Source organism: Lotus japonicus, chromosome 2 (genome assembly GCF_012489685.1).
Source record: "Lotus japonicus ecotype B-129 chromosome 2, LjGifu_v1.2".
In the NCBI taxonomy this organism is placed as follows: Eukaryota; Viridiplantae; Streptophyta; class Magnoliopsida; order Fabales; family Fabaceae; genus Lotus; species Lotus japonicus.
In genome coordinates, this window is record NC_080042.1 from 65,712,530 (window position 1) to 65,848,398 (window position 135,869).

Sequence of the window (135,869 nt, forward strand, 5' to 3'; positions counted from 1 at the left end):
CCCCCAAAACCACAAGATTAGTGATATACATGGCATGAGTCATGAGATTCAAAATTGAGCACTTATGAACAAAAGACTACTTATTTTAGTGCTACTAGACTTACTATTATTACCCTTCGATAAATCTGATGCGTGAGGGAAGCAGTAAGCAAGCAAAAGAAACTTAGTGGTTCGTTGGAAAATCAATGCCCTCCAATCACTATGTCAAAGAAAAAGTAAAAGTAAATGGGAACAGATAAAACCGGCGAGCGGGTGAGAGATTCAATGGTAAAGCCAAACAATTGATGGTTCCACGACAATCTAACAGCGATGAAAGTTTGAAAATTTGGAACTTTCTTTTTTGGCCTTTTGATTAAAAATTAAGCAAGAACTTGTCAAAACAAAACCATATAATATCCAAAAGAAAAGAGAAAAATTTTAAACTACAGGGACAGCAAAACAATAGTTCAATCCAAGCCAAGAATCTACCACCACCACGACCTCTCGTGGTGTGACCTAACCACTGCTGACTCAGAGATCCCTCAGTTTTTTCAAAGTACCAAATCTAAATAAAAAAAATCATTTGTTTACATCTTAGTTCCACTAACATATTAAGAGAAATAAAAATACAAGAGGGAGAAATAAAAAAATGTGTATTATGTGATATAATATAAAAATAGAGGAAAATAGAATATGTGTGAAGATTAGATAGAAAAGAAATTAAAAAAAATTATTTTAAAACATCTTAAAGTAAAGATATATATTTTTTAGAATAATATTATCTTCACACTCCAATTCAAACTACACTGGAGAAATATTAGAAAAAAATGAGAGAAATAAGATATATGCATAATGTGTGATTGAAAGGAAAAGTATAGAGATAAGAGGAAATAAGTGAAAATAAAAATGGAGAAAAAATAAAGTGTCAAAAAATTAATAAAAAAACACACATGATGTTTCCTACGTATGTGGTGGGTCCGGACTTCAAACTACATTCAAATTTAATTAATTGCTAGAAAAGAAGAAGCCTCTAGCTGCAGTAATGGCCAACGGATCACAAACGCAAAAATAGGAAAGTTCAGAATGACAGGCAGAGCACGAGTTCTTAATTTTTAACTTCTAAATAAAAAAAAATAAAAAAAGCAGGTATCATCTTTTTTTTTATGACAAAAACTTTAGGTTCGTTTGCCTCCCATCACAATTATAGGTCATAGCATATCTTCGAAATTATTATACATCACTAACAGAGATATATAGATTATTGGCCAACACAATTTTAACTTCGACGGCAAAAATATAACACAGCCTTCTGAAAATAAGTGTTGTGTTATTACCGACAAAACCAACATGTGTTATTACATGTATCATTTACTACTGAACATTATTGTTCAGTCGAGTATCATTATTATAGATGGTAAGACTTTCCCTACCAAATATTTAAAGCATTGATATGGAACCAAATACGAGAAGTTTGTTTAAAATAAAATAAAAATTGTATACTAGTTTTTTTTTAAGGGGCATACTAGTTAATCTAATCGGTAGTGGAGAAAGTAGTTTAATTAAATTTAATCCACGATATCTATAGATACTTTTCTACAGAGTTATTTACATCAATCCTTTCTATTTTAGTTTAATCCATAAGTACCATCAATGGAGAAAAATCTGTTCTAGTTGGGTATGGTAATGATGAGGGGAAAAACTAGTATTCATACAAAATATTGGACACGGTTACATTCACGATCATTTTCCCATAAAAAACAGTATAAACGAAAAACATATGCTTAAATTAGAATAATCTCATGCCAAATAAATTAATCTTGCACTTGGTATTATCATCTATCATTCTATCTGGCTTACCTAAAAAAAAACCTACCATTCTATCATCTTCAATTCTTACATATGTGAAGATTGAATGATTTTTCTTTGTAATCCTCAACTAAGTGCATCAGGTTTTTGAGACGGACAAGAAAGGAAGAGAGATGGTAAGAATAAGATGAAAAATGAGTAATATGAAAAATGATATGTGATAAAAAATTAAAAGATTTATTAAAATAAAATATTGGTGGAAATGAGATAGAAAAAGAAAGTTGGCCCATAGATGGTTTATTCTCTTTAAACAATATCTCGAATCTTGTATATGTAAAAAAAAAACTTAATATGAAATAGTTAATCTCACCCTGATATGAATATTTTCTCCCAAACAAAGTTAACTCTTATGGAGGTTATTGTAACCACCAAAAGAATAAGAGCACCAAAAGAAAAAAGGGGAAAAAAAGTAGGTGACAATATAAAAAAATATTTGACAATTTCTTTAGTACACATCTAAAAAGTGAAGGTGCTCCATACTTTTCTATCTTAATTTCCAACTTATTTTCTTCTATTCTTTTTTTACATCAAAAAAAATGAATTACACCCTCCAATAATTAATCTATTGACCTCTCCTCCCAATTCATATGTTGTCAACTCTTACGTACCACTTGAGCTACAATTTAAAGACATTTTCTTCTATTCCAAAAAATGAACTAAAAAATATTATACCCAACTAGATTTTCATAAAAAAAAGGTAAAAAAGCGAGAAAGAACGAGACGTCCGTGAATAAGGTTAGCGATATGCACGCGCCTGTCACAATCTGGCATTGCGAATTAAAGTAGACAAACCCTATCCCACTTTTCCAACCACTATATATATACCCTCTCAACCCTTTCTCTTTCCTCCCACTCAAACCTCTCCCTCCTTTTCTTTTTCTCTTCACTCACACTCTCTGCATGTGCGTGCAATGAACGACGATTCTAACAAACGAGTCCGTGACGACGACGAGTCACCTGACTCACCTCACCGAGTCGACTCACCCGAGTCCAAGATTCGCAGGGTCGAGTTGGTCTCGGATGGGAACTCAAACTCAAACTCAAACTCGAGCTTGTCCGAGTCTGACCTTACCCGGGTTGACTCAGTGGAATCGGTTCTCGACTCGGACGTGCAACTGCAGGATGACATTCTGAACATGCTTGACGACACAGACAACGTGCCGGAGCGTGACTCGGTGCTGGGTCTCGACTCTGTCATCAAGAGCTTTGAGGATGAGATACTAGCCTCGGGTTTGGATCCGGGTCTGGTGGAAGTGTCGGGTTCTCCCGGCGAGTTGTTGCCGGAGAATCTGGGCTATCTTCTTGAGGCTTCAGATGACGAGCTCGGGTTGCCGCCGACGGTGGCTCCGGATGAGGAACCGGGTCGGGTTTGCCCGGAAGGGGTGGATTTGACTGGTTTCGTGGGGTTTGAGGATGATGTTCCTAGCTACGATGAGTTCGGGTTCGGAGCTGGGTGGCCGGTGGAGACTGACGGCGCCGACGCCGGTGACGGAGGGTTCGTGACGGGAGACGGGTTGTTTGATTATACGGAACCGGCGGGGGATGTTTTGTGGCGGTCGGAGTCGTTGCAGGCCATGTAGTTGTGGCGGGGGGTTGAAAATGTAAATCTAGGAAAATGGTGGGGTTAAAATAGAAGAAAAGGAAAATGGGTAGTACAGAAACGTAGATGATGATGTCAGTTAGATTGTGAAAAGTTTGTAGGGTTAGGATTTGTTTTGGTTCCTTTGTTTAATTAATTCAATTGAAACAAACTGGCCCTCAGTTCAGAAAATCAGTGTTTCATGTTTTCTCCCCCTTGCACAGTTAAATCTTTTATCTGTTTTTCTTAATTTTAAAATTTTGGAAGTTGAATCTGATTCCCTCGAATACATAAATTTTTTATGAAGTTATTGTTCATTTATAGATTATTTTCTTTCATCTCATATTCCCTCATTTATTTTCTACATCTTTCTATTTTTTTTATCACATAACAAAGAGAAAAGAAATTAAAAATAAAGAAAGATAGTGTTTTTTTTTGGCTTGACCCACATGTCAAATCTTTTAAGTTCAATAGAATTATTATGGGCGATAAAATTAACACTACATAGACTTAATGGAGTTGCGCTTATACACTTTGGTTGAGAAGAGAGATGGAGAAGAGAGGAGAGTTGAGTAGAGAAAAAGATGTGAAAATATAATAGATTTAGAGGTTGTTTGATATGATAAAAAAAGAAAAGTAATAGAAAAAAAAATGATGTGGATTCTCTCTCCCTTTGGTTGAATAGAGAATAAAAAGAGAAAATATTAGTTTGGTATGAATTAACATTTTTTTAAACAAAACTAAAAATATTAAAATATAAAAGAGGTGATAGATTGAATAAATTGATAGGGATATAATTGGAAAGTTGAAAAATTTGTTCACCCCTTTCTCTATCTTTCTCAAAATGAGAAAATTGAAAAAAGTCATGTACCCACGGAATCAACCCCCTCCATCTCTCCTCCCTTGCCAACTAAACACAACAACACTCCCTTCATCCCCTCTATCTCTCTCTTCCCTTTCTCAACCTTGACATAGTGATAGAGATTAGAATCTGAGACCTCTAATTAAGTTAAATTATCCATGTGTTAGTTGAAAGACTTAATTCGAGAATTTTTTTTTGCTTGAACCATAGGTTCAACTTTTCAAGTTGAGTATGATCATTATGACGGCTAAATATCTTTTATTAAAAAAATAGAATAATTAAATTTTTTCCAACAAATATAGTTTACAAAGATAGTTAATATTTTATTATTTTTATTATTAAATATTTAATAAAATTATTATTATTATTATTATAAAATAATTACCCTATATTTTCCTTTTATCTTGTGTTTTTTTTCTTGTTTTAAATCTAAGAAAACATCTTGGGATTGATGTTTTCTCATCAAGAGTATTCTTTTGTTTCTCTTTATTTTTTTTTAAGATCCCAAAATGTATTAATAATTATGAAGTAAAGAAGTCAGTATCATTTTCTGATGTATCAAAAAAGGAAGTCAGTACCACACCACAAAAGTTAATTATTGTAGTTGGAGAGACTTCACCTTAAAAATTGTTTTTTTTTCTTTAAATTGTTTTTTTCCAAAGGTGTTAGTTGGGTAATGATATATATACACCTTTTTTTTTATACACTTCATTTCCACCTATTTTTATTTTTATCTCTCTCCTCTTATCATCTATCACATCTTATACTTTCTCACTCTTACTTTTTCTTTTCTTCATATCTCTCTCTTCCTCCACCTTATTCCACCTCATTTTGAGGTGTGAATAAATAATTATTGGTGTTAGTTGGAGTTGGAGAGACTTCACCTTAGTACCTCAATTTTAGGTTGGATTTTGGGACTATGTATGAATGTATCAATGTAGGATTGGGATACTTGGCTCAACTAGCCTATAGGGGTGAATTGTTGGTTTGAATCATTGATCCAAAGAGATCTAATTAAGTGAGAACAAGTCCAACTCCATCCCTCCAACCATTAAACGTAGGCTTAAACTTTTAAGACAACGCCCTTCCCTGATATTTATGGATGTCATAAATACCGGCCCAACAACACCAATGGAGGGGGACCAAGGCCACAAGCCACAACCCACAAGGATATAAGGGAAAGGGAAATGGCAAAAATAGATATCTTGACCATCATGGTTCTGTAGGTTGACTAATTATAGAATCATTTCTCTATTTGACCACTAGAGTACAGATAGTAAGTGGATGATTCCAACGTTTTAAAATTTATCAGAATTGTCCCAAATGTTAATTCTTTTAAAGTTTGTTAACTAATCTTTGAAAGTTGGAAATGGGAGATTCTGTAGTTTTCTAAAAGATTTTGGATAAAATGGCACATCTTTGTTTTTTTGGTAAAGAGGATAATGAAAAGCAAAAACAAGAAAACAAAAGTTCCTGTGAAAATTATCCCAGAGCAAAACTAGTCCTTATAACATTTATAAAAATAAGAGACTCAAGTTCAAGTGAGGGATCTGGAAGAAGGAGAAAATCAACACACTAGCGAGCACCATCGTTGGCTAGAGAATCAGCAAAACATTCTTTTTTATGAGAGTATGAACCAAGCGAACCTCCTAGTCTATCCTAAGCAAATTTATAATGTTATAAATTAAAATCGCCAAACTATTGTGGTCCAGAGAGGGCACCAAATGAAATTTAAAAGAAAGCTTATTGAAAAAAAATTAAAAGAAAATTAAAGACGAAGAATTCTATTTTATATTTATGACTAGCATTTGAAACAAATTGAAGAGTTAGATCTTTCTAAGTTTTATTTATTAGGGCATTCTTCAGTAGAGAAACAAGAAGAGAGAGCTATGGAGAACAGGAGAAGAAATAATTAGAGTGTGGAATGAGTATCATCCATGTTTGTTTTGAAAAGTTGGAGAGAGAAAGTGGACCCTAGGTCTTGCACTATGCAAGGGCAAAAATGATCTATAGCAGAGGGTTTAGTGACATGTTAGGAAAAAAAAAACCCCTTTTACATTCTTCCCTCTTTACCTTCCCACCAGCAGCAAGACCACAGATCCAAACTGACATTTCTAGTGACCAAACTACCATTAGCCATCAAAACCCCAACCAAAACCGTCACAAGCGCCGCCACGTTAGCATGAACTTAACTTAACAATAAATTTATTTAAAAATCATAATTAAAAGAACTAGTTAAAACCTAAAACACAATTCCTAAACTCTCAATGGCACCTCTACTAGTCCAAGGTGTATCCAAATCCGACCCTCAAAGCCACCATTATTCATGCACTGATGGACATGGACGGATAAGCAACAAAGACCATGATTGTGGCATTAACGATGAGACTTGAGGTGCCTCTTGGTCGTAAAGTGGCTAGATGGATGGCAAAGGGAGCAAGCTAGGTTATTGAGTAAATGTATGTTATTCTTATTATTATTATTGTTTTGTTAGGTTTAATTATAGTATATTAATACTTATGGACTTATTTATAAATTTAAACATTGTACGATGTATAAAATATATTATTTAAATACATTACTATGGTGATCACAAGCTTAGACATAAGGAAGTCCAACACAATGAAACCTCTTTCCCTTTTTACATACTATGTATAAGTCTACTGTTATGTTTTCTTTTTGTGTATCGGAAAGATAAATGACATCCTTCAAGATTTGAACCCTGGATCTTCCCCTTCCAACCCATATGTTCTCAACTCTTACCACTTGAGTTATCATTCGGGGACTGATATGTTTGCATATATGTTTGTTTTAGTATATTTTAACTTGTTAGACAATAAGCATGCTTAAAAATCTTATTATCAATTGGGCTTTCAAAAAGACCAAGTTAAAGCTATAATAGGTAATCGGAAAAAATCTTATTATGAATTGGGCTTTTATTATGGATTGGGCTTTCACACCCTGACTTGCACTCATATACCCAAAATTTTATGGGTAATTACGTATATTTGAACCCAGACATATTTGATGAGTAAATGCACTTATGCACTTATGCACAACATGTTATAGGTAATTTTCTAGTTCTAGGTATCTGTTGAGTTCAAGTCTAATTGTGATCCTTATATCACAACAAACTATTTTTCCTTATGGAGTCACATGTCTTACTCACAATGTTTTAAAAACTGGATTGGTCGCTGAAACAATGAAGATATTTTTTTAAATAGTTAATATTTTCTTAAACAATTGTTCAATTAAAGCATTATTAACTCAGCCATTTCTTCATTATTTTTAAATATTTATTTAGTTAAAATATGTTGTCAGTTTCCTTAATCTCTGTAATTAAAATATTTATTTATCAATTACATCGCATTTTAAATTTCTCAATGTTAAAATTCTTTTTTTCTTTGATGAAAATCGTCACCAATTTAAGAAACGGTTGCATGTAACTCCCAATAAATATTTTCCAAAATTCAAACATATATTTTCATCTTTAAGAGTGTTTAGCTAACTTATAACTTATCGCTACTTCGATATTCTAAATGTTATTTTTGATATCATAAATACTAGTTTATATAATCAATGTTCTAACCTATGATACAAGTTTGGTATCCTCCCCATAAACTTAGCCAAAAAGCAAGGAATGTATAATAAAAATATCCTTATGAGCACACAAAATCATATCATGCAATCCAAACCTCAAACATTTTTGTTTTTGTTATCCACATAGACTGCATCATCTTCTCCTCTGCAGTCTCATCCCCAATGGCATTCACCGTAGCAGCCACTGGTAGTGGCGCTTCTAGTGGCGGTGCTGCAATCCTCTGCGGCAACTCCACCACCGCCACTCCGTACACACCTCTCTCCCACCTCGCTCTCCCATCATCATCATCACGAACAAGAAGAAGCCTTCATTTGGTCTCTGCCAAGAAGCTCTCCCGCCCCCGCCGCTCCGACTTGAACATACCTGAAACCACCACTACCATCGCCGATCAGGAACCGCAGTGGACGGCGGAGATTGGCGCCGGCACAGGGAATGATGGGTACCCCGATCGGGCGCTTCCGGGCAGTGAAGTGGATTTCTTTGAAGGGCCCCAGTGGGATACAGTTGGCTTGATGGGCGAGTATCTGTGGGTTGCTGGTGTTGTTTTTGCGGTATAGCTGAATCTTCATCTTGCTATTTTGCTATTTTCTAGCTTCAACTTTTTGTGTTGCTAAATTGTGTGTATGATTATTTCCTTATAAGGTTTTCTGGGTACATGTGGATTAGAATTGCATGTAGATAAGGATAAATAAGATAATAATCCTTTATTGTTGTTTCTGTGTAAAAAACTAGAAATGGGTCAGTGAACTAGTATTTAGCTCCTTTAATAGAGTAGTCAGTTTAGCTTAAATAAAGCAATTTAGGTTCTAAATTTAATTCCAGCAGAGTTGAAGTGTATATTGACTTCCAAATTGAGTGATGGGGGTGGGAAAGAAGTGTATATTTAGCTCAACTAAATTGTTAGACAAAGCAATTTTTTAGCTTTTGTATCCATCATTCAACCAAACACACACTAAATTGAGAAGTGTATTTTAGGGGTTCAGAAAATTGAGGGTTGAGATTTTAATAACTTCATAGTTTATTATGTAGATACATTGTATGACAAACTCAATCAGAACTATTTTGTACTTTATCTTATAAAATGTATTCTGGAACTTTAGAGAAGTCAAATGTAGTTGCAGATGGTTTTGTTTTGAAGCAGTTTTAAAATATGTTTTAAATTTTTTATTTCTTGATTCCTTACTACGGACACTTAACACTTAGCACTAGACAGGACTATATGAAAATCTGAAGTATAGCTCCTTATAATTTAAATTGTGGATTCAGCTAGTTTTAATTTACTTACAAAATTTTGAAGTGTTATGTTATGAATCATACCTTACGAATTTCTAGTAATCAATGTAATCTGTGAGAAGGTCTATTGTGGGTTATTTGCCTAACCATTGTCTTGGTGCTTTGAATTGCTATGCCTTAAGTGAATTTATATGAATGGTATAAGGGAGTTCTGAAGAACGTCTTCTCCCACATTGAACATTGCTTGTTTCATTGCTTTCAATTGCTTCCACGTTTGACTGTCCAACTAGCCATTGCTTTGCTCCTAAAAGGTTTCCCTTGAGAATTTTTGGATTAGTTTCTATTTTCTGAACACTTTAAACTTTCATTTTTCTGTTTGACCTTGTCCCTATTTTTAGTTCTTATGTTTGTATTCACTTTCATGCCAAGGAATGTTTGTCTGGAGAGTCTGGCTTGTCTAGTCATACTATTTGAACATGTAGGTTGATTTTTGAATCGTTTCTTTGTTCACCATGATCGCAGATACTTGCTGGCTTGTTTGGTGCCGCAAATTATAATCAAGGAGCATCAGATTTTAAGGATACTCCTGCATACAAGGAATCTGTTCAGTCTAGAGAACTTTTAGAACAACCCGATGCATCTGACTCTGATGTATTCGAGTCCAATCCCACAGAGGTGGCTCCTAGTTTGGAGTAGACCATCCGTAGATACTGCAGACACACCTTATTTTAGCATATAAATCCAGGTGAATGAATCCAAAGTTAGTTGCACTCAATTTGTAAGGCAATGCTTCTGTTTACATATACCCTTTTAAAATGTATCAATTCTGAGGCAAACCAATTGAACTTGTAATATGTGGAGATGTATTACATGTTTGGATATGCATTAGATTGGTCAAATTGATTCCTCATTACTAGAAGCAACACAGTAATTTTTCATTCTAAGCTCTATTTGAGAATCAATTCTATTAAGATGTTGAATTTTGTTGATTTCCAAACAGACATGTAATGTTGTTCCTCACGGACTCACGGTGGTTCTTGTGTTATTTGAATCTTAAAAAATTGCATGAGACTGATCAAATGACTGTTGACATCTGCTCTTCATTAGTCGTTACAGCTGAGAACACTGAAATCAAGTCTTTTACACACACATATCTTGAGGTGATATTGGGTACATGGATATAGTGGTTTGCATGTACAAGTATGCGTTGTTATGCACTTCATTTGGTTTAAAATTAGCAGAAATTACTAGTAGATTAATCACATTGTGTTTTTACAATTCAAGGGGAGTTTATGGTATTGCTTTAGTCCTAAATGTTTGAAACAAGAAAATGTGAAGGCCATCGGCAGTGTCAATAAAACAAAGCTTTATAATAGCAAACATTTATTAAGAAAACTTTTTATTTGTTGCACAACACAACTTACAAACTCAAGAGAAATACACAATCTACTATTAAAATTTCTATTAACCCAGTCTTACTACTAATAGTCTAATACAATTTCTATACAGACTAAACCTATGATTTCAAGTGAAACTAGTAAAGCACAAATGTGAACAACAATGCGATAGACACAATTAATTCATTGTTTGCCTTCAAGTTAATGGCATTGCTTGTTCCAAACCCAAATCCCATCATTCTAGGTCTTGGAGGCACTGAAAATGCTGGAGAAGCTGCAAATTCAGTGCAAAGAGAGGATAGTCAAAAGCATGATTGATTCAACTTAGAGGACATTGACTAAGGAAAGTTACTATCAAAGAATAATTATAATTCTTTGCAATTAATAAGAAAGCTAACATAACTCTCTGAAGGTTGACACTTCCCATTGTTAAAATATATTATAATCTCATGTGTTTTCTTCTACTAGTATGGTTTAGTTCATAAACACTATTCACTTTGAAACTGGGTTTTCTCATAGTAAGTTATTGCAGAAATAAAGGTCTAAGCTAATAAAGAATGGAGAAAGTAGTGATCTTATACCAGCAATAGTAGGGTCGGTCCTCGTCCCAAAGGAAAACTGTGAATGTGGTGAAGTTGGAGCCACCTGCACTTGTTCCCCTACAACATTAGTAGTGAAAACTAATTAAATATACAATAAAACTCATCAAGTATATTACTAATATAATATTATACATACATAACTTGACTAAAGAAGGTAAAACTGATGTCTTTAGACTTTAGAAACAAGATTTAAACAATGGCACATGGCAAACTTCTTGAACAAAATAAACATGTGAGTTGGTGGCTGTGTTTTCAGATCAAAGGGGACTGTTTATGTAACCTGGACATGCAGAGATAAAAACTCGAAGCGCGCAAAGAGATGGAAGTTGCAGAGCAAGTGTCTTGTTGATGGGGAAAGAGGTGAAGGTGGTATCATTGAGAAAGAGGCAAAGGCAAAGTGGCTCTTGGATGTAGAGTTGCTTGAGGTTGGCACAACATTGAGGCCCTGGAGAGGGAGCAGTGCCCTGCACAAATTGTGCACAAGGAATGAGAGGTAGGAGGCTTGATGTGCATTGGGCCATGGTGGGGCTTGAGGAGATTGGATCCTGAGGAAGTGTGTTGGGTGGGTAAGAAAACAGCAGCAAGAGAACAATTTGAGAGAGAGGAACAATGGTGAAAGTGGTCAAAGAAGCCATTATGTTTCAATAATTATTTGTCTACACCTCTAAATAGAGGTGGAAAGAGGTGAAGGAGGAGAGAGATAGGAAGAAAAGAAAAAGTAAGAGAGAGAAAGTATAAGATGTGATAGATGATAAGAGGAGAGAGATAGAAATAAAAATAGGTGGAAATGAAGTGTATAAATAAGGAGGTGTGTATATATCATTACTCTATGTGAAATGTGTGTGAGGAGAGAAATAGTTGATGGTGTGTCTAATAGACAGGGCCGGTTCCGACATTTTGGAGGCCCTGTGCAAATAATAATAATGGACCCATAATAAAGAGAAATATCTCTTAGAGATACAACTTCCAGATACCTTTATATATTTAATGTTCGAAATATAATCAAAGTCATTATGTTGGTTCGTTTGGCAACTGGCCTCTTGCAACACGCCTAGAGGTCGCGTGTTCGAATCCAAGCTAATGCGTCCTTTTGCTTTAATTTTTGAATTCTTTCAATTCAAATTAATTAACAAATAACATGTCAAAAGCCAAAAGGTGGGATTCAAACTCAGTACATAAAAGCAACATAAACAGTTACTAACCACTAGACCACTTAAGGTCATTAATAACATCTTGAACATTAATTATTATAACTAAGTTTTTGGGAAAGTTTAATGTGAATTTTTTTTGGGGCCCCTTCTTTTTTGAGGCACTGGGCTGTGGGTCTGCTTGCACAGGCTGAGGTCCGGCCCTGCTAATAGAAAATTGGTCATTCTTTTGTGTGAGTTGTTACATTACATGCTCGTTGTGTGAGTTTGATCAAACATGTACTTCTTGTTTGTAAAGATGAATACATGATTTTTATATTGCATTATATTTCTGATAAAATGTTTAAATTTGAATATTTTAAAATTCATTACTATTTTTCTTTTAAGTTTTCTCAGATTTAACCATGATTTTTGAATCCAAAATATGCTTATTTAAATCAGGAGTGTGAACATATATAAATAAGTCTCATGAATGGTTCGATTAGTGAGGTATAAAACATGAATTCGACTGTGAAAATAAAATTTAAATTCATTTTATGTCAACTCATTAATTTATATATTTGATGTTGTTATTAATATTATACGACGATATAAAATAAAACATATTGTTTAATTTTCGTATTTTAATTTTAGTTTATCATGATAACAATGAATACTATTACTTCATTACATTGTTTAAATTAATCTAAAAATTATTAATTTATTACATTTTAGAAGCTGACAATTAGGTAGTATACTTACAAAGTATTGCTCTAGAGGTACGCAAGTTAGACGCGCGTAAAGGTTAAAACACAAGTGTGGATTCTCAAAAGTCATTTATTGAAAAAATAACAATATTTTCCATTTAAATGCAAGCCTACATGGGTAGGACCGTTTATCCCGCCGTTAAATAGGTTTTCGTATGCAGACTTGCAGATCGGCCCAAAAGCTCACTTATATTTAAAAGAAAAGGGAACTTCTTCCGTGCCATCTTTAAAGCACTAAAAATGGAAGTATAGGACCTGCGAATTGAAGTATAGGGACGGTAAGAAAAACAATACACAATTAACATTTGAATAAGAAAACTTAAAATGATTGGCAACTTGTAAACCAGGTAAAGATGACACCGACTTCATATAAAATGGAGTGGCATGGAAGAAGCCCACAAAATAGAAATGCTACGTGGAAGCAAGCCTTGGTAAGTTAAAGATTCCCAAAAAAAAGAAAACTAAGTTCCAAGCCTAGTTTATGACTTCAGAAAGCTCCCAAGTCTCAATCTTCTTTTTCTCTAGTCCATTGTCTTGTCAACTGAAACTGCAACATCTTTGCCTAACTTGCCAGCAAAGATATTGGCTTAACGATATGCTCAGACTCCTTAACACTTAACATGGCTAAATGATACCTTTCGATACTAGCATGACTCGATAACGTTGGCTTAACGACATGCTCAAACTTTTTCACAACAGTTCCCCAGACGTTAAGTTAGAAAGGTAGTCTCTCTTCCATGGGAGCCTTTAAAGACAACCCCTAGTATGACAATTTTAAGTCTATCTTACACCAGAAGTGCTGGGAAGTAGTGGAAAGAAGTTGAGTGTCAATGGTGCAAAATGCCATCACAACAACGTATTTGGAGGAGTCTCAACCATACCTTCATTATCTTATTCCCGAAAGGTAACACACCCCAATCTTTTGGCCAGTTCAGACATCTCCGGTATAACTTGACATACAAGGTAAAAAAAAAAAGCAACGGAGGAGGAACTCAAAAAATCATGCCTAACTACACCACGCCCAACTGCCCTCCATCCTTTATCTTGCATCATTGCATCTAGATGATAATATTTGATGAAAACCAACAAAAAAGTAATGATTCATAAAATCTCGTGTTTTTGAACCACGTTTAATGACGTTGTTAAACGCAAAATATAAAAAGAAAAAACGTTTGGTGGAGATTTTGAACTTCCACTAATAAAATCTCCCAACTTTTGTGTGATCATTATAGTGTTGTTAGACTAACTATTTTTTAAAACTTTATAATTTGTTTAAACCGTCATACGTTTATATGTCTGAAGTATGTCGCGAGTGACCGTATATGTTTTTCTGACACTATTACAACAGAAGTATAGAAAGAGATACAAACAAACAAGTGTCAAATAAATGTTAAAAATGAAAGTGGGAAAATGGAAATGCATGGCACGAGTTGTATATACTTCATCCCCTTGTTGCGGAAGAAAGATCTTTAACTCTTTATGGCCTTTTTAAAAGAAGGTATGCTCTTTGTTTATTCATGTTGTGGCATGCGCATAATAGGAACAAAGAAGCCGAGAATAATGTGAGGAACTACGCTACATTGCCTTCTTAAGCATACCTTGATTAAAATAGAATCAGGTTCTGAAATTAAATAGGAGAATCAATTTCATCAAACTAAAATGCTAACCAGCTCATTATAAACCCTTTATAGCTTTCAAATTTTTCTTCTTGCCTTTTAAGTTTTATGATCAACTTTTCTTTACCTTGCTCATTCATGCACACCCTTTTGGATTTTCAAACATCTGTGACTTTATCTCTGTGATCTTGGTTTCTCACTGTCTCACTTCAATTGATTTCATGACAGTGAAGGCAAAATATCTAATTAATCAGATTTTCTCTGTTTCTCAAGCTATTCATGCATACCATTCTGAATCATTTTTTGGTTCCTTTTGTTATAGTACTTCTGTATGGTGATGAGGATCAATATTGATTGCAATGGTTGTTACAGAAAAGTGAAGAGAGCCCTTCTTGACATGTCAGGTTAGACTTAGACATTAGTCATCAACTCATCATTCTTTGTAATATTGTAATTGAGTATTACATTAATTGTAGCTTCGTTAATTTGTTGTTTTGTTAGAGTTGGAGAGCCATTTCCTAGAGAAGAACCAGACCAGGGTAATTGTGTGTGGCAGGTTTATCCCACAGGATGTTGCAATCAAGATAAAGAAAAAGACTAATCGTAGAGTTGAGATCTTGGAGATACAGGACTTGAGCGAAGATAACAATTCTGAAATGGAAGAAGAAGAACAAGACCAGAAACCAATGAATAATAATTGGACTCTTCTAGCCACCAGGAATCAAATGGGAACGTGTCTTGTTTGATAGAAAAACTGCCACAACCTCAAATTGTGGTATGTGAATTGCACATTTTGATGTATTATTCAAAGAATTATAACTTCTCTAACTGATTATTGCAATAAATCTCATAATTTAAGTGTTCATGTCTCTGTGTTTGGTTATTGGTCAAAGGATAGATTTTGTTAACTTCAATGATTTTCATGTGTATACTCTTTCTCAGACTTTAGGCCTGAAGAAGTTACCTAGTAGGGAATTGGGTTATGTTAGAAACAGAAATTGTAAATCCCTGATTTTGTATCATGTACTAGGCCTTGAAAATATGGCTGGGTTGAATGTTACAAAAGCAGAGCTTAAGAATTTAACAAGGAAAAATAAAGAGAAAGAAAGGCTTGCTGCAAATACAGAACATAACATAAACTGTATTTAACTTACAAATAACCAAGAGAAGTACCCCCCAAACTGAGAGTACCCCAAAGCTTTACATGTCCCTATACCCTATTACACACAACACAACACACATTTATTCATCTATCTATTGAACACTGCATAAGATACATCTCATGTTACATAATGTATGAGGCAAATTATTCATTTCAGAAGCAGCAACAGCATACTATCTTTGCATCAATCCATTCTAATGGTTTCCAGTGCCAGGAAGCTTCTCCTTGATCTTATCCATTATCCCTTTCTTCTCATGATGCTGCTCTCCATGGTGACCAGTAGTGGTAGTGGTAGTGCCGGTGGTCCCACCACTGCCATACTCATGAGTGGCGGTGGAGCCGGCACAAGGAAGCTTTTCCTTGATCTTATCCATTACTCCACCACCGCCACCGGTACCAGTGGTTCCATACTCTGTTCCATGACCACCAGTTCCATACCCTGTTCCTGTGCCGGTGGTTCCATGACCATGAGTGCCGGTAGTTCCATAGTCTGTTCCATGACCACCAGTTCCATACCCTGTTCCTGTGCCGGTGGTTCCATGACCATGAGTTCCGGTGGTTCCATGACCATGAGTTCCGGTGGTTCCACCGGTACCGGGAAGCTTCTCCTTGACCTTATCCATAACTCCTTGCCCCCCGCCACCACCGGTGGTTCCATACTCTGTTCCAGCACCAGTTCCATACCCTGTTCCTGTGCCACCAGTGTGTCCATATCCTGTGCCAGCACCACTACCATACCCATGAGTGCCGGTGGTTCCACCGGTACCAGGAAGCTTCTCCTTGATCTTGTCCATTACGCCTGTGCCACCGCCGCTACCGGTGGTTCCATACCCTGTTTCATGGCCACCAGTACTATACCCTGTACCACCACCGGTTCCAGTGCCACCGCCGCCAGTAGTTCCATACCCTGTTTCACCACCAGTTCCATACCCTGTTCCTGTGTCTCCACCAGTGGTTCCGTACCCAGTGCCGCCAACACCGGTAGTTCCATGGTGTCTCCCGGTGTCAGCGGTATAGCCACCACCGGTACCGGTGTGACCACTCTGATGAACAGGGTTGCCGTATTGGTCAACTGGGCTACTCACTGGGTTTCCATACTCATCAACCTTGCGGGCTTGATCACCATACTGCTCTTGAAAATGCGCCATTGTTTCCTAAAGAGAATGCACAATCGAAAAGTGAAGTTGGTTACTGAGAAGTTTTTGAATGTTCAGAATATGATTTGAAACTGCTTTGGATGATGGAAGAGAAGTTGATACATGGTGTTTATATAGGGAAATGGAGGGTGAAAATCTGGTTATGGAGCACTCGGTTTGGTTTGTGAATCTCTGACACGTACCAAGTGGCGTTTGTGTTGAAGCTGCCACGTATGAGGACACGTGTTGGTGGTTTCTGATTTCATGAAAACCGTCGGTGGCATTGGATTTTGGAGGACACGACGCTGTCGACATGCAAAGTAAACGTGGAAGTGATTTGATGGATGAGAAGCCTCGATCACCACCACACAGGTTTAAAGCTAGCATGGTAATGAATGGATGAATGAGTTTGTTTAGATTTGAGTAAAATACACTCACCCCCCTCAAGGTTTGCAAGAATGACACTCCACCCCATTGTTTTTTAAAATCTACACTCCACCCCATTTTTTATAAAGGCAAAATTTAGTGACGAAAACAAATTCCTCACTAATAAAAAATAATTACTAATTAGTTAAAATTTAAATAAATTAAATGCATATACACTATCATACATCAATTTATGAAAATAATTTTACTGAATTAAATTTTAAAAAATCATCAACTCTGTCTGTTAAGTCCACGTCTCATCTATCTCCAAATCATATTTCTCACCACAAATGGTCACCACCAAACCTTTGCTCCATTTAACACGACGACAACCATCCCAGAATGTGAAACCCCATGGCACCACCATGCCTCAAAGTTTTGTTGCGACCTGAACCCCAGAACGTGAATCGCACATCCCCAAAGCCACTTGTTCAACTACTTGTTGTGAACTTCACCCCTTTAAGTTGTGAGCGAACGCTTTGTTGGTTTAAGATGTTGTTGGATTTTGTTAAAAACGGTGCTCCACCGCATCGTTGGGTTCTATTAACCTCCGGTCCACTTCATATTTCTTAATTTTGTTTCTCTATTTTCTTCACCCATTTGTGTTGCTTTTTGGGTCTACAATCCAATTTTAAAAATTGGAGGTATAAATATATTATTTTGATTAAAATTGAATTATTACCAAATATGAAAACACAAGCATGTTTCACTATGTTCGAGATATGGTTTGTCAACCAGTCATGTGTGCTATTGCAGAATTTGCATTGTGAATTTACGGAGGAAGAACGCGATTGAGAGAATGAGGAGGACTGTGATGTTTTCATTTTTATATTTATTGGATTATATTGAAAATATTTTTTAAAATTATTGATTAACAATTTAAATAATAACTAATTATTAATGAAGAATATTTTTCGTCACTAAATTTGCCTCTATATAAAATGGGGTGGGGTGTAGATTTTAGATAAGAATGGGGTGGAGTGTTATTCTAACAAAACTTGAGGGGGGTGAGTGTACTTTACTCTTTAGATTTTTGTGTCAGGTTGAAGGGGTGTGAACACAGAAATTACGTGACACCTGTCTAGCTGTGATAAAGTTGATACAGGATTGAATCCCCATAATATCTTACAAAGATTATATGGATAAAGTTAAGATTAAGTGTGAAAGAATGTTTATGAAAGAAAATGCAAAAATGTGCATTTTTGAAGTTAAGATTACCTGACACTGACACCTGTCTATAGAGAAGCAAAAATAAATGTCGACCGACTTTCAGGAGGTGAAGACTACAGTGTCATCATTTTTTTGGTTCCACCGGTGCCCTCATCAAAAAAACTTTTATAAAAAGGGGGACACCCAATACCTCTTTAATTACCACCATTGATATAATATTAAAAAAATTGAATGGTTCAGATTGAGTTAATAAAGTTACCAAAATACCCATTTCAAACCCTAATTCTTCTTCACTTAAAAAAAAAAAACTCTTCCTTCCAACCTCCACAGCCACCTTCTTCCTCCTCCACCCAAGCCTGGTCCTTTTCCACCGACGACGCAGCCACCCCCGCGACCCCACCCCGCACCCCTTTGATCGAGTCCAAAAATCTCACCAAATCCCCACACACATCAAGTCCCTCCTTCACCGCTGCTGCACCGTGTGAGGCTCCAGTCGAACGCTACTCGCCACCGATCGAAGATCCTCGGCGGCCGTTGCGGTTTCGCTCAAGTATTCCTCACCGAATGCTACATTCCTCGCGATCTCCTCTTGCCTTATTTTGTAATATTCAGATCTAGAAACTACAAGATCTATTGATCCATATCTGTTTTTGGATGGTGTCATTTTCATCTATTTTGCAATTGTCATCTTCTTAGGTACTACCAAGATCTGTTTTTCTTTATGGTTGTGTCATTTTAGAAGGTTTGATAATGTACATGTGATTTGGAAACAGTTTCAGAGCAGCACTTTTTAATGTGATTGCATATCATTCAAGTAATTGTTTATCTCAACATTTGTCAAAATCGTTGATTTTACTTTTAAATCGCACCATTATGAATCTTGATACTTGAGGTTAATTAAAATCATGTTGCTATGGGGCACCTATTCTGGTATATTATATGGTTTCTTCTCTATGATATTGAAAACTTCAGCAAGTTGTGTGATGATGACTTCCTTAGAATTTGTAGGCCTAAACCTCATTTTCAATGTTGTATGGGTTCTAGTTCTGGGTTTTATTTTTGTCGATTTTAATTTTTCCATAGGTGGCTTTGGTTTCAATCACTCTCCTATTTAGTTATGTTAAATGATATTGTTGAGTTTTATGTTTTGATTCAGAAGAAAGATGAACCCAAACGAAGGGAGAAGGAAAGAAAAACTAAGTTGACAAAATTTTTTGCAGCCAACTACTGGAGGTTGAAAACCGCCACAATACTTAAGGGATAAATTTGTAATCTCACGTCAAAATTTTGGTGGACACCGGTGTCCCCATTTTTATGGGTGATACCATAGCCTTCACGCTTTCAGGATGATTATTGGAAAAAATTGATAATTGGGTTTTGAAAAAAAACAAACAAGTGACAATTGGGTCGGAAAAAAAAGTGAATGATCGGGTATGAGTAAAGGACCACACGTGGATTGCTATTGTCCCCTTTTTTTAAGCTCTACTCTGTTTTTAATAAATCCTTGCTTGGTAAATGGAAGTGGAGGTTCCTTGTTGAGCCTAATAGTTTTTGGTGTCAGGTTATTAAAGCCAAGTATATGGGGAAGGGAGTGGAGAGAATCCTCGTGGTGGCAGGATGTGAATTCTTCATGTTGTGATGAGGATGGGGATTGGTTCGAGTTTGGTGTGCAGAAATCGGCTAGGGTGGAAATGCTACTGAGTTTTGGCATGATATTTGGGTTGGTTCTATGGCTCTTTCTAAGAAGTATCATAGGTTGTATAACCTTTCTAGGTTGAAGCATGCTTTTATTATTGGTTGTCGGGTGTGGAACCATGGTGTTTGGCAGTGGAAGTTCTCTTGGAGAAGCTGGCCTCTTATTGGAAGGGAATGGCAGTGGTTACAACCCGTGCTTGATGATGTTGGATGGGTTCATATTGCGGAGGGTGTGTCGGATAAATGGTGTTAAGGGATTTTTTCCGTTAACTCTTTCTATCGGTTTTTGCAGGTGCTTGAGAACTTTGTAGTTGTTCCTATTTTCTGTTGTGTGTGGCAGTGTTTTGCTTCCTCAAGTGCGAAGGCTTTTGCTTGGCGGGTTTTGTTGGATAGGATCCCCAGTAAGGAGAATTTGTGGAGGCGCCAGATAATTCGGTCACAGAATGAGGTGTTGTGCAAATTTTGCAATCTGGTTTCTGAGTCTACATCTCATTTGTTGTTCTCTTGCTCGTTGTCCATGGACGTTTGGTTGGCCTGTTATCGATGGCTTAGCGTGCAAATTGTGTTACTGGCTACTTCAAAGGAGCACTTTCTTCAGTTTAGTCTGGGTTGGAGTAACAACCAGCGTCGAGGTGCTCATTCAATTTGGTTGGCAGTGGTTTGGTCGCTATGGATGGCTAGGAATGAGGTTGTGTTTCGAAATGTTGTGGCAGATGTCTCTTGCATTATGGACTTGGTGAGATGGCGTTCGTGGCATTGAATTAAATCCAAATTCAGTGAATTTGCTTACTCCTTCTTTGAATGGTTTTCTCAGCCACCGGTGTGTTTGTAGGCTTTGTAGTTGTGGGGCTGGTTGATGTTCCTTGTCGTGAAGTCTGATTTGAATTTGTTGGTCGTACCAATTTCAGTGTTGCAGCCGTTGATGTGTGTTTGTTGGGTCGTTGGAGTGCTTTCTTTTTCTTGTTGGTCGTGGTTCTTGTATGAGATTGAGAATGACTTTTGAGAATGGGTATTGGTAGTTGGGTGCAGGTGCTGCTATGCACGTTAGTTGGTTTTTGCTTGTGTTACTTTGTTATTTCTTTATGTGCCTTTTGTTCTGTTAGCTTGTTTTAGGTTTTTTTCTTTTTTGTGTTGTATTTGTTGTGGGTTGAAGTACCCCTTGCTTCTCTATCAATAAAATTTGGCTTATCTAAAAAAAGGGTACAAGTTTGAAGCTACACAACCACCTCCTCCCCTTATGGGGTCTCCTCCTCATTAGGGTTCATTTCCTCTAGGGAGGTCTTTACTTCTATTAGGTAGATATTTCTCCCATAATAGGTGAGTTCGTTATTACATTAGGTAACTTTGTTACTCAATAAATGTGTTTTTCAGCTCTTTTTTTTTATTGTGGAACTTCCCCTTATCTACTGTAACCTTTAGTTCCCTACAACACATTGTCATTGCCTCCACCTTGTTCTGGCCACTGCCGCCATTCTGCTGTCGTGTCGCAACCTTCACCACCATTTCCTCTTCCCTCATTGCTTGTCTGTCGTGATGGTTTGGACATCATCATCCTTAACGACACCTCCTCCATGACTACAACTCTCCTTTCATCCAAATCCAATCTTCTGCTTGTCTTGGTCCCCTATATATTTAGAGGTGTTGTAAACCTTTGTTGTTGAAGGCCTTGTAGCAGATATGAATTTATGCAGTTTGAACAGAGCCAACAAGGTCACATCAAAATTTCAATATCAAATTTTTGCTTTATTTGCAGTAGATCATGCTTTTGGAGGTTGGATTTGTTTGGGGTTTATGTGTGGTTTTCCCGTTTTTATTTGGGTTTGTTTTGTTAAAGTAGTTTAGAGCTGGCTAGTTTGTTCTGCAGTGGATGTACGTTTGTGAAGCTTTATTGTAATGCTCTCTAGACATTGATTCCCTTAATTTATAAGTGTCATGGTTTAGGCTTTAATCTACCTGTGATGCTTTGGGAAAAATTAAAAAATAGATGTAATTGAGTATCATAGTTACTCATATATATTGTACAAAGAAGTTACTTCGATTTTCTTTTAGTAAAAAAAAAATCTGTTTGGGATAAAAGGCTTCATCTTGTGGTGTTAATTTGCTGCCTGCATAATGTTTTTGGAGGTCTAGTGTGTTGCCTAGATGTAAAGACTTAGTGTGGCGAGCGATCAAAGGTGTGCTCTCGGTTCATTGCAGCATTAAGCATCGTGATGTGGATGTGGATGAGGCGTGCTCGTTTTGTGGGTCAGAGGCTGAGACAAATGATCATGTTTTGGTGAGGTGCCCGGCGGTCCAGCCCCTGTGGTTTGCATCACCGCTGGCTATTCGGGTGGACTCTTTCTCCTCCATGCATGAGTTGGTCGTGGCTTTTCTATCTACAACAGAGGAGGAGTTTGTAGCTGTCTTCCAGACCTGGTTGTATGCTCTTTGGGAGGCTTGGAATTCGTTGATTTTCAAAGGACGGCAGGTCTCCTTGGATGGCTTGTTGCAGCGCGTTGCTTTGTTGATGGAGGCTCCTCAACCAAGTCCGGCGACGGTGCTTCATGGAAGGAGGGAACCAACTTCTTCTTGGTCACGTCCACGGCAAGGGACAGTCAAGATTAATGTGGACGCTTCATACCGTGAGGGGGAGGGCGCCAGCTATGACATGGTGGCACAAAATTACTTAGGTGAAGTCCTTGCGGCAGCAGCTTCCCACACTGCTCCAGCCATGTCCGCGACGCTGACAGAGGCACAGGGAATGCGATGATCCATGGTTATGGTGAGAGATCTTGGTTTCATGAACGTGTTCTTAGAAACGGATAGCCTTCAAGTCTACAATGGCTGGGAATGTTCCTCTCCAGGTGACTCTTATTTGTTTTCAATTTTAGCAGATTGTCATAGACTAGCTTCTCATTTTATTTCGGTTTCTATTTCTTTTGTACGCCGTAATGGGAATGCGGTCGCTGATTACCTTGCTCGGCATGCTCCCTCTTATCCATGGCTTGTCTGGATAAAAGAAGCTCCGCCTGAGGTTATTCCGCTTGTGGACACTGATGTTATGGCTTTTATGCCTCGTTCTACTTAATATATTTTATGAGTTCCTTTAAAAAAAACTTAGAATTAAAGTATTAAGGATTAAAGAGTATAATTGCCATGAAAATTATTGTGTTGTGGCAAATGGGGTATTTTAATTTATTATAAGTGGTTGAACTGAAATTACCACAACTTAATTAAAGTTTATAAGTAAGGGTTATGGTCCGCAAAACTCATTGTCATAAAAACATATATGTTCCCTATTTTAGAGAATATTTGGGAGTTTAATATAATGACAATCTGGAAGATCATCCTTCTATCCCAAATTCAATTTTGCCCTTTATCCTTTAATCATCATCAATTAATGAATTATCCCGCTTCCACATCTAGTTTTTATTAGACTTAATTCCAGTTTGGGCCCCTGATGTTTCATAAATGTGCGATCTGCACCCCCCGTGTATAAAACGTGCGGTCAAGGTCCCTGACATTTCTAAAACGTGCGATTAACGCCCTTCCGTTAGGTTCCGTCTGTTGACCAAACGGAATGCTGATGTGGCACTTATTTAATTTCATAAAAAATTCATTTTTCTAATAAAATATAATAAAATATTAAAACGTGTAATATTATTTTCTTATAATTTTTTTTCTTTGATCTCAAGAAAATATGATGTAACAAGCTCCTCCAAGTTTGCAGATTGCAGAAGCCTCATACCCTTCTCACCTAACATTTACCATCAAACACACAAAAATCCAGAACATGAAAATTTGAAATACCCATGTTCAATTCAATTTTCCATGCGGCGGTGCTGGTTCTTTCTCTTGTAGACATAAGTTTTTTTTTTCCTTCTCCTTTGTATTTGAAGCTTCGTGGGACGGCATCAAAAGAAGAGAAAGAGAAAAATTGAAGAAAAGAGGATAAAAATAACACCACATACTCACAAACACAACCAGCACAGATCTAACAAACATCCACAGCCACCGTGAGCACCACACCTTCAAATCTTTGCAGATCAAATTCGGTCATGGCCACTACACCGGTAACACCAGATCGCACTAGATCTCGATTTCTCTCACCTCATTCTTCAAAAACCGCAGGTACCTAAGGGAGATTTTGTCACCAGATCTAAGTTAAAATATTTAGGAACTTGAACTTGGATTTGATCATCTGGGTTTCGCAGGGAAGGGGTTTTGAGAGGGTGATTTGGATCCCTATAGGCTATAGGGGCGATTTGGGTGGTGGTGCGGTGGTGAAATGGAAGAAGAAGAGTGCGGTGGCATTGGAGAGGTGGTGGCGTGGGAGTGGGGGCCTGGAGGCTGAAGGCTGAAGATGGTGGTGGGGTCTGGAGGTTGAAGATGATGGATAATAGGGTTGCAGATTGATTGGGGTGAGGTTAGGGTGGTGATTGCAGGTGGGTGGGAGAGGGAGGAGGTTGCAGGTTGGTTGGGTGTTGATTGGGGATTTTATTTGGGTTTGAGTTTTTTGTTGGGAAGTTGAAGAAGATGAGTTAGAGGTTGAAGATGAAGTGAAGCTTCTGGATAAATTTTTGCTTTGAAATAATTTTTATTTTTATGTTTTGAAATAATTTTATTTGAAAAATGAATTTTTAATTAATTAAATAATGTCACGTCAGCATTTTCCGTTTGGTCAAGTGAGGAACCAAACGGATTTGGACGGAAGGGCGTTAATCGTACGTTTTAGAAACGTCAGGGACCTTGACCGCACGCTTTATACACAGGGGTGCATATCGCACATTTATGAAACATTAGGGGCCCAAAGTGGAATTAAGCCTTTTTATTATGAATAATTGATACAATATGATTAAAAATTTAGTTCATGCATGAATTTAATAGTGATGAAATGATCAATTTTTTTTCATTTTTAACGTATCCCAATTCTACAGTGTCCCTTCAAGTGTCTTTTTTTTGGAAACTTTGTACCTTCAAGTTAAACTCCAACAGAATGCAGACAATATCTTTAAAATAATGAACATTATTGCTATGGAATATTTGGCTGACTTTTAAAAATAATTGAAAAGATTCTCAAGACAATAAGATGTGATATTCAAGATCAAGATTGTCCATAAAATACTAGTAAAAAAATCCTATCAGACATTCTTTGGGTTTGGCAGGACCTACCATAATGCTAGAGTCCGGCCTTGACTCTTGTATTAGAGTTTGATTGGATGTAAAGTTTGTGCTTGCTTTTTAAGTATTTAGTACCAGATTCAATTTCAGAGCGGTGCATATAAAGAAATATTTATTGAAAGAAACTATTGACTTTCGACCTAGTGGTTGCCGGTAGTGAGTGTACTTTGAGGAAGAATTTTTTTTTAATTCTTCCAATCAGACTCTTTTATTCTTTTAAAAAAATGTATTTACTTACACTAAACCTGTGATAATGTGGATTACAAGTATATCCATTCAAACACACGTTAGATATAAGTGTACTTTTGCCATCAAAATCAAACTTGTCCTCATAAGCTTGCAGTTCATTCCAATTTTCCCAAGTGTCATAAGGAGACAATCCAATAACTGGACTAAGGCAAAGCGTGTAGGTTGAATCTGCATTGATGAATACCTTCTTAAAGTCAAGGATTGGCAAAGGGTAATCACAATTGTCAACAGTATCAGGAGGAGCAAATTCTTGTCATGAACACCTTGCAATTTCGGTTCATAACGCAATTTTGACAATTGGGGACAAAAGCCGACGTTGAACATAGAGCATTTTTCATCAAGTTTTGATAGAAAATGTGTTCTGTACTTTGTGTTACATGTATTTTTATCTTTGTATGGAAAATATCCCCTCAATTAGGGGTGGAGGTAGAAATTTCAGAATGAAACTAAGATTTAAAGAAATATAATTTGTAAGTAAATTAAAGCAAAAAACAAAATAAGAAAGAAGCAGCAGTCCAACGACAGTAAAAACCCATCTGTTGAAGGCTAAAACTTAAAAATGAACTTTTTACAAACACTTGGTGTGCATAATTTTTACTTCCTCCGATCTTTTTTATAAGAAACGCTTTGAAAAAATCACACAGACCAAGAAGCTAATTTTTCTTTTTTAATAATTCTAATTTTTTTATTTTATTCCAAAACTAACCCCTTGAATATTAACCTCTATCATTATTATTCTTGTTTCTTTTAATTATCAATCAACCACTATGTTTAATTTCAATGGTGTATTTTTCTCTTCAAAAGAATAATCATGCTAATTACCACTATTCTTGTGTGCTTGCAATTTTCCTTTAAATTTTTCCAGGGGGAATAGGTCTCTCTAACTAATGCACTTGCATTAGAATGGATTATTTGAGCTTATTTAATAACGGTACAAATTAAATTTTGTATAAATTTAAAGAGTTTTCTTATAAAAAGGACAAAAAAATATTTCAAAGTGTTCTTATAAAAAGGACCGGAGGGAATATCACTTTTTTTTCCCAACAAAACACAAGCACTACAAATTCGATCTCATGTAATTAGATCAAGTAAGAAGAAAAAGAGAATTGAACCAATAAGTTCGAGTTTGAACTCATGAAATTTTAAATATCCATAAAAAGCCATACATAAGAAAGTGAAGAGCTACATAGAAAATAGAGAAGTTCTAAATGTTGCACCAATTAAGCAAAATATCTTGTTTCTTTCTTTCTCTTTGCCTTGTTTGAGTTGTTTCTTCAGTTAAGCAAAATCTAATTAAGTTTTCTTTCTCTTTGCCTTGTTTTTGTCTTCTGCTTTTGTTCTTTTCCCTCACTAATATTTTCTTCAATTGTAACTTAGAGCATCTCCAATGCTAATTCTTAATTCTTAGTTCTTAGCATTATTCATGTGGATCTGTATTGCCACATGTGCTTAAGCAACTCTCAAGCAATTTTGCTCCAACCATGAGTTAGTAGTTTTTAGTTCTTACACTATTCATTTGGTCTCACCAATCATATTTATACTTTTTATTTTCAGAAAAGTAATAAAACAAAACTCATAAAGTAATAAAGTAATTTGGATGAGAGAGAAAAAATAATTTTTTATGCTAAGAACTCAAAAAGTAAAACTCTTGGGTTCATTTACTATACACAACTTTTTTTTGTGTAAGGTTACACAACCCTAGAAAAACCTTCTATAGCAGGTTCCCTCCAGGTTATTTCATTTTGATTTTTTTTATTTTAGTAAATTATGTTCTAGTCCCATTAGTTTCTTAAAATATAAAAATTCCCCAAATATATTGTTATTAACATGTTTTACCCACGGGAAATTTTACCACTGTCATCGTTTCTAATTCCCCATCCCCCTCTTCCCCTCTGTCATCGTGCATCTCGCAGTATAGGGACCATCTGTTAGCTTCGTCCTCCATGGGTCACGGTTCTCTTCGCCCTTCTCTTCTGGCTTCGATCTGTTGGTGCAAATTTAAGGAATTCGAATTCTGGTTATGCGAAATTGGGTTGGGGGTTGGGTTCTTGTTGGTGCGAATTTGGGGCTTTGGGGGTTGTTGATGCTGATTCTTGTTGGTGCGAATTGGATCTGTTGCTGCGATCGGTTCACGTTCATCACAACCAAATTCCGCAAATCTCTTCTCTGGTTTGAAACTGGTTCTTCTCTGATTTCTTCTCTAGTGCATGATTCTGCACCTAGATGAATGTGAACCGGGTTGGGGATGGCCCAACCTTCAAATCAAGTTCAGAAACACCATGGCAGAACCTGCTGCACAAAATTAGGTCGAAATTCGGGTCCAAAATCGGGGCTAGAAAAACGCAGAGAGTTCTACAGATCGGGTCACAAACACGCCAAACCTTCTTCAGATATTGACCAGAACCATGTTCGACCAAGCTTGTTCGTTCTATTCTATGGAACCCTATTCTATCTCAATGATAATCCTATCTAAAATTATATCTCATGTGTCCAGGGCCAATTGTGGATTTCATAAATGACAAGGGAAAGAATGAATTATATGAAGTATAGGGTGAAAATCATGATTTATGTTACATATGGGCTAAAATTCAAAATTCATTTATATTTATTTTTAAATGAAAAAGACCTGAAACACCTGCTATAGAAGGTTTTTCTAGGGTTGTGTAACCTTGCACAAAGAAAAAGTTGTGTACAGTAAATGAACCCAAAATTCTTTATATAAGAGCTGAGTTCTTATTTTTAAGAACTAAAAACTCAATGTCAGAATCTTCAATGGTTAAGAACTCAATTCTTAGTTCTTAACTAAAAAATAAGAAGTAAAAACCTTGTATTGAAGATGCTCTTATAATGACAGATCTACTTGTATTTAGTTAAAAGAAAAAAAAAGTAGGTGATGGTGTAAACGTAACAAGTAACAACTAGAAATAAAAAAAACAAATAAATTTGAATCCACCCTGTTATCTAATAAATCTGAGACCTCACTCTCACTCTGGAGAGTGAAGCACTCATATATGATATATCACACTCTCCTCACAATTTTCCACGTCATTTTTTCTTAAAATTAAACCTTCTCTCTCTTCATTTGCTTGATCTGTGTCGTGCACGCGCCCATCTCTAACTGATTCTTCTTCCTGCCTTATTCTCAGATACTCTGATTATCTCGCAAATCCTTTCTCTCTAAAATTTTGCCTATCGCTGCCTCTCAAATTCCGTCTCTCCTCTCAATTCCTCTTCTCACTTCTTAATTTCCTTTTACAATTGAATTCATGGTTTGGGCGAGAATCTGGAGATTGCTTAATGAAATTTATTTTTGGAGTTTGCTTCATCAACGAGATTGTTTGCTTCTCTACGATGCCAAAATTTTGGACTTCGATTCAGTAATACGAGCTTTCGGAGATTGTTTCATCATCAGCTTTTTCGTTAATGCTTTAAGTTTTGCTGCTTCTAATGCTGATCCCCTCCCCTTCAGTTACCGAAACTGCGGCACGATGCGAGATCCGAAAAATGTTTCAATAATTGTTGCGGGAGTTATTCGGATTAATTTCACCATCAATTTTGGAGGACGTTTTGTTCTTTTTAGCAAGCATTCGTGGCATGAACGTGTTCTGTGAAATTATTTTTTCCCATTCATTTTATGCGTATGACACTTTTGGACTATATTGTATTTGGTACTCTGCAATTTGGAACTGTTCCATAGATCTGGTTTGAATGTATAAGTTTTCGATAGAAATGTATTTTAGGGTGGCTTTAAGATGTTGTTAAGGGGAATGACTGTCAGTTTTTGTTTCTTCATGTTTCTTTTGGTATCATTTGGCTGACTAATAATCTGTATATTTGTTCTTCACTAAAGTGAGTTTTAATATTGAAACTTACAAAGAACACATAATAGTTCTTATTTATATAATGTACAAAGAACACACTAAAGTAATTTCATCATGCACCTTTTCTTTGTTCATCAGTTAAGGATGACACCAGGTTTGCATGCATGTCTTGCATTTCTTCACTATTGTATGTCATCTCATCCACACCAAATTTATTCTGGTAGTGTTCCACCCCAGATAAGTCATAATTTGAGAAGCATGTAAAATCTGCCAAAGACTTCCCATTAGATTGCAAAATGTTGTCAATTTTTAGAAGACATTGTTTCTTCAGTTATGTTTCTTCAATTATCAAATCTGCAAAAAAAAAAGTATTATGCATATTAATACGCATTAGAAGAATTTTTAATATAGTTAGCATGTTATCTAGTCTATCAAGGGACATGCGTAATGAGTATTCAATGCCTTCAGCCAATAACTGCCAAGTACTTTCCCATACATGGTCTGGCCTGCTCATAGAATTTGTTATGATCAAGGAAACAAATAACCCTCTTAATTGGTTACCTGATCCAAGCTCACTGGCCTCTCTGATAGCACCAATGTACTGTTTATCGTCAGACAACAATCCAAGAGCATAACATGCTTTTTGGTAAGTACTGTGAATTTCCCCTTTTACGGTCCTTATGCTCTCAAAGCTAGTGCATCCTCTTTGAACAGCCAATAACATCCTCATGTAATATAATTCTCCGGTACCTGGTGGAATATATGTTAGTCTTCTAATTGAGTATCCTTGTTTCCTCAACTCCCATATTATGAACTTTTCATTATACACAAATTTACTTGGAAACTCAGAGTAGGTCAAATCCACGCCAAAAACATTGTGGTATAGTCCTTTTTTATCCAGTACATCCGTAATGTCTTCATGATCTCCAAAAAGAACGGATTGTTGATTCTCAAGGTGGAATTTTAATCCTTTTACCGGAGGCCACCTGAGATGAATGTCAAATGCAAAAGAAATAATTAGTAATTTTATGAGGGCATCAAAGATAACTTATGTAAAGTTGAATACAATACTACAATTAAAAGTAACCATGAAAGTATAAGTAGAATCAAAGACTTATTAGGTCTGCGTGTTTTGATGAAATAATCACCTTTCATGGATCTCAAACTGAAAAGTTCTCCAAACTGCTTCACACGGTGAAAGGTAGCGACAATCATAGTACTGCTTTATTTCGTCAACAACACGTTTATTTCCAGATGATTCAGCAATTGTTGTAATCTCAGCAGTGACCCTGTCTGATCCTTTGTTAACATATTTGAACAGATACTTGATGGAATTTGACTTGTTGCAATACTCGACATTAATATGCGCATGATACCTCATTAGCAATTTTGGGTTATAAGGTACAACATTCCTGCTATCAAGTTCAATTCCATTCTTCAGAACTTTAATGCCAGACTGTCTTCTACGATAATGTGGATACCCATTGTCATCAATAGTTGTAGAATTCTGGAATTTCTTTGGGAAGTACTTAGTACACTTCCCATTCTTCATGCATGCACATGTTGGATTAGCTTTACCACATGGTCCATGCATTATTTAGGTGGAAACAACATCATACAATTTGGGGTATAATTGTGGATCTGGCAATTCTGCTGATATCTTTTTGTCAATATCATGAGGTGAGGTAAGCTTGCTTTCACCATGTAACCATAATAGTATATGAGCATGTGGAAGACCTCGCTTATGGAACTCAATTGTGTACATTCCTATTTTAATCAAGGAAATTATTTTGTAGGTGTTAGTAGCATAAATACTTGAAATAGATATAGCTAAAATTAACTAACATAATTGTAAGTTAATGAAACTTGTAAGTAATCTGACCTGCATCAACTTCTCCAAAAATATTTTCCTTCTTAAGATCTGCAATGAGATTATCAACCTTCATCTTGAACACTCGACATACTATATATGGTCGCTCATCTGGTTTTAGGTTTATGGAACACACAAAATCTGCGATTTCTTTCCAATTAGAATTGCAAGTGATTGTAATAAAAAGGTATGGAAAGCCCATCTTCTTACATATCGCCATAGCATCCTGGCAATTATTGAACATATCAATACTTAGGTTGATCAGTTGAGAATATGGAATGAATGAGAATCCAAACATCGGGATTGTTTCCTTAATCACAACAGCTGTAGTTTTTTCTTGGAAGTTTAGACGACAAGAGTGATATGTTGATTTGTACTTTCCGATAATACCCGAAACAACTAAACCACTAAATTGGTAGACCACACCTTCCATGAGTTTGTCATTAAAAATCTCAATGACAGTCGAGCCTTTTATTGATGCTTGTATTTTAGAACTCTGTAAATTATAAAAAAAAAATATGCTGAAATATTTGAAAATTTTCCAAGAAAAAAATTGTAAAGTTCGTAAATATACCTGATGATCCATCAATACCATGTCAATACTACCTATGTCTGATGGATTGTCAAAGGAAGGTAGAGTCCATAGACGTAATATCCTTGCAGCGAAGGAACTTGTTGCTTTTGAAAGACAAACATCTGATATGAGGTCTGTCATGGTTGAGGGGAAGGAGGGGAAGTAGAGATAGTTGTGTGAGAATTTTTGAGATGGAGAACGTGAATTCTGAAATGTGTGATAATGATTTTTTTTATAATGAAGTTTTTATTTTTAAATTATTTTAAATTTTGTATTTTAAATTTGCCTCTTTTTTTATGAGTTAAAGATGATGAATATAAGATCAGGTGCATTGTTAACCTCAAGTACTTCTACTTGATTAAATCTAAACTAATCCACGAATTTAGAGTTAGTTAAAAAATCAAAATTCAATTCTGAGTTTTTAAAGCATTGATATGTGACCAGGTGCCAGGATGTTTCAAGTTTCTTTTTCACCTTAAATTGTGGGATTTTTAATTCAAAATATAATATTATATTATCTGAATTTTTATTCAAAATTCAAAACTTTTGACCACCGAAGTTAAAAAAATCATTCGAAATTTTTTTAGCTGGTTGTTACGTTTGTTTTTTCTTTTATTTTATATTTTGAATTTCAAATAGTATACAGGTTTATTAGATGAATATTATGAAGCTTGACTATATAATATTTCATGAGTTTTAATAGCTTGACACATGTCCCTACAATTGTGGAAGCTGTAGATTGTTGACACCTAAGCTTTCAATGACTCTCAAACTATATATTATTAGATTAGATTTTTCTTTAGTTTCAAGACCACTTTCATTTATATCTACTCCAAAAAAACTTTCAAACTTTATTTTTTATTGGTAGAAGGAGGTTTTCAAGATAGTGGAACATTAATATGGAGAGAGAAGTATATGAAATTAATTGAATTAATATACTTTTAAATGAGAGTAATTTAGGAAAAAGATATAAATTTATTGTTACTAACTAATTCTAACAACTTTTCTTAATCCTAGAGAATTAGGTAAAAGTGACTTATAATAGGGGACGGAGGAAGTACTTTTCTTAATCTAAGAGAGTTAGTTATTTGTGAGTTATGTATATAGGAACAGAGGGAGTAGAAAGGAAAATAATTGTTGACATCTCTCCTCCTACACTTCATGAGAGATATAAAGAGAAGAAAGATAATTAAGAAATATAATGTGTGATGTAATAGGAAAATAGTTCGTTCCTATTTAATTGCCCACCTTGAAGAATTTTCTTTCCGTAATCAACTATCTACTTATAATTTCAAGATGAGAGTTGTTATTGACGTCACCCCTAAATCTATTTATGTCACCCTTAAATTTATAAAATTTAAAAAGACTCTTAATTATTTCCCGTACTTTCGAAGTGCGTCATTCAAAGTGCGTCACATTACTCTTTAAAGTGCGTTTACTTGTGAACATAAATGGTGGTAAACAACAACTAGTGGAACGACGACGTTAATAGAGCAAGCTGGGCAACAGAGAGCTAGCTACATAGGATGAATAGTGGAGATGTGTATGAGTATAAGAGTACGAGTGGCGTGCGTGAGGATAGAATGAAGATGGAGGAGGGAGGATGGCAAGTGGCGATGATAGGTGGTGGGAAATTGAGGTGAATATTTTTCTACTAAGAGTATTTTCGTATTTTCGCTACTTTAGGATGACATGAATATACATGGGGTGACACTAATAACAACTTCCTTTATAACATTAACTAATATTTTTCAATAATAATAATAGAGTGATTAATTTAATTTTTTTTTCAAATAATCAAAATTTTGTCACATGAATCTGGACTGGATAAGTGGTGGGCACGACTGCGTAACCCTTTACCAAAAATAGTGGGCACAAGCACAACACAATGCCTGTTTGTTTATCCCCTCCCAAGTGCTTAAACTTACTTATATTCATAACTAAAAAACCTAATCCCCTATAATCATAAACAAACACAGCCTTCCCGAAACAGAGCAAGCAACAACGACATCTCATGTGCCTGTTTTCGATGTTCCTCTGCCTAAACTTTTGAGCCTTAAAGTACTTCCCAATCCAATCCAATTTCTCGCTCGTTCCAAAAGCGATTCCTGAACCATACGCATCAGATTCTGCGTTTCCAACAATGGCTTCTGCGAGGGTACCCATTCCCAAGCTGGGTTCCTTCCGCTACAGCTTCAAGGAGAGGAAGGAGAAGCTCCTCTCCATGAAGAGCAGCCTCATCGGCTACTCCCAAATCGGTATCCCTCTCCCGGAGTCCGACGATGACAACGACGGACCTCCAGGGAGTAAGAACTGCTGCAGATTCTGCTCGTACCGCGCCCTCTCCGACAGGCTCGTCGGCGCGTGGAAGACGACGAAGCGCGTGGCGGCGAGGGCGTGGGAGATGGGTCTTTCTGATCCGAGGAAGATCGTGTTTGCGGCGAAGATGGGTCTCGCTCTTATACTCATTTCGTTGCTGATTTTCCTCAAGACGCCGTTTGAGGATTTGGGTCGACATTCTGTTTGGGCTATTCTCACTGTTGTTACAGTCTTCGAATTCAGCATTGGTACTGGAATTTTTCTATTTTTTCCACTTTTCTGTCAATGTTTGTTTTTTAGTTTCTAAAATTACACGTGGGTTTGATTTGGTTAATTTTAGTATATTGATTTTCTTAATGTTGCCGAAAATAACGTTAAAATTGATGTGAGACCAGTAGTAATATAACATGTCGAATGATAGCGAGTTAGGGGTCATATGGGTTGAGGCGGGGAAGGTCCATGGATCAATTTGGTTCCGATGTAAAAAAAAAATGGTAATGTAAGATATATGAGTGTAATCAAAATTGCTGGGAGAGCAATGTTAATGATGAAACATGTGATTGAGAGACTAAAGTTGTAGCAATTTTTTATCATTAGGAAGAGTGTGACTTTTGTTAATTTTTAATGATTAAAGGAAGAAAGTAGTACTATATTATTGTCGACTGTGTCTTTGGTGGGGAAAAATGAGCGTTTGGAATTATAATTGTTTTCCTCTTGTGGGGTTGGAATTTCTTGTCCTCACGTGGAATTGGCCTAGAATATGCAAGGATTGGTAAATCTACTCTTTTTAATGGATATAAGTATGGTATTTTGATGGGGTCATGCTGAACAATTGAAAAAAATTGCTTATAGAATTTTGCTATAATTGTTGGTTTCATGGTTTTACACTGCATTTGTGAACGTGATATAGAGGTTTTGAAGATCTCTGCTGCTATTATGGCTACATCACTCCTATTTTGTCTATATTTTTCTTCAATTTTAAGGATGGTGGTGTAAGGAAATTACTGTTTAAAACCTTGGTTGGTTTCATTAATGTAGTTAGTTTGTTTGGAAAATTTGAAGGGGAAAATAAAAGAAATGGCATTCTAATTTTAATTAGAGTAAAAGAAAACCATCTAATTTTTTCTGGTTTCTTCTGGTGCTTAGTGATGGATGATACCCCAGGTTGTAAATTTGGCTGCTGCATGTTCCAAAGCCACTGCTTTAAGTCAGATGTGTTCATAAGTCCTAACTTTGTATACTTCGTCTTTCATTAAATTCTATATTTTGATCATTAATCATTGAGCGAAGTACACCCTTCATTTGCGAATTCCGACGATGATACTTCCCATTTTGTCAGCACAGGTTTAAGCATGAACTTTTCACATATAAGCAATAACAGGTAACAATGTACTCATGCAGGAGCAACTCTTAGCAAAGGATTTAACCGAGGATTGGGGACTTTGACAGCTGGAGGACTTGCTGTGGGAATGGGAGTGTTATCAAAATTGGCTGGACAATGGGAAGAAATCATAGTAATGGTTAGCATCTTCATTGTAGGTCTGATGTTTGAATCACTTCCATTTCATGTCTTGTTGTTGTTGATCAGTGAATATCATTTGATCTCTCTCTCATTTAGTTCATAACTTGTTTTCTGATAGTATGACGTGTGTTTGGTAGGATTTTGTGCCACATACGCAAAACTATACCCAACGATGAAAGCGTATGAATATGGTTTCCGTGTGTTCTTGATCACCTATTGCTACATTATTGTATCGGGGTATCAAACGGGAAAATTTATTGATACAGCCGTCAGTAGATTTTTGCTCATTGCGCTTGGAGCTGCTGTATCATTGGGGGTAAATGTATGCTTGTATCCAATCTGGGCTGGAGAGGATCTACATGATCTTGTGGCAAAAAATTTCATGGGGGTTGCAGCATCACTAGAAGGTTGTATACAATATTTTCTTGATTGTGTTTGATTTGTAATTGGAATCCAACTAACTATTACATTTTGGTTTGCTGCTTTATGACCTTATTTATTTGTTTGAATAACTTTACTAAGCTTCTTTCCAGGTGTTGTAAATAATTATCTTAATTGTATTGAATATGAGAGGGTGCCTTCAAAAATTCTTACGTATCAAGCCTCTGATGATGTGGTCTACAGTGGCTACCGATCAGCTCTTCAATCTACAAGCACAGAGGATGCATTGGTATGATCTGCTTCAGTTTTCTGTGTGTTTGATAAAAAGATATTGATAATTCTTCTGACTCATTCTTACATACTAATGATTGAAGATGGGTTTTGCTGTCTGGGAGCCACCTCATGGTCGTTATAAAATGCTTAAATATCCATGGAGTAATTATGTGAAAGTAAGTGGCGCACTAAGGCATTGTGCATTTATGGTCATGGCTATGCATGGATGTATACTTTCTGAAATACAGGTACTTCTCATCTTGCAATATTTCTATTAGAAAACCTTAGCTTTTACTTAAAATTTCGTGTTTTCTTATGGTGGGGAGTGTTTGGGATTTACTAGGACCTACCTCCTACTATGTTGTATGCAAGGGAAAATAGGGTGGCAGCAGGGGATCACAACCCTGAGAAGGTCTTAACTGTGTAACTAACTAACTAACTGCCAGCTGCTTGATAGTTACATAACTACTGGGAGAGAGTTAAATAGGAGGAAGAGGGGAATAGGAGAGTATCTAAATCGCATCAGGGACAATGTGAGAAGACAAATGGCCTCTTGAATACCAGTGAGATATTTTAATTCTTGTAGAGTGTTTTATCATCTTCTTATTCTGTTACCACACTGGTGCTTAGATACGGAGAGTTGATTCAGTAATACAGATTTGTTATGTACAGTCCGATTGGTAAGGATCGGCAGAATGTTGGTCCGGCATTAATAAGTGTTGCAACCAAATCCAAAATAAGTCCTTTGAAGTCTCTATACGGGCAGGATCCTCCCTTGCTGTTGCCGTCCAACATTAATAGATTGACTGAACAGAGGGATGCAATATTACCAGAGTTGACGAGTAATTTGCTAAAAGCCCAGGATCAGATGCTAACAAGCATAACTAATGGAATTCCAAATTTGAGACTAGGCTTTTCTCTAGTTGCACCCCTATAGGATGAAGTCCTTGGCTTGGAAACCCAAATGAAGTATGCCCCATATGAAGTTGTGGCGAGAATTGGACAAGTAGATCATAGGTTGCAATTACCTGAGCTCAACAAAGTTCATCCTGTCTGAGTTGACCCCCTTGAGAATTGGATGATTGGACCCACTAGGATTGGAACTATGCCCTCAAATTAGCCTCCAATTCATGAGAAACGAGGTTGCGGCAACAGCTCCCAAAAATAGATGTAGAATTCACTTTTTTGTTAGCCAAACCTATGTCTCACTCTACACAGTTCAAAATTGTGATTTCAAAACGAGGAAAAAATGTTTTTTGAAGCGCAAGCTTGGCCCAAGAATCACCGAAAAAGGTCATGTACAACACGGGTTTTGATCAAAAGAAATTTGACACGGAAATTGGTGGCTTATCGGTAGAATGAATCTGAGAATGGTTATGGAAAAGAAAAGGTGCCATGATTGGAAATCAAGATTCTATGAAAAACCTAGAGAGAGCAAGTCTCACTCTAATCTTTGCGTGAATAATATGTTCTCCCCTCTCTATTGTTCTCCAAATGTTTTAATACAATTCAGTTTAGGAATTTGCCTATTTAGGACATAACAATTTCTGATATGTTCTAGCGGCTTAGGAGACATATTCAGCTTCAAGTACATGGGTTCTATTCCTCCTGTAGGCAATATCATCGGATCTTGGACTTCTTGCTGGGTTGGGCCTGGGCTTGGGCTTGGGCTTCTTCCATGATGCCCTCATTACACCGTCTTTCTTGTATCTATGCTGAAGAGAGCTATAGGTACTGCTGTCAAATCTCAGCCCCCACCGCTGATGTTAGCAGCTGGATTGTGAGCTTCAGTTGCAGCCACCAGAAGCTGTGGTGAACTCAAGTATTACCTTAAGTATGTAACAGCTGTTAGCCAGTTAATAACTCCTAGGAGAGTGTTAGGATTCAATTGCAGGGTACTGTGCTTGTGTCCCATAGTGGAATTTCTAGTGTGGGTTTTATATGGCATTGGACTCTGCAACTACACCGACTAGCTTCCGTGGTGTGGTTCTCCTAAAGGTAGCGGAGTCTTCCATTCCACCATGTATCTCAATCGCAAATGAGCAGTGCGAGTGGTGATGCCGGCATCGCAATGTTCTCCTAGGACTAATAAGAGAGATTGCAAGGTATGTGACTTGAGTTCCAAATTGGAAGTGTCGACTAGCTTTAATGGTGTGGTTCTCCCAAAAGTTCTAGTGAGAGGAAGAGGGGAATATATAGAATATCTGAATGTTATGACATTGTGTGGAGAAACTTGTTGAAATAAGCTGAAAATAGGTTATGGATGAGCCTAATCTCTTATTCATATGCCAATATAAACAACTTATGAAAATAAGCTCAGCTAGTTACATAAACTCTCTCAAACACTTGCATAAGCGTTTATGCTATACGATTAGCTCAAATAAGCTCTTCCAAATGGGGCCATAGCACATCATATTTAACCATTTGGCTTTATAGATAAAATGTCTACTGATTGTAAACCACAAACTTGGATAAACTATTTTGCTATTCTGAAATTGAGCTTCACCCTTCAGAATCCATTACGAATTTGGTCCCAAGCTCCATATAATGTGGCTTTAGCTAAGCTGAGTGCAATTCTTGACATATAACCCTACACCACACGCGATCCTTTCCTTATTGGGCATGGACCCTTCAAGTTGAACCCGACACACAAACCCAACATGCACACACGTGACTCTTTGGACATATCATTAGCTCCCTCTTAAAGAAGGTCTACCCTTGAACCTTTGGAAGCATGTTGAGCTTGAGATTTTTACCCTGTGAGCTTGAGATTGGTACCCGCACTGGCGCTGATACCAAATGATATGAACATGAATGCTTACCACATAAGCTTAAGCTGTTAGCTGAGGTGCAATTCCTGACATATAACACCCTGCATTATCAAATGCAATCCCTTCCGTATTAGGCATGACCCACCGGATCGCGAATTGAATTTGATCCATAAGCACCCTCTCAATCCTTTGGCCAAATCACTTTTTGTTATCTTTGATTACTATGGTTGTCAGTTTGCTAAATTAGAGATACTGAGGAAATCTTAATCTGAAAGAGGTTTCTTGTATATGACCCTGATTTAGTAGTTTGTTTTTGCCCTAATACCATTGTTATTTATCACATGAAGAAAGATGTCCATATGTATCATTATGATTTACGTCCAAGTCCGACTGTGTTCCAATTGCACTGATTGTTCCTTAATTATATGAAGTACATCACGGCTAGATGGTAACTCTGCATTGCTTGATTACGCTTGAAATTGCATGCACCAGTAACTGAATGGAATGTAAATTTGTTTAAACATCCTTTATTCTCGATATTTTATTAAGTTTTTCTCTCATAATAGAGAAAGCTTCGAATTAACATACTTTTAAAGGTTAATTGGTGGAAAAAAAAATTCATTTCAAAATTTTCGTTGCCTTTTTTCCTTTTGTTTCTTTAATCTAGCAGATACACTTGTACTTAACCAGTTAAATTCTTTTGGTATAGGCTCCAGCTGAGAAGAGACAAGTTTTCAGCAACGAGATAAAGAAGGTGTGTTCTGAAGGGGCTAAAGTTCTACGGGAACTTGGGAACAAGGTTAAAAAGATGGAGAAACTAGGCCAGGAAGACTTTCTTTTTCAAGTACTCGAGGCAGCAGAAGAGTTGCAACTGAAGATAGATAAAAAATCTTTCCTTCTTGTAAATTCAGAGTGCTGGGAAATCGGAAACCGGCCAAAAAAGGAAGGTGATTCTCAAGACCTCTTGAACATGGACGAAGAAAGACAGTTTCTGGAGTACAAGTCTCTTAGTGAAGCTGTGCTTGATCTCAGAGCTGTCAGAGTTCCGAAAAGTTGGGAAGGACACGGAACACACGTTGCTCCTGACATTAACCACGCAGTGCGTGATGAAAACATGTTCAAGTCACAGATATCTTTGCCTGCCCATATTTCCTTGAGGCCAGATGCTTTGATAAAAGAGGCTGAATCAAAAACCTATCAGAGTGCTAGTTCACTGTCTTTGGCAACATTCACATCCCTTTTGATTGAGTTTGTGGCAAGGCTCCATAACCTAGTGGATTCTTTTGAAGAATTGGGTGAGAAAGCAAACTTCAAGGACCCTCTTGAGATGCAAGCACCAGCAACTTCTGGTGGGTGTTGGACAAGGTTGTTTAACTCTTTGAAAGGCAACGATTGAGCGAAACAAGTTGTGTTTTCTCAGAAGTCGTGTTTTTTTTTCACATTCTGAGCTAAAGAAATGGAGAAGCATGTAGAAATGGAAGTACTTTCACTTACTAACTGTAAAACAAACACATACTTAGATATATACTTGCTCGTGGTAAAACCATGAACAGATCCTAATGCTGCTGTCCCAAAGTCATAATATGCTTCACTGATTGTTTTAGATCAGCTAGCCTCTGGCAATCTGCAGCTCTTAATTTCTTGAAGTTTATATTTTTGGGTTTACTCTGGTGTAAAAAAGTAGTTTTCAATAGAAATTTATGGCTCACTCCAGTGTAAATCAAAAAGTGCTGAAAGGTGAATTTAACAGAAATTTAATCACACACTAAAATATTAATGACTTATTTATCTGAGTCGCCACTAAAAATGATAGATTATTTGAAAAAATAAAGAAAAAATTAGATAATTAAGGTGTTTTCACACATGCAAAATGGTAATATCATATCACATAATGCAAGAAGTTGGAGTAAATAATAGGCTTAAAAGCACTTTTGGTTCCCCACAAATTCCTATTATGCAAATGAAGTCCTTGAACTTTAAAAATAGCACATTTTAGTCTCCGACGTTACTCTCCGTCAACATTTTTGGCCCCTCTTCTGGACACTCTTATTAAGCAGGTTTTATTGTTATCACAATACTTTTCATTAATGTCAACCTCCACAATCGTCAATGCCCTTAAGCACTTTTTGTCACCATGGTCGTCGAATGACATCCCACGCCACTTTCAAACACCCTCTACCACCATTACTAGACATATTTTACCACTCGACAATATCCATCATTTATTGTGAAAGGTATTTGGCAACGCCAATGGTGGAGAGTGATGTGCAATAGTGCTGAAGAAGGATGTTCAGTGACATAGAATATTGGATGACAGTGGATGAGGGTGTTAGTGGCAGTGAAAATTGATGGTATTTGTGTGGTGGTAGTGATGATAGAGGATAATGGATGGTGGCTACGACATAAGGTTTTAGAAGGTGTAGAGTACAAGGTCTTGATAAGGGTTAAAGGTGTCATATGAATTAGTGATGGTAAAAGGTGAGCGACAATATCCATGGTGAAGACTAGGGTTGTCAATAGTGCGCGATAGCGGCGCAATCACGCCAGTGCGTGGCGGAACGACGGTTGGTCGCAACGCTGGAGGCTGTAGTGGCGCGGATTTCGCGTCGCGATGGTAGCAGAGGCAATCGCGGCGAAAATCGCGCCTAGTTCAGCGCAATATCAACACGATGGATGAAAGGGAAAGTGACGGTGAGCGAAATTTCATTTTTGCCCCTATTTAGGTTCAAAAATTGAGGGTAGAATGGTCTTTCTCTTTTGGTTAATGAAGTTTTTTAAAAATTTGAGGGTAGAATGGTCTTTTCGCCTCGGTAAATGAAGCTTACACGCTAACACGCTATTTCTTCTTCTTCTTCTTCATCACCGTACAAAGTCTTGACCTTCACTTCCAACCTCTGTTTCTTCTTCCACTTCACGTTTCTTCTCCTCCTTCACACCCACACCACTTTCGGCGGATTTTCCGCATATTTGCTGGCGACTGCAAGTTTGTGATATTCCTAAGCTCCATCCGCACCTGTGAGAAAGTGCTGTTGTTTGAGGTTATTTCATCTTATGTTTCTTCTTCCTCATTATTCTGATTTTCTCTGTTCTCCATCTCATATTTCATTGTTCGCCATCTTATTTTTCTCTATTATCCATCTATGTTCTCATTTTTCTTTGTTCTTTTGTTCTCCATCTTTGTTATACTTCTTCCACGCTATGTTCATGCTTTGTTTTCTGTTCTTTTCCGGTTAATGTTTTGCCCTCCTTCTCCATCTCATTTTAGTCACATTTATCAATTATGTGAGTGAAATATAATTTAAGTGCTATCATTTTTCGGCAATCATATATATATACACACACATATATATATATTATAGTATAATTAGATGTAATGTATGTAAAAATAACTCAGCGTAACGCCCGTAGCCCTATAACCTTTTTTGGCCTTACCACTATGCTATGCTATCCGTCATTAATAACACTGGTGAAGACTATCAAGTGGCAGATGAGAAAGATGCTTGTAAATAGTGGTGGTAGAGAGTGCCAAGGGGCAACAATAGTATGGTGACAATAATACCTCAAGTACACTTCATTTTTAGTTTTGTATTAAGAAAAAAGGAAAATGGTCAACATCCAAACGATGAGTCCACAAAACCAAACATATCATCATTATTATTTGTTTAAAATAAATTTAGCGTGAGGGGATGATGCTCTAGTACAAGGTAGAAAAAGTTGTCAGACTTAAATAACACTAACATAAAACTTACACTTACCTCAATCAAGGGGACTAGCGGGGGTTCGTACCTGCGACCTGTCAAGTCCGAGACTCTATCTTGCTTCACTAGACTAACCCTTGAGGTTCAAACGAATCATGTTGATTGGTAAAAATTTCCTAATATTGTGGGATGATTCTATTTTTTTCCTATAGAAGTCAAAATTTAATTGGAGGAATACATGGTTCTTTCATTTCTTGGAGTTTCTTTAGTATGTCGTTTTATAAACTTGAGAACTTCATTTAATAAGTATTTCAGGAATATTAGTTCAGGCGGTTATAACGGTGGTAACAGTGATGGAGAGTGGTGCAGCAGGTGTTTGTGGGGTTGTTAGTAGCCATTCGTGGTGGCGACAGCGACGGTGGGTGGTGGCAGTGGTGATGATGGCGGTAGCAGCAGTTGTGGTTATGAAGGGTTACAAGTTCTTAAAACTAAAAATCGTAATCACAAAACTATTTTTTATGGTTTTAAAAGTTGGGCTAAAACAGTTTTAAAACTAATTAAAAACTCATACATTTTTGCTGAGTCCATTTTATTTTCGTACCAAAAACTAACAACTGCACCAAACAATCCCTAAATTAAAAAGGTAAACCCGCATTTGTTTCCCGGGTCGGGCACAATCATTTCGGGCCAACCTTGCTTTTGGAAAATTTACAGCCAACAATGAACAGAAAAATACAAATCAAACAAAAAAAGCAGTTTCACACCCTCGAGAATGCAGAAAAATTTCCTGGGAAAATCATAAAACTAATTTTCTCTCTTTCCAAACAGCAGATCCGATCCACCCTCCATTCCCATTCTGCTCCTTCCTTCAACCATCAACAACAAGCTCCTTCAGGTTCAACCTCTTTCTCTCTCACCTTTCCCCTTTTTCAATTTCCCTGAAATTTCGCTTAATTACGCTCCGGTCCTTCAGATCAAGGACCAAATCGCAAGTTTCATCATCAATCGTGTGTGTGAATCGTAGATTCCGATCGACGCCATGGCCATGGTGGACCAACCTCTGTATCCGATTGCGGTTCTCATCGACGAGTTGAAGAACGAGGACATTCAGTTGAGGCTCAACTCGATTCGCAGGCTCTCCACCATCGCGCGTGCGCTTGGTGAGGAGAGGACACGGAAGGAGTTGATTCCGTTTCTCAGCGAGAACAACGACGATGACGATGAGGTGCTTCTCGCTATGGCGGAGGAATTGGGGGTTTTCATCCCCTACGTCGGCGGCGTCGAACACGCCAATGTTCTGCTTCCGCCGTTGGAAACTCTCTGCACCGTTGAGGAAACTTGCGTCAGGGATAAATCGGTGGAGTCATTGTGTCGAATTGGAGCTCAGATGAGAGAACAAGACTTGGTTGAACACTTCATCCCATTGGTTAAGGTAGTAACATTGTTGCATTCAATAACCCTAAGCTTTGTGTGATTCGAATGGCGCGTGTTTGTTGTATTTATCAATTTGCTTTTGTTGTTGTGGTTTTGGATTTATAGAGGTTGGCAGCTGGGGAGTGGTTCACAGCGCGGGTTTCGTCGTGTGGTTTATTCCATATTGCTTACCCGAGTGCGCCCGAGGCACAGAAGGCGGAACTGAGAGCCATGTATGGTCAGCTGTGTCAAGATGATATGCCCATGGTTAGGAGATCTGCTGCCACCAACCTGGGGAAATTCGCTGCCACTGTTGAAGCTGCGCACTTGAAATCCGACATCATGTCTGTGTTTGATGATCTCACACAGGATGGTATGTGAAAGTTGATATGACTGATTCCAGTACCCTATTGTGGATCTTTTAAATAAAATTAGGCGGAGCGTGATTATAAACACAATAGTTTTAGTGGTTATAATAAGTTCAATAGTTTTGTTGTTTAGATAAGGTGAGGAGCCTAATATAGATAGCTGATATATTCGATGGCTGTGAATGATGTTCTAAAAAAAATCTGTCTCCTCTGATGTTTTATAAGAATCGTATTATGAGATTTTGTGTTTGTCCGTGATCACTGCAAGTAGGTTGGGAATTTGATCTATTTAAGTTCAGAAAACCAACAGGAAGGAAACCAGAAAAGAAAAAAGAGGATTGGAATCCCATGGAGATATTTATGGAATCTTAGATAAGTTCAACTAGGTCATGTATGGTGTGAATCTGGAGGTTACTTGTTAAAATACAACACCTAAAATATTCGAAATACTCAATTATCAGCGTCTAATAGCCTTCATCAGTTCATACTTAAAATCTGTTAACCTTAGTTTCCTTAACATTACACTTTCGGTGGTTGGTTTTTCATTTCCGTGCAGACTTTGCCTGATGAACTGGTTTTATTGTTGATATTTTTTATGAAAGAAAGAATGCACATCTATATAATTCCAGAGAGGCAAACAAGTGGAACTTTAACCATATGAAGGAAGTTCTCAAGTGGGCATTCACATACAGAATAATTGATTAATAAAACAACATTCTTGTTGCTACAATTTTATAAAAAAGTTGATATTTCTATTTGATATTTTTAAGACAATGCAGCTTCAAAACCTTGACTTATTTTTGGCTCAGATGAAAGACTTAAGTTTCTTCTATTGATATAATTTCATTTTCTTGTTAGAAATTGAAGGCATTGTCAGTAGATTTGACTCACCTGTTTGATAAATGAATACAGTTTGAGTTTTTCATGCTGATTTTTAAATAGTGTTATTATACTCTTTTTACATGACCTGATGGATGTAATATATTTTAACTAATAAATTGACTCTTGGTCCTGCAGATCAAGATTCTGTTCGGCTTCTTGCTGTTGAGGGTTGTGCAGCTCTTGGAAAATTGTTGGAGCCTCAAGAATGTGTAGCACATATTCTTCCTGTCATAGTCAATTTTTCTCAGGTATATTGAACATTAGTAATTTTATGTGGGAAGATATTCATTTTGTACCCTTTGGCTTGTTGATTTACTAACACTTAAAATTTACCAAAAATTGAAGTAAAACAACAATTTTGCTTAACATTCATAAGAGCTCCACGGTTTAACCACAGCACTTTCAAGTCTTCTTTGGTGTTAATATAGCTGTAGGTACCCTTTCTCATGAACATATGCATGGGATTCTTATTTTTACATGCAGAGATATATCTTTCTTCTGTAGCCATTTTTTTGGCCAAGATAATGAAGGAATGTCTTGCCTGCTGCATTAGGGATTGAACTTTAGTTAACTATGATATGAGTATATCCATAGGCTAAGCCTATGGTTTGTTCTGGCCCTCCTAGGGATGTAGCACTGTACAAATTACTGTGCTTCCAGAATTTTGGAGTAACTATTTGTTTTGTTTCTCTGGAAAAATGCATATGTAAATTGTAAAATATGAATCAGCTTAATATTTATTTATTTATTTATTTTAATATGAAGAACACATAGATAGAAAATGAACACTTGTACCGCATTTTTTTCTTGTTTTAGGTCTGGTAATATTGTTTCAAATATTGACTGCCAATATACGACATAGTCACAAGATTCAGCAATCGTAGTATTTGGGTAGTAGAAAGCCAACTAGAGCATAGGCTAAATTTTGCATAGATAAGAATATTGTGATGGATGAGTGGACATGCAATAATAGGTAAGATTGTATTAGAGTGTGTGATGTAAGAGAAAATTGTGCCCAATGAGGGTATGAATGTTTTTATAGACAGTAAACTAGGCTAGTAGTGAAGTGTTGTGAAGGATAGTTTGAAGCACTTCATTGCTCTCAAGCATATTAAGTTTGTGCTTAATATACTATTCTTGACATTCCTCCTCTAGTTGTATCATAGATATTAATCATGCCTTCCTTTGTTAAATAGCTAATCCTACTTATATGAAGTGCCTTCTTGAAGATGTCCCAACCACATGTTCTTCAATTCTATCCTTACACATTCTATGAATATAGTAACTTAGTAAGTCCTTGCTAGATCTTTTCTCGGATGAAGTGGCAATTAGGCTCTGCAAAGTCTTGGTTTTGGACAAAACACTATGGTGTTATTTCATCTATACCAAAAGACTTTGTTGTTATTGTATGACATTGTGTCAAAGGGTTCTTTATATCTTCTTCATAGCTATGCATTTTGCACATGGTCTTGGGTGGTTTATTGTTCTTTGAACCATACGCTTGTACAAGTACAACTTTTATTTAGCTATAAAGTAATATGTAAATGAGATATTGTTGGTGGAAGAATGATAAATCTAATTACTTCAGATTAAATGATAAATTAGGAAATGAAATTACATGGTCATGCTTGAGATAATCCTCACACCCCCACGGCCACTACATATTAAGTTTTTTGACAGCTGCTTGGGTTTCCTAGTTGGCTTATGAGTAGCAACTGCACTCAGATTTATTCGATAGTTGAATAATAGAATGAGTTTAAACCTTGGGTGCGGGTCTGTAGAAGGTGTTTCTCTTGGTTGTCAAGCATGCTTTCCATGCTTATAGTCCCATCTCGCTTAATACTGGAAAACAAAAGAAAAGGTTTTATGCTGCTTGTGTTGTTTCCAAGATGATGTTCTACATGCTTTTTACATGAGTGCTAGCAAGTAGCAACACTCGCTCCAACTCTCTCCTTTCAATGCTCTCATTATTGGTTGAAATTTATGTGGGTCCCACTAAATTGGAAGTGGGACCCACATTTTAATTGACCCCACATGAATTTCAACCAATAAATGTGAGTGTTGGAAAGAGTTTTAAAGTGAGTGTTGTTAGCATTTTTCTAATTATATAGCTGATCACTTCTTGTTCAGGACAAGTCATGGCGTGTCCGTTACATGGTTGCCAATCAACTATATGAGCTATGTGAAGCTGTTGGTCCTGAACCCACCAGGTAACCTTTCCTACCTGGTAAATTATTGGTTTTATCATGACCTTCCTACGTGCTTTTTTCTGCTGATGCTATCTGAAAATCTGCTGTCAGTATGCATTTTTGAGTTAGTCGAAAAATTCTTGCTGCATGGTCAAATGTATAAAAGTTATATCTGCTTAATTTCTTCATGATCCATGACATGATTTAAAATGCATTTTGTTTTCCAGATTCTAATTGTCTGTTTATGATGGTGGTGAATTGGTGTTTTGTAGGACGGAATTGGTTCCGGCATATGTTCGACTACTGCGTGATAATGAGGCTGAAGTAAGGATTGCTGCTGCTGGGAAAGTGACCAAGTTTTCCCGCATATTAAGTCCTGAACTTGCTATTGAGCATATTCTACCATGTGTGAAGGTATACATAACCATAGAAACATAAGATTCTCACAGGTTAACAATTATGATACACAGTTTTGATGTTATTGTTAACTGACTGATCAAGTTTGCTTGCTATAGGAGTTGTCTGCAGATTCATCTCAACATGTTCGCTCTGCATTGGCTTCAGTTATAATGGGAATGGCACCAGTGTTAGGAAAGGTATGAAGCTCTATCTAAGCACATGAGTTGTACCGACACAAAACTGAGTTGATAATACTCAGTGGTCTCTACTAACTTTTACATTCCATTAAGTAGAAATCAAAACTTTTCATCTCAGTGATCTCAGTCTCTTTTCAGAACCCCCTCCCTCCCTATTTTCATCACTTTCTCATTCATCTACTCGTCCAAGCACACTCTTGTTATGGTTTCTAGCACTCTATTACCGTGACCTCAAACTTTTGAAACTGTTCCACTTTAAATGTAACTCAAGTCTTTTTAAAAGGAGAGGATGCATTTGTCTTCTCACTTTTACTATATTTTTGTGGTGGTTGCAGGATGCGACAATAGAGCAACTTCTCCCTATTTTCCTTTCTCTTTTGAAAGATGAGTTTCCTGATGTCAGGCTAAATATTATCAGCAAGCTTGATCAAGTGAACCAGGTTTGTTAATGGAAAATTGAATTATCTTTCAGATTGGAAATGCACATTTAAAATGTTATTACTTTTCATACATTCCCTGTATTCAAGCTTTGTTATGTACATGTTGATTGCAGGTTATTGGTATTGATCTGTTATCCCAGTCTCTGTTACCAGCTATTGTTGAGCTTGCTGAGGATAGGCATTGGAGAGTTCGACTTGCTATCATAGAATATATACCCTTATTAGCAAGTCAGTTGGGTGTAGGTTTTTTTGATGATAAGCTTGGAGCTCTCTGCATGCAATGGCTAAAGGACAAGGTTTGGGAAGCAACTAAACTTAATTTCCAATTTATTCTACTCGTCTTGTTTATGAAGTCCATTTTATTAAAACATTGAATTATTCAGAGGCTTGTTTTATGCTAAAGCTATTATTATTATTGTAATCGGACGCGTTCCCATTTTATTTGATATTTGGATATCTCTAATATGAGTGATATTCTTCTTCAAAATTAAATTTTTCAATGCTGTTTTTTTTTTATACTGTGGTGCCTCTTAGTACTTGGCTTTGACTGGGTGCTTATATCTGATATGCATTTGAAAATGTGGCTTTTTAGCTGATCTGGTGTAACAGATCTTCATTTTAGAATGCTAAAAGACCAAAATGAAATGTTAACCGGGGAGTTATTTTCTGTTTGATATGCAATACACAAAGTTATTAGTGATTTAGGCTGTCAAAGTACTCGGAAATAGCTCAAAGGGTAAATAAAGCTTACAAGTCCTGTGTTTGATCAAAGATTTAAATTAACCTCTATTGACTCGGTCAATTATAAAAGTTTTAAAACTTTTCTAGTCAAGAAACTTGCTCAGCTTTAATTTCATTGCTCTTCTACTTTTACATTACTATTCCGAGTAAACATATTGACTTCCTCAATTGTATTTCTTATGGTTGTAGGTATACTCAATCCGTGATGCAGCTGCTAATAACGTGAAACGCTTAGCAGAAGAATTTGGACCAGATTGGGCAATGCAGCACATTATTCCCCAGGTTTTTAGCTCATGTTTTGTTGATGTCCATCAGCTGTACATTTCACCTAAAACTATAGAAAATGATTCTAATACCAGTGATATCATAGAAAACCCTCTAAACCAATGCTTTGAAAATGTTGACTCGAACTTGTGTAGCCTCTGTGAACAGTGAGCAAAAAGTTTGGGTTTCATGATACATTTTATAATTCTTAAAGAAAAATAAAGTAAGTATACAAAAATGATGTAAAGGTGTTGTAAGCTGCAAAAGCAGTTATTTAAGGGATGTTCTGAATTGAGGAAAGTGGCATGAAGAAGTATCGACTTCAAGTTCTCTGAGAATTTTCTGATGTCTCAATTGACACTTATCTTATGATTGTATGGTTGTTCAAAATACGTCCTGAATGTTTTTGCTAAATACAATCACTGTGGTATTCAATTTATCTAAAATAATATCTTAAGCTTTTACAGGTTTTGGACATGATTAACGATCCACATTATCTGTATCGAATGACAATTCTACAAGCAATTTCTTTATTAGCTCCTGTTCTGGGCTCAGAGATTACTTCTTCAAAACTGCTCCCTCTGGTTGTAAATGCGTCTAAAGATAGGTAAAATTGCTTAGCCCCCTTCCTGTTACATGTCTTTATTTAAACTAGTGCTCATAGGTCATAGCATTGTTTTGCAGGGTCCCCAATATCAAATTCAATGTAGCAAAAGTTTTGCAATCTCTCATTCCAATTGTTGAGGAATCTGTAAGTAGCTTCCATCTAAGATTTCATCTTTAATACACTTCCCCCTGTTGCTCCGATTATAATAAATAGTATATTGATTTCTAGAATGGTATCTTTATAATAATTCAGATTAGCGGTACAATGGTATTAATTTGTCCTAGAAATATTGAGATTTTGATTGTTGTGGACTGGAATTCATTTTATGCTACTTTGAATTAGTTTTTTGTTGAATTCTTTTCTCGAAAAGAAATTTCAGACTTATTACTTGCTGAACTAGCTTAGCTTAACAAAACCAGTTAGCTAAAAGCTAAGATGGCTGTTTGGTAATGACATCACTTTGGAAAACTTTATCCTAGTTGTTTTCACCATACTTTCGTTGGGTTTTCAATAAAGCTTGTAGTAGTAAGGAATAATTTGACAAACATTATTATTTGATAACTAATACTCATTTGAACAATGAAGGTTGTTGAGAATACCATCCGTCCCTGTCTGGTTGAGCTAAGTGAGGATCCAGATGTTGATGTTAGGTTTTTCGCCTCTCAAGCACTACAGTCTAGTGATCAAGTCAAGATGTCCAGCTAGATCAATCTGCATTTTTTCTTTATTTTATTTTTTTCTTTTGTAATATTTGCAATTTCTTATGTAATTGGTGTCAGGCCAACTTGCTCAATCTTTTGTATTACGTATCATTGTTGAGCTCCTGCTTTGCTTTCGTTATATTTGAGAACTCTACTACCAGGTTCTTTGTAGTGATGTAATATTATCCAGAAGTGGGAAGAGTTTTGGCATGAATCCGCTAATTCTATGATCTACTAATTTGAACATTTTGTATGGATTTTTATACAGAAGATATTCGTAACATGCTTAAAAGAGGTGCATTATGATGTACCAAAAAAAAAGATGTGCATTATGAAACATTGATGCTATTTGAGCTATATTGAGCTGATTTTATAGTATAAGTATTTAAGCATACTTTTGTTTAAACTTCAAAAAATAACATGATATTCAGATAAGTCTTTTAAGCTTATGTTAATAAATTAATAATTTAGCTTATGAATAAATATTTAAAATTATGTATAAGTCATATTGAACTTATTTCAATAAATTCATGAATAAAGCTTATGTGATAACTATCCTCTCTTATAACCAGCAGCTACATCCATACCCTCCACCTTCTCTGACCCAAACCTCCATCAGTGTACTGCAAGCTATAACCAAGCCAAAAAACAGAATCAAAATCAGACCTCGTCCTCAACCACTAACAACCAAGAAACAAACTCCAACTTGAATTGTAACCCAACCACCACCAGACCACGTTCATCTCCTTGTTGACCCGACAGTCAACAACGCCCCTCCCTGGCCAGCAACCTCTGCATTAAACCCCTATAACCGCAACAAACCAATCATCAAGCCACTGTGTTGGAGTCACCCACCACCTCCATGCTCCTCTATGAGTTGCTTTAGGTTGTTCCAATCATCTTCGGTTCGTCGGGATCTCTCCCTCATTACCTCACTCTCTATTCTGACTGCTTCCTCTTCTACTCTCTTTGACGGTGTTGACGTTAACAAGGGCAAGAGAGGAAACTATTGTTTAGGGAGAATAGGTATTAGGTCAAAAGTTGAGTGCGAGAAAAGTGTGATTGAGCCCTTTTGGGATGAAGGGTTGCGCCTTCGGCCTTTGTTTTATGTTTGGTCCATTTTACTCGGATGGTGTTGGAGTTTATGGGTTTCTGCTTTGTTGGTGATTGGCATTCATGGCTGATTTTGGGAATTTTGATTTTGAGAGCTTGTTGGTGGTGTTTGTGGATTCATGGCTTTGGTGGTCGTTTTAGGGGATGTGTTGTTCATGAGGAGGGATGAGGGATTAGAGATGAAGATGAAGATTTCTTATTAGAAATTTATAATTTTCTAGACTAAATAAGTTTAGTCCCTCTAAAAATTGAAAACTTTGGTTTTAGTTTCTCGAGTGACATGTCCATCTTCCATCTTTTCTATGATGTGGCAGATGATGTTGGAGTGTTGTATCAAGCTTCACTGGACACGTAAGCAACTCAGGCTTTGGTGAGGACTAAAATATGAAATTCAAAAGTTTCAAGGACTCAAGTGCGACTTTGCTATGACAAGCGACTAAATTAACCCTATATTTTTTCTTTTAAAAAGTTAAAGGAAACTGGGGAATGTTTGGGTCATGAACTACACTTATTTGAGCCAATTAATATATTAGACCACTTTAAAAGTGATCCACATTAGGGGTCACCTAATATATTATCTTGGGTGTTGAACTTTAGGCCACCTTTGTAGCTTAAAATTAATTTAGGGGATTAAAGAGAAAAGTTAAGGAAAAGAAAAGAGGCAAAAGTAATAAATAGTGCTTTGGACTCTAGATCAGGCTTGGCGGAAGCTTTGCTTTGAGCATAATGACTTTCTCAGATTTCTACAACCTTCCCTGATTCATATGAAGGGACCGGTTTGTTAACTGTTGGTTGGCGCCCCCTTCTGCATAATTCTTAAAGTTAAATATTGATGGCAACTTCCGGGAGGAGAATGGCGTTATGGGTGGTAGAGGTCTTCTTCGCGATCAGGCTGGTCATTGGGTCATGGGTTTTATATCTCATTTTTTAGAAGGGAGTCCTTTCTTGGCCGAGGCGGTTGCTATGCATGATGTGCTCCAAATAGCTTGGGAACGACGAGTGCGTCATTTAATTTGTGACTCGAATTGCCAAGAGTTAGTGACAATAGTTGCTGATCCAAGCAGGGTGGTATCTCATGTCCATGCACTCGTGCTTATGGAGATTCGCGGTTTGCTTACAAAGAGTTGGCGGGCGGATTCAGTAGCGGATTGGTTGGCTAAACTTGAATCTCGTCTTCCATCAGCTGGGCTTTCATTGGTTGAGATTCCCCCACCAGAGCTTGAAGTCCTTCTCCTGAGGGACTCTCTCTGGGTTGGATAGTGTTTGTTTTTTTTTATGTTAATTTTCCGATGTATAAAAAAGTATATGAAAGAAGATAAAATATAAAAGAATAAAAATAAAGTAAATGATTGAGTTACCAGTTATTTTTGAGCTTGCAGAGGAAAGGCATTGGAGAGTTCGACTTGCAATATAATAGAATATATGCCCTTATTAGCAAGTTAGTTAGGTGTAGGGTTTTTTTTTCTTATGATAAGCTTGGAGCTCTTTGCATGCAATGGCTAAAGGATAAGGTTTAGGAAGCAACTAAACTTCTGTTCAAATTAGTTCTACTCTCTTGTTTATGAGGTCTATTTTATGAAAAAATATGAATTATTAAGAGACTGGCTTTATGCTAAGAATGTTATTATTATTGTAATCAACCGCATTCCAATTATATTGAATATTTGGATATACCGATTATCACTGATATATTTCTTGAAAATTATATTTCAATGCTGTTTTTTTACTGATGTATCTCTTATTACTTGCCTTCTTTGTGGTGCTTAGATTTGATATGCCTTTGAAAATGTGACTTTTCAGCTGATTTCTTTTCTTTTTAATTTTACATGGAAAGTGTAACACCCCGATTTCGGTGGCGTCACTTTAGTAACAAAAAATAAACTTAATGCGGAAAAACGTGAATATTTTTTTTCGATAATAACTAAGACAAGACTGAATTAAATAAAACCCAAATGCGAAAAGTAATAAAGCTAATATACAATATATATATACAGCCCCCGCTGTAAGTAGCAACCTCGTCACGAGTAAACCTCCAGCGACGGGTAATAGAAGAGTAGCGCCCGTAGGCAATAGGTACAAACCGAATGAAAGGTAAGTGTCCGCAACACTATCCCTCAAAACTGAGAATAAGCTGACCCAATGGCCTGAAAATAAGACCTCCTAAGTCCAACCAACTCTCTGTGATTCTCGTAAGGCAACCACACAAAAAGCTATAGGCGGAACTACCCTGTCCCCAAAAGAAACAAATGAAGCAAAGACTGTCCGAGCTAAACTCTACTCCTACACTAATTCTAACTCGAGGAGCTCATACCAACACTCAAAACTATGTGCTAGCATGATCGTCGTCTGAATCAGAATCCAGGACGACCTAGTCTAAGTACACCATCCGTCCTCCTCTCGCTACCGCAATGCGCTCCTGTTCCAGTATCTCAACTCTAGTTCCCCCCGAAGGGTGAACCATCATGATCTAGTCCGCCGTGGACATCTGACAAAGGGCGTTTGTCCGCCAAAGCACACACAGAAGACGCGAGGGTCAACTCCAAAGAATTATGTAAATAATAACATCGATAGATACAGATAATAGAATAGCCACTTAGGCTTATAGCTAGGGATAACATCCTAGGGTTACATATTCCATAACGAACATAAATGACAATAAAAACACTTAACATGTTCTAAATAGGATTAACAAATAACAATCACATTCGACAACTAAGTCAGTATGCATGTTGCATGAAATGATATGCAGGTTAACCCAGTCAACCAATATGCAATCCGGAACGGATGGACATCAACGGATCAGCCCTAGCACCAGCCACGGTGGGACCATTTCGGCCCGCGTGCCTCTTATTCCAACGACAGCGGTAGTCAGATCAGCCGTAACCCGTAGGTCTGCCATTTCGGTCTGCTACAAGAGACGTCTACAGACGCTCTTACACGGAAATCCGGGTCTTATGACCATTTTGGAATCCGACGAGGTCCAGAGTACGTCCTGTGTTAATACCTCATTAATGTTGCATGAATGCAGGATGATTAGACAAACAACGTCTCCGAATCTCACTCGACACGTCGCCACGTGTTCTAGGTAAATCAAAGTCTCTAAAAGCTTACCCTAAGGTAAAGTCGATTCTGCGACAAAAGACACTTCTTCACAACAACACATAATCCACGATGATCTCCAAATCATCCGACTCATCTCAAACCGATGGTCACAACTGCTCAACGAGCACAGAGTATCACACTCTCGGAAACTAACGGTTTCCCGGACTTATCCCCAGGATAGCCCAACAACATATAGCTGCTCCAACAGCACAAGAACATCGACCTACTCAACACTTCTCAACTTCCTCAACGATTGGATCCGACGACACTTCTCGTTTTCCAAAAACTAAGATTTGCATCCAAAGCTTCCTTTCGAGTTTATTATCTTTATTTAAAGATTTAGAGGTTGTTTAATGTCTTATGAGTTTTCTTTTCAAAGTAATGACCTTTTTAGTCTTATCGCAAATCCTATAAGTTCTCGGGATCTCTAAATCCCCAAATGACTCCAGAGAATGTCTCGATCCTTACGCATCATAACAAGGTCCGAATCTCATTCTTCCTATCAAACTTTCTTAAAACTCTCAAAATAAAATCGGCATGACCTGCCCGCTATTCTCACCATTCAGAATCTCGGATCTCATTGCATAAGTATAAATAACTCAGCACAACCAATCAACATGTCATATATCAATATATTAAGCAATAACCACATAGCACTTAGCATATAAGGCATGCACCACACATCCTAAATTACCCAATTAGCACTGAGCATGAAGATTCAATCTCAAAAGCATTCAGTAGATTCATCATCTACATTGTCAGCCGAAGCCTCAGAAAACATTTTCCAATCACACACAATCCAGTGCATAAACAGTAAACAATGTAGAAAGCATCGACCCTAAGTATTAACTAGAGATTCAGTGAGAAGCCCTCACCTGCAGATTCTCCAGGATTATCTTCTAACTCTTCCTCACAAGCAAAGCGTTGCTCCTCAGGAAATTCCTCAAAAGTTCCTTTAAAGCAAAGTCACAGAAATACTATCAGAATCTATCGAAAACTAAGCTATCGATACTTACTAAGGTTACACGAAGTAATCTATACTCTAAGGTACGATAATCTAGCGCGAAAGACAAGTTTTCGGAAAAGGAAATTTTCCTCCTCCTCCCCCTATAGGCTCGGCCACTTTAGGTAATTAGGAGACTCGATTTTTCTTCGATCAAACTTGGTTCCTATGCTATCATTAGCCGTAACTAAGGTTATTCTGAACTCGGAAAAATTATCGGATCAAAAACTGTCGTAGGGGTATTTTGGTCATGATTTTTAACTTAGGATTTTCAAAACTGAAATCCCAAAAACCAAATTTTGCAGGGACGTCACCAACGACGTTTATGACAACTAATCCTACTAGCACTAAGCTAAGGCGATAGTTTTCAGCCTAAAGGTTGAAGCTTTACTCCAAAAACTCCAAAAATGGGTATTTTAGGCTAAAATTGATTCCGGCGGAATTCCGGTGACATAACGGAAAATCTAACCCGGCAGAAGTGATCTTGGGCACATAAGGAAGAGGTTTAGAATCAGAAATGAAAGATTCAGGATAGTTTTGCAAAAACCCATAAACTATCAGCTCAGAAAAGTCTACAGAAAAGCTATGGAAAAAGCGATCAGAGGTAAGGATTAGCGACTATACCTCGAAACCTTGAAGCAGCAACTGATTGATCGACGATCAAGCAAGAATTGAACAAAAGCTCTTCTTCCTCCTCTCCTCTCAAACTCGCGGCCTCCTTGGTGAAAATGGGTAAGATATTTGTTTTTTTCTCATTTCTTGGCTATATATAGAAGATGGAAATTCGCGGGAAAATGATAGTTTCGCGAATCTGATTTTTCCGGCGTCATTCTCCGTGAATTAATAGATATGTTTTGGCAAAAGAATTCCAAAACTATAAAGAGGTCTCCTTGTATTTTTGACAACTAATGCATAGTCGGTATAAAACTATTTTACCCGATAAGTTGCTTTTTGCATCGGATGTCGGAATAGAAAACTTCCTTCTGAAGAAAGATTGAAATCATCAAGAGAAATGGGTGTACGCGTGTAGAATCTTCATTTGAAGCTCTGAATAGAAAAAGTCTTCATTGTCGGTTGATTCTAGGGTTTTGAAATACCAGGGATTCGGTTTCGGCAAACTTCCGATGATTGGAATCGGACGTTCGTAGATCCTAGAGTTTCGCCTCGAAACGATTTTGATATATGGAAAAAGAGAAGTTCTAACATTTCTCTGAAGATTTTTGGACTAAAATCCTACAGTGTTCCAAGGGTGGAACATAGTGTTATTTCCTAAGATTCTTGTCCTAGGTTTTAAAGCGAATATTAGTCGTGCTATAACCTAAATCGACTTCGATACAATCCTCAGACTCTTCCTGTACTTTCTCCTTCATATATTTATTTCATTTAATAAACTTTTGTTCAGGTTTCCCTTCGCATTACATCAACCCTAATCGTGAATAAGAAGTTTATTCACTTAGCATAAGTTTAAAAACTTGGGCCTTACAGAAAGGAAGAAGAAAACCTTCGCAATCTACACCACGATGAACATCTTCGGCTACCAAACTTTGCGTGTGGCAATTGTCGTCAACGTACTGACGTGCCGCCTGTTCGAGCCATCCAACCTTCATTCGCAAGCCTAGTTAAACCCCTCTTCCAACATTGCGCCACCCAACCACTCGAGTTTCACCGGTCACAACGACTTTCCCTTTCATCTATGTGTCTCCCTATTCTCTTTCTCCCTTTTCAATTCGAAAGGTTTAACTTTGGCTTCTCTTTTGTTTTGATATTGGTTTGAGGTGTTAGGGCCTCTAAGGGTTCTGGTTGTGGTGGGCGTTGGTGGCTTTGGGCTCAGTCACCAACCGCTTATGGTGGTTTGTAGTAGCAAGCTTCCGCAAGAGAGGACCTAGCATGGTTGCCTCCGAGTGGACACTTGGGGTCACATCTGATGCTGAAGTCATTTTTCTCTGTTATTGAACTCCTCCATCGCGTCGATCACGTAGTTCATATGCATTTTTTGTTGGATTTGATGGACGTGTTGGAGAAGAGGGAGTTAATGAGTTATTGTCTTGCGCTTTAGCAGCACAGAGTATGTGAAGTGCAAGCTGGGTTATATTTCAGAGATTAGTGTTGTACGTATTAGGGTTATCCCCTCAAGTATATATTCTCTCAAGTTAAAATTTTGTTTCTATCTCTTTTCTCATACATATTAAATAGGTGAGTTCAAAAAAAAAATACATATTAAATAGGTGAAACCCAAATTATATTTATAAAGAAAGAGATAAATATAACATTTCACTTCACATTGTCAATTCGCTTGAGAGGATCTTCATTCCTATTTCAATGGTGAGAAAAATAAGCATCCTAAAATTTGGTGCATTGTGCATCACGAAAAGTAAAACACAGCATAATGTGCCAAATGCATTTTAAGCTTCTATAATGGGTCAGAGCTCTACTGATACATTCTAAAAATGCTAAGGGGGCAGAGGTTTTATGTTGGATACAGTTAACAAGAGCCAGGAGGTTATACCAATTATCATGCTAAGAACTTTCATTCCTGTGGACAACACCATTTTCTGCTTAACTAAGGTTGGATGGATCTACACAGTTTTATGTTTGCAATAAGAGATTCAGCAACACTACTTAAACCCTTCCTCCCAACCAAACTCACCCCAAAATTGCGGCTTAACATTCTCACCCTGTTCTCATCACCCTCCACCTGACTCAACTCAATGACCTGCTTCTTTGAAACCAAGGCATAAAGATAAAGACTAGCAGACTCCAATACAGCTCCTCCAATTTTAACCCTTAGCAATGCACTAGAATCAAGATCATTCATCTTCGGATCAAACAAAGCAGAGAAGCTTCCAAAACTCAGGTCAGGTTTTACAAATAATGTGTCCAAATCATCATTCTCCTTGGTATTTTTCACTGTGTCAACTGGCGCCGGTGACCTCCTCTTTGCTACACTCAAAATGTTTGCAGCCTCCCTCAACCCACTCATAAATGCTCCATGCATTGTTGCAGGATACTGTTTGCTAGTTGCCTCTCCAGCAAAGAACAATCTCCCACCAACACTCTCTGCAAGTAAATCATAATCATCTCCTGATGATCCAACAGCAACGTAAGAGTAAGATCCGTGCGCGAAGTGATCCTTTCCCCATCGAGTGCAGACAGCCTGAACAGGATCAGGAACATCAATTCCCTTTGGATTAAAAATATCCTTCAGAATATCCAACACCCTTTTGACTGACTCTATTGGTGACATCATCTCAAACCTAATCGCAGCTTCCCCAGCAACAAGGGCGATGAGAAGCGGTCCACCAGACACAGAGGAGTAGCTGTAGAACAGGAAAAATTCACCCCTCATGCTCAAGTCCTCAGTCAGATGACCAAAGGTATCAATGTTTCCACCCCAGAAATTATGGGGAAACAGCATTGCAACCTTATTCAATAACCCGAAACCCAACCTATGAATTGCATCTTTCTTCCTCTGTGGAAGTTCAGGGACAAACTGAATATACCCCTTCTTAAGCACCCCCAAGGGCACGGTGCAAAGCGCCATGTCCCCGCGAAACTCCTGCCCACCAGCAAAGACACTCACCCCATCACATCCATACATGATCCGATCCACATTCCTCCCATAGAAAATGGGAAGACCCTCAGCCAAGGCGCGAACAAATATCTCATTCCCCCCCGGAATGAAACAATGATCACCACCCATCTCATAAGGATCATCCTGATCCCAATAAGCCATTGACATGTTAGACATAAGAGTAGCATTTGCATACTCCAAATTAGCCAAATGCCAATTCAACAACATCCTCTCTACCTTATCCTCAGCAACCTGATACACCCTCCGAAAAGCCTCCAAAGCAGAACCCAACGGCATATCCACCGACTTAATCTCTTCAATCATAGCCTGCCTAAGCTTACAAACCCTCTCCAACAACTTGTTAAACGAAACCTCAACGCTCGAATCAATCTCAGTATCAACAGATTTTCCATCAGGCAAATAAAGAGGGCAAAGATCCCTAACCTTATGAAGTGGCAAACCCAATTGCCTTGCCAAAACCCCAAGAGGGTTCCCATTTATTCCAGTGAGAACACTCCCACCAATATCAGCTGCAGCCTCAACACCATTACCACCATCACCACCACCACCACCCTTCATCCTCCTCGTCTTGACCCGGCCACCGGGTCGGTTCCTACCCTCCAATATCACAACCTTGAACCCCATGAACACCAATTGCCTCGCCGCAACCAGACCCGCAAACCCAGCTCCGATCACAATCACCGTCCCGCGCTCGGACCCGTCGAAGGACCGCGATTTCGCGGCCTTTATCTCCGGCGCGAGGCCGAAGTTGATGTAACCATGCTCCAATAAGAACCGGTAAGCGGGTTCAACGTAACCCTTGTGCTCGGAGCGAATGGACCGGAGGACGCTGTCCATGGTGAGCCAGACGGAAACGTTGGAGCGCCACCGCGCCAGAATGTGGTTCCGGGCGATGATGTAGTTCGATTGCTCCACCCCTCCGATCGTGGACACCACGCTCGCTTCAATCTCATCTTCCGTTAGCGAATCCACCGGGAACCCCACGGAAAGCGCGATGAGGGCATCGACGTCGCCGTCCTTCGCGACGTCGTTTCGGCGGTTCTTTGCCATTGAGGCGGCGGTGTTGAACTCCGTGAAGAATTTCTTGCGACGCCGGCGTCTTCGGGTTGGAGGAGGAACCGGGTCGGGTTGGGAAGGAGCTGGGTTTTGTTGCTCCGAGGATTCTGGTGTGGTTTGGTTGGGGAGAGAGGAGTCTGGTTCTTCGGAGGAGTTCTGGGTGGGGTTTTGAGGGGACATTGCGGCGGCGGCGTTTTCCGGCAAGGTGGGTTGTGGCGGTTCCGACGCCATAGTTTGTGAATTGTGAGTGAGTGTCACTTTAGGAAGTATGTGGTTATAAGAATGGGCAGGGTGTAAGGTGTGTTACTGACTAAGTCATGTGCTGCTACCCCATCTTTGAACCGTTGGATCACATTAAGTCGGTGAGATTTGAAACTGGAAACCGACACATTCGGTTTAATACCTTTTTTGATTTTATTTGAATTTTATGTATGTTATGATACCGAAGTCTCTAATTATTCTCCCTCAACTTTGCGTGACATCTTCACTAGCAAATGGCGCCATTGCGCCCAACTCCGGCCAACCACCATAACGTCCGTCGCAGGGCTCTAGCGTTGTGGTCATATCATGTCCTCCACTCCTTCAATCCTCAATTCCATTCTCAACCTCCTCTTATGTACTCACATCTTATTCCCTGCAAATTGGTCTTCAATGACACCAAACCCAGTATCCATGCACCATCCTCCTTCATCCCCATAGTTGCTCAACCGCTACCGGGTTCTATCATAAGAGATTTTGAAAATTACGGAAGAAAGAAGAACAAAAGGGAAAGGGACAATGAGCGTGCGAGGAAGTGGCAAAGATGTTGGAGGAATAGCCGGAGAGGATTGAAGTGGAACACAAAAATTAGTGACATTGTCGCATTTCCCTCCTAGAACCACCATCACCAATTTCCCTGCAAACCCTAACTCTACGTTTTAGCATATTTCAATAAAGGCTTGAGCATAGGTATGTTTCCATAACGCTCTGAGGATTCAACAGCGCCACATGGCTTATGTAACCCAAATAGAACAATAGTATGGTTATGTTTTATAAATCCAAAAGTCAGAACAATGTAGCAACCTAAAACAATCGAACAACAACACCCCCACCACTGCTCCCTCCTCCTTAAGGAACGTTGCTTATTTCTTTATCCCATTGCCCATTGGGGCGTGCTTAGGTGGAAACCCTTATTACTAAAAATTAAGGAATGTTGCTTTCGAAAAGCAATGACTTCGAGTGATTTATGATCAAAAATAAAATTTTCTCTCTGATTTTAACAATTCATTCTCTCTCATGCATTAAGTGAAAATACTTAAAATATAAATATATGGGTTGTCAATGAAAAAAAAAGTGCTAATGGAAAAGATAAGAATCTACAATTGGAATAAAATCTGCATTAGTTACTTATGGATTACTAAAATCAAATGTGAAATTTTGGACTACGAAAATAGTGTCAAGCAACCATCATTGTGAATGCTTTTATTTTTCCAATTGAGTTCTTATATGTAACTTGGGAGTGCGCGACATCTGTTTGACATACTTGTTTAGTATCCGCTGCTAAATGAGATTGTGAAAAAAGAACATTTAACCGGGGTTTTCAACCTCCCCTAATAAAACCCGCAAATTTCGTGACTATGGAACCGCCATATTGTGTATTTGTTGCACAAGCCGTGTGTCCATAAATCATTATTGTTTTTTATTTTTGAATTTTGTTAGTTTTTACACTTTTTTCTTACATTTTTCTTTTAAGAGTAAGGATATGTACAAGAAGACAAAGAGATGGAAGAGAAAGTGGAGAAAGAAGATATGATTTGAGGATGATTTTTATCCTATAATAATTGGAAATTCTTTGAAGCACTTGTTTATCTCTCTCACATTGCTTTTAAATTGAAAGGAGTTAATGGACCACTTGATAAATTACCTAAATACTCTTGTATCCATCTCCAATTCAATTTCATTGGAGAGCATCTCCTCTTCTCACCTACCATATGCCCTTGGAACAACCTTCTTCCACTGACCATGTTCATCTCCTCCGCGACTTCTAGTGCTCTGTCTTCTCTAACCCACAGAATGACCAAAATTCTTCTAGGGATTTAGATATTTTCTTCTCTTCCTCAGGTAAATGGTTGGCTGTCGAGAAATGAAGCATTGAGCCTCTTTGCAAGTCACACGCCGTTAAAGTCCACATTGGCTAAATAATTAAATAAGTCCTTATAAATGGTAGGCAAGACTCAACCTCTAAGTTAACTTCTAGTGTAGAGTTAACACTAACTTGAATTATAAGAAGGTATCAGAGTCAATCATATATCAATTGAACTACCAACCATGGAATCTAAAGATCAAATATCAATCTGACTCACGGTTATTCTAGAAAAAACTAATGAAATCAATGCAGCTCGTAGACTATTTCAGGAGAATTTGATGAAGTTATAATCACAATAGAGACTATTTCAGAATAACCCCTCATAATAGAGACTATTTCAGGATAACCCCTCATAATAGAGACTATTTCAGGAGAAGTTTGTATGACCTAATTTGTTGCACAGTAAATATTTATTGGTGCATATGATAATCTCTGATACTAATTGTTCGTGTAAGTTCCTATACTTTGGCTGTATCTGTACCTGTACATAGGCTTGTGAACACTTTGGGAGAGGGTTATAACATGCTATCAGCGAATAAATCACGACTCTTTCTTAATCTTCTGCTTGGCATGCCACAATCTGCTCGCTCCCAACCAATTCTCTGATTCACATTGTCATACACAACCAAATGTCCTCGTAATGATACATCTGCAAAGGTCAAATTTCAATGAGCAGTAGTTAAGCTTAAGCATAGCCTGAACAAGCATTATAAACATAACTAAATATAACTATACAAATGACAAGGTGCAAGATGATTAAGTTTGTATTTATTTTATGATTATGAGAACAAAGTAGTGGTAGGTTAGTGAAGGACCACATAATCAAAATGCTAATGATATATCACACTATCTGCTCTATTTGCTAGTGTTTCAAGTTTTGGCTATGAAGGATCCAGGATAAAGTGTGGGAATGATATTTTTTGAGAAAAAGTATTTTAGTATGTTATTTGAAAATTGAAAAATTAGAAATCCTCCTGTTAATTCTCTAAAGCAAGCATGTCTTCGAAATAGTAGATGCATCCACTTATTCATTTAATGTTTTCTTCATTAAGTATTAAGAGTTAAGAGGCTGTTTTAAGACATTAAAGCTTTGTTTGGGAGTTATTAGGGGAGGGGAAGACTTTGAGAGGAGGGGAAGAAAGGGAGGGTAAGCCCTACCCTCCCTGTGTTTGGAAGTTCAAAATCTCACAAAACCCCACAATTTGGGGGAACTCATAAAAAATAACTAAATGGAGGGTTTTAGAGGGTTTTAAAAATATCCCAAACCCTTGTCCCCCTTTTTAAAAACTACCAAACAGGGGAGAACTTCTCACAGGACTCCCCCGCCCCCTCCCTTCGCTTCCCTCCTCTCTCCTCCAAAACTCAACTCACATACATAGCCTCAGAATCATTGGAGATGACAATGAGTGACATAGTGTGCGAAAAAGGTGATGAAATGGAGATGACAATAAAGGAACACAAAAAATAGAAATTTGTTAGTAAAACATAGCAGGCAAATTGCATCTTGATAAGCCTTCAGGCTTTCCTTGAGGGAGGGATTACCTCCAAGTATAATTGAGGATCCATCATGTACATTGCTACCATCAAGTATAGCTAAGCACACATTGCCTTTCTTCTGCACCATAAGAGTTTATTAGAAAGACTGACAATAGCACAATTAGTTGGAAATTAAAGTTAGGGCATTGTTATTAATACCACCCACACACATTTCAATACTACCGCACTTAAAGGTGCTGTATAAAAAAATGCATTGCGGTATGCATTTTGTATTTTTTTCAGACTGCACTTTATAGTGCGGTATGCATTTTTCCATGGAATTCAATGGGGATGATATTAATATCAATGGGGATGGTATTAATAACAATGCCCTGAAAGTTATGTAAGAAAGAAAAAATTACACTAATAATCAAGTAGCCCTCGGGGGGTATCTGAAAAAATGTAGACAAAATCCACCACTTGTTTCCAAACCGAAGAGTTAAGGTCTTGAAGAAATCCTTGACATCTTTGACAGATCTGCATGCATGTAACATGGATTTTAGAACAGCCAGCTCCATTGTGATTGATATGCTCCTAAGGTTGATATTCTCCACAACATGATCAGTGGAACAGGTTGAAGGAAAAAAAACTAATTTTATTTCTCCACAACATGGGGCATTAAAGAAAAACAGTGTCATTGCAAAATGAGTAACTCAGGTCATTAATAATTTAATATCTTGATAGCTTTACCTATTATGTTCCTTGTTAGTTATTAACAACAAGCAAATGTGTATATTCAGGTCATTAAATAAAAAACTAATTACAACTTGAGTAATTTCTTTTACCTGATTGGGAAATCATCTTGCCAGCAAATGGGGAAAGTTGTATCTGAATCGTCTTGAATAAGCCGCAGCCCAGAAACTTCTTTAAGCTGCACCAATGTATAACCAATTAATGAATTCAAAGATTTCAATAGCCAACTTAAAAGAAGAATCTACAAAATTACTACAGGTGGATACAAGTAAAAACTCACAGAAGCAACAAGATCCAAGTAAGCCTCTTTTGGAAAATATGTGTAAGAACTGCCACTATCAAAAACCACCTTTCCTACTTTGCTGTGGCCATCAGAACTTAGAGGGCGATTTCCATAATTTATTCCAAGAATTTCAGTTTGGTACAAATCACTGTGTAGAGTAAGATTATATGCCACATATAAGTTACAGAAGAATCAGAACAAACCACATCATAACAAATTAGCACGTGCTCCAATCAGAATGATGATAAGAAATGAATATGCAGATAGAGCACATTATGTCAGAAAAGAAGTAGACATGCAACAAAACATTTTAAGAAATGGAGATTCTCAAATGAAAACAATATAAAACATCAGTCCTGGGAATAAATGTTTGACATTCTTACAATGAAACTTTCATTTCAGTTTCCTGAAAAAAACACAAACTCACTTCATAATAGGGAAAGAAAAGCACAATGTTAAAAAAATCATACTCACGAAGAATGTGTATAGGCCATGGGTACCCAGGTCATACCCCAATTTGGCACAAAATCATCACCCAAGAACATGTACCCACCGCCAACTGCATCACTGCTTAGGCAATGACCAACCACGTTCTTAATAAGCCCTTTACTTGCCAACTGGTAAGGTAGGCTAACTTTTGCCCTGCTAAGTCCCATGATTCCATCTGTTTTTGACAATGTGTTCAAAAGTGATCCCGCTTGATCATATCCACACCTTAAAACAAAAATATTCATAGAGTGGATCAGCGCTTCTAAATATATTGCCTTAATGAAATAGACAAAGGCGTAAAAAAAGGATTCATACCCAAAAACAAAATTGAACTTGGTTTTGGATCCATTAGTAGCCGTAAGTTGAAGCTCATCTCTAATAAGAACCCCCAAGGAAGAACTATGATCTGCGTATTGGATTTCATAGTCACACTGTTGGGAACTTTCAGGATATCCATTCCTCTGATTTTTCTGAACTTCTGAGCAGATAGAGTCCGTAGATGGCACTATATTGGATTTTGTTGGCTTGTACAGGAGATGTGCTCCCTACATCAAATATATCCTTTGAGTAAACACAGTTTTTCAATCGCAAAAATCCACTTTTTCTTAATAGCATAAACATATAGTCAGCTTATATCTATAGTGAATCTTCCTGAGAGGCATTTTTGAACCTTCAGCTTACTTGACACAACATAATATTAACTGGACAGAAATAAAGTGAATTTCAGGCATATAACCCATTGATGTGTATTTGGAAAAATGATGGGCGCAGCATGTCAAACCAGAAACTGTGAGGAGGAGCTATTTAGTGGATGCGATTTGGGGTGGAAAAACGTGGATCCAGACATGTAGTCAGTATGCCTCTAAGTCTCTAACTTAGGTGGATTGATAAATATAAAAATAGTTAAGAAACCCAGAGGTGACAGCAAGATTCAGAAATTACCTTAGCACAACTTCTGCATGGGGCATCACACTGAATCCAAGTTAAATCACTCCCTGTATCCACGTCAAGAAAATAACGTTTCGGAGGATTGCCAACATGTAAAAGTGTGAAATATAACCTGCATGTAAGAACATATTGCTAAGCCATCATTCTGATGCAATATGGGAAATTGGAATAACTACAAATCTGTAGAACCTAGTTTATCATAAAATTGAAGTATCTTAGAAGCATATTTAACATGGAATCAAGTTCAACAACCAAATTATTCACCACACGGATCCTCATTTTGAAGAAATGCACTGCAAATAGGTAATGAAGGCATTGTTAAGTAAAAACATGATTATAAATTGAGGCTGCAGGCAAGGTGTATTATTTGGAAAAGCTAGTTCTGATGTGGCTGCAATCAAGACTTGTTGGCCCCTCTAAAGCATTCAAAACAGAACAACAACAACAAATACTTGCCCCCTTTGATGTATTAAACATTTAATGATTTAATGCACTACAATGTAGGTAACTACAGAAAAGAACTATGCCCCTCTAAGCCAAATTCTTGCATCAATTATTTAAGCCCTCAAGCCAAAAAGTGGAAAAAGCAATTGAACTTTTCTTCTTTCCTTTTCTTCACTAATGATTAAACTGAACAAGACAGGGTAGGCATTCTAAATCCAACAATCAAATCAGCAAGCAAAAAGGAACAATTTTGCAACATACCCATCTGGATAAACATTGCCACTAACAGGAAAAACGGTGGATGAGTCAACAGCCACAACTCTAGAATTAGAAACAACACCAACATTTCTTTGGGTCACAAAGTTCTCTTTTTGACCATCACCCAGTTTCAGCTTCAAATCCTTCTGCCCCAAAACACCCTCTTTAGGAAACAAAGGGAAGAGAAACGAACTGGGTCCATCATCATCTTCATTGTTAGGACCATGAAGTTCCAAGGTGGTAGCTGAGAAAACAGAACCATAAAGAAAAACAGCAAAGAGGAGAATCCCAAAGAAAGAAAAGATCTTCATTGGGGTACCGATGAAGACCCTTCTGAATGAGAACAGAAGATGAGGATTTGAAGGGTGTGATTGAGGTACAGGGTGAGAGGGTTGCAGAGAACGTTGTGGTGGTGGAGAAGAAGGAGGGTCAGAATCAGAAAGAGTGAAAGCGGTGATGGTTTTGCCTAGAGAAGGGTTATCTGGGGGTGGAAGGGAGATGATAACAAAGCCTTTGATGTGGGGTGGTTGATGATCATCATCTTCTTCCATCTCTGTGTTGAGGTGAGAGTGATGGAAGAAGAAGAAGGTGAAGAGAGGAATGAGGAAGAAGGTGATGGCTCTGTTCCAAGTTTACCAGATAGTCTTTGGAATACGATGACCAGACTGGGTCAATAGGATACTGCTATACTGTGACTGTGTGTGAGCAGGAGAAGACGTGTGAAAGGGTGCAGAGTGAGGCTCGTTGTCATTGAGGAAGTTTCCAAGTCATAACACACTACTTCTGCTGAAATAAACTAGAATATTAGTTTTAGACTTTTAGGGTTAAATATGTTTTTAGAAGTTTTTAAGTCCTATAAAATATGAGTGAAGTCGATTTGATCCTAACTTTAGTACTCAACTATAATGAAGTCCCTATAGGGCATTTGTGAAGTCCTTGCATGCCATTTCAGAAGGAATTTATTGTGATATCATGAGTTTCACATTGGAAATTAAAGACAATTTTGAGCGGTTTATAAATAAGAGGATAATATATTTAATGTCTTAAGGTTTTAGGTGAAAGATGTGGTGTCAAATTCACTTATAATTTGCTCTTTAGCTTAATGTGATGATTTTGTAGTTTTTAAACATCTCTTTAGCCCAATAGTGGTATTAGAGCTGATAGTTGTTTGCTCATGGTGACCGGCTCCTTGTGTCGAAAGTCGACTTTTGTACATGTATAGAGTACTTATTAGAAAATTTTACCAAACTAGTGCATAATTTTTTTTAATTACACATCTAGTGTAAATCACCACTTAGAGTGGCGATACAAGTGTTTGGAGGTGTCCGCTTTCGTATGAGATGAACTCACATTTGACGGAGAGATTGTTGTGATATCAAGTGTGAGTAAGTCTTAAATTGAAAAATAAGAACAACTTTGAGCAGTTTATAAGTGAGATGACTCATACACTCAATACTTTAAGGTTTTGGGTAAAAATTATAGTGTCCAATCCACTTATGATTTGTTCTTTAACCCATATGATGATCCCTCGTAGTTTTTAAACATCTCCTTTTAATTTAGTCCAACAAGAAACTGCACTGAAGGAAGCCATGGAGGGAGGTGATTTATTCCATGACCATTTGTGAGGAGATGAATCTGATGATGAAAGTGAGAATGAGAATGAATCCAAGGATATGGTTTGGCATAAATGAAGGTTGTTTGTGGTTCGTTCGGAAGGTTTGGACCGATTGATAAAGGAGACAAATCTGAGGTTGAATATGAGAATGAAGACTCTATGTTTGTGAACGAATTTCAGGAAGCTATAAATTTTCTGGTTTTTTTAATGGGGTTTTGATTATTATTTATTGTTCTGATTTGTGAAGGTGGAAGATGATGATGATTCGTGGAGGGGGAAACGAAGAAGGTAGAGGGATGAGATGGGTGTGAAATGAAGAAGGAGAAGGAGCAGTGGCGGAACCATAAATTTTGGGAAGCCTGGACAAATTTTTGGACGTTGTCACAATTTCTTTTAGGTTTTTCTTGAGCAAATAATTAGTTAGAGAAAAAATCAAATGATAATTACAACCCTAAGTAATCACTAGTTACTAGTAATTATATTTATATCTATACAATGATACCAAAAAAAGTACTAATTAATTAAAAAAAACGAAAGGCCCATGAGATTGTTGAAAGATTTTTTACCACTCTACGTTGAATCTCTCAAGACTCAATTGTAGTATAGTAAAGGGTTTTGTCGTATCCACAGGGAGGTGTAATACTTATGCCGTTCAATAGCTAACAGACTTAAATGATGGTTTACAAATATATTGGGTGTTTGTTTAAAAACATAAAAACATAAATAAAGAAGATAAAAGAGTTGGATTCACCAAGGTAGATAGTTTTGCTGAGATTAGAGTTTCGTTGTCTGACCTCTATGTATTCTATTGATTCACATACAAATATAGTTCTATGAAATTGATTCCTCCCACCATTTCTTATCTTACTACCCAGTCCCCCGGCGTAGAAAATTATCAACTCAGCTATATTAACCCTCAATCCCTTGATCGATTAACAATAGTGAGTAGCATTAAACATGGATGTTTGAATGGACTAATGATCTAACCCTATCCCTAGACCTTAGAATCATTAGATGATTTTACCTATTTCAGGTTTAAATAGCTAGTTCCCACCATCCTATTAAACCTAAATTCATGTTCTAGGTGATCAATCCAAAACAAGCATAATGCACAAGGTAAAATCATTGAATCATGGCAAAGATACATATGATTAACTCTAGTTCAGACTCAAGAACGTGTGAGTTCCCTACACAAGTTTGAATCAATCAAAATACCCAAGGGGATCAACCTAAGATATAGCATGAAGCAAAAGAGAAAACCATTGATTCTTTAACATAGAAACATCAAATTTGCATGAAAGGAAATCAAATAGATTACATGAGCATCAAAACAACTAGTTCCAATCCCAACAAATGAGAAATTAGCTATCCATTTCCATGGATAGCTTTACAATCATAAAAGAGAAGAAGAACGATGAAAAACCGAATACGTGACAGTTCCCCGGCGATGAAATCGGCTCTAAAGCCTTCTCCCAAGTCTCCTATACCTCCCTTGATGCTCTCCTTCGAGTTCTATCTTTCCCAAAGTTGTGGGTTTCAGTTCTGGTCCCAGAAGTTCTCCTCTGTTATGATTTAAATTTTCCTTTTAAATTGCAAATCTGGCACGACCGCTCAGCCCCTTTTCTGGCCGCTCAGCGCCCTGTTACTTTAGGGATGGGTTTTCTTTAACCGCCTTGAAGACGCTCAGCCCCTTTCTTGGCCGCTCAGCCCTTTTCTGACAGGATAAAAGGAGCTCAGCTGGTTTTTAAAGGGCTCAGCTGGTTTTTAAAGGGCTCAGCTGATTTTTCCCAAACCTTGCAAAACTCTTTATCTTTTCACCAAATCTTCATCTCTTCACTAGATTCATGTCCCTACAACAACAATTGAGATTGGATCTCCATTTAAACACATTCTAATCAAAAGAGAGTCAATTTGCAAGATAATTTCCATAAATCACATAGACAAGTGCCTTAATAACAATGGAAAACTACGTAAAATTGGCACTTATCAACTCCCCCCAACTTAGCACTTTGTTTGTCCTCAAACAAAAGGTAATGACTTAAATCAAACAAGCATGACTTAAACTTTTTCAAAGCTCAATTTGCAAGATCTCACAAAGATTGAATCAATGATCCAAAACAGAAACATGATGCCCACAAGAGAATGCATGACATTAATACAACTACTTATGCAACCTGAAACTCAATAGGCATGCAGTCAATTACTCTTGATCAGGGAACCACTCAATCGAGTCAGGATATAGCATGTAAATCAGGCAAGGTCTGTGTTTCGCTCATGTACATCACTGAATCACATAAGTCAAGATTGTTACTTGTCTCCTCAATCATCAAAACTACATGTGAAATCAAGGATCACTAAGGTCTTTACAGGGTTGTAATGAGGCTAGGCTTCAAAGAGTTTTGTTTTTCAGGATATGCAAAGAAACTCAACAAGGCAAGAGAGAAATCACACTTTACATTCATGATATTCACTCCCCTCAACTTGCTTTAAACCAACTCCCATTCACCATGTTCAATTCAACTCAACCCTTTGTTTTCTCATCAATCTCTTCTTTATTCTCTTTTTGTTCTTGTTGCAATTTTTTTTCTTTCTATTTTTGCCCTTTTTTTTTCTTTTCAAGCATACTCACATTTGAAAATGTTTACAAATACATTGAATCTGAAATTGCACAAAAAATTCAGCTCAAGAGCCTTCTCCCCCCAACTTGCATACAACTCACACTAGTGAATGCTCTCTTAGCCTATCGAGCTTAGGAAAGTCGTTGTTTTTCTTTTAGGGATAGGGTTATAGTGAAGAACAATACACAAAACATTCAACATTCAGGCTCAAAGGGGTAACAAATGGACTTCCATTGAAATAGGAAGGCTATTTAGCTAAGTAGCTATATATACATAACAAAATATGCCTTGATCCTTTCCTATCAATTCCATGCAGCCAATGATATCAGAGACTCAAACAAAATCAACCATGCAAAGAAGTGATGCTCTCTCAACTCACAGTGTATAGGAACACTCCCTCACAGGCTAAAAAGTTTCAAATAACCCTGATTTTCAAGTAATTTTCATGTTATGCTTCAAGAATTCCAAGTGAATCATGCAATCATATCAAGTCATGGAATCAATGAGTGCAAGCACAATTTCAATCATGGAATCATTCATTTTTGTAGCATAAATCAAGCAATTCTTACAATAGTCAGGCAAGTATTGAAACAGTCAGGGAATCATGGAAACCGGAACACGAGTGCTATATATAAACTACACGATTAAAAGGAAACTAAAAACGGTGAAAAAAGGACTCCCTCATGATGTGAATGCTTTGAACCAAGCTCTCTACTTAAATCTTTGATCTCTTTCTCCCTCCATGGGAATTGGACTGTCCTCAGGCCAAATTGCATGATTCACCTGTTAATCTGCCTTACAGTCACTAAATAACAGGTTAGAATACAAGAGATAAATGAGAATATCAAAGCATTGAAACAACTCAAACCCTAGTCCATATGAAAATAGATTTCAAGAGCTTTCCAAAGAGTGGTCATTGGTTTAAATCCAATAAGAAATGAAGAAGTTATGCTCATTTGAATAAAAGAGTGAATTGCTGATAAGGGGGTGGCGCTGAGCGGCCTCTGCATAGCGCTGAGCGGTCGACATCAGAGTTTGAGGCCGCTGAGCCCTATCAGATGGACGCTGGGCGCCCTGTGCAGTGTAAAAACTCAAGTAAACTCAAAACCCACAACTCGATCGGTCCAATTTTGAGTTCTACACTTCCCGATCATGCCAATTGATTTATTCACATTCATATATCATTTAAAACTTGTCCAAGCCCTAAAATTTAACAATCAAGCATAATTTAGCAAAGATTCACAATCCAAGTCTTCCAAAGACAAGTTTCCATGCTTTTTCACAACTTGATAGGCCATAATTTGATATATTCATTTCTAGTACATGCCGCTTAGTCCAAGCACACATAAATACCCTAAGAAACTTGTGCGTACCTAAAAATTAGCAATTGAAGCACATTTAGCACAAAAGTCATTCTAGGTTCCATTAATGGTCAAATTTCATGATTTCACAACTCAACACCTTATCTTTTTCATTGCTCAAATTCCTTGCATTCTATGCCTCATAATCACTCATCCATGTCATTTAAAACTTGTGGAGAGCCTTATAACACACAATTGAAGCACATTTTCTCATGACATACTCCATAGACCATACAAGAGCAAATTGACCTTCAATTTTGAAATTTCATCACATCATCAAAGGGTTCACTACAAAACTATTCTTAAACTTGAAAAACAACATTAATTCACACATGAGATGGTTCATAAGTAATGGGAAGCACGATTTCACAATTTATGCAGAAAATGGCTAGGAGAGACTAGTTTTTCATCCGAAACTCACAACCACAAACCCCGAATTTTGCAAAACACTCAAACCATACACACCAACCATCCATATGCATGCTAAATCTAAATTTGGACTTGTTACAACTCTCAATTGCAGATTTTGAAAAGAAATTTCACATGATCCAAATTTCAGTAAGTTTTCATGCATTTTCACAAGTCAATCCCTCAAATTCCAAATTCATCATTTTCATTGCTTCCAAAACCTTTAAACACACTCAATATATCTATCAAAACTTGTGAAGCACCTTAAAGCACAAATTTAATCAAAGCTTCACAAAATCACTACCCTAGTTCTAAAAGCACAATAAAAACAATAAAAAACTGGGTTGCCTCCCGGGAAGCGCTTGTTTAACGTCATTAGCTTGACGCAAACACAATCAAGGTGACCATAAACAAGGGTTATAATATAACCCCTTCCGCTTCTTAGGCCGTTTGACTTGGATTTCATCTAAATTCCTATCAAAAGCTTTCCAAGCCAGCAAAAGTTTTTTATTTCTCTTCATTTTCTCAACCCAAACCAATTCACCTACACTCAACTCACATGCCAAGCTATTTACATGCATATGAATGAATGCGAATTTACAATTCTTTGAAGAATTGGATTCAGTCAGCTCATCAAACCTATCACCAAATACAACGTCTATATGCTCAACATTAAGAATTTCATCATTGTGTTGGTGATGTGATATACTATCAAATTCTTCAAAGCTTACCTCATCCTCTTCACGTTTTACCGTTGGAGGGCTTGAAGAAATCGGTAAGTGGTGAAGGGTTGGATCATTTTCTTCTTTTTTTGATTTTTTCTCTTCTTCCTCACTTTCTTCCACTTCCCCTTGTGCTTCAACCACATCTCTTCCATGTTCAGCTACCATGGTAGCTAGCTTTCCAATTTGATCCTCCAAGTTTTTGATCGAAGCCTCGGTATTCCTTTGATTAATCATTGACAATTGCATGAATTGCACCAAGGTATTCTCAAGCTTGGAAATCCTATCCTCTTCAGAGGGGTAGAATGACTGAGATGGTTGATCCATTTAAAGAAGTTGGTGATTTAGAAGCTTCTTGTTGATTCTCCTCTTGAGCTAGATAACTAACACAAGAGATTAGTAACAACAAGGAAAGTAAACAGAAAACAAAAACTGTACACTATATTCACAATCATTCAAGAATGAAAACTACTGCAATGCAATTAGTATTGGCACACCTCCCCGGCAACGGCGCCATTTTGTTGAAAGATTTTTTACCACTCTACGTTGAATCTCTCAAGACTCAATTGTAGTATAGTAAAAAATCTTTCAACAAAATAGACCAATTGAAAAGGGCTTAAGCCTATCGGAGACTTGTATGCAGTCCTGTACGCCCATAAAGCATCATCAAGCTTCTGAGACCAATCCTTCCTGGAACTTGACACAGTTTTCTCCAGGATCTTCTTAATTTCTCTGTTAGACACCTCTGCTTGTCCATTGGTCTGTGGATGGTAAGGTGATGCTACCTTGTGCTTGACTCCATAATGCTCTAATGCTTTGGCCAGTTGAGAGTTAACAAAGTGAGAACCTCCATCACTAATAATCACCCTTGGTGCTCCGAAACGGTTGAAAATGTTCTTCCTTAAGAATTTAATTACAGTTTTGCCATCAGCTTTTGGTGTTGCCACTGCTTCCACCCATCTAGAAACATATTCAACAGCTACCAAGATATACTCATTAGAGAATGAGGACGGGAACGGTCCCATGAAATCCATACCCCAACAATCGAAAACCTCAACTTCTAAGATACTTTGCAAGGGCATTTCATTGGCTTTAGTAATGGAACCTGCTCTCTGACATTCATCACACCTTTGTACATGAAAATGAGCATCCTTGAAGAGTGTAGGCCAATAGAAACCAGATTGGAGGACTTTCACAGCTGTCCTCTGTCCATTGTAGTGCCCTCCATAAGCAGAAATGTGACAATGCCACAAAATTTCCTTAGCCTCATTTGAGGCCACACATCTTCTGAGTATCCCATCAGCTCCTGCTTTGAATAGATAAGGATCATCCCACACGAACTGAGTAGCATCCCTGAGAAACTTCTTTTTCTGATGATAGTTAAATTCATCAGGGATGTTGCCTCCAGCTTTGAAGTTGGCAATGTCAGCAAACCATGGCCTTTCCTGAACTAGAAAAAGCTTCTCATCAGGGAATGCATCTGTTATATCCTTTTCCTTTGTGGTCACCTCATCATTCACCAGCCTTGACAAATGGTCAGCCACCAGATTTTCCTTTCCGCTCTTGTCTTTGATTTCTAAATCAAATTCCTGCAACAACAGAATCCATCTTATCAATCTTGGTTTAGAATCAGGTTTTGTTAAGAGATACTTGATAGCTGCATGATCAGTATATATGACAACTTTTGAGCCTATCAAGTAACTTCTGAATTTTTCCAATGCAAACACTATTGCCAACAATTCTTTTTCAGTTGTGGCATAATTTATTTGAGCTTCATTTAAAACTTTACTAGCATAGTGAATTGCATGGAAGATTTTCTCTTTTCTTTGTCCTAAAACTGCACCAACTGCATAATCGCTAGCATCACACATAAGTTCAAAGTTAAGTTTCCAGTCAGGAGCAATAATAATAGGAGCAGAAATCAAACTTTGTTTTAATTGTTCAAAAGCTTTTAAACATGCACTATTAAAGAGAAAAGAAGAATCCTTATTTAACAGATTGCTCAATGGTTTGGCAATCTTGGAGAAATCTTTGATGAAGCGTCTGTAAAATCCAGCATGTCCAAGAAAGCTCCTGATGGCTTTGATATTTGTTGGTGCTGGTAGCTTCTCAATAACTTCCACCTTTGCTTTGTCCACTTCAATTCCTCTTGATGAGATTTTATGCCCAAGGACAATTCCTTCAGTCACCATGAAGTGACATTTCTCCCAATTAAGTACCAAATTGGTTTCCACACATCGCTTCAGTACGGTATCCAAGTTTTCCAAACACAGATCAAATGAAGCACCAAATACAGAGAAGTCATCCATAAAAACTTCAATGATCTTTTCTACCAAATCTGAGAAGATAGCTAGCATGCATCTCTGAAATGTTGCTGGAGCATTACATAATCCAAATGGCATTTTCCTATAAGCAAAAACACCAAAGGGACATGTAAAGGCCGTTTTCTCCTGATCGTCTGGATTGACTGTAATCTGATTGTAGCCTGAGTATCCATCCAGAAAACAATAGAATGCTTGTCCAGATAACCTCTCCAACATCTGATCCATGAATGGCAATGGGAAATGGTCCTTTCTAGTGGCCTTGTTCAGTTTCCTGTAATCAATACACATTCTCCAACCTGTAATTGTCCTGGTCGGAATCAACTCATTCTTGTCATTGGTGATCACAGTCATTCCACCTTTCTTTGGAACTACCTGCACAGGACTCACCCAAGAACTGTCAGAGATAGGATAAATCATACCTGCTTCAAGTAGTTTCACCACTTCCTTTCTGACTACTTCTTTCATAGTCGGATTCAATCTTCTTTGAGGTTGTGCTACCGGCTTGAAATCATCCTCCATCATAATTTTGTGCATGCAGTAAGAAGGACTAATGCCTTTGAGATCAGATAAAGTCCAGCCTATAGCTTCCTGATTTTCCTTAAGAACATCAATCAGCTTCTTCTCCTCCTGTGGTGATAGAGAACTGCTAATGATCACTGGTTTACCTGTTTCACCCTGCAAAAACACATATTTTAAATGAAAGGGTAAGAGTTTTAGCTCCAGTTTCTGATCAGCCTTCTTTATATCAGCTTCCACTGGTTCCTCCTTCTTGATATTCTCCACTACTACTTGTTCAGGGGGTATTTCCTTCAAAATATTAAGTTCCTCCAAACACTTCTCAATTTCTTTTTCCTCCAAATCATTGAACTGTGAGCAACAACACATGTTGATGAGGGCCACCTCCAAAGGATCAAACACATAAGGTTTCTTATCTGCTTCTCTGCAAACTTCATCAATTATATCAATTTTGAAACATTGTCCTTTGTCCTTTGGATGTTGGATAGCCTCATAGAGATCAAATTGAACTTCATCATCTTGGACTCTCACTTTCAGCTTTCCAATGTCCATGTCAATGGCCATTCTTGCTGTCCTCATAAAAGGTCTTCCCAAAATGATTGGAACTTCTTCATCCTCTGGAATATCAATAACAGCAAAGTCAGCGGGAATTAAAAATTTATCAACTCTTACCAGTACATCCTCTGCTATGCCAACTGGATATTTGATTGATCTATCTGCAAGCTGTAAAGACATTCTGGTTGGCCTAAGCTCCATACCACCTGCTCTTTTCATAATTGAAAGTGGCATAAGGCTGATACTCGCCCCCAAATCGATTAGAGCTTTTCCCACTGCTAGTGTGCTAATGGTGACTGGAATCGTGACATTGCCAGGATCATCCAACTTCTCAGGGATGAAATGTTGAATGAATGAACTGCAATGAGCACCCAAATGCACCACTTCTTCATCTTGAAACTTTCTTTTCTTTGTCAGCAACTCTTTCATGAATTTTGCGTAAGTCGGCATTTGCTCCAAAGCTTCTGCAAATGGGATGTTGATCTGGAGCCTCTTGAAGATATCCATGAAACGAGTGAATTGCCTTTCTTTATCAGCTTTGGTAGGAGCATGTGGGTATGGAAGTCTCTTCTCTAGGGGAGGTTTTAGGGTTACTTTCTCTTTGTTTTTCAGATCATTCTCTTTCCCTCCAAGTTTGCTTTCCTCTCCACTCTCACTTACCTGTACCTTACCTTTTTCTTTGGTTTTCTCTTTATCACTCTTTTCTTGCCTATTTACACTGTCACTCTTATTTTTTAGCACCTCTCTCTCAATATCTTCACTATCATTTTTTTGCTCTTTTTCTTCATCACTATCCTCTTTCTCACTCACTTTCTCACCAACTCCTCTACCAACCTCTTTTCCACTCCTTGTGAAGATCGCCTTGCAGTGCTCCTTAGGATTGTCTTCAGTGCTTGCGTGAAACTTCCCTTTTTGTTCAGTAGTCATCTGAGTCAACTGTTTAGCTATTTGTCCAACCTGCACTTCCAAATTTTTAATGGATGCATCAGTATTTTTCTGATTGGACATAGAAACCTGCATAAATTGAGTTAGTGTATCCTCCAATTTGGAAGTCCGATCTTGGAGCGGCTGAAAGTATTGTTGATTTTGGTAGGATGGTGGTGCTCTGCTGCTAGAAGGCCCTGCATCTTGTCTCCAGGGTTGGCTGTTGTTGTTATATTGATTTCCTCCCCTTGGATAAGCATTTTGATATTGGCCTTGTCTTTGCTGATTTCCTAAGTAATTCACTTCTTCTTGATTCTGGTCACAACTACTAGTAGGGTGGTCACCTATGCAAATATCACACCTATTTACCTGTCTTCTGGAAGAGGATTCTTGCATCTCCTTAAGCTGTTTGGGCAAATTTGTCAGTGTTTGCTTCACTTCATCCAGTTGTTGCTGGAGCTGTTTGTTCTGAGCTAACACAGCATCAGTTGCTCCAAGCTCAATCATTCCTCCTCTCCTAGGTGGACCTCGGTGGTTTTGATCTTGTTGATCATTTAAGGCCATCGCTTCAATGATTTGAATGGCCTCAGTGGGTGACTTAGCCATCAAAGAACCACCGGATGTTGCATCCAGAATCAACCTAGTTGGTTGTTGTAAGCCCTTTCGAAAGATATGGATTTGGGACCTTGCATCAAATTCATGGTTCGGGCATTTCCTCAACAAAGATTTAAATCTCTCCCAAGATTCACATAAGCTTTCACCTGCAAGCTGAGAGAAAGCAGAAATCGCAGTTTTACATTCCATAAATTTAGAATCAGAGAAATACCTTGCCAAGAATTTCCGTTCAAGTTCATTCCAATCGGTAAGGCTACTTTGTGGTTGATCTAAAAACCACTCCTTTGCTTTTCCAAGTAGAGTCAAGGGAAAAAGCCTCAGAAACACAGCTTCTTCATCAGCTTGTGTAAGACCAGCAGTGCCACAAAGTTCATAGAACTTTGTCAAATGCGTGTGCGGATTCTCATGGTCCAAACCAGCAAATGGATTGGCATACATCAGTTGTACCAATCCGGACTTCATCTCAGGAGGCCTATCATTCCCTGCAGATCTTCCAAGTCTTGCCATGTTCCTCGGTGTGAAGTTCACAAAACCTGCATTATTATCTCCATTGTCATGACCTCCAGCAGCTGCCATGATGTTTCGCTCTTGATTGCTTGAAGAGATTAAAGAAGATGATGCTTCTTGTTCCTTTCTTTGCCTAGCTAATTGTTTTCTCCTCTTTGTCTTGCTATTGTTCCTTCTAGCTGTAGCTTCGATCTCGGGATCGAACAATACTTGATCAGCTGGAGTTTTACCTCGCATACACAAAGTGAAAATACAACCTAGCCAAGAAAGTCAGTCAACAAGATAATAAAAGATAAAATAAAACTATATACTATATTCACAATTGCTCAAGATAAGAAAACTAAAGCAATGCTTTTGTATTGACGCAACTCCCCGGCAACGGCGCCATTTTGTTGAAAGATTTTTTACCACTCTACGTTGAATCTCTCAAGACTCAATTGTAGTATAGTAAAGGGTTTTGTCGTATCCACAGGGAGGTGTAATACTTATGCCGTTCAATAGCTAACAGACTTAAATGATGGTTTACAAATATATTGGGTGTTTGTTTAAAAACATAAAAACATAAATAAAGAAGATAAAAGAGTTGGATTCACCAAGGTAGATAGTTTTGCTGAGATTAGAGTATCGTTGTCTGACCTCTATGTATTCTATTGATTCACATACAAATATAGTTCTATGAAATTGATTCCTCCCACCATTTCTTATCTTACTACCCAGTCCCCCGGCTAGAAAATTATCAACTCAGCTATATTAACCCTCAATCCCTTGATCGATTAACAATAGTGAGTAGCATTAAGCATGGATGTTTGAATGGACTAATGATCTAACCCTATCCCTAGACCTTAGAATCATTAGATGATTTTACCTATTTCAGGTTTAAATAGCTAGTTCCCACCATCCTATTAAACCTAAATTCATGTTCTAGGTGATCAATCCAAAACAAGCATAATGCACAAGGTAAAATCATTGAATCATGGCAAAGATACATATGATTAACTCTAGTTCAGACTCAAGAACGTGTGAGTTCCCTACACAAGTTTGAATCAATCAAAATACCCAAGGGGATCAACCTAAGATATAGCATGAAGCAAAAGAGAAAACCATTGATTCTTTAACATAGAAACATCAAATTTGCATGAAAGGAAATCAAATAGATTACATGAGCATCAAAACAACTAGTTCCAATCCCAACAAATGAGAAATTAGCTATCCATTTCCATGGATAGCTTTACAATCATAAAAGAGAAGAAGAACGATGAAAAACCGAATACGTGACGGTTCCCCGGCGATGAAATCGGCTCTAAAGCCTTCTCCCAAGTCTCCTATACCTCCCTTGATGCTCTCCTTCGAGTTCTATCTTTCCCAAAGTTGTGGGTTTCAGTTCTGGTCCCAGAAGTTCTCCTCTGTTATGATTTAAATTTTCCTTTTAAATTGCAAATCTGGCACGACCGCTCAGCCCCTTTTCTGGCCGCTCAGCGCCCTGTTACTTTAGGGATGGGTTTTCTTTAACCGCCTTGAAGACGCTCAGCCCCTTTCTTGGCCGCTCAGCCCTTTTCTGACAGGATAAAAGGAGCTCAGCTGGTTTTTAAAGGGCTCAGCTGGTTTTTAAAGGGCTCAGCTGATTTTTCCCAAACCTTGCAAAACTCTTTATCTTTTCACCAAATCTTCATCTCTTCACTAGATTCATGTCCCTACAACAACAATTGAGATTGGATCTCCATTTAAACACATTCTAATCAAAAGAGAGTCAATTTGCAAGATAATTTCCATAAATCACATAGACAAGTGCCTTAATAACAATGGAAAACTACGTAAAATTGGCACTTATCAGAGATACAATTTTTAGTAGTGCCATGAAGGGCCCAACGAAAAAAGAAGAAGAAAAAAGCAGCAGACCAACCAACAAATTCAGGAAAAACAATAAAAGAAAGAGTAAGAAAAAACGAAAAGATGGGCCAAAGGCCTGTGACATGATCAGATGAGTCATTTTAGGGTTATCAGAATTCACACCCCTTTTCTTAATAAGTTTGTTTTTTTTTTCTATTTTCCACACACTTTCTCTCTCTCTGCTTTGCCGTTTCTTTTTCACGTTCCGTCTTCCTATTTTTTTTTTCTTTACCTTTCTCTGAAACCCTAGTTGCTACCTAGCTTGCGCCGCCGGCCTCCTTGCCAGCCTCCTCTCCGCACCGCCAACCTCCTTACCTTTAAATTTTGCCCTTTTTTTCTTTTTTTTTTGGCCCCAAAAGATAACCTCATCCAAAGAAAACAAAATTTCCCCAGAGCTCGGGCATAGGCCCTAGCTAGCCAGGCAGTGAATCCGCCCCTGAGGAGGAGGATGAAGATGAAGGAGGAGGATGAAGCTAAAGATGAAGAGTATTGATGAAGAGGATGATAATTTATGGGTTTGTGTTGATTTGATGAAGAGCATGGAAGAAAGGGAAGGGTAATGGTGGCTGAGAATGGTATTTTTGGTGGGGAAGAAGATGGTCAAAGGAAAAATGAGGGACTTGGTGAGATGGAGGGCACATGGATGCCACTAGGAGAGAGAAAATGAGCTATATGTTTGTCATGTCATCTTTTTTTTTGTAACATAGATTGACGACAAAGATTAAAACCACCTATTTTAGAAAATTTAAGATCAAAATATCAAATCAGAACGTTTTGAAATGTAAAGACTAATACCAAATGACTGAGACAAAATGATTTTATATCCTTATTACATTCGACCTCAAAGTAGTATCAAAATGATTTTATAAATTTTGTGTTGTGCTAAGCAGTCGATACTCTGGCACAACAAACAATTGCGTGGCTCTTGGCAATGTCATTGCAAATTCCTCCCTCATGTCCAACTCCTCAATGCTCATTCCCAATGGAAGCTCCCAATTGAAGCAATGCACTAACTGAGCCAAAACAAGCTTAACAGTGACGAGACCCAAATTAATCCCAAGACAACCTCTGCGACCAGAACCAAATGGAAACATCTTGAAATCATGTCCTCGAATGTCCACATTGTTCTTCACAAATCTCTCGGGACAAAAATCATCAGCATCATTAGACCAAACCTTTGGATCTCGACCAATTGCCCAAATATTAAAAATTACACGTGAATTTTTCTTTATGTAGTAACCATTGATCATAGCATCCTCTGTTGAAACACGGGTAATGAATGATCCAGCTCCAGGGTACAATCTTAAGGTCTCCTTAACCACCATATCCAAATAATTCAGTTTCACTAAATCAGTTTCCTCCACCAATCTTTCCATTCCAACCACAGTTTCTAGCTCATGTTGGAGATTTTTCATCGCGCTTGGATGCCTTAAGAGCTCAGATAAAGCCCACAAGATAACATTGGATGAGGTATCAAATGATGCAGAAATCATGTCTAGGACAATGGCCTTTATGTTTGCTCGATCAATGGTATGGTTTTGTTCATCATGAGGATCCATGGGTTGGTGCAGCATTGAGAGTAAGATGTATATGAAGTCCTTATGGCCATCGTTTTGTGCATTGGAAGCATGTTCATGATCTGAAATTATTTTCTCCAGCACTTCATCTAGTGCTTTACTGGTTTTCTTTAATCCTCTTCTTAGACCCTGGAAATAAAATTTTAAATAGATTCTAAATTATCCAGTATCATTGTGAGGACACAATAGCATGGGCTACAAAAATCATTATGTGTACCTTGAAAAGAGAAAGAGTTAATTACACTTTTGACTTGGGCTATTGTGATTTTCATATTAGTTTCCCAATAATTTTTTAAACATATTTAGTCTCTCAATTTTTTAATTTATGCGTCTCTTTATCATTATTAATCCATAGTATATACATTCAGGAAAAGATCTCAGCACCAAAATATATGACGTGGCATCATATGATTGGTTGATATCTTGCTGAATCCCACGTGTCATTCATAGCTCTTCCTCCTTCCCCTCATTCAAACTACGTTTGTTTCTCTCATTCATTGCTAAAACGCGTTTTTTTCCTCACACAATATTCACTTCTCTCAACTCTTTTCCTTCTTCGCCGTTTCAATCCTCTCTCCATCTCTTCCATTTTTCCCTCACCGACACCATACCTCCATTATGCGTTTTCACTGCGTGCCGTAAGTCTCAATCTCGCGACCACAACTCCCAGCCGCTCCGATCATGGCCACTCCAAACCGGCTAGTCTAGCTTCTCCTTCTCAAGGGTGAAATTGCGTTTCTGCCTTGAAGCTTCTCAGCCGTAGCACTATTCGACACTCAGGTATCTTCATCTCGATTTAGGGCTTCTTTGTTTTAGGGTTCAAATTTCTGATTCATGATACTATTCGACACTCAGGTATTTACTCGCGAAATCTGCAACGGAGCAAGGTCCCCCACTGAGAATCATCGCCGGAGCTTCTTCTCGCTCTGCTTCTGTAACTCAGTTAGAATCCTTCAAATCCCCGATTTCGATTGTGGATGACTGATGACAAAGTATGAGTCTACACGCAAAGTGAGTAATGATCAATTTAGAACGTGAGTAAATTGCTTCCTTTTGATAATCCAGATTACTATTGCTGTTACAGCTTCAAATTTGTGAAATTGTTTTCAAGCTAAAAAAAAACTTGAAATGAAATTTTATTCATCTTCAATTTGTTTTTTATTTATCTTTCTTCCTTACCTTTTGTCCATTTTTCCTATCATTCTTAGAAGCAAAAATATGAGAAAACCTATCAGAAATGTGAAAAATATTTGACTGTGCCGATTTTATTGTTTCAGATTTCATTTCATATAATGACGCTACTCTGAGATTATGAGCCTCTAAGCATTGATTCATGTTATTCAGTCTCACTGTCATAATTTGTTGCAGCAGGAGAGGTTGAGGAAGGAAGCCAATATCTGAAGCATGTACTGTATTCTCTCGCCTGCAATGTTTCGCACATATACCAGAGGAACCCACTCATGGTGCTCTACTTTGTCCACTCTATAATGAAAAGAAGAAGTATTCATGAATGTGCCCTTTTTTCTTCTTCCGAAGCTATCATCTTTATTTATTTGGGTTTTGATTTTTTTGCTTTCATATCTTTTTAGTGTTCTATTCTGAAAGATGTTTTAAGTGAGATAAAGCGGGTTCGCCACAGGTCCTCGAGAGACTGTAGAGGAAGAGCCATGCACAGGTCGAGGTTCTCTCAAGTTTTTTTCCCATAATTTTCATGGTGCAGAAAAATGGTGTTTATGGTATGTTATGCAATGGGGGTTTCGTCTAACTTTGGGGATCTGTTTTTTGTGAGTAAGTTTTATGTTTTCATTGATATGAGGGTTGGTCTTTTTTTGTTTTCCTTGCAGTTTTTGATGATTGAAACAGCTTACTATGGTATTTGTTCTGGGTATTCCATAGGAGAGCTTGAACATGATAGAATGTGATGGAAGAATATCCATATGAAGAAGGTATTTGTTATGTTTATTTATAAATTAATTGCAGATTTGTTGTGTAAAACTTTTGTTATGTTTGTAGATAAATTAGTTACAGTCCATGTGTTCTTTGATTCTATTTTTCATTTTCGAAATTCAAATATAGCTAAATATGTGGACCAGATTTCATAAGCCCTTGAATCGAAACCTAAAGGGCTTCCAGATTTCCCTTTTTTCCCCTCTCATCCAGATTCTAACCATTCATCGCTTCAATCGCATCTCTCATAGCCTGCTCCGATGTAAACGTCACAAATCCAAATCCCATCGACCTTCCAGTCTCAGGATCATTGATTTCATCAGGTACGAATTTCATGCTCTTTGGTTTCATCTTTTCTACAGTATTTCTTTTGCTGCTCTATGGTTTCATGATGTTTAGGGCTTCTAGGAATTAGGATTTAACCAATCTCTCTATCTTGAAATCAGCCATGCGCATTTGGGTCCTTTAAAATGCTAAAGATTGCTCTGCCTAGCACTGTCTCTATGATACATAAGGATTTGTGCTTTAATGAAGATAGTCATGTAAGTGTTCAAGGTTATACTTTTTTTTCCTTGCAAAATTCTTTTTTTGACTGTTTCTTTTTGTCTAGGATTGTTTCAGATTTCTGGTGGTTATGAAAGAAGCTATGGCTATAACAAAATAATCTCAAAGCAAGCACTACGGATCTAACTGTTTGTTTAAAGGTAGCCTCATTGTTTGCTCTATGGTTCATCTTTTACAAACCTGCCATTCTTTCATGTGTTTTCTTTTATTTTCCTAGCTGTTTTTCCTCTCTGGCTTATAATCCCGTGCATTCCTTGGTTTTCTGAAGAATTAGTTTTTCATTACTAATTATTAATTTTTTGAGAATAATTGAATGAACTCATTTAGATCCAGTAGAGCTTAAAAACGTTTAAGCCTTTTGCAGACTGTATTACAGATGCCAAATAATACTTGGCTCACCTATAAAGTGATTAACTATATTCCTAATTTCCAATGTATAACATATGGTGAATCAATAGGTCAAGTCTCACAGTGTAAAATCTTTACTGCATACCAGAACCTTTGAACTTATTTCTAACAGCTTCAATTGAAGTCAGTATATCATGTTTACTCTGCAATGCTGCATTTAGAGTTAACATGCATTACTCAAACAAAGTAAAAAAATTATCACACATAGACAACACCTAGCGAAATCAGGAACTAAATACAAATATATCAAAATGTGTACAAATAAGTAATGCTACTAATACATCAAAACCACACATACACACAGTTGTGTGCACATGTCACTAGATGGCCAACTGTTTATCAAATCCATGATTTCCTAGAGCAAGTTACTTAACTCAATGATCATTTATGTTCACCAACCTGATATTCTGCTTCAACAGGAATGCAATCCAGGGAATATGGCTGCTGCAATCCCTACTTTATAGGTTGAAGATAATATCCGCAAGTTTGCAATGACAGGTTTACTCCCATCGCTGATCGGAGTGGTTACCTTCGAGAGTCACACGATTTTGCTCATATCAGTGCTGCATGTATCAGAGGAAAGCTGATGTAGCGTTGATTTTGTTACTTTATTTTTGGTATAGTTCTCTATCTGACTGAGTTTCTCTTGCATTTTTTCCCTCAAGGATGATGGTCCTTTGCTCCAATGTCAAGGACATGACTGTTGCTGATTTAGTTTGCATTTAGGAGAAACCTTTTGAACTTTAATATACTGGTCACTAGATTTTGATTGATGGATTTCACTTTTTTGATATTGATATTAATGGTTTCCCCTATAGCCATAACCCTATCAATTACTTACGGGTTATTCTATATTGCCTGTGAAGTGATAACATAACGAAGCGCTTAACCAAGTGGGGTTTCTTTTGAAATTATACAGGTCGCATGGGTATTGGGAGAAGCACAAAATGATTGGTGTAAGTCATGTAGACAAGCAAGAGGATTAAGGAGAAAAGGCGAACATGCAGGTGCAATGCGTTTGTATCTATCTATATCTTTTTTTCTACTATAGCCTTCTAATCAATATCATATCATTGTGATTCTAAACACTGCATTAGAGAACAAATGTGTCTTATCCATAGTATATACATTCAGGAAAAGATCTCAGTCCAGTCATCGCATACGTGGCACCTCTTGATTGGTTAATATATGAAAAAATCCTACATGGCACTCAATGCTTCATTCCTCTTATCCTACACCTTTCTCCTTATCCTTAACTCATCTCTCTTTAATAGCATTCATGTATATCAAAATGCGTTTATTCTCCTCTCTCACCACCATATCCTTTCCGGTTCACACAAATCTGTATCTCTCTACCATCTCAAAGAAATTCACTTCACTACCTAAATAATTATGCAGTCAAAGAAATTCTGGATTACAACAATATTTATGAGCCATCACAAACAGACAGAAATTAATAAAATGTACTCGAGATTGTAGCATTGACGCCCTTATTAAATGAGCTTTGGCGTTCTATTTTCTGTTATTGTTATTATTGATTTTCTTTGAACGTTTTACTACTTCATTTAGTCTCCATGTAACAAATGATGCTTTGTCCGTTAATAAATTATTATCTTCCAAAACATCGATACAATCATATACCCATTTCGATACTCATCATTCTCTAAAAATACATTTCACTTATTACTAAATGTTAAATTATATAATTTTACTATATAATCAAATTATTCCAAATTTCATACATTAATTACGTATATTAACCATATAAATATTCAAAACAAATTAAATAACATTTTAAAAAAACTGTTGTTTTTCTTTTCTAAAAAAAATGGAGTTTTTATTTTCTAAAAAAATGGCGTTTTATTAGGTTGCAGCTAACCCATATTTTTTTTTAAAAAAAGAATTTTAATACAACTATTTACACGGTTTTAATGCAAAATTATTAAAACCCAATAAATGTTGTTCTCAACACCTTTTTCAAAAAATTCGTTCCTAATTGATTGCCATATAATGTTATTAAAAATCATACCTTCTCACATCACAAAATAGTTTAATTGTATGAATTACATTCAATTATTTTCCAAATTAATCCTTAAAAATATATTTCATTAATTATGTTGACTGATGTTTAAAAATTCATGAAACTATTTATTTTATTTCCTTAATTAAAATGATTTAATTACATAATTTAATTATAACAAATTATCTGTGTTAATTACGTTAGGTACATTTCAAAAAAAAAAACACGTAAAGTAACAATATGAAAATACATTAAATGCTATTTTAAACAAGGGGTTTTAAATTGATCGTCATTAATGTGTAAATGAACCTATTGATACATTGTTTAGTGCAAAATTATTAAACTTCATTACCTGTTATATTTAATATCTTTTAAAACATTTTCATAAAAAAAATACATTTTCAAACATTACTCTCTCCGTTCCTTATTAATTGTCCACTATGAAGAAAAAATTGTTCCTATATATCTGTCTACTTAGAGTTTTAAGAGAGCATTAAATGATGTTTTTCCTATAAATGTCCTTGCAGGAACAATAAATGAGGAACGATAATATACATTTTAAAGGGTGAAATAGGAAAACAAATAATACTTTTATGAAAAGTAACAAAATTAATAGTAATTACTATTAAAAAAAATCACTTTTTTTTGCCTTTTACAACATACATTTAAGTCACGTGAATTAAAATAAATTTATTACCAATCAATTCTAAGTCAACTATTTCAAATACTCCCTCCGTTCCTATTTAACTGTCCAGGAAGAGAAGAAACACACATATTAAGGAGTGCAATTAATTTTGTTACTTTTCATAAAACTATTATTTGATTTCCTATTTCACCCTTTAAAATGTATATTATCTTTCCTCATTTATTGTTCCTGCAAGGGCATTTCTTAGAAAAACATCATTTAATGCTCTCTTGAAACTTGAAGTGGACAGATATATAGGAACAAATTTTTTTCTTCAAAGTGGACAGTTAATAAGGAACGAATGGAGTATTAATAAAATTAATGTTCACCCAATATTACATTCATCAAAGGTACCAAAATAAATGCAAAACGTACGGATATTTATTGTTTAAAAGTAAATACTCAAATTTAATTTTAATCCCCTAACTTCCTCCTTATACTTTTAAAAAAAAAACTGAAAATAAATTTCGTGTGATAACATTCAAAAAAGAAAAGAAAAAACCACAAAAAAATAAGTTGATTGGATTGCATCGTTTGAGCGAATATCTATATATGTATCTCCTTACTCATATCATAAGTAATTTTTCATCTCCTCCATTACAACACAAGTAATTTTTCATCTTCTTCTAAGAAATTACATCATGAATCCTGACGTAAGTAATCTTGACCAAATAAATCCTACAACAAAAAACTGGAAAATTATTGTCAGAGTCATCTGGGTGTGGAATACAGAAGCGGAAGGGGAAGGAAATCCACCATCAACCTATAATCTGTTATTGATGGATCGCAAGGTTAGTAACAAAAAACACCGATTTTTTAATTAATTGTCCTAATATCGTTTAATTTACTTCAGAAACTTACATCGATATGAACATTCACCATTTGTAGGGTCAAATAATACATGCAGAATGTTGGCTAAGCAGTTCAGAACGTCATGCAAAAAGAATCCATGAAGGATTAGTATACAACTTTGAATATTTTTTCGTATGGCATAACTTCCAAGGTTTAAGTTCATCAAGACACCAATATAAGATACCGTTGCTGAATAGAACAATGATATTTAAATATGATGAAAGTATGGTTCCTTTGCGTGAGCTGAAATTTGACAACGTGCATAATGTTCTTAACGATGACGAAATACTTGGTTGGTAAGTAAATAATTTGATTTAAATAAATTCACGTAAGTTATCACTTTCAATCATTTACATTAACATGAAAATAGATGTCATGGGGGAAATTACGCACGTCGGAAACTATCAAGGATATGAGTTGAACGGAGTGGCGACTGATATCAAAGAAATTGAAATCGAATCTCAAGGGTAAGTTATTAGCTTTTATCATAAAAAACCGAGAAAAAATAATAATTTTACATACTGATAAAAAAAATTAAGCGCGATTAATTTATTATTTTTGCAGGAAAAAGTTTAAATGTTTGTTATACGGCGAATTTGTCAACAATTTAGATAAAGTTCTAAGGGGGGAAGATAGCAAACATGGTGTTGTTATCATATTACTAGGAGCAGTAACAAGGCATCAAGATACATTTTATGATTTTGATCTAATTTCTAAAATAATCTTCTCTATAAAACAGTAGCGGGTTTAATATGTAAATAACATCTGACCAATAAAAAAAATGGCAGGGGAATATCAATTAACTACTGGGCTAAAATGCACAAAAGTCATGTTCAATCCTAACATTAATGAAGCGGAGTGTTACAGAGACAGGTTTGTCCATGCAAAATATTGAATAATCGTTTCAATAACTTTTAATGACAATTCCAACTAATAATCTTTATTTACAGGTTATTTGAGTGTGACGCGGTCCCTACTCAAGTTATGAATGTCCTGCTTGAAAGCTTCAAAGTTACTGAAGAAGATGAGTTTCTAAAACTATTTCCACGCACAGACATTGGAAATTTGGTTGCGTGCAGATCGGTATGTTTTTCTCACTTAAGTCCGTAAATAATTTTAGTCGTATTTATAAAATATAAATTTCAAAAAAAACCGGAGCATGTTTCCTTTTGTATAGAACAAAACGTTTTTTTTTGTCATTCTAAAAAAAAACGTATTTTTTTACATTTACTGGTTTTTATATACATTAAATTTTAATCAATTAAAAAATGATATATTCCTCTCTTATTTAACGGAAAAATAATGAAGATCGGCTATTTCACAGTTTTTACTTTTTATATACATATATTAATAATAATTTTATAAAAACATTTACTTATGTATTACCTTTAAAAAATATATATATAATTGGTTGAGTTAATTGCGTATTTAACTCCTGAAATTTTTATTAAATTATAACAACATTAAGTACAAAAATTCCATTACTTTTATGAATTTTTTTTATCAGTAAACATATTTAATGTTTTTTACACATAAAATTTTAGCTAAATAATAGCAACAAATACTTCTCTAATATATATACATTTAAAAATACATGTCATTAGGTAGGTACATTTAAATGTATTAAATATACATATGTTATTATCATTATTAATATTACAAACAGATGTTACTACAACAAAATTCTAAATCAAGTATTAATTACTACAGCACACAATATTCATTGTGTATGCTGCGATTGAGAAAATTGTGAGCACAGATGATTGATATTATCATAATTGCAAATGTCACACAACAGCATACTCTGATGGAGCACTATATTTTTGTCCAAAGTGTAACAAGCACATCACTCCGACCATACGGTAAACTCCATTTTGAATAAATAAATTATTTTGTTCCATAAACAATACATTTAGTTTAATTATTGATGTTTACCTAAGGTACAAGTTGTTGATGCATGTTGCTGATAATACTGGATCTACAACTTTGACAATTTTTTATAGCAATGGTTGTTATCTAATCAACAAAAAAAGCAGCGATATTTTGGATGAAATGGAAAAGGTAAACATATACAATTCAAATTGAGCACTTTTAGATTGAAAAATTAAATCATAATATATTAATTTAATTTATTTTATTTTAAATAAATTCTAGAATGGCTGCATGGAACACCCACCAAAAGAAATTGTTGATTTAGTGTACAAGGAATTTCTTTTCAAGGTCGAAGGGAAGGATAGATTCGGAAAGTGTTCAAATCAATATTTAATGTCCTGAAAATTTGCATGTACCCACAAATAATTTCAAAATTCAAATCAAATTTACAAGTGCACATATGATGAAGAATATCAAGGTGGAGAAGATGAAGTATCATTCCCTTAATGTTGCTTACACATAAATATCCTTTGTGCTAAACTTTGCTTTGTATTTCTTTATCCCCATTGAAATTTTCTACTTTTTTGGGTATATTGACCTCGGTGGTCAATTTGAATTATTTTGATAATTTTTAATATTTCATATATTTACCACAATTGTCAATTTTTCAATAAATCGCTAACTGTTTGAAAATCTTCGTGCAGCGTTATATATGTGATATTCACCCAAAAACAAATTGCTATGAAACAACCATAGAACAATTGCCCATTTTTTGGTACAATAAAACTATACACTAAACTAACAAAATAACAACCAAAATTCTTAAAAAAAACATTAAAAAAAAACAAAGAACATAACTGTATTTAATTTTTTTTTTGAAAGCTAAATGGATATTATTAATATAAAGACCTGAGCCAAAATAACTCTAGGTGAAACAGTACACAGTGTATAATCTGTCTAAGCACAAACTAGCTCAAAAACAAACCAGAGCTATATGGAAACCCACCACCAACCCGCAAAATGACTACAAACGTCACCCAAGACAAGGTCTCATTAAAACCTTGTTAGGAAAAACCCAGTGGGATAAAAACCTAACAAGGAAAAAGAGTACCACTATCTTGGGTTAGTCATTCTGCAAACGATCAAAAACAATACATTTGTTGCCCTCCTCCGGTCTAAGTTCCTTTACCTAAGAGCAAAACAATGAAAAACAGTAGCAGCAAACACCTCAACGGCAGCACCAGCAACAGCAAGACATAACCAGCACCAGCAAACCAGATCCGCGTAAAAAACAGCAAGAACGCAGCAGCATCAATCAGCAACAGCAAAAACAACAGCATTTACAGAAACAACAAACAGCACCAGCGGGACCAACAACAACAGCAAATCAGTTACAGCAACAGCAATCAATAACAGCAACAACAAGCAATAGCAGCAACAGCACACCAGCAAATCAGCAACAACAGCAACAAAAACAACGGCACTCCAGCAACAGCAAACAGAACCAGCGAGAAATCCAGCAACAGCAATTGCAAACCAGGATCCAAGTTCAGCAGAAAAAACAGCAACAGCACACCAGCATCATTCAGCAACAGCAAACACAGCAGCAGCAAAGAAACAACAGTTTCAGCAACAGCACCAGCAATAATCTCAACAGCAAAACAGCAAGGGACATAACTATAGCAGCACTTTATGATCACGACACACACTCCAGCAAATTGCGAGCAAATATTAGATGTCTTTGCTAATTACAATCTTGGGATAGCCATTTTGCAACAAGATACAATAGAAAACAGCCCCCACAAGCATAAAAAAACTAATATAGCATAGCTGAGAGATGCACATGAAGTTAAGGAATCCAGACGACCCAATCTGCTTATTTTCGTGTAGCAACATTCAACAAACAGCAACAGCACCATTTATACAGCAACCACAGCAACAGAACAGCACCAGCATTTTATCAAATTTAGAATTTTCGAGTTTCAGCAACAGCAACAAACCCAGGCGACAGCAACAGCAACAGCACCAGACAACAGCAACAGCACCAGCACCAGAAAATTTCAACAGCAACAGCTAAACAGAAACAGCAACAACAGTAACAGCAAATGCAAAAACAACAGCAACATTATTAACTTCAACAGCAACATCAACAGACAAAAAATAAATTTAGTGTGTGTCACCACTGACTGAACTTGAATGCTATTCTCCCTCCACAGACACATGAGGTCACCTGCTGCTCCTACTGATTGAACCTCGACTTGATTCATCTGCATACTTTGCGTCCACTTTTCAATTGTTCGCTGTCTCTGCTCATTCAATTTAGTTTCCTGTAATAGAATCAATTCTGGTTTCAGTTGCTGAAGTGCTTTTTTTTTTTACTACCTCCCTCTTCGTAGTTCCGCCTAGCCCACGCAAATTCCATGTGAGCCAAGGCCCCGACATATCAATTGAGGTGGGGATGATTTTTACGGATTTGAGCTTCCAATCCTCTCAGCATCAAAGCTTCTGATCCGCGTGGTTTAAGGCCCAATTGTTTTCCGAGCAACCATGCTCTTTGCGCGCGAGTAGTTACCCCATCTTCTCCTGTAAATGGCTCTAAGAAATCATCTGGCAGATCTATGGGCTTATTCTTACTCCCTTTTGGACGCCCCCTCTGAGAGCTTTTCTGAGATGAATTTGTATTTGTGGAGTTGAGAGGTGTCGGAGCGGTTGGCACCGAGGATGGGAGCGATAGGGATTTCTGAGGTGTCTTAGGCTCCTTGTCTTCACGTGACAGAGGGAAAACTGATGGCGGGGAAGAGGTTTGCCGTACAATTTGATGAGATGAAGTTCTGACAAATTTTTCTCGTGATACGTGATTTTTTTCTTGAGGAGCAGGCGCTGTCGTTGTTGTTGTATTTGTTGCTAACCGCAAAAACTCGTTTTGGCTTTTAGAGCGGAGAGGCAAACATGGCCTTGGAATTTGTTGCTGCAGAGTATATTGTGGGTCCCAGTAAGTTGCATAAAAGGGCCATCTATAATTCTGAACCAAATCCTGTGAGTTAAAAGAGTAACCTGTAACAGAAAATTTGTTATCAACATTAATAACAGGATTTTGAAAATCATTAAAACAGATTTGGTTTTCTTTTATCAATATTCCTTTTGCATTTAAGTTCCTTCTCCATCCCTCTAACTCCTGTAACGTATAACCTGATGCCACCAACACCTGTAACTGCTCGTTCAGTTTCTCTCCTGTAATGAAGGATGCATTGATGTCGTTGGAATTTGAAATCATGGCCACCCCTCCTGGTTTCTCCCCCTCCGGCCGCCGCTGCTCGACCACCACCACTGTCGGTGTAGAGGCGTGGACGTGACTAAGTTCCTGGCCGCCATCTGGTTGCAAAACAGTCGCTCCCCCATCCGCTTCTGAATCCTTCTCAGTGTGCATAATTTGAAGCCCTTCCAATTTGTCGTTCCTAAAAACTTCATCTTCTTCATCTGAATCAATTTCATGAGCAGATCCAAAATCCTTTTCCAAAGAAAGTATTGGATCATATGCTTCATCTCTGGCATCATTATTCTCAGGATCCTCTCCTGAACACAAGTCATCCTCAGAATTGTATATCTTCACCGGCGTAGATGGCATGCCTTCAACCGTTCCATAATCATAAGTCGATTCATCTTTCTCTACCAGAATGATGCTCGAAGTGCCATCCACATCTACTGTCATAGTAAAGCATCGAAGTAATGGATGATGCATTCTGATTAATATTCGTGCGAAATCTGCCCGATAGTGCAATTTTGTTGCTGTATCCAGATCAACGAAATTCCCCAATCTATTACCTACTGCTGCAAAAAACGTTTCCGACCAAAGCCCCATCGGGACTTGCCATAAACGGACCCATACCAGATGTTCCACGCCAAAGGTGAATTTGGTGCACGGTTTCAGATCTGTTAACTTCTGTTCAAGGAAAAATCTGCACTCCTCTAACGTGTCCTCCATCTCTTCCTTACTTTCAAACTCAAGTAGTACTTCATTTGCTCCAAGCGGAATGAAGCGAAAGTTATACATACCAATCTGGGCAAGTTCATCCTGTATGACATCAACTGGCTTTGTTTCAAGAGTGCGCGCGTGAGCACAACATTGGTACCAAACGCTGTCCAAATCAGAGGCCGATATACGTAGTTGACATCCTCCAAAGCTCCGTGCATCTTTCTGTGATTCATCAAGATTTTCTTTCTTAACCGACACTTCATTAACCAGATTGCTTTGTTGCAATTTAGGCCGCCAGACTTTGGCTCTTTCCTGTGGTTGCTGTTGATCTCGGGTTGCTGCTTTGGCCTTCATAGAAGCTTGTTGTACCCTTGCTCGTTGCACAACAAGGTAATTTCCCTCAAGTCGCATCCCATTGAATCTGCGTATTGCCTCCCATGCCTCCGCATCATTCTGAAAGCGTACGAATCCGTAACGGAAACGTCGCTGAAATTTCTTTTTGAACTGGACGAAGACATCACTCACTCTCCCTGCCTTTTCAAAAATTGTTCTCAATTTCAACAGAGTTATCCGATCACTCAAGCCATCAACGAAAAGCGAGAACGACTCTCGTTGCACCTTCCGATCGCAAGGCATACTCTGATTTTTGTCCTTTGTAAATCTGAGACTGTGGTGCGTGCTATCAGCCCGTGATCGGGTAAAATGTGTTCTTTTATCCCTCGCCGGCCGCCGCCATGTTGGACCAGCAGGCTGCTGGACTCGCCTTCGATGTGCAGACCTTGACGCCCCTGAATTCCGAGAAAAGCCTCTAAATCTGAGATCATTCCGCTGCCATTGTTGTCCGGAGGGCTGAAAATACCCTTGCCCAGCCGTTGCCCTCGGCGACCACCGCCGTGGCCGGATCCACCGTGGCGGGGGCTGCCAACCGAAGCGTCTCTCTCTACCCTCTCTCATCGTGAGTGGACTGGGCGGGACATAAAGTATGTCCCGCCCAAAATAAACAATGAACCATTGAAGATAGCCATGGCGGGAAGTGCGACACAACGAGCTTCATTGCCCTCCCTTAGATGATGGACCCACAAGCCAGCTGGAAGATTCCTTTGGATTTGTCTTATATGTACAGGGATTTGGGCCCTGATTGTCAGGCCCAAATATAGGAAAGATCCATATCATGACCACCCCCTCTATAAAAGGGGAGGTCATCCACTTGTACGAAACCAACTTTTTCAGCATTAATGAGAATATTCCTTTTATGGTAGTTTTGCTATTTTAGTGCTCTGCTAGGGTTTACTTTCTGTCATTCTTTTACGTAAGCTTGCCCTAGTACAGAACATTGGCGTCGTCTGTGGCTCTGACTTAACTCTTCCGGTGACAGAAGGAGGAATTACGAGCCATGGAGACTCGTTCATGCGGCGTGGGTCGACGCGATCATCGCCGGCGCGGTGGTGGTCGACACGGCGGTCGCGGCGGCGGACGGAACACCAACCGTCCCGTACTGGACGAGCAAGAGCAGGAAGCTTCCTCGGAGGGGGTCCACTCAGTGGCGCCGTCGCCAGCGTCATTTGTGAATGCAGCTCCGGGAAGACCTTCAGATCTGATCGCTAAATCAGATCCAGGTGTGCGGCGGCGTTCAACGCCGCCTAACTACGTGAATTTGGAAGATCTTAAAACCACTGCTCCACGGAGAGCGCAAGAGGCAGTGACAGGTATCACGCCTGCGGCTTTGCAACAAATGTTAGATACCTTGCAGAAGGTGCAGTCCCAAAACGAGCAGTTGCAAGCCCAAGTTGAGTATCTTACTCAGCGGCAGGATTTTAAGCAAGAACAACGCCTGGAGGCGGAGGATGTAGTTGAATTTCAACCTTTTGTTCCAGCCATCACTAGGGTGGACATCCCAAAGCACCTGCAAACCATGGCATTAGACGCCTTTTCGGGCGAATCTGATCCTATGGAGCACCTTAGATATTTCAATACCAAAATGATGATCGGCGGGGCGACGGATGCGGTAAAATGTCGATTATTGCCCTCCACGTTCAAAGGCATGGCGATGCAGTGGTTCATTCGACAACCGCCCTTCTCCATTGATAATTTCACTGATCTGTCCACGAAATTTCTGACTCAATTCTCCGCCAATAAAACCACAAAGGCAACAATGTTTGATCTTATCAGTATACATCAGCAACCAGGTGAGAAATTAAAAACCTACATGGCACGCTTCAGCAAGATGGCGGTGCAATTGGAGGAGGAAAATCCGGATGTCTGCTTGGCGTCATTCAAAAATGGCCTTCGGGCGGGAGATTTGAATAGAGACTTAACAAGGCGACCGGCGAAGGATATGATGGATCTTGGCGCTCGTGTTCAAGAGTTCATATTGATCGAGCAAGATGATCAGAAGAAACAAGAAAGAGAGGAAGGACGCAAACAGTCTCAGACTGGCGGTGTTTCACAGGAAAAATCCAAGGCGGGGAAGGAAACCAGGGTAGCGCAAACCCCCCGTGTACCAAGACCGGGACCATACCAAAACTCTAAACCTGGTTTTCAAAATACATGGCACAGAAATTCACAAGGTCCCACTGCAGCCATAACTGGTCAGCAGGGTGCTTCGCCCACACCAGTTCCACTTACTAAGTTGAATGCACCCTTAAGTACCATTTTAAGGGCAGTTGGGCAGACCAACGTTGTGCAGTATCCACCACCACCACGGCGGCCGCCAGCTAACGTGGACACCAATAGGTGGTGCGAGTACCACAAGGCGTTGGGGCATACGACAGATAATTGTTGGAATTTAAGGCGGGAAATTGATCGCTTGATTAAAGCTGGCCATTTGGCAAACTTTGTTAAAGACACAGCAGCGCCGGAGGTAGCTAAGATCACTCAAGGAGACAAAGGCAAAGGTAAAGAGATAGTTGAAGAGTTGGGCGATCCTGTTGGGGAATGCTCATCTATTGCAGGAGGATTTGGCGGGGGTGCAATTTCAAGTAAGGCTAGAAAACGCTACGTGGCGGCAGTACACTCAGTACATGAGTCGAACGAAGGCGAGTGTTGGGTGAATCATTCCCCTATTATATTTACCCCTCAGGATTTCGCGCATGTAATTCCTCATGACAACGATCCAATTGTGGTGACAATCAGGGTTAACAATTATGTGACAAAGAAAGTATTCTTAGACCAGGGATCTTCGGCGGATATCATCTACGGAGACGCCTTTGATCGCCTGGGATTAAAGGAATCAGATTTGAAACCATACAAGGGAACTTTGGTGGGATTCACAGGGGACCGTGTCAGTGTGCGGGGATACGTCGAAATTCCGACTGCCTTTGGAGAAGGAGAGTTTGTCAAGAAATTTCAAGTAAAGTACTTAGTATTGGCGTGTAGAGCCAATTACAATGTACTCTTGGGGCGAGACACCCTCAACAAGGTCTGCGCGGTCATCTCAACTGCTCATTTAACTGTTAAATATCCTGCCTGCAACGGGAAGGTCGGGATATTGCGTGTAGACCAGAATGCAGCAAGGGAATGCTATTTGAGAAGCGTGGCGCTCTATGGGCGAAAGGCCGCCAAGGAGAGCCATCGAATTACAGAAATCTTCCCACAAGAAGGATTTAGCTTGGACCCAAGAGACGATGCTGACGATTTTCGCCCACAACCTCTGGAAGAAACCAAGCAGGTGCAAGTCAAGGACAAGCTTCTAAAGATTGGCAGTAGTTTGACAGCAGAACAAGAGGAAAGACTAATCACCCTTCTGGGTGATAATCTAGATCTCTTCGCATGGACCATCAATGATGTACCAGGGATTGATCCCAAGGTGATCACTCACAAACTAGCCATACGACCAGGGGCGACTCCAGTCATCCAACCAAGGCGAAGAATGAGTGAAGAAAAGAACAAGGCTGTACAATTAGAGACTGAAAAATTGGTCAAGGCCCGCTTCATCCGTGAGGTACAGTACCCAACGTGGCTCGCCAATGTTGTAATGGTCAAGAAGGCCAATGGGAAATGGCGAATGTGCACGGACTACACAAGCCTGAACAAAATGTGTCCCAAAGATTCGTACCCACTTCCCAATGTTGATAAGCTTGTGGATGGAGCTTCAGGGAATGAACTTTTAAGTCTCATGGACGCTTATTCGGGCTATAATCAGATTATGATGCACCCCTCGGATGAAGAAAGTACAGCATTTATGACCAATCAGGCGAACTATTGTTACAAGACAATGCCTTTTGGTTTGAAGAATGCAGGAGCTACGTACCAACGGCTTATGGATAAAATTTTTTCAAAACAAGTAGGCAGGAATATGGAGGTGTATGTGGACGACATGATCGTAAAGTCCGCCAGGGCTAGTGATCATGGGGGTGATCTCAAAGAAGCGTTTACTCAGTTAAGAACATATCAAATGAAGTTGAATCCTGAGAAGTGTTCTTTTGGGATCCAGGGAGGAAAGTTCTTGGGATTTATGTTAACATCAAGAGGAATAGAAGTGAACCCTGATAAGGGAAGGGCGATCTTGGAGATGAAAAGCCCAACAAGTGTAAAGGAGGTACAGCGTTTGACAGGGCGAATGGCCGCCTTGTCACGTTTCTTGCCAATGGCGGGTGACAAAGCGGCCCCGTTCTTCACATGTTTAAAAAAGAATTCAAAGTTTCAGTGGACAGAGGAATGCGAACAAGCTTTTACCAAATTGAAAGAAACACTGGCCACATTACCAGTACTCTCCAAGCCAACACCAGGCGTTCCATTAGTGCTCTATTTAGCGGTTACTGACAAGGCGGTAAGTACGGTGTTGCTCCAGGAAGAAGGAAAAAAGCAGAAAGTTATATATTTCGTGAGCCATACTTTACAGGGGGCAGAATTGCGGTACCAAAAAATTGAAAAGGCGGCTTTGGCAATTCTGAAAACTGCAAGGCGCCTCAGACCTTACTTCCAAAGTTTCCAAGTCAAAGTTAAAACTGATGTTCCCTTAAGGCAAGTACTTCAGAAGCCTGATTTATCAGGGCGATTGGTTAGCTGGTCAGTTGAGTTATCAGAATATGACATACAATATGAGCCAAGGGGCCAAGTCACAATCCAGAGTTTAATTGACTTCGTGGCGGAATTAACACCCACTGAAGGAGAAAAGACTCAAGGAGAATGGGTCCTGTCTGTGGATGGATCCTCTAATAACACTGGAAGTGGGGCGGGAATAACAATTGAAAGTCCAGATAAAATGATCATTGAACAGTCTCTCAAGTTCGAGTTCAAGGCGAGCAATAATCAATCTGAGTACGAGGCTCTGATTGCCGGCTTAAGGCTGGCCATTGAGTTGGGGGTCCAGAAGTTATTTATCAAAGGAGATTCGCAGTTAGTGGTTAAACAAGTGAAAGGTGAATACCAAGTGAAGGATCCGCAACTGTCCAAATATTTGGAAGTGGTGCGCAGATTGATGATGGAGGTCAAAGAAATCAAAATCGAACATGTCCCGAGGGGACAAAATGAGAGGGCTGATGTGTTGGCAAAATTGGCAAGCACAGGGAGATTGGGCAACTACCAGACAGTCATTCAGGAAACCCTGCCTCGCCCGAGCATTGATTTGGTAGAAATAAAGTTGAAAGCTGTAAAGTCAGTCAGTGAGGGCGAGCTATCTTGGATGGAATCGATTAAGACCTTCTTAGAGAATCCACCAAAGGAGGATGATTTGAACACGAGAACAAAACGCAGGGAAGCCAGTTTCTACACACTGGTGGATGGTGAGTTGTATCGGCGAGGAATCATGTCTCCTATGCTCAAATGTGTCGATATCAAGGATGCCCTCGGAATAATGGCGGAAGTCCACGAAGGTGTGTTCTAGTCATATCGGCGGGCGATCCTTGGCAGTTAAGGTGATAAGAGCAGGATTCTATTGGCCAACGATGAAGAAGGATTGTTTGGAGTATGTTAAGAAATGTGAAAAATGTCAAGTCTTTTCTGACCTACACAAGGCTCCACCAGAAGAATTAACAACCATGATGGCGCCTTGGCCGTTCGCCATGTGGGGGACTGATATCTTAGGACCATTCCCTGTGGCGAAGGCACAAATGAAGTACATCATCGTGGCGGTTGATTACTTCACTAAGTGGATAAAAGCTGAGGCAGTGGCAACTATCACGGCCGCCAAGGTCAGGAGCTTCTTGTGGCGAAGGATTGTTTGTAGATTTGGGGTCCCCATGGCATTAGTAATGGATAACGGAACACAATTCACAAGTAGTGTTACCCGAGAATTTTGTACAGAAATGGGAATCGAGATGCGATTTGCCTCTGTAGAACATCCACAGACCAATGGGCAGGCTGAATCGGCTAACAAGGTTATCCTGAAAGGTTTAAAGAAGAAACTGGATGAAGCAAAAGGGCTTTGGGCGGAGGAACTACCAGGCGTTCTTTGGGCATACAACACCACTGAACAGTCAAGCACAAAGGAAACCCCGTATCGTTTAACTTATGGGACTGACGCCATGCTCCCTGTGGAAATTGAAAACCAAAGTTGGCGAGTGGCTCGGTTTAATGAGAATGACAACGGAGAAAACTTAATAGCAAATCTAATCATGCTGCCCGAGGAACAACGAGAGGCTCACATAAGAAATGAGGCGGGAAAAGTGAAGGTGGCAAGAAAATTCTCAACGAAAGTAGTGCCAAGAAAAATGAGGGTAGGAGACTTAGTGCTCCGAAAAAATACAATACCCGATAAACACAACAAACTTTCACCCAACTGGGGCGGGCCTTACAGGATTATTGGCGATGTTGGAGGAGGAGCTTATAAGTTGGAACAACTAAATGGTCAAAAGGTTCCACGAACATGGAACGCCTCTCATCTAAAGCAGTATTTTAGTTAATAGAAACAACCAATGTAAATGAAGTCGCACTCTTTTTCCCTTTCTTTGGAAAGGTTTTTAATGAGGCGACATTTGTAATGAAGGGACAATTGTTCCCATACGAAAGAAAATTAATGAAAAGATCATTTCAACAGAATTGCATATATTTTTTAATTTATATTACGAGTTCATGCAATGCAAATCGTATCAAGGTATGCAATACCGCGAGTAAACCTTTCGGAATAAGAGAGTATCGCCCTCAAAAGTTAAAAGCCTTGGCAATTCTAGTGGCCACTAGAAACCAAGCCTCGTCGAAAAATCGGCTAAGGTATGTAAACCAAAGTAACAACGAAAGTTGGAAACAACTAAAACAACGAATGAACTTAAAATGATATCCATTTAAAGTAGGGAAAAGGGGGCGACGCCCATACATGATTTGGAATGAAAATAAAAGACAGGGCAATGCCCAAAGAAAAATTTCAACTTCATAAAATAAAAACAAATTCAAGCCAGGTTCTCGTTGTTGGCGTTGTTGCCCTGGCTTGTCCCAGCTTGAGGATCTTCCTTCTCTTGATCCTCATTCCTGTGCTGCTCGTTCCCATCCTCGCCATCTTCTTCAGGCTCACTCTCATCATCGAATTGGGGAAGGAGGTCGAGGCTAATGTCATCATCACCAACTACTTGACCATCCTTGATCTCCTTCAGCCACCCAATGCGGGAAAGATCAAAGCCCGGCTCAACCACACTGATCTGCTCTTTGGCCGCCAGAAAGCCTTGAGCATATTGGAGAGAAGCACGCCCTATGATGGAAGCATTCAGGCGATCATATTTCTTTTCCAACTTTTGATATTTGGCTTGAATGGCAGTGTGCTTGTCATTTATGGCTTCTTTAAGAGACTTGGTCTTTTGAAGAAGCAGGTCCGAAGCAGCCAAGTCTTCAGTTAACTTAGCACTTTTCTCCTCAGCAGATTTCAGCTTTTTGTTGGCAGTCTCAGCATCACTTTTAGCCCGCTCATAGGCTGTCTTGTAATCAGCTGCCTTCTTCTCAAAACGGTTCTTGGCCGATATCAACTCCTTCACGCACTGAGCCATTCCCGCCACAGTACTGGCAGCAGAAAGCGCGTGATGGATCGCCACGGAAGCAATGTTGGGGGGGCCTTGACCGGAAACGTCCTTGTGAATCCGGTTGTCAAAAGTACGGGTCATGAATTCCAGCCCATTGAAGTGAGGATCCGACAAGTTCAGCAAGGAGGGAGGAGCCTCGCCACCAATGGCTGAGCTAGGACCAGCTTGGTTAAATGGAGTTGGTGGGCGGTTGATTAGCGCGCTTGAATCTTGTTGAGGGGGCGGGACATTGTCATGTCCCTTCTTTTTCTCAGCCGGATGACTTCTTGGATCGAGAGTCGATTGGTGGAGAGGCCTACCACCAGCAGCACTTGAAGTTTTTTGACGTTTAGGGTCCCTGACGTTGTCAGAACCCGAAGTACCTTCATTCTTCTTCTTTTGCTCAGTTTCGGCGGCCCTCTTCTTTGCCGCCGCAGCAGACTGGGCGAGGTACTCCTTCATCTTGATTGGGTTCGCGTCAACCTTGCTTTTTCCCATCGTAGCTGTATGGAAAACACCAATTAGACGAGATACATGAACAAAAAGAAAAACAAGTTACGTGCAAAGATTATGAACTTACTAAAAAATTGATTTAAAGTGCCGGATTTCGACGCCTCAATCAAGTCGTGACCGGAAATTACTGGTAGTGTGCGGAGGTAATCGGCGACGCCTTGTTCAGATTCATCCAAGGCGTCGTATGAAACGGATATCTTTCGGCGAGGGTTCTTTGTCCAGTAAAAAGGGAAGAGGGGGTTATTGTCGGAATCTCGGAACAAGTTCTTTATTTCGGGCGACTCCATAACTTTAAAGTATTTTTTCTGCCATACTTTGTAATGGCTTTTAAGGGCGGTAAACCGACTCATGTTCTTACGGGCTAAAAGTGGAACCCATTTCACAGAAGTAGGTTTAGTGGTGACTGATTTATAGAAAAGGAAGAACAAAGGATAGGTTGGAGTGAAACTCAAGTGTTCACAAAGAATTTCAAAGCAGCGGAGAAAACCCCAGGCGTTGGGCTGGAGTTGGCAAGGCGCCACATTCAGAAAAGAAAGAACGTGACATATAAACGGCGAGAAAGGAAGTTTGATGTTCAAGTCTAAGAAGAAATAGCCATAAACAAAGAAGAAATCGGGCGATTCATCGGCTGGTTCTTTACGCAACAGAACACAGTCATCTTCGCCACATGGGAGGACATTTAACAGATGATCTTCATTATTCGAGGTGGCGGGATTTATCTTCGTGAACCCTTGAGCAGATATTCGAAGCGAATTAATGCTCCCAACGCTGCTCCAGATAGAACGCAACAGACATTTATCTTCAACTAAATGCACGTCAGAGCGCCATTCAGGTGAAGACAAATCTCCATTAGAGGAGAGAATTGAGTCTACAGAGCCGGCGGGACCGGAATCATCATGGGTAGAAGGCGAGGAGTGAATTTCAATTATAGAGGGGGCGACAACTTCCTCCTCCGTGGAGGGTGAAGAAAGTTCTAGGGAAGAAAGGCTAGCGTTTGGTAAAGACATGCGAGGCAGTTTCATAAAAAGAAGAAAGAAGATGAACAAACTAAAAGTAAAAAGAAGATGAACAGAGTCAAAAGAAGAAAGAAGATGAACAGAGTCAGAGAAAAAAGAAGTAAACGAAGAATCTCAGGAAAGAGAAAAACTAACCAGGGGAAGAACTGTGGATTTGAGAAAGGAGAACGTCGGCGATAGGGGAGCACCGCGCAATGACGACGGCCGGAGGAAGAAAAGGTTCACCGGAGTTCAAAGAAGAGAATGAAAGCTGCGGTGAAAAGGTTTTCAGAACAAAAGTTTTAAGAAAGTGAAAAATGAAAAGTGAAAAAGGGTTTTTATAGAGAGAAAGGAGGAGAGAGAATGAGTGGGGGAAGATCGTGGGATTGTGGGATTTGAAATTCGAAAAGGTAGGAAGCGAAAAGACATTACTCCTCGAGACGCACAACTGAAAATTGCATTTATAACAAATGATGACGAAATCCCGGAAAACAAGGATACGTGCGTCAGTTGAAAAGACGTGATTGACGGTTATAACTAATGGCGACATATCTTTGAAACGGCAACAAAGGTGGCGAAGCGTGAAAATGGCGATGTAACAACGAAAGTAAAATGGCGATGAACGAATAAACAATAGAGGCGAACTACTAGGTAACATGATGAAGACATTTCGACTCATTACTCGAGTCTCATGTCTTGGGGGCATGTGGACTGGGCGGGACATAAAGAAGATTATGTCCCGCCCAAAATAAACAATGAACCATTGAAGATAGCCATGGCGGGAAGTGCGACACAACGAGCTTCATTGCCCTCCCTTAGATGATGGACCCACAAGCCAGCTGGAAGATTCCTTTGGATTTGTCTTATATGTACAGGGATTTGGGCCCTGATTGTCAGGCCCAAATATAGGAAAGATCCATATCATGACCACCCCCTCTATAAAAGGGGAGGTCATCCACTTGTACGAAACCAACTTTTTCAGCATTAATGAGAATATTCATTTTATGGTAGTTTTGCTATTTTAGTGCTCTGCTATGGTTTACTTTCTGTCATTCTTTTACGTAAGCTTGCCCTAGTACAGAACAGTGAGATTACATGATAATTTTATACATAACTGTATTTAATAAATAAATATTAAAAAAAAAATCAACAAATTAAAAAAAAATAACCCAGAATAAATTCCCCCGTGCAAGGCACGGGTATAAAACTAGTATACTAAAGTTAAAATTGTCATTTTCTAAAAAAATCTTCACAATTTGAATCAATTTAATCATACAAGCCATTATTATTTCCATCAAAACTCATTAAGCAAAATACGAAGCTTTGGTCTAAAATTACAAAAATTTCAATTTCCATTTTTTAAACTATAATCTCATATTTCATTTAAAAAAAACTATAATCTCATATTCTACGAAATTTCACTAAATCGCTTTAAAATGATGTCATACACAAATTCATTCCTTATATCAAATTCACTAAAAATATTGATGAGAATTAATTATTTTATGTGACAAAATGAACAGCTTTGCTTAGTTTTAAAAATAGAGGAACTTGATTTGCTCGAAAAAACTAACAAGAATAAAATCAAATATCGATGGATATAAAGTTATTGAAGCTTATTGTATCTTATATATACTAAAAAACACCATATAAGCTTTAAATTAATGAGTACAAAAATGCAATTAACCCAAAGGGAAAAATGAAAAAAGGTTGAGTTGTTCAAAGTTCAAACCTGTAAATCCAATGGCCCAAGCCAAGGCACAAAATCTGCAAGATTGAACTTCCCACCCATGAGCATCCCCTCTAGAACAAGCCCCTTCAAATCAAACTTATCATCCTTATTACACCCCAACACCATCTTATACACAACATCCTCCATAACACCCTGCACCACTTCACTAAGGTTCACCGTCTCACCGGCCACCGCCGCCTTCCGAATCACCTCAACCGCCGCCTCCTCCTCCCGCTTCCTCAACGGTGCAAATGACTCAACTTTCAACGAACTCAGAAGCTGCAAGGTGCAAGCCTTCCTCACGTTGCGCCAATATGCACCGTATTGTGAGAACACTAGGCCCTTGTAGCCATAAGAGAGGTACTTGGAGGCTTCAATCTTTGGCCTGCATGCAAAAGAAAATTCATGGGTCTTGAGAAATTGCTCTGCAATTTCAGGGGAAGTGATCACAACTGTTGGGACTTGTCCCAATCGAAGGGACATGATGGGGCCATATTTTTTGGATAAGGTTTGGAGGGTGCGGTGGGGGAGTTTCCCTAACATGTGGAGGTGGCCCAGAATTGGCAGAGACGGTGGTCCTGGTGGTTGTTTCCGACCATGTTGCTGGGTTTGTTTGAGGAACAGAGTTGTTGTTGTGAGGATGAATATGGAGGCCAGAACAATCCATGAGATTGGAAACAACATGTTATAGGGAATGCTTGATCAAGATGAGCCAAGCTGTTCTTATATTCTTAGTAATTGAGAATATTTGCATAGCTGCATCTTCCTCGCAAGTTCCCACCCAAGGAGATTGGATCTGAATTTTGTTTGAAATATAGTTGATTGACCCATGATTAATATTATGAGATTGTGACGATTTGTTTGATTCCACACATCAATTCATGTAACTTGGCCCATTTGTTTTGTTTGATTTCACCAATGATGTTAAGAGTTATTAACTAGTGATAAAGTGAAAAGGTTCGGTTGCACTTAAAAAAATCAGGTAGATTTTCATGTTGTGACATGAAGAACTAAGAAGTTATGAGTAATTTTGGTGTGATTAAATTCACTTTACTTGAATTCATATTCATTTATTCATATGAAGCTGCAGGGTGTAACTTGTTCCCTTGAATTGTATGGTATTGTGTGCTAAATTCACAACCACACATTGTTGGAAAGTTTAATTGGGAATCAAATATGACAAGTTTTAGTTCAAACTATAGTCTATGATATGAGAAGATGAAAGTCTAGAGAAGGTTCCTAAGCGTAAGGCAGTGTTTGAAAGATGAAATATATCGGAAATCAAAAGTGTTGTTCTTGAATGATGTTATGTGCACACCTCTTTGAGAGGTGGAAAGCCTCTTTGAGAGGTGGAAAGAGGTGGAAGGAAGAGAGATAAGAAGAAAAGAAAAAGTAAAAGAGAGAAAATATGAGATGTAATAGATCATAAGAGGAGAGATATAAAAATAAAAAGAAGTGAAAATAGAGGGATTCATTTACTATACACAAAAAAATACTTGTGCAAAGTTACACAAACCTAGGTTGACTTGTTATCCCAAGTTTATTAGCAGGTCACCTTTTTTTAATTTAAAAGGAGTTAAAAAAAAAAGTCATAATCTGTCATATCATTAATCTTCTTCTTTCATCTTAACCCAAAATTCATCTTCATTCTTCATCTTCTAAATCACATTTTTCAGATTTTGGAACCCAAAAAATGAGACCACCCCACCACCGTTGAACCAACACCGCACCACCACAACCAACCCCAACCCATACTGCACTACCACCTCAACCATCACCAATTCTATGTCTTTTTTTTCGGATCTGACCCTTGTTCTGTTGGGGTTGATTGTCAAGTCCCACATTGCCCAAGTTTCTAAAATAAAGAAGGAGGTTAAAAATTAGCTATTGGAGAAGTCCCACATCGCTTAGTGTTGTGAAGCAAGGGGGAGACCAAGGCTATATATTGGACCTAGGTTCTTTGTTTTTAGATGCACCAGTCAGTAGCACTTTAAGCTTATATCTGACTTAGTTTAATATTTGCTTTGTGAGAGTGTGGTTGTACTGGGGCATTGGGGTGAGAGTGAGAGAAGTCTATGTGTTGTAACAATTTTCACATAGTGATATTTCTCTGGTTGTCGGTTTAGACAACGGTTGTGGTTTTTTCTCCAGTTTTGGAGTTTCCACGTAATTTTCTTGTGTTGTGATTGTGTTTTATTTTTTCTTCAGCTCTGTTGTTTCCCAACAGTGGTATCAAGAGCTTCGGTTCGATGAGATATCGCAATTCTTAGTATGCTCTGTGGTCGCAGAATTATCTGATCTTCCACACCAGAAAAGAAGTGTGATATTGTGGAGGTGCTGAAGAAGAAGTTTGCAGCTGCTATGTCTTACTCGAGCGCTATGAAGTTTGACATAGAGAAGTTTGATGGAAGAATCAACTTTGGCTTGTGGAAAGTACAAGTCAAGGATGTGCTGATACAATCAGGATTACACAAGGCGCTGAAAGGAAACACTTCCAACATGGAGGCCGACAAGTGGGAGGAACTAGATTTGAGGGCTGCAAGTGCAATTCGTCTGTGTTTGCAAAAGAATGTTCTTGCAAATGTGCAGAATTTGTCATCAGCCAAGGAGCTCTGGGAGAAGCTTGAAGGGTTATATCAGGCAAAGGGCATCTCAAATCGGTTGTTGCTGAAAGAGCAATTCCACAATCTACGCATGGATGAAGGTACGAAAATATCTGATCATCTGAGTACTTTGAATAATATTATCTCCGAGCTGGAATCTATCAAAGTAGAGATTGATGATGAAGATAAAGCGTTAAGGCTCATTTTGTCCCTTCCATCTTCCTATGTTCATCTTAAACCTGTTTTGATGTATGGGAAGGAAAGTTTGAGTTTTGAAGAAGTTGCAACTAAAATTATTTCGGAAGAAAGGAGAATGAAAAATGATGAAAGCACTTCAACAAGCTCAATATTGCTAACTGGAGGTGGGGCTAATGGGAAGAAGATCCTTGCAAAGAATCTGGCGTGCTAGAAGTGTGGAAAGTCTGGGCATGTGAAGAGAAATTGTCCAGGTGGAGCAATATCTGAAAAAGACTCTGAGGTAAGTGCTAGCACTGTCTCCCTTGTTTTGGGAGATGATTGTGATGATCTCATCTAGAAGATAAAGCTTGTCCTTATGGTATTTCCGCTATACCATGGAAAAGGACAAGTTATTGCTAGCGGATTCAGAAACAGCACACGGGCATTGGTTGACATTGATGCAAGGTGTGTGGTGAAAGGTGTCGATGGCTGAAGAACTTCCTGGAAGCCAACATGGGAGTTGCACCATAAAATTTCAGCAAGGTTTCGACATGTGGAAATTCTTGGAATGGTTTAGTTCCAAGTGAAGAAAATTCTTGGATGGTTTGTTTCCAAGTGAAGTGTACTCTTTTATGGTGGAGTATGATTGTCGGTATAGACAATGTAAGCGGAAGATGTGTAACTCTTACAATCAAGGTGGAGATTGTTGGGGTTGATTGTCAAGTCCCACATTGCCCAAGTTTCTAAAATAAAGAAGGAGGTTAAAAATTAGCTATTGGAGAAGTCCCACATCACTTAGTGTTGTGAAGCAAGGGGGAGACCAAGGCTATATATTGGACCTAGGTTCTTTGTTTTTAGATGCACCAGTCAGTAGCACTTTAAGCTTATATCTGACTTAGTTTAATATTTGCTTTGTGAGAGTGTGGTTGTACTGGGGCATTGGGGTGAGAGTGAGAGAAGTCTATGTGTTGTAACAATTTTCACATAGTGATATTTCTCTGGTTGTCGGTTTAGACAACGGTCGTGGTTTTTTCTCCGATTTTGGAGTTTCCACGTAATTTTCTTGTGTTGTGATTGTGTTTTATTTTTTCTTCAGCTCTGTTGTTTCCCAACATGTTCAACATTGAAGCTTAAAGATGAGGAATAAAAGGTGAAAGCTTCAAGCTTTTCAACCCAGATCAGAAGAGAAAGAGAAAGCTTCAGATCTATTGAGTAAAAGCTTTTGGAAACCCCTTCATTAACCAACAAAGACGCACCTTCCTCCCACAAGCATGGCGAGACCCGCACCACTTGCGCCTCTACTAGCAGCGAAACAGTGCAGCAACAGAACCAAATAGACACGCATGAAAGCAAAGTTCCACCAGAACCAACATAAACACTTGCCCACAGTAGGTGATTTAGGTGATGACTGATGATAATAATAATAATAAAGGTTAGAGATTAAAGAGAATATGATTTTTTTACTATAACAATGTTTTTTTTATAAATGATTTAACCTGTTGTAACCTGTCATAACAGGTCAAGTTAGGTTTGTGCAACTTTGCACAAGTATTTCTTTGTGTATAGGAAATGAACCCGAAATAGAGTATTTAAAAAATAAGGTGTGTATTTATCATTACTGGTTGTTCTTTGTTCTTCAATAAGCACTCTTAGATACTTGGAGTTAATGTCTGGTTTAAAGTTGAATTTCTTCAAAAGTAATCTTGCTGAAATTGAAATTGCAGTACAAAAGAGCAAGTTATAGAGATTAGGGGTGGCAATATGGGTTGACGTGTCGGGTCCAACCCGCATTGGGCTAGCCCACTTTTAATATTTGAGTTCAAAGTCTCAACCCAACCTATATTTTGACGGGACGGCGGGTTGCCGGGCTAACTGTAAGACCCGGATAATTTATGCGATTAATTAACTAATTATATTTCGATTATTGGGCGATAAGCACTATTAAGCTTAAGTTGATGTGTTCCTTGTATTTGGTGTGTTTATATGAATTAGTATATTATTGATTTTATTATTATTTTCTTACTTAAAAGAAAAGAGAAGGAAAAATTAAAAAGAAGATTAAGTTAAAACAAAAAAAAAACAAAAATGAAAGAAAGAAAGTCACGAAAGTGACTAAGACAGAAGAAGAAGATATATAGACATATATGTCATCTAATAATAATATTTTTGTTAGAACTTCGTTTCTTGATCACTTAAACTTGCTCAAAGTGATCTCAATTGATATCATAGAGTCCCTAATAATTTTTAGGATAATGTTTCATCTTCCTAATATTTTTTCTATAGCTCTATGAGTTAAATTCTACACTACTAAAACCATTCAATACTTAAATACCTATTTCATACGTATCCAATCCTATGATATCAGTAAGAAAGAATTTAAAAAAAAAAAAGAATCATTAGAAAACTAAGTTGAAGCTGGAGGTGTCTTGAACAAGGATTTTTCAGCATGAGGTGTGATTAAGCTAGCATGACAAGGACGAAAATAAAAAATACGTGTCCAATTCCAAGCTGCCACCACCCATGCACATTCCACCTCCTCCTTAGACTTATTAGGCGTGGCATGCTCTGATGAGTTCTTCATTCCATAACCTTGAGAGTTTCAGGCCAATATATAGAACGAAAATGACTTTGAAAATTACAAAGGATACACGAGAGACCGAGAAATAGAGAAACATTGGCACACACCATTATTTTTAATTAGTTTTTGGTGAAAATTCTTGAGTGTTTGTCTTGAGTGTGAGAGGATTCTTGAGTTTTGGGGAGCGGAAGTTAGGATCTTGAAGCTTAGCATTTTCTACAGCGATTAATTTTCTAAGATCGGAAGGGTCACGAGGTTCGCAACTTCTATGCACTACTACTCACGAAGGTAAGGGTAACTCAGTATAGAGTGTCTTTGAGTCTTACATGCTTTTACCGCACTGCATGCGTTTGAGATGAATGTGTTTAATTTGATTGGCAATTAATTGAAATATTGGTATGCTTGCTATGTTGTATAATTGCTTATTTGGAATGTTTTCTGAGACTTGTACCAAATGTTTTCTGTGGCTTCGGCCATTGATTATTGTTGAAATTATGAATAACATGTGGTTATTCTGAGTTGATTATTGGTTTGGAAATTGTCGTTGACTGACTTGGCATATAGGGAAAGTGACAATGAGGTGGGTGTGGTCCCGCGTGGTTGTCCCGTCTTTCGAGGCGTTATTAAGTGGCATCCAGTGGTTGTCGTTCCACATGGTTGTCCCGTCTTTTGAGGCGTTATTAAGTGACATCCAATGGTTGTCGTTCCACATGGTTGTCCCGTCTTTCGAGGCGTTATTAAGTGGCATCCAGTGGTTGTCGTTCCACATGGTTGTCCCGTCTTTTGAGGCGTTATTAAGTGACATTCAGTGGTTGTCGTTCCACGTCTGTCCCGCCTTGAGAGACGTTGCTGATCGATCAATTTTGGTAGCAGCATATAGTTGCATTATAGGGAACTAACACCTGACCCTATGTTGTTGGATTTTAGTTATTGATTTATTGATATCTGATTTGATGTTACATTATTGAGGTTATTATTATCTGAGTTAATCTATGTTGAGTTGTTGATATATGAGTTGAGTTATGTTGCTAGTTTATTTACCATGCTAGGTAATTAAATTTGAATAGCATGATTTTCTCTTTTATACATGGTAATTGAATGGAGTTAACCCTTTCTATTTGCTACTTGTTGTTTGGGCGCTTAACGCTATTAGGCGATGGAGATCCTTCCGCCGAGGCTTAGCTGCTCGAGTTGGAGATCGAGTTGTAAGCGGTGGAGTAGAGGTGTGAGAAGCAGCTTTGCTTCTCTTCTTGTGGACTATGTTTGAGTCTCCTTTTCTATATGAGAACTCTGTTATTAAAGCCTTGTTTCCGCCACTGTTAAAGTGCGCATGTTTATTCTGAATCTTACTTATGGTGTTGTAAACTATTATTACTATATATCGGGAAACAGGTTATTTAAATAAAGTTATCATGTGTTTCCAACCCTATGGTATTCATTCTCATTTTCAAAAAAATACCCTTGGATTTTAGGGATTGCAGAATAGTCCTTAGACTTTGTTAGGTTACAAATGTGATTCCTCAGTTGAGAAACCGGGGTGTTACACTAACCAACTTAGAAAATGTAGTGAAATAAAAAAAGACGTGCAATGAGGAATTTTAAGAAATCTCACTTTTCATATGTTGGCACATGAAAAAATTAGAATTATACTTGTTCTTTATCTTTAAATGCTATGAGTTCAACTAGAAAGTCTCACCAATAGCAATATAAAAAAATATTTATTTAAGAGTTGTAAAATTGTAACCTCACTAGCAACTATCAAGTGTAAGTATCAATAACCTTCATCAAATCATTGATAAATCTCATTTTTCTTTGATACACACTCACTTATTATTACTTAACATCACTAGATGTGTTTTACAATCATCAACAAGAGTTTACTTTAGCTAATAATAGTCAACCAACAATTATAAACGATAATGTCGAGTAGTTATGAAAGTTTTAGACAAAACATAACCTACAAATAAGAGCCGCAACTTATATAGGGGAATCTATGGAAGGTCATCATTGAATAGTTTTCAAAATAGTTTTTTTTTAGTTAAGGTCTGCCGTAATATATGTGCACCTTACAATAATCTATTTAAAGAATAAAAATAGAGAAATTTTAAAAAATTTCAAAAAAAGTGAAAAAATGGGTTGGGGGTTGGCGGGCTAACCCGACCCAACCTGTTATTAACACGCCAAAATGCGGGTTGGGTTGGGCTGACCCACTTTTAAAATTTGGGTTCAAAATATCAACTCAACCCGCCAAAAAAGGTGGGTCAAACGGGCTGGCCCAACAGGTCAAGCCCATTTTGCCACCCTAATAGAGATATGGATCTGTATTGAATTGCAAAATAATGAAAAATCCTAGTAGGAAGATTTTAAGAAATCGGTTACCAAACCACCTCTTTAAAGAATGAAGTTGTTTACTTTTCAATTTTAGGGATGTCCATTCTCATTAATGGAATATTCTAGAAGTAGGAAACTTAATGATCAACCAAAATGAAATTAAACAATGTCATTCTGCCCTTCAGTGTGTTTGAGCTGGAATTTGCTATCAATTCCTTTTATTTATCCAAGAGGAGACTCCATGTTGGAACAAATAGCATTTATTTGAGCTTATTTAGTGAGCTTTTCTAATAAACTAGAAATAATACCCGTGCGTTGCACGAGTTTATTTCCACTATTTTTTTAATATAGTATAAAAATTATTACAGTGTAATTAAATTTCTTTTGTATTAGTATTAAATTAATTTTAAAAATTTTGGTTGTAATATATTTTATTGATTTGGGTTCTCTGTTTTTAGGTTTATTATTGTGGTTTCAATTGCAGAGGTGCTGATTTATCATATATCCGGTTGTAAACATTGATACTCAATTATTGTCCCCATATGTTATTCTATTTTTCAATCATAACTAATCTTTAAAAACCAATTTAATAATTTGAAAAATCCTTAAGTGAATTTAAAATATTTTAAATCAAGTAATAAGGTTTTAATATAAGTTATAATAACATATTTTTTTATACTTTTTTATCAACAATAAAATAATTTTAACTTTTTTTTGAACTTGAAATAATTTTAACTTATTTATCATATTATTTAGAAATAATTTTAGTATCGTAAAATATTGGTCATGCTTCCTCAAGTTATTTTTAGTTTTCTTCACTTTTTTATCATCAATAATAAGTTATAATTTTAGTATCGTAAAATATTATTTAGTAAATTTAAATTTATTCAACTTTTTTTATAATTATTTTTCTCTGTTATGCTTCCTCAAGTTATTTTTACTTCTATATAATAGATCAAAAATCATATTAATTTTTTTTTCAAATAATATACACATTCAATATAGTAATATTAATATCTTATAGAGACATTTTTTTTTAATTTTCAACTATTTTTCGATATTAATTACTAATTAATATTTTTTTATAAGTAATAAATAGTAATAAGTTTTATTTTTTATTTTTTTAAAATTTCTCAACTTATGATTAATAACTAATAAGATTTATAATTATTATTAACAATAATGTAAAGAATATAAACAAATTATTATTAACAATCTATTATTGTCATTAATGTAAGGTAGTCAATTTCAATTATTTTTTTTTTAAAAAATTCACCTTAAGTTGTAATGAATAATTAAAATTTAAATAATTTAAATATTTCATTTTAAATAAGAGAAATTGAAAAGTTTTAAATTTTAATATTTACTTTTAAATATGAGAAATTGAAAAGTTTAACAATTAATAATTAATATAATGAATTATAAAGTTCATGTAGTTTTTATTTTAGTTTTCAATTTTTTTATTTAATGTTTTTAATTCAAAATAAATTTACTATTTTTTATGTGTTTAATGTTATTTTTTCAAGTCTGCTTTACATATGTATATAGATATATATATATATATATAAATTTTTTTATTTTAAAAGTATTTTATCTAAATTAATTATTAATAAATATTATTTTGTTTTTAATTTTGATTTTTTAAATTTGTTAAATGCAAAGCTCAAGTCAATTTTAAGTCTATGAATGTTGTAATTTAATATAAGTAGTTGAATAGTTTTTTATAATAAATTTTATTTTTGGTTTTTAATTTATTAAATTATTTATTTTTTAATGTATTTAATATAAAAGTATGTGAGCTTTTATGATTTAATGCATTTATTGCATGCAAAAAACACAAGTGTGCTTTACATTAATTGTTTGTATTCAAATAGGCTTTACCTTTAACATTAATTGAGATGCAATAAAGTAACACAAGAAAGGGGGGTTTGAATTGTGTTCTTGAAAATTACTTTTTAAAACTTTGTTTTATGAAAAGAATATTAGTTCTTAGGTAAAACATTTAAGAGTGACTTTTCACAAACTGTTTAGTGCAGCGGAAGTAAAATAGTAAACAGAACAAAACGATCAGCACACAGAGATTTATACTGGTTCACCATAAACGATTGGGCTACGTCCAGTACTTGGCCACCACCAAGATTTTCACTAGCAAGTATCAAGGACTTCTCCAAGTATTCTGCAGGACTCCTCCTATAAGTATTGTACAGGACTTCTCCTAAATCTTACAAAGATTTATGATACTCTACAATGGTTCTCTTCTTTCAAGAGTGAGGGTAGAGACTTTATGGCACTGGAACTCTAAGTGTTTGGGTTCAAATTTGACTGTTGAATTCACTTCAGAGTTACTACAATAGTGTGAAGAGAATAAAAGATGTGACTCTTTTAAGGTACGAGGTTTTCTCTTCCACTGGGCAGAATTTATGACTTGTGTTTGACACTTCGGAATATCTGCTCAAGCTTTGAATGCTGTTGAGAAGTTTGAATATGAATGCTTGGATTCTCAGAGTTGATTCTTCTTTTCTTCAGATCTTCAAGGATCTCTTAAATACTTGCTTGCTAGTGTTGTAGCCGTTGTGAGACACAATCCAACCGTTGAGATAGCCGTTGAGTTTTGATATCGGACCGTTGATTCAATTGGCTTGGTTGGTAGCTTCATTAAATGTTACTTCTGAAGCAAGTCTATCATTTAGCTTGAAAGGTGATATTTGTCAGCTAGTAGGTGGTGATAGACTTTGAGCTACTTTTCAGATAAGAGACAATTTGACAATTTGATGTTGACGGCTTGTACTTTTCCTCTTTGGTCAGCGTGCCTTTTGCTAAAGCAAGGTTTGTCTTCATCTGATTTAGTTTGAATGAAATTCAAGTGATTGTCATAAGATTTGAATGTGAGACACCTGGTTGAAATCAAACTGAGTCTTTGGCGCTCAAAATATTGCTTGAAATATCTGACTGATGATGTGTCATTGAACGATCAGAATTTTCAACTAGGGTACAATAGTTGCAAGGTTCCTTCTTTTCCCTTAGAAAAAACTTTCTTCTTAATAAGTGACAGAACGTTGAGGCGTGTGATATAGAGCCAAGTTTCTCCTGTAATTAAGAATGTTATCAGTGAATAAATTTTCAAAGAACCTTCTATTATAAAATTGTTATGATCAAAATAAGATTTTAAAAACGTTGTGATGCGTTTAAACTTAACATTAATAACTAGCCACCATTTTTTTTATGTAGAATAGTGGAGATTTAGACCTATAATCTCATATAAACTACCCAAACCCCTCACCATTAGTCTAATACTAATGGCTTAACAAGGCGGCAAGTTGGCATAGCTAGCAAATGGTTACTTCTTGGCATAGCAAGTCCAAATCTCTCAGTCATGTCCAAATCATTAGGAGAAATCCCCAATGGAAGCTCCCAATTGAAGCAATGCACCAATTGAGCCACAACTAGCCTAACCATAACAAGGCCCATATTAATCCCAGGGCACCCTCTACGACCTGAACTAAATGGTATAAGTTGAAAATCATGTCCCCGAAGATCAACATTGCAATTCAGAAATCTCTCTGGATAAAATATGTCGGCATTATTCGACCAAACCTTAGGATCTCTCCCAATGGCCCAAGCATTAATGATGATCCGTGTCTTCTTCTTTATGTAATAGCCATCAATGGTAACATCTTTTAGGCACTCACGAGGACCTAGCAAAGGTCCTGCAGGGTATAATCTTAGGATCTCCTTCACCACCATGTACAAATAACGCAAATTTTCTAAGTCAGATTCATCCACATGTCTATTTATCCCCACCACATTTTCTAGCTCATCTTGAAGTTTCTTCATCACCCTTGGATTCCTTAAGAGTTCTGACATTGCCCATTCAATTGTTGCTGAAGCTGAGTCTAGTGCCCCGCCAATCATGTCCAATATGATGGATTTGATGTTAGTATTATCGATGAGTTGATTCTGTTCTTCGTTCCGAGGGTCCATTAGTGATAGTAATATGTCCACAAAGTCCTTATCTTGAGGGTCTTTCTTTTCTAAAGGATGCTCATGATCATTGATGATCTGGTCTACCACTTGGTCAAATGCCTTGCTTGTTTTCTTCATTCGACTTGCTAGTCCCTAATGAGAATGATTCAACAACATATATAATATCAACATTATTTGGATCTAAGCATTATTGCAGGTTTTAAAAGAATACTTTCACTTTCAGCTAATTTTACTTATACAATTTCTTGAGTTGTCACTATTGATGATGTGGCCGACCTTCTCTCCCATTTAATTGACTTTATTGGTTGAATTTGAAAAAATCAACTATACAAAAATATGTTACTCATAGAAATAGAATTTAGAAAAAATGCTATTAACACTCACTTTAACAACTACTTATTATTTATTCGTTTATATTTATGTGAGTCTCATTTAAGTGAGATCCATATTTTTAGTGAATCTCACATGAATTTCAATCAATCAATGAAAAAATGTTGGAAAAAGAACGTAAAAATGAATGTTGCTAGTATTTATCAGTAATTTATTATGTTTGCAAATTAATTTATTGCTTTTTATTTTCGAAAAAAGGACCTGTGAACCCTGTACCTGTAGAGTGTTGAAAGTTGTGGCAACACCTAAATTTTGTGACTGTTTTTACCGTTGAAAAGTGGTTAAAACGTGATTATGTTATTTTGAAACCGATAGAAATTTCACATAAAAAAATATATACAAAACTTGTAGCGGTTTTTGACCACCAAATTTAATGTTTATATAATAAAAAAATTGTTGGAAATATAAGTGTCAGTTGGGTGTCGAATCTTTCGGGGTTCATGTAGCATTACTCTTTAAACTTATTAAACTTTCTTTATAATTTTTGTAAACAAATTAAAATTTCACAACTTTTCAATTTTTTTTTCACAAAATCAATTAATAATGAAAATATCATAAGCAAAATGGGGCAAGATTATATGATCATACTAAAAAACTTGGTAGGAAAGATGCCAAGAACAGCAAGAACTGAGGTTCATAATCATTCATACCTGAAAATCAAACATGCTTAGCCAAGGTATAAAATCAGCCAAATTAAAAGTCCCAGCCAAATTCATTGCCTCACCAATAAGCCCCTTCAAATCAACACCACTGTCCTTATGGCATCCCAGTACCATCTTATAAGTAATATTCGCTATAACCTCCCCAACCAACTCACTGAGATCCACAACTTCACTTGAATCTGCAACTTTCTCAAGTGTCCTCAACAGCTTCCCCAATTCCTCACTCCTCAAAGGTGCAAACATCTCGACTTTTGAAGGACTCAGAAGCTGCAAGGTGCACAGTTTTCTCATGTTACGCCAGTAAGGACCATACTGAGCCAACCCCAATCCCTTTCCACCATAGAACATGAACTCAGAAGCTTGGATTTTGGGCCGGCTAGCGAAAACGGCGTCGTGTGTCTTGAGAAATAGCTCTACAGCTTCAGGGGAAGAAGCCACGATGGCTGGGACCTGTCCGAGCTTTAAGGACATGATAGGTCCGTGTTTTTTGGCAAGGGCTTGGAGGGAGCGATGCGGGAGTTTTCCTAACATGTGGAGGCTGCCAATGATTGGAAGAGGCTTGGGACCTGGTGGATTTTTTCCATTGTTTTGGTGTTGTTTTGAATGAAATAGAGTGGCTGATAGGATAAAGATGAATGTTAAGAGGAGTATTGCAGGTAACATGATTGCTTGCTTAAAAGAAGATGAAGTTTTTGGTTTATATGTATTTATGATCTTGACTCTTGACTTAGGCATGGTCTAAAAACAAAAATTATTTGTGGCCCACGCTAGACACGGACGACAGACGTTTGTGATGATTTTAAACAGCCATAAAATACGTTAATTTAAGCTTTTTACTTTGAGGAAGTGAGGAACTCTATAAAATAGTATGTGAATCAACCTTGTTTAAAAAACAACATGTATGATTACTTGATAGAAAAAGATAAGATTTTTGGGTATTTCTTTATGGTCATAATTCACCATGGACTTTGAATGGGCTTGATTCATTAGATTTGAAGTCAAGACTGTATATATTATTAAGGTATAAATATATTTTTGTCCCCTAAAATAGTATATTACTATATTATTGGTTTTAGTTTCTCATCAATTTTTTCATAGAAAAAGATAAGATTTTTGTGACGGTTTGAATCGTCAACACTTTTTGTGGCATTAGTGGCAGTTTTCAAACCGTCGAAAAATGTGTTAGTGGTTATTTAACCACCACAAACTGTTAAAAAATGGATGAAGGGACAAAAATGAATAATTTACCATTTTAAAGGACAAAATTTAATAATTTGTTAGTTTTTGGCGAAAAAGACATATTTAACCGTATTATTAATTACTACTATACCATTAAAGAATACATATAACTTTTATACACCATTTATGATTGTGATTTGTGTATAAAAGCAGTTGATAGGCCTAAAGGATGATTTAGAAACGTTCAAAGAAAGACAACCTTGTTTTCTGATGGGAACAAAAAATTCAATGCTTTGATTTCATTTTTTCCAAATTTGAATCGAGGACTTGTTTAGAGATTTTCCAATTCAACGAGTTACTAGGAAAATGAGCAAACAAACAAAAAAAAAAGGAAATTTAATGCTACGAATTACATATTTTTTCTTGTTTCAAAATAATTGTTGAGAAATAATTTGTTTCATACTTAATTCCAATAGAGTATTAATTGGTGTTTTTTCAAATATGGCTCCTATGAGAATATCAAATGATGAAAGATAAAAATACACTTTAAAGGAAAAACTAAGAAAACAAATAATATATATTTCAAAAGGTAGTTGCTCATGTTAGACTGATGAGCGAGGGCTGCCCTCCAGCTCTGATTTCACGGGGGATTATAAGGGGGGAACTCACAAGAAGACGGAATTCCTTCTATTGCCCAGTGAGAGTAATATTCAAGAGCATAAAGCTACTCACTGAAGTAGTTTAGTCTAGTGGTTGAACCCTCCTTCGGAGCGCGCTTAAAGAAAGCAAAGACAGAGTTGTGTAATTGCTTTCCTTAGTGGATGTTAAACCCACTGAAAAAAAACAACATTAATTATATTTCCTAATATGTGTTTCTTTTCTTTCTAAATAAATATTTTAAAACGGAAGAAGTATCATGCAAAATGAATATAAGTTATATGACGGCTAAACATGTTAATATTAAGGTGGAGACTATGATGAAATAACATGTAGGTCTTTCACATGTGAAAGACATTTTGTACCCATTAAAAATTATAATTTTACCCTTAACTTAATTTAAAATACCAATTATGTCATTAATGATATTTTCCCTTTGACCATTTTACCCTCTTCTTCACTTTTGTACCCAAGCTTACCCGGCGATTGTCGTCGCCTCCAGCCACCACCCTCCATCGCTACTATTTCCCCAAAAACAAGTACCAGTTGCACAAAGAGAGAAAGAACGATTTGAGAGAGATAGGGATGGGGGAGCAGTGAGAAAGGGGCTGAAAGAGAAGATGGAGGGAGAAGGAAGGAGTGGCTCCGAAAAGAAGAAGAAGAGGCATGCAATAGAGCTTACGGTGCAGTGTCACGGTGGCGATTGGGAGGAAAGAGTATGGCTCACTACGTGGTGAGGCTCTCTGCTCACCATTTCAACCTTGACTTTGCTCCCCTAATTGTCTTCTAACATTTCAGGCTTCCATCTTCCCCTATACATTTCACCATCTCCCAAGTTCCATCTTTTTATTGGTGTTGTGATTTTGAGTTTCTTGGTTAACTAGGTTTGCATGAAAAAAATGCTTTCATAATTTAGTTAGTTGGGGGTAAGGAAAATGTTAATTGATTAAATTTAGTTCTTTCTTATTTGACTGGAATGATTCATATTGTTCTAGATTGAGTGTTGGTGATGATGGTGTCTGGGGTTAGGACGACGACAAAATTATTGATTGTGGCCTTAGTCTAAGAACACGGTTGCGGCTTAGTGATTGCAAATTCAATGGAGGTCACATGGTGTTTTGGTGGTGGTGGTGGTGCTGTTTTTGGTTGGGGTGAGGGATTTTTTGTTGCTATATTCAACACTAACGACTGATCAACGGAGTCAGTAACATTTGTAACCATGAAAGTTCCAGTTTCAATAAAGAGTATGATGATCATCATGATTAAATATTACTTTACTTTCGTAGGACAAAGTTGTACTTCGATATCGCATATTGAATAACATTAGTCATTAGTTTGAGAATCATTTTGAAAATGTTTTTTACTAAAATAAAAATTATGCAATTGATTTGCCTAAGTGAGATATTATTAGAATTAATTATTAGTTTTTGTACGTTGTAATCAATTGTAGTTTCTGATTTGATAAAATGGGATAGTTCATGATGGAGACCAAGATGTGTTAGTAAGCTGATCACTTAATAATATGAGTGGTCCATTTATTTAAGCTATAGTATTTGTGTTGTTAGTTAGTGTAAATTATCTACTAGGATTTTAACCAATGAGTTATGATTCATTTATATCTCCACTTCATTTTTACTTTCCCTTTTATCTACCTCTTTTAATCAAATCATCAACCACATCTCTCACTTTTTTTTTTCTTTCTATCTTTTTCTTCTTTCTACTTCTTCTTTATTTACGGTGGAGTCTCAACAAAACATTATTGTTAACTAATAAGTCAATGATGGAAAAGGGATGACTAGGTTGTATGTATATGTTCTGGCTTGATCCACTCTTTAGCCGCCTCATCCATTCTTGTACAATGAGAGCCGCCGGACTGACACACCGTGGAAGTTACATACTCTTGTCACAGTTGCAAGATGCAAGATCTAGAGATCTGAGCAATACTGGTGAAGACATGTGCATGTAAGCGTATTGGTTTTATTCAACCCAAGTTAGGCTTCTACTGGGGCAATATAAATGTTTTTGACTAACAAGTTAGATTCTACTTCCTAGAGATTCGAACCCCCTGTCCCTAGGAACCCATTTCCCCCCATGCAAGACCAAAAGCAACTCAATATTATAAATATCCAAACCCTTCTTCTCTAATCTCAATCAACCAAACATTGAGGAGAAAAATGTTACAACATTTAGCAATGCCAATACTGCTTGTCACATTCATTTTCATTCTATCTTTAGCCTTGTTTCTTCATGCAAAACAGAGTCAACATGATAGGAAACACAAACGCCCACCAGGTCCCAAACCTCTTCCCATCATTGGCAATCTCCACATGTTAGGAAAACTACCACATCGTTCACTTCAAGCCCTTGCCAAAAAATACGGACCCATCATGTCCATGAAGCTAGGACAGGTCCCAACCATTGTGGCTTCTTCCCCTGAAGCTGCCGAGCTCTTCCTCAAGACGCACGACACCATTTTCGCTAGCAGGCCCAAAACCCAAGCTTCTGAGTACTTGTCTTTTGGCGGAAAGGGAATGGTGTGGTCTGAGTACGGTCCCTACTGGCGCAACGTGAAAAAGATGAGCATGACACAGCTTCTCAGTGCATCAAAAGTTGCAAGCTTTGCTCCTTTGAGGAAGGAAGAGTTGGGATTGCTTGTAAAGTCACTTGTGAAAGCTGCAGAGTCAGGAGAAGTTGTGGATGTCACTGACAAGGTTGGGAAGGTTGTGGAGAGTGTAGTGTTTAAAATGGTACTAGGACGCAGTAAAGATGATAGATTCGACATAAAGAGGATTGTTCATGAGGCTCTGCACTTGAGTGGCGCTCTTAATCTGGGAGATTTTATACCTTGGGCTGCTACCTTTGATCTTCAGGTAAATATATCATCGTCAACTAAAATTTTAATTTCCCCTCTCTTTTCATATGTGAAGAACATACACCTCTCTTCAAAGGAATGTCCCTATGTCGGCGCGCGTCTGACACTTTTTTGCGGCATGAGCAAAATATTTTTTTATCGGCATAAATACTATAAGTCGGCACCTCTTATTAGCTGGACACTTGTTGATATTATTAATTTTTTAAGAATTGTTTTAGTACCCACTCAAAATGGAAGAGTTTCATACCTTTTATTTTGATTTGACATGATTTCTTTTATAACGAGCTTTTAAATTTGCAACTCCCTTCTTTTTGTTCTAAATAATGAAGTGAATAGTATTGAACCCACTAATTTTCAATGCTACGAAACAATACCCTTTTTTCAAAAGTTCAAAAATATATATCTTTTATATTTTAAATTAACATGTGGGCCGTGAGTTTTGATCAGAGTGGAATTCTTAAAATTACTAATTTGTCATTGGACGAACCAGAATCTGTTCTTTTCAATGATGATAGAAAAAGATATGAAACTTTTAGATAAATTAGTTCTTTTTGAGACTAGTAGTATTTACATTGTAAAATGAATGGTAATTTATTTTTCAAGTCGGCATAGAGCTTATGAATTTATTTTACGTTTTGTTTATAAATAAACTATATGTTTTTTTTATAAGCCAAAATTATATTAAAAAGAAGTACAAGGGGTACTTCAACCCAATACAAAGAAAATGAAGTAAAAAAGAAAATGTAAATACATACAAAAGCCCAAAAAAAAAAACCCAACCCAAAGGAGCAAAACTTGATAAGGTATGCCTCATTAAAACCTTACTAGGAAAATCCCCTTGGGAAAAACCTAGAAGGAAAAAGAGTACACACATTACCAAACCAAAAAGTCTCCACAAAGAATAAGTACAGAAAAAAAAAAAAAACTCACTAATTGTGCTCCACAAAAGCTCCACCTCCACGTATCAGTAGTAATAACATCCAATTTAAAGCCAAGCTAATCAATTCATCTCTTAGACAAATGAACAAAAACTCCACCAAAGCAATTTGGATTGTGCCACTTAAAACAGAAGAACAAATCTGCCTCCCTAAGCAACTCGGCAATAACGCAGCAAAGGATAGCATTAGTGCAACATAGCAATACATTCCTTAGGATTATTTTCCCATTCATAAAAAGAAGAGATGACATTCCTATCATGAGTTCTCAACCAAAGCCAAACTTTGTACTTCACTAGCTCTAATATTCTAGCAACCTCAACCCTCACACCACTGAATACCGAGCCATTTCTAGTCTGCCAAATTGAATTCACCACAGAAATCCAGATTAAGTTCATGATTTGACCGTCCTTCATTTTGCAAGAAATCTGATTTTCATGAAGGAAAAAATGAGATTCTGCCTCACATGAAAAAGTTGTTTGTACTCCTAACCAGAAACATATCTCCATCCACACTTTCCATGACACTCCACAGGTAAAGAAAAGATGCTTGCAACTCTCCTCCTCAACTGCACACAACCCACATGACAAACTAGCATTCACAGGAAGTGCATTTCTCCTGTCCAAGTCAATTTTGGTATGCAGTTTTCCTATAAGAACTCTCCATGCCAAAGCTAGCGATCCTGAAGGGGCTTTAGCTTTCCATAGTCGACTGAACACTAACCTTTCCTCCTAACCCAGGTCACCCTGCAACATCTCATATGCAGAACAAACGCTATATGTCCCTGAACCTTCTTTCACCCAACACCAAGAATCTTTGAAAGCTTCCTTTGGAGAAAAACTTCCAATTTTACTTTTCAATTCCTCAACTCTAACTTCTTCCCTGCTCAATAATCCCCTATGCCACTCAAACTTCCAAATCCATCTTCCATTCTCCCAACCTCCCATATCATGAATGGAAGCTTCTTTCAAAGAAGATATAATAAATAGCCTTGGAAACAATTGCCTCAAGGCACCTCCACCCACCCAATTTTCCTCCCAAAAGGAAACTGATTTTCCATCTCCTATCCGTCTACAAACAGCCTCGTCAAACCACTTCCCTTCTTCAGAGCCAAAACACACAAAGTGAAAATCCTTCCACCAATAAGAGTCATTTTGATGTACAGCCCCATTATATTTAGCGTGAATAATCCGACACCAAAGACTGTCTCTTTCCATCATCAGACGCCAACACCACTTCCCTAACAAGGCTAAATTAAAAAGCCTTAAATTCTTCACTCACAAGCCTCCCACTTCCTTTGCCCGACAAATTCTAGACCACTCCACCCAAGCAATCTTGCCTCCACCCTCTACACCACCCCAGAGAAACCTCCTCATAATCCTTTTGCACTCAGATAATATACCAACTGGCATCTTAAAAAAAGAGAACAAATATAAGGGGATAGAAGTCAGGACAGCTTTCAACAAACATAGCCTACCTCCGAAAGACAAATGTCTTTGTTTCCAACTCGATAGCCTCTTCCTGAGCTCGTTCAATACGGGCTCCCAAAACAGCAATCTTCTTGGATTTCCGCCCATTGGCAGTCCAAGATATGTAAAAGGAAGTTTCATCTGTTGGCAATGAAGCACTACAGAAAGACTATTCAGAAAATTATCATCAATTCCCAGGCCTGCAATTTTACTTTTGTAGAAATTGACCTTCAACCCTGCACATAATTCAAAACAGCGCAAAATAGTCTTCACTGTAAAAATATTCTGAACTGATGCTTCCCCCATCACAATTGTATCATCAGCGAACTGCAACAAAGAAACTTCAGGCCCTGCACCTCCACAAAATCTAAATGGAAAAAATTTTCCCAACAATACTGCTTTCTTCATTAGTCCACTCAAACCCTCTGCGACAATTAAAAAGAGAAAAGGGGATAAGGGATCGCCTTGCCTCAAGCCCTTTTCCATTTTAAATTCCTCCGTAGGACTGCCATTGACCAGGATAGAAATGGTAGAAGATGCCAAACAACCTTTAATCCACTGGATCCATTTATCGCCAAAATTCAACCACTTCAACATATAAAGGAGAAAGTCCCAGTTGACAGAGTCATAAGCTTTTTCGTAATCAATCTTCAATAAAAAGGTAGGCAACTTACTCCTCTTGGCCTCATGTACTACCTCATTAGCTATTAGAACATTGTCTAACATATTTCTGTTCCCAAAAAAAGCGAACTAACAATCACTGATAACAGAATGAATTACCCATTTGAGCCTGTTAGCTAGCAATTTTGAGATAACCTTGTACATGCAGTTCACCAGAGAAATTGGCCTAAATTCGTTCAGGCTTTAAGGAGAATCAACTTTCGGAATCAGAGCCACAAATGAAGAATTTGTACCTCGAGGCCAGACACCATTTTTGTGGAACTTAACTGTCATCCTTTTGAAGTATCTTTTAGAATCTCCCAAAACTTATGTGTCTTGATTTTGAAAAGGTGGTATATGTTAGAAATAAAATATAAAACATTTCGAACTTATCTATTCAATAGCTTAAATTTTTGGGATAATTACTTGTATGACATATTTTCAGAGCCACATTGACTAAGTGGATTAGAATTTGATCTCTACTGTCCTCAATTCTTCTAATAAAAAGTTGAATTTCAGCACATCGTAGATAGACATATACATTGTCCTCGCTTCAAGCTTAAGTGAGCTCTTACGTGAAGTGCGTGTTAGAAATATAATATAAAACCATTTATGTCACAATATTAACGGAAAATAATACATATATATGCGGTGCCTTAGTGACTTAATTTTGAATGATAACTATATCACGGTGTATCGCGTCCGTGTGAGAGTCGGTCCTTCATAGCTTCATAAAGATAATATATCATATTGAATACTTATTTATTCTATTTTAGGGAAAATTAAGACAATTGAAGAAAATAAGTAAGGCATTTGACCAAGCGGTGGAGTATATCATCAAAGATCATGAGGTTTCTTATGATAGCGGCCATCACGATATGGACTTCGTGGACATATTACTATCACATATGAACCAACACATCGATAGAACTAATATCAAGGCAATTATATTCGACATGATTGTAGGAGCATATGATACCTCTGTTACTTTAATTGAGTGGGCCATGTCAGAACTCTTAAGGAACCCTAGGGTTATGAAGAAGCTTCAAGATGAGTTGATGAATGTTGTAGGGAGAAATAGACAAGTAGAGGAAGCTGATTTGGTAGAATTGAATTACCTCAACATGGTGGTGAAAGAGACCTTCAGGTTGTACCCAGTTGGTCCTTTATTAATTCCTCGTGAGTCTCAAGAAGATGTTACTATCAGTGGTTATTTCATACCCAAAAAGACACGGGTTTTGATCAATGTTTGGGCAATAGGGAGAGATCCTAAAGTTTGGTCAGAAAATGCTGAGGTGTTTTACCCAGAAAGATTTGTCAATAGTGATGTTGATGTTCGTGGACAAGATTTTCAACTTATACCATTTGGTTCTGGTCGCAGAGGGTGTCCTGGGGTGCAATTGGGTCTAACTACAATTGGCCTTGTTCTGGCTCAATTAGTGCATTGTTTCAATTGGGAGCTCCCATTGGGCATGTCTCCTGATGAATTGGATATGACAGAGATATTTGGCCTCTCAATTCCAAGAAGTAAGCATTTACTAGCTGTTCCAACTTATCGCTTGTTAAGTAAAGCTTGACTCATTTGAAGGTGAAAACATGACACTTTTTTATGATCCTTGCATGTTCTTTGCATGTGAGTCATTGCAGTGATTGTAATATTTAGTGATTTTACTTCTCATGATGTGTTTCAATAAGTCATATCCTCAACTTCCATGTATTTGTAGATTACATTTAATTTCTCTTGAAATAAATCTCCCTTTGCCACATGGTCCCGATTCATCTAGCAATGAGTTATTAATTAAGTGTTATATGTTTGATTCTCTTTAAGTAAAATCTCAAATTTATATTATGTGTATTGAATCATCACAATAAAGGCTTGTTTTAGAGTTAAAATTTTTTGTTAGACCGTTAGTCATGACAAAGATACTAAGATTTCCCACTTTAGGGATGATTGAACTAACACGCCGACGTTAATCGTTCAAATAAGGATCACGTCACTTAACGAATAGTGTAAGCCGAATCAATACTAAATAGCCTCAACTCAGCCAACTCTAACTTCCCTAAAGGACGGTGTTGATTGACGTAGCTTCGGTTTAACTCGACACTAATTAAGAGGCTCAGTTCCATTAGCTCAATGCCTAGTGTCAAATGGGATGATGCTACTACAAATAAATTATTAGTGTCAGATATGGGCCGACACAAAAATTGAATGAACATGGTTGCCCCTAATTTCAACAACACATTCTCGCAGAACCATAAATCCTTGTTCCCCTTACTTTCTTATATGTTTTATAGCCTCGTTCCCTTGCAACGGTGAAAACATTCCACCGCTGCTCCTCCCAATTCCAACCTAGCATAGAATCCTAAATCCCTAATCCCTCCGTCAACCGCTCTTGCGACCACCACCACACCTAGGTAATCTTATAAGGAAAAAGTTGAAGGTTCGAATGTTCTATAAGAGACCTGTTATCCTTTGGGCATGAGGTGTTTTTCCTTAGTTTTTAGTTAATTTCATCAACCCTAGTACATTTGATATAATTTGGTTTCAATTTGCTGAAAAACTTTCAAAGAATGGAACCAAGTCAAACTGATTAAATATAATTGTTTCAGATTCTATTTTACACCCAACCCAGAAAAACATAACACACGAACTCTTATGATACATAAACAAATGGTAGTCAAATACTCGAGCAAAGTGGACTTACTTGAATGGTCAATCTAGTGCAAAAGTCTTCGTGCAATGTCATTAATTTCCATTGACCAAAAAAAAATGTCATTAATTTCTTACATTATACCGAAACTTTTTAAGTCAAATTTATTCTTCTAGAAATAGCACAATGAGTGCGGTGAAGTAGACTGAATGCAGTGTCTATGACAGAGCATGGTGAGGAACGATGGAGGGTGTACCTTTAAAAGACACTCCAATGCCCAAATCGAATCAAATTCTAGATAAGAGAGAGAATCTTAAAGTTTTAGGAACTTTGTAACGAGTTAACATATTTATAGGTTAACGAGTTAATATATTTAAATCACTGTTAGGAACTTTGTGAAACTTTATTGCTCAACCACATCCTGTGTTGATGTCATGATTTATGAGTTAACATTGTTACCTTATTGTGTAACAACTGATTAGTGTGATTACTGACTGTTAGTTATATACCTATATCCATGCTTATTGTGAAGGTGCTTACGTTCATTATCCATGCTTAGTCATTAAATTCAGACCTTCCTCAAGTGTTGGACCTTATATTTTCTGCAACAGCACATGGCATTTGAAAAAAAAAATTTAAATCAGTATTTCGTATAAGTCAAAAAAAATATATATAGGCCCAGGTGTGGAGGCAGAAACTTAGTAGGGGTGACCAACACTAATGACTCTGTGACTAATAAAAAAAATAAAATATTTTAAGTGCGTTTTTGGTTTACTCGCACCTCACAAAAAAAATTCATCTTATTTTCATTGTTTTTTTCTTTATATCTCTCACTTTTGCTTTTATCACATCATTCATTATCTCTCTCATTTTTTTAAATTTTTTCATATATTTCTAAATGTAAGTGAGTTTTGAGCGTGAACCAAACTTTATTAAATATATAATTAGGACCAAAGCTCCACAACTACACAAAAATGTGAGAAAGACAAATCAACTTTGCTCTACAGCACCACAGAAGTGGGAAAGCTTTTGTGTTTTATCATTATAATTATAAAAACATCACATAACATAATTGGTGAAGAAAGAATTTAAAGTAGATTAACTTTCTAACTAGACTATTCGATACAAATGTTACAGTGACCATAAAAGTATAATTACTATTATTAAGAATGATTTGAAGAAGGAGGGGTGACCATGGCCCTTGAGAGTCCCATCTCCCTCCGCCTATGTATAGGTCATCAATCCATTTCAAAAGAGATTTATGCAGTTAAATTATTATATGGTATAACATGTTTAAACATATAATTAAGTCAATAAGTATATAATTTAATGATATTATAAAAAATCAATGTAATAATAATAATAATAATTTTATATTTATTGTATTTATTTGAATAAGCCGGTCTGTTAAACTTACAAAGCCTTTTGAGTAGATTAAGCCCGACAATGTTTAGCCTTATCTATTTACGAGGCTCTGCACATGAACAAACCAGTCTACACAATTAGTTAATTACCAATCAATTCAAAATTAATTATTTTTAATTAATTATTATTTTACTCTAAAATAAATAATATCATGATAAAATATCTAACTTAATTTCCTTAAACTTACCGTTGTATACTACCTCCGTTCCTTATTAACTGTTCATTTTAAAGAAAAAATTTATTCATATATATTTGCCCACTTAGAGTTTTAAGAAAGCATTAAATGACGTTTTTCCAAGAAATGCCCTTGCAAAAGGAATAAATGAGGAAATATAAAATTTATTCTAAAGGATAAAATATGAAAACAAATAATATATTTATAAAAATTAAAAAAATCGATTTACTCCTTAATATATGTGTGTTTTTTCTCTCTCTTAACAGTTATATATATACAAACAAAGGTAGTATTAAATTACCATGCATTAATGCCCAAATTTATGAGAATAAAATATGACTAAACACATGAGTTGTGAAGAAGATTGAAAACAAACAAAAGTTGAGAAATATGACTGAAAATTTGAGTACTGAAGAAGACTAAAAACAAACCTGAAGATGACTAAAACCAAACCCATGAAGACGACTAAAACCCAACCCGAGTCTTAGTTAGTGCTTGACCCAACTTTTATATAGCTTAAAAGCTCCTTAAAAGAAAAAGTTGAAAATAAGATCTAAAATAAAAAGTAAAAAAGCTGTTTGTCAAATTCTTTCAAAAATTTAATTGTTTTTTTAACTAATTTGTCATGCTATACTCAACCAGAATCACCGAAAAAAATTGAGTTGCTCTGATAATAGATCAATAGATTAGAGAGTGACAAAAAAAATTCAAAAACGGTGATGATGATCTCGTGGAATGATTTTGCCATTTTCTTGTAATTGGAAAATATCACCGAGTGTGATAAAAAGTGATGATGTACTTCCTGGATTGATTTTTGCCTTAGATTAATTAGGACTCAATTGTTCCATGTCCACAAAGAAACAAATTACAGAGCGTTATAATCTCTAGAGAGCCCTCATCTTCTGAATCTTCTTACTACGGTGCAGTATCGAAGTGAGAAAAAGAAGGGGGGGCGGGGGGGAAGGGTGTTTAGCTAGGTGGGTCGCCGCTGCCGTCACAGGCCGCCGTCACCGACAAGATCTCGTTGGTGGAGCCGTGGAGGGGTGGTTGAAGAAGAACACAGAGGGAGATGACATCTCCAAAAAATAAGTAGCTTTTTAGAAAAAAAAATTACTCAGATCAACTTTTAATTTAAGGCCTTTTATTAAATTTTTCTTCATAAAACATAAATAACTTTTATTTTAAGAGCTTCTTTAAAAAATTGTTTGGCTCAACTTTTACTCTTAAGAAACTTTTAAGCTGCAAAAAAGTTGGGTCAAACACTACCTAAGTATAAAAATTGCATAAATTGGACGATAAAGAACAAGTCAAGATCATAAATATCCAAACTCATCTCTCTAATCTTATTGCATGAAAAGGAAAATTATAAATTGAAAGGAAAAATGGATTGCACAAATATACTCGTAATGCTCTCGTGCGGACGTATAACTTGTAAGTATTTTTTGAGTAATGAATTGCAAACCTTTATTCTATCTATTTTTTTTTTTTACATAATTTTGTCTATTTTAGTTGTATCTATATCTATATCTATATACTTTATAAAAGAACAACCTTATCAGAAACACTTAGATGAGGTGACACTCACATTTTTACTCTCCTCTCACCCCCTCTCTAGCTGACAAGTGTCATGCTCACACACATTCTGAGAAATTTATTAAACGCAGTAATTTCACATTTAATTTGGTTTTGTTGTCCACCAATAATTATATATTACATTATCATTTAAAATCCTATTAATTTTTTAATCAAATATTCTGCACAAAGATAAAAATAAAAAATTTCAAATTCCTTCTATATTTGAGAAACAATCTTCAGTTGGAAAATAAAAAATCATTAAATAATCCCATAATTTTTTAAAACGTAACCATAATCATTAATACCTTTGTTGACCTTGCATAGCCTATTAATTTAAAATCCTATAAAATTTTCAATCAAATATTCTGACTAAAAATAAAAACACAGAAATTTCAAATTCCTTCCATAAATGAAAAACAATCTTGATTTGGAAAATAAAAAATCATTAAATATGTGATCATTATCATTTTTTAATTTATTACTCATAAAGGTTAAATAAACCACATTAGTTATTATTAAAGTGTTTAATTACAAATTTTTTAATTTTGAAATTCTTAGATAATAAGATTAAAAAATGACACCAAATATTTGTGCATAAATGTTGTTATTATACAATTTTAATTTTGAAAAAAAAAAAGTATGCAAATTTCATAAATGTTTTTTTTAAATGAGAGCATTAATAAATTATTTTGAGGAACAATTTTCTCCATTATCAAAAAATTTCCAAAATTATGATTGAATGAAAGCATTAATTGATTTTTGAAATAAATTAATACGGAAAGATTCATAACTCCCTTTCAATAATTAAAAAACAAAAGGCTTAATTGCAACTTTGGTCCTCGACGTTTACCAATGCCACGATTTTGGTCCCCCACCTAATTTAATTACGTGGATGGTCCCTGACGTTGTAGGTCGTGTGCAACGTTAGTCCTACCGTTTATTTCTTAATGGAGGAGGCTTACGTGGACGTCCAGTTGGAGAGAAAAAGGAGGTATGAGGAGAGAGGGAAGCACGTGAGTATCACGTGACCCTTATCTGAACCCATTATACCCAAACCCCTGACCTCCCTGGAACGAAGAAGGTAACGCGATTTAGATCCCTAGGGTTTCAGATTTGGGTATAATGGGTTCATATAAAGTTCATGTGAGTTCACGTGATACTCACGTGCTTCCCTCTCTCCTCAGATCTCTTTTTTCTCTCCAACTAGACGTCCACGTAAGCCTCCTCCATTAAGAAATAAACGGTAGGACTAACGTTTCACACAGCCTACAACGTCGGGGACCATCCATGTAATTAAATTAGGTGGGGGACCAAAATCGTGGCATTGGTAAACGTCGGGGACCAAAGTTGTAATTAAGCCAAAACAAAATAACTACGAAAATTTAGGGCATACATTCTTTTTTTTTGTTACAAATGAGAGGCTACGCCCTAAACAGAAAGAAATTAAGGGTTAAAAGACCCAACAGAAGCTGGAGAGGGATGACTGCAGTCCTGCAGAAGCAAAGAATGGCACTCCCCAAACGGAGATTCAAAGGTGTGATATCCAAACGGTAATGAGAGCCCCACCTTGGCCAAGTAGTCAGCTAGGCAATTAGAAGTCCTAGGGACATGGCGGAACGAAACAGACCCATGTGCTGATTGAAGCTGAAGGATATCTTGAACAATATGCTCATACTGGTGGGAAGAGGCCCCTTGACTAAGCAGCAGATCTATCACCTCTTGGGAGTCGCTCTCCACAGTAACATGAGGAAGGTCTCTACTGATAATCACTTCCATAGCTGACTGAACAGCAAGGAGCTCCACAAGAAAAGCACAAGAGTTGAGCATCGTACCAAGGCTTCGAGGAAAGCCTAGCTTCCACCTTCCTTCCTCATCCCGGAGAACACCACCGCAGCTAGCAAGGTTGTTAAGAGCCAGGGCACCGTCGACGTTCAGTTTGAGCCAACCTAAAGGAGGTCTGCACCAAGGTTGCACACTTAGGCAAGAGACACCTCCATCACGCGAGTTACCCCTTGAACTAGGAGACAATTGGCCAAGGGACTCAAGGCCGCTGTTGTGGCCAAATCCTCGATACCCATGGCACGAAGGAAACTCCAAATACGAGTTGTGGATTGGGGAGCGTCATTAAACACCACGTCATTACGCAATCTTCAAATGGCTGCGATGGCCGCCGCGAAGAAACAGCTCCAGTCCATTCCCAAGTGATCCATGAAGTGACCTGAGAGGTTCAGAACTAACCAGTGATTCCAGTCAGAGGTGAAAAACAGTGAATCTGCTGCTAGATGAACGGCAGATAACCAGAACTCCCGGACCGCGCTGCAGTCTCTAAACAAATGCAGGCATTCTTCTGCAGAAGTTTGGCAAAGCGGGCACAGATCAGAGGAAGTCATACGGCGGCGATGGCGCACGGAATTTGTGAGCACTCCATTATTTAACAACTTCCACATGAGAATTTTCACGCGTTGTGGTCCATTGATCTTCCACACTAGTTTCCAAACATCTACGTTCTACCTGGGATGTGAGTGATCTGACACTAAATCATAAGTTGTTTTCGTTGTAAAGTTGCTAGCTGGATCCCTAGACCACCGAACCACATCCATAGTGTTGGGAGGGTTAAAAGGGGTCTTATCACAAGTGATTTCCTGTAAAAACCTGCGAGGAACAAGATTAGAGAATAGGTAGGTCTTTAATCCTCTCCCAGCTTCATAGAAGTGGGTGATTGGAAGATTAAG

At 37.3% G+C, this 135,869-nt stretch overlaps 13 protein-coding genes and 1 non-coding gene across 17 annotated transcripts; 7 read left to right on the top strand and 7 right to left on the bottom strand.

Moving 5' to 3' along the window:
- The first annotated feature begins 2,678 nt into the window (after positions 1-2,678).
- LOC130738906 (uncharacterized) lies at positions 2,679-3,616 on the top strand. Its single transcript, XM_057591080.1, has one exon. It carries the CDS (start codon positions 2,757-2,759, stop codon positions 3,423-3,425), a length of 669 nt encoding a protein of 222 aa, XP_057447063.1. The 5' UTR covers positions 2,679-2,756; the 3' UTR covers positions 3,426-3,616.
- A 4,279-nt stretch (positions 3,617-7,895) lies between these two features.
- On the top strand, positions 7,896-10,039 carry LOC130738908 (uncharacterized). The gene is made up of 2 exons (XM_057591083.1): positions 7,896-8,438; positions 9,643-10,039. Exons 1-2 carry the CDS (start codon positions 8,049-8,051, stop codon positions 9,814-9,816), a joined length of 564 nt encoding a protein of 187 aa, XP_057447066.1. The 5' UTR covers positions 7,896-8,048; the 3' UTR covers positions 9,817-10,039.
- A 383-nt stretch (positions 10,040-10,422) lies between these two features.
- On the bottom strand, positions 10,423-12,383 carry LOC130738907 (non-specific lipid transfer protein GPI-anchored 10). The gene is made up of 3 exons (XM_057591081.1): positions 11,400-12,383; positions 11,099-11,176; positions 10,423-10,791 (listed from the first exon to the last, which is right to left on the bottom strand). The coding sequence occupies exons 1-3, from the start codon at positions 11,752-11,754 to the stop codon at positions 10,655-10,657; spliced, it is 570 nt and encodes a 189-aa protein (XP_057447064.1). The 5' UTR covers positions 11,755-12,383; the 3' UTR covers positions 10,423-10,654.
- A 2,121-nt stretch (positions 12,384-14,504) lies between these two features.
- LOC130738910 (heavy metal-associated isoprenylated plant protein 25-like) lies at positions 14,505-15,494 on the top strand. 3 transcript variants are annotated; one of them, XM_057591085.1, is made up of 3 exons: positions 14,505-14,575; positions 14,952-15,033; positions 15,131-15,494. In XM_057591085.1, exons 1-3 carry the CDS (start codon positions 14,531-14,533, stop codon positions 15,373-15,375), a joined length of 372 nt encoding a protein of 123 aa, XP_057447068.1. In that variant the 5' UTR covers positions 14,505-14,530; the 3' UTR covers positions 15,376-15,494. The 3 variants fall into 3 exon arrangements, 2 of the variants coding, with proteins under 2 accessions (XP_057447068.1, XP_057447069.1); XR_009019698.1 differs by having other exon boundaries at positions 14,567-14,631; XM_057591086.1 differs by lacking the exon at positions 14,505-14,575 and adding an exon at positions 14,648-14,862.
- Positions 15,495-15,750: 256 nt separating this feature from the next.
- On the bottom strand, positions 15,751-17,050 carry LOC130738909 (cold shock protein CS66-like). The gene has a single exon (XM_057591084.1). It carries the CDS (start codon positions 16,937-16,939, stop codon positions 15,986-15,988), a length of 954 nt encoding a protein of 317 aa, XP_057447067.1. The 5' UTR covers positions 16,940-17,050; the 3' UTR covers positions 15,751-15,985.
- Positions 17,051-29,560: 12,510 nt separating this feature from the next.
- LOC130736866 (uncharacterized) lies at positions 29,561-31,042 on the bottom strand. Its single transcript, XM_057588643.1, has 3 exons — positions 30,597-31,042; positions 29,836-30,434; positions 29,561-29,715 (listed from the first exon to the last, which is right to left on the bottom strand). The coding sequence occupies exons 1-3, from the start codon at positions 31,040-31,042 to the stop codon at positions 29,561-29,563; spliced, it is 1,200 nt and encodes a 399-aa protein (XP_057444626.1).
- A 2,761-nt stretch (positions 31,043-33,803) lies between these two features.
- Positions 33,804-40,761, top strand: LOC130738911 (aluminum-activated malate transporter 9-like). Its single transcript, XM_057591087.1, has 6 exons — positions 33,804-34,459; positions 35,613-35,750; positions 35,871-36,140; positions 36,267-36,403; positions 36,489-36,635; positions 39,868-40,761. Exons 1-6 carry the CDS (start codon positions 34,036-34,038, stop codon positions 40,552-40,554), a joined length of 1,803 nt encoding a protein of 600 aa, XP_057447070.1. The 5' UTR covers positions 33,804-34,035; the 3' UTR covers positions 40,555-40,761.
- A 2,830-nt stretch (positions 40,762-43,591) lies between these two features.
- Positions 43,592-51,303, top strand: LOC130738912 (protein phosphatase PP2A regulatory subunit A). 2 transcript variants are annotated; one of them, XM_057591089.1, is made up of 13 exons: positions 43,592-43,751; positions 43,830-44,288; positions 44,396-44,642; positions 45,655-45,767; positions 47,650-47,729; positions 47,981-48,122; positions 48,224-48,304; positions 48,640-48,744; positions 48,858-49,040; positions 49,675-49,767; positions 50,217-50,356; positions 50,434-50,500; positions 50,942-51,303. In XM_057591089.1, the coding sequence occupies exons 2-13, from the start codon at positions 43,896-43,898 to the stop codon at positions 51,059-51,061; spliced, it is 1,764 nt and encodes a 587-aa protein (XP_057447072.1). In that variant the 5' UTR covers positions 43,592-43,751; positions 43,830-43,895; the 3' UTR covers positions 51,062-51,303. The 2 variants fall into 2 exon arrangements, with proteins under 2 accessions (XP_057447072.1, XP_057447071.1); XM_057591088.1 differs by having other exon boundaries at positions 43,881-44,288.
- Positions 51,304-58,512: 7,209 nt separating this feature from the next.
- Positions 58,513-61,232, bottom strand: LOC130738913 (lysine-specific histone demethylase 1 homolog 1). The gene has a single exon (XM_057591091.1). It carries the CDS (start codon positions 61,152-61,154, stop codon positions 58,836-58,838), a length of 2,319 nt encoding a protein of 772 aa, XP_057447074.1. The 5' UTR covers positions 61,155-61,232; the 3' UTR covers positions 58,513-58,835.
- Positions 61,233-63,286: 2,054 nt separating this feature from the next.
- On the bottom strand, positions 63,287-68,460 carry LOC130738914 (aspartyl protease APCB1). Its single transcript, XM_057591092.1, has 9 exons — positions 67,703-68,460; positions 66,992-67,109; positions 66,365-66,594; positions 66,035-66,274; positions 65,558-65,708; positions 65,370-65,455; positions 64,947-65,061; positions 64,591-64,663; positions 63,287-63,697 (listed from the first exon to the last, which is right to left on the bottom strand). The coding sequence occupies exons 1-9, from the start codon at positions 68,248-68,250 to the stop codon at positions 63,564-63,566; spliced, it is 1,695 nt and encodes a 564-aa protein (XP_057447075.1). The 5' UTR covers positions 68,251-68,460; the 3' UTR covers positions 63,287-63,563.
- Positions 68,461-79,436: 10,976 nt separating this feature from the next.
- LOC130741501 (small nucleolar RNA R71) lies at positions 79,437-79,543 on the top strand. Its single transcript, XR_009020397.1, has one exon. It is a non-coding gene; the product is annotated as a small nucleolar RNA R71 (small nucleolar RNA).
- Positions 79,544-82,614: 3,071 nt separating this feature from the next.
- Positions 82,615-107,672, bottom strand: LOC130736867 (cytochrome P450 CYP736A12-like). Its single transcript, XM_057588644.1, has 2 exons — positions 106,815-107,672; positions 82,615-83,457 (listed from the first exon to the last, which is right to left on the bottom strand). Exons 1-2 carry the CDS (start codon positions 107,496-107,498, stop codon positions 82,615-82,617), a joined length of 1,527 nt encoding a protein of 508 aa, XP_057444627.1. The 5' UTR covers positions 107,499-107,672.
- A 9,948-nt stretch (positions 107,673-117,620) lies between these two features.
- LOC130738918 (cytochrome P450 CYP736A12-like) lies at positions 117,621-120,289 on the bottom strand. Its single transcript, XM_057591100.1, has 2 exons — positions 119,528-120,289; positions 117,621-118,619 (listed from the first exon to the last, which is right to left on the bottom strand). Exons 1-2 carry the CDS (start codon positions 120,272-120,274, stop codon positions 117,786-117,788), a joined length of 1,581 nt encoding a protein of 526 aa, XP_057447083.1. The 5' UTR covers positions 120,275-120,289; the 3' UTR covers positions 117,621-117,785.
- A 3,133-nt stretch (positions 120,290-123,422) lies between these two features.
- On the top strand, positions 123,423-129,075 carry LOC130738920 (cytochrome P450 CYP736A12-like). The gene is made up of 2 exons (XM_057591102.1): positions 123,423-124,245; positions 128,088-129,075. The coding sequence occupies exons 1-2, from the start codon at positions 123,550-123,552 to the stop codon at positions 128,886-128,888; spliced, it is 1,497 nt and encodes a 498-aa protein (XP_057447085.1). The 5' UTR covers positions 123,423-123,549; the 3' UTR covers positions 128,889-129,075.
- Positions 129,076-135,869: the final 6,794 nt, after the last annotated feature.

What these genes read in the sequence shown, in the direction of transcription:
- LOC130738913 (XM_057591091.1), bottom strand. Translation starts at nt 61,154, where the DNA reads ATGGCGTCGGAACCGCCACAACCCACCTTGCCGGAAAACGCCGCCGCC.
- LOC130738906 (XM_057591080.1), top strand. Translation starts at nt 2,757, where the DNA reads ATGAACGACGATTCTAACAAACGAGTCCGTGACGACGACGAGTCACCT.
- LOC130738918 (XM_057591100.1), bottom strand. Translation starts at nt 120,274, where the DNA reads ATGCCTAAGTCAAGAGTCAAGATCATAAATACATATAAACCAAAAACT. An exon ending in TAAGCATGTTTGATTTTCAG is followed by an intron (nt 118,620 to 119,527) that starts GTATGAATGATT and finishes CATTCTCATTAG; the next exon opens with GGACTAGCAAGTCGAATGAA.
- LOC130738912 (XM_057591089.1), top strand. Translation starts at nt 43,896, where the DNA reads ATGGCCATGGTGGACCAACCTCTGTATCCGATTGCGGTTCTCATCGAC. An exon ending in TCATAGTCAATTTTTCTCAG is followed by an intron (nt 45,768 to 47,649) that starts GTATATTGAACA and finishes CTTCTTGTTCAG; the next exon opens with GACAAGTCATGGCGTGTCCG. An exon ending in TGCAGCACATTATTCCCCAG is followed by an intron (nt 49,768 to 50,216) that starts GTTTTTAGCTCA and finishes AAGCTTTTACAG; the next exon opens with GTTTTGGACATGATTAACGA.
- LOC130738908 (XM_057591083.1), top strand. Translation starts at nt 8,049, where the DNA reads ATGGCATTCACCGTAGCAGCCACTGGTAGTGGCGCTTCTAGTGGCGGT. An exon ending in TTGCTGGTGTTGTTTTTGCG is followed by an intron (nt 8,439 to 9,642) that starts GTATAGCTGAAT and finishes CCATGATCGCAG; the next exon opens with ATACTTGCTGGCTTGTTTGG.
- LOC130738914 (XM_057591092.1), bottom strand. Translation starts at nt 68,250, where the DNA reads ATGGAAGAAGATGATGATCATCAACCACCCCACATCAAAGGCTTTGTT. An exon ending in CATGCAGAAGTTGTGCTAAG is followed by an intron (nt 66,595 to 66,991) that starts GTAATTTCTGAA and finishes TATTTGATGTAG; the next exon opens with GGAGCACATCTCCTGTACAA. An exon ending in ACTTGGATCTTGTTGCTTCT is followed by an intron (nt 65,456 to 65,557) that starts GTGAGTTTTTAC and finishes ACATTGGTGCAG; the next exon opens with CTTAAAGAAGTTTCTGGGCT.
- LOC130736867 (XM_057588644.1), bottom strand. Translation starts at nt 107,498, where the DNA reads ATGTTGTTTCCAATCTCATGGATTGTTCTGGCCTCCATATTCATCCTC. An exon ending in TTGGGCCATTGGATTTACAG is followed by an intron (nt 83,458 to 106,814) that starts GTTTGAACTTTG and finishes TTTTATTTCCAG; the next exon opens with GGTCTAAGAAGAGGATTAAA.
- LOC130738909 (XM_057591084.1), bottom strand. Translation starts at nt 16,939, where the DNA reads ATGGCGCATTTTCAAGAGCAGTATGGTGATCAAGCCCGCAAGGTTGAT.
- LOC130738907 (XM_057591081.1), bottom strand. Translation starts at nt 11,754, where the DNA reads ATGGCTTCTTTGACCACTTTCACCATTGTTCCTCTCTCTCAAATTGTT. An exon ending in TTTTATCTCTGCATGTCCAG is followed by an intron (nt 11,177 to 11,399) that starts GTTACATAAACA and finishes CTAATGTTGTAG; the next exon opens with GGGAACAAGTGCAGGTGGCT. An exon ending in GACCGACCCTACTATTGCTG is followed by an intron (nt 10,792 to 11,098) that starts GTATAAGATCAC and finishes CTGAATTTGCAG; the next exon opens with CTTCTCCAGCATTTTCAGTG.
- LOC130738910 (XM_057591085.1), top strand. Translation starts at nt 14,531, where the DNA reads ATGTTGTGGCATGCGCATAATAGGAACAAAGAAGCCGAGAATAAT. An exon ending in ACAAAGAAGCCGAGAATAAT is followed by an intron (nt 14,576 to 14,951) that starts GTGAGGAACTAC and finishes CTTTTGTTATAG; the next exon opens with TACTTCTGTATGGTGATGAG. An exon ending in AGCCCTTCTTGACATGTCAG is followed by an intron (nt 15,034 to 15,130) that starts GTTAGACTTAGA and finishes TTGTTTTGTTAG; the next exon opens with AGTTGGAGAGCCATTTCCTA.
- LOC130738911 (XM_057591087.1), top strand. Translation starts at nt 34,036, where the DNA reads ATGGCTTCTGCGAGGGTACCCATTCCCAAGCTGGGTTCCTTCCGCTAC. An exon ending in AGTCTTCGAATTCAGCATTG is followed by an intron (nt 34,460 to 35,612) that starts GTACTGGAATTT and finishes GTACTCATGCAG; the next exon opens with GAGCAACTCTTAGCAAAGGA. An exon ending in GGTTGCAGCATCACTAGAAG is followed by an intron (nt 36,141 to 36,266) that starts GTTGTATACAAT and finishes GCTTCTTTCCAG; the next exon opens with GTGTTGTAAATAATTATCTT.
- LOC130736866 (XM_057588643.1), bottom strand. Translation starts at nt 31,042, where the DNA reads ATGCATGGACCATGTGGTAAAGCTAATCCAACATGTGCATGCATGAAG. An exon ending in CAGTTTGAGATCCATGAAAG is followed by an intron (nt 30,435 to 30,596) that starts GTGATTATTTCA and finishes CATTCATCTCAG; the next exon opens with GTGGCCTCCGGTAAAAGGAT. An exon ending in ATTAAAAATTCTTCTAATGC is followed by an intron (nt 29,716 to 29,835) that starts GTATTAATATGC and finishes AGTCTTTGGCAG; the next exon opens with ATTTTACATGCTTCTCAAAT.
- LOC130738920 (XM_057591102.1), top strand. Translation starts at nt 123,550, where the DNA reads ATGTTACAACATTTAGCAATGCCAATACTGCTTGTCACATTCATTTTC. An exon ending in CTGCTACCTTTGATCTTCAG is followed by an intron (nt 124,246 to 128,087) that starts GTAAATATATCA and finishes ATTCTATTTTAG; the next exon opens with GGAAAATTAAGACAATTGAA.